This window comes from Xenopus laevis, chromosome 3S (assembly GCF_017654675.1).
Source record: "Xenopus laevis strain J_2021 chromosome 3S, Xenopus_laevis_v10.1, whole genome shotgun sequence".
NCBI lineage: Eukaryota > Metazoa > Chordata > Amphibia > Anura > Pipidae > Xenopus > Xenopus laevis.
Window position 1 is genome coordinate 70,896,637 of NC_054376.1, and position 125,349 is coordinate 71,021,985.

The following is a 125,349-nucleotide window of genomic DNA, read 5'->3' on the forward strand; positions in this document are numbered from 1 at the left end:
CACATATTTATAAGGCGCCGACATATACAATACTCTTTGCTTTAATTTTCTCACTTGCTAATTCCCAATAAAACTAATTGCTAACTGGTTACTATCTCTTGCTAACTGAGAGATATGGAGTGTCAGCAGATAAATAGTGATGGGCGAATTTGCGCCTTTTTGCTTCACCGAAAAATTTGCGAATTTCCGGGGGAAATTAGCGAAACAGCGAAAAATTCACAAAACGGCGCTGGCATCTCGTTTTTGACGCAGGCGTCCATTTTTGACGCTGGCATCCGTTTTTGACGCCAGTGTCCGGGTTTTTTTTGATTCCGGCGTCCTTTTTTTACGCTGACACACATTTGCTGGCGAATAAATTCGCCCATCACTAAAGACAAAATCTTCAAATCTGCCCAATTCCCAAACAAAGAGATATCCCCCTATTAGATGAACATACACCATTGGTTTTAACTCCATAATTAAAAGCGTAAAACACAACACACCATATTGCTAATTCCAGGGCCTTTATTAAACCACTGAGGTCTTTGCTTCACCCTGATCTCACAAGCATTGTAGAAGCATAATATGATCTTTGTAGTTAAAAGTTTGTGTGCATGTGTAATAAAAAAAAATAATTATATTCGTAAGTAACATTATGTTGTAGCACCTTTTTAGTTCCTCCATCTTTTTCCACGCCTACTTATTATGCACACCACATCCACCAGTCAGGAGAAAATACATTTCACCCCTTGCAGCTTCCTTTCTGTAACAGAAACAAAGTTGTTCCATACCCATGTTAAAAATTCTACCATTCATTTCACAATCCCCATTTAAAAATACACAAGTACTATGTAGGGGTACACCTTTGAGATGTTAAATGCAAAAACTATGCTTTTTAATTCAGTAAAGGTAGTTGTGCAATTCCCAAGCAAATTTTGTATAGTGTAACTACATGCTTGATGTGTCAGTGGCCCTTACCCATTACCCACTCCCTCAAAAACTTGTAGCACAAAAGGACATTAGTGCCAAGGAGCTACCTTATGTTAAACAGTTTTACAAAGTAAATTTAGCAAGCACTACAGAATGATTATTAATTGTGAATAATCGCTGGAGACTAGGGCAAGGAATTCTGGGGAAAATCCTGTATTTCCCATACAGCATTGCATAATATGGTGGTTTTATATGAATAAGTAATTATAATAACATGAAATGCATCCTTTAAGTAGTGGCCATTTATTTTTTTAAATGTGTTCTGTTATTTACTGTCATAGGACATAATCTATTTTATTATCCAGAAGAAAAGCTAGCATAAATCCATGTATATGTAAATCTGTAATAATATGCAATACTTGTTCTATCCCTTCAGCTTGTCGTCATCTACTAAGTCTCATTTTTTCACTCTTATAAAAGGATTCTTACACTCACCGAAAATGTATTGGCAGCTTGATGTGCACAACATCCAAAAGCAGTGGCCTATCATTGATGGACAATCAAATATGCAAACATGGTTCCATAACTGATCTAGTGAGAAAAAAGTATCAAGAATACATGCTCTTCCAGTAAAAAAATATAGGTTCTACTTAAAAACAAACATAAAAACAGCAAGATGAGATAAGAAAACAACAAGTATGAAGGACACTTCAGTTCAATAGAAAGTTAATCCACTGCTCAACTACTCCCAGTAATTGTATGCTTGTGTATGCTGGATTGCTACAGTTTAGATTCACTCATAAAGCCAGATAGTAGCATATAAAAATGAAAACTGAAAAGTAACAAAGAAGGGGTAGAAAAGAAATCAAGGAAAGGAGCAACATTAGAGAAAGACAGAAACAAGAAAGGGGAGAAGAATAAGTGAAAGATATTAAAAGTGAGGTAGAGGCTTTACAAATTGATTCATAATCTGAGAGGTTTCTCACAGTCAGACAATGGAGGAGCCATAAACATAAAATAAATAGTTGTGTAGTATTTAGTTATTATGAGACTGAATAAGAAATAAAAGGTCAGGTGGAAAGTAGAGATACTGTATATATAAGAGGAAAATAGTAAGAACCTTTTGAATAGATGAACCCAGAGGGAGGAAAGAATGGTGAGTCCTTGGGGACAGATAAAAGGTTGTAAAAAGGCATTTACTAAATGTGCTCCAGTCCTTCTTAATATTACTAATCTCAGTAATTTTGTTAGGCTGTTAGTAGTAAAATAAATCAACAATTCAAGACCATGAGCAATCACCTAATACCTACTTGTAGGTAGTTATTGAAAGCTCTTCGTCTTTTTCACCCCACAAATACAAAGGTCATAAAAGCAAAGCATTTGACCCGACAAATCAGGAAGAATTGTGAGTGACATACTTTTCCATGATTAGCTTAAAGGGCCAGTAGCACCCTTCCAAACCCCTGGCTATAAAGACAACACATCCCATTACCATATATATATATATATATATATATATATATATATATATATATATATATATATATATATATATATATATATATATATATATAGTAACAAGCTGGTTTCTAGAGATGGGGAAGAATATAAAGCAGTCTCTGTTTTTGCTTGGGCCCCTTAGTACATCTCTGTCATGTGCAATGTAAGCATTAAAGTACAAACATAAAGGATTGTGCCAATTTGTTGCACCTTGCACACAGCACATGACCCAACTTTTATCATACTTATCCCTGCTTCTATAGATTGTAAGTGCTTGCATGCAGGTCCCACATTATTTATTGTATCAGTTTGTGTGTATATATGGTTTTATGTTCTCTTATGTACAGCGGCATGGCAGATTTTTTTTCCTTGTGTTTCATTTTTAAAGGAGATTTAACTAATCACATGTCATTGCTGGTGTTTTCATGTGATTTCAGTTGTTTTAGTGATGGGAGATTGGTTGCAATTTTGGGTAATTTGACTCTGTTGGCAGGGGAAAATTTCTCAATACATAAACCAGAAAATCGCCACATACCTATCAACCTTAAGGGATAGATTTACTAAAAGGCGAAGTGACTAACGCTGGCGAAATTTTGCCAGCTTGACGTCATTCCGAAACTTTGCCGATTTACTAATGGTCGCCGGTGTAACTTCGCTAGCGAAGGAGAAAGACTCTAGCAGTACTTTGCTCCCTAACGCCAGGCGAATTTGTGCTCTGGCGAATGGACATAACTACACAAATTCACTAAGGTGGGGGTTTTACTAAACCTTGCCTCTTGTGCCAAACTTGCCTTCGCCACCTCAGACCACGCGAAGTGCAATAGTGTAATTTTTCTAAGTCCGGAAAAACGCTGGCGTCTTTTCCTTTTTTAGGCTGAAAACAGGCGTAACTTTTTTGGGGTAACCGCCTTCCCCCCTACATTTCCTAAAATATGGCACATAAACTATACACTGGGCTCATGTGTAGGGCAATTTAACAACTTTATTTTCTTTTATTAAGGTTTCCCAGGCTTGTGTAGTGGAGTGTATTTGGTGCAACATATGCGTCCATTGAACTTTAACTTCCAGCCATATGCAAATTAGGCTACGCTAGCACAACATTACTTTGCTTGGCGGAGTAACGCTAGTGCAAATTCGCCAGCGTTCGGCGCCTTGGAAGCAAATTCTGATTTTGGTGAATTAGCATTGTTCTGGTGAATCTATGCCTGGCGAAGTGTTGGGCTGTGAGCGAAGCCGTCGCTGGCGAAGTTAGTGAATTTGCCCCTAAATGTCTTAAAAATGTTGCTCAACAAGACAATTGCCAGCATTTCATAAATTGCTTAAGCAGGCTGATTATTATTAAGATATTAAACTATTAATGTATTAACTATTGCTTATTGAAGGGGATATAAAATAAATACAGTGAAAATATGAGATATTTTATTACCTTGCATTTTTTATATAAATTTTTAACCATTTTGCAGGTTTAATGACAATTGCAAAACATATGTTGTATGTGAAAGCTGTGGCAAAGTTGAAATTTAGTATAGGTGAATGTAACTGCAAACATTATGGCATTTCTATAAACATTTGGACATACCTTGCATATTTGATTGGCATGTAATTCCGTTTCTTGATTGTAAGTCAAACAATGTCTAGCAAATATGCTAGAGAATATACATTGTATGTTTTGATTCAAAAATTGCCCTTTTAAAATAAATCTTCCAGATAGTAGTGTCATTAGTGGATTGATGCATATCTTAGACAGGAATGAGTATACCTTTTTGCGGAATCCTCACTGCAACATTAGCCATGAGTTCCTGGATTCTATATGAGACCTATTTGTCAAACTGAAGTGAGCTTTCAGAGGAGATAAAAGGTCATCAGATTAGTATTTATTGGGAGAGAAAAGTCTAACTAATTGAAATTCTTTCTGTAAGGAATTTCTTGGGATGCTTACAAGTGCTATAAAGGAATATGAAAAAGTGCAGGTGACCTGTAAATGTAATGGCTGTTTTATCATATCAGCTATATCAGTAAAAGAAAGCAATAGTGTATAATTATATATTATATATGAATAGCAAAATAAGTCATTATTTTATACAAGAAACAATTACTCATTCAGACTATCATAGATTAAAATACAAATCCCACCCTATCTATACTCAACAAAAAAAATCATTCAGCATTTCAAGGTCAAAAGTTGTAGTTCAACTACAGTTGGGGAACCGTGGTTTGGAAATCCATAGTGCACAATCATTATGCATATGTCCATGTATCAATATACTGTATGCCCAAATCTATATTTTCAACTAATCGGTAGCATAACTATATGGGGGCAGACAACTGAGGGGGGGGGGGGGCATGAGGAAACAACCTCTGTTCCACTCACTTCCTGCAATCCCCATTCCAAACCTTCCTCCAATTTTTATATCTAAAACTGGTGAGGGGGGAGTGGGTTGAATGGCAGGAGGTCTCACAAGTGTGGATGGAGGTTATTATGGTTCCTCCTATATTATCTCACTTACAGTCCTGTTAGAATCTACTATAAAGTACTTAGCTGCAGTAGTGACTACCAGGGGAGTAGCAGGTAGGACTGCACTCACGCCTGTACCCCCAGTTGGGCCCTCCAGAGTCGCAGTGTGCTGCAGGAGTCAGCAGGGGGAAGACAGGGGGCTGGGTCCAGTTCTTGAACCAGGGTCTGTGGTCCCCTTGTTATGCCACTGATCAGCTGAACCTGCTTTCCCGTTTCTCACTGAATATAAATAATAAAGAGTATATTTATAAAGCGGTGCATTGCATTGAAGCACCATGGTAAACCATGCAAATGACTTCTGCTTATAAAGCTGCGCAATAATGTTATGCTAATGTATAGCAGTGTGTAAATTTCTAAAGAAAAAAGGTGTTTGTTTGAAACCCAAAATTGAGAGCTGCACCTTTATAAAGATGCTTTTCACAGCAGATTATTTATGGGATTATGATGCACGGCATTAATACATGCTTATGCACAACAAGGGAACTTCAGAAATATACCAACTGCTTTATTCCACATCAGAGCACATTTATTGCTGTGAATATCCAGTTTCATCCCTGAAATTACACACTATTATATTATTTTCACTCTTATTTTGTCTCTATTGTACCCCGGCAAGTGTTTCTTCTCTTTTCAGACCATTAAAACAACAAAGCTTGTCCAGATATTGAAGCAATTCCTGACATTACAATGTATACATTTAACGACAGATGTTATCTCTTACAAGGCTGACCTCACTAAGTACCCATTACAAACAGTACTTTAGACTGTGAACTGGTTTAAAAAACATTAGTCTTGGCTCAACAGTAACAAGTAAGAATTGTTTCAGAACAGTCCAGATAACTAATTGCAGTTTATTGCTGTTTAAAAGACTCTTTCCTAAAGTTCATAAAACATTATTTGGAAACTGACCAGAAGTACAAAATGGATTATTGTTGCAAACGGTATCACACAATGAACATATTATCCAAAATCACACTTTAAGAAGCTAATGGCCTATATAACTTTATACATATGTTTTGGTTATATTATAAAACAATGGTGCAGGGATATTAAACATATGCTGATATAGTAAACAGAAAGGATGTTAACTATTTGCCTATGTGTAAAGAAAGAAATTTGTCTCCAATATATTGCATACTTAAATCACACTAGGAGATTAGAAGTTAAAACTTAATTGCTTCCTGAGAACATAAAAGGTTACTTGTCCTATAGAAAATATACAGTAATTAACCTATTTGTTGTTAGCTACAAGTAGCTGCGATTAAAATTCTAGTTTCACACAGGCCTATGGGCAACGACACACAGGTTGATATGAGGCTTTTGGCCAGCTTAATTTTTACCTGCTAAAAAGTTGCTTTAAAATATTTCAAATTGCCCTCCATTGCACCTAGGTGGGTGACTTAAAAGTGCTATTAATAGCAGAAATACTGTTTTACTGTTTGTGACATTTAGTTTATCAGCAATTAAATCATAAAACTAGTACGCTACTCTCAGCATCTCACACATGGGCCTTCTGGACTGATTCAGCAGTTTATTGGGTTGTTTATGGTGCCAGCAGATGGGCCTGAATGATGGCTATCTGGCAAAAGTTACAGAGATATTGATTGGACAGGTTGGATTTTTGCGTTGGATCAAGAAATGCAATTGTGCATTAATGTGGTCCTTGATCTGATATTCTGCATAGCTGCAATTATGATCCAATCATTGACCTGAAGGCTTAATGATCAGCCTTAAGAAAAGATGGGAAAGACCCGTATCTTCACATGCATGGTTAGTCATAAACAATGGCAAGTTTATTGCAAATAAGACATTTGGACTGAAGACTGAATTCACCATACAAGTTAAAAAAATGGTTTTCATATTTAAAAGCTAAGTTAAATATAATTTCATTCAGAAAACCATTTCACCATCCTTTAGAGATTCCTTTTACAACACATTGAAATCATCTTTCTTCACTTGGCATATAAAGAACTGGTTCCCTTATAAAAGAAACTTATATCATTAAGACAGATGGGTTAGGAGAAGGACAAGTGATTAACACAGATGCCTTAGAGGCATAATAAAAAAAACAAGAGGTTGATAAGAAAAGAAACAACCAGACAGGAGGTCACAAAGGTCTCTTTGATGATAGAGGGTGGTAATCTCTAACAAAACAAACCCTTCTTTTAGCAAAAGATGTACCCAACAGCTTTCTAATAGATACAAATAAAATGGAGTATTTCAAGGATGCTCATGTTAAGTTCATGATAACCTTGAGAAGTTGTTACTTCCAGTGGGGATTACCAGTCACTCATCATTTTATCACTTTGCTTTTATCACCTTTTTTAAGATAGTTTTTTATGATATTATATATATATATATATATATATATATATATATATATATATATATATATATATATATATATATATATATATATATATATATATATATATATATATATATATATATATATATATATATATATAGGTATGGGACCCGTTTTCTGGAAACCTCTCCCATAGACTCCATTTTATCCAAATCATCAAAATTTTTAAAAATTATTTCCTTTTTCTGTATAATAATAAAACAGTAGTTTGTACTCGATCCCAACTTAGAAATAATTAATCCTTATTGGAAGCAAAACCAGCCTATTGGGTTTATTTAATGTTTACATGATTTTCTAGTATACTTATGGTATCAAGATCCAAATTACGGAAAGATCCATTATCCGGAAAACCCCAGGTCCCGAGCACTATGGATAACAGGTCCCATACCTGTATATATATTATTTACTATATATATTTTACTGAATAACAGTGATAATTTCTACTCTGTGATATTTTTATTTTAAAGCACCGAAATGTAAAATTTGATGTTTTACACTTTTGTAATGTAAACTATGTTATGAAACTTCAGGCAATTTCGTAAAACAAATCAACGCAAATGCCATCCCACCAGAGATTCACAATCTTGCTGGTGGGAAGGCATTTCAGGGAGATTAGTCACCCGCAGAAGCGAAGATTTATCAGTTGTTGACTAATCTCCGCTTGTGCCACCAGCCTAAAAGATCCATTATTCAGTCAAATGTGTGTCAGAGGTCCAAATACTTTTGCACAGCACTGCATATATGTGTGTAAATAGCTTTGGAAGAGATCTAATTACATACAGTACATTGTGTAACAAGACATAGATTGATAGAAACTATATATAGCAAAAAGGGACAAACATGAGGGGCAAAGTCCTGCACAGAATTCCTTGGTTAATTTACTCTTACAAACGCATTTTTCGACAAGACAAATGAATTAATTAGTAGAGGGGGTCCCAGTAGCTGTTATCTAATAACTTTTAAGTTTCATGGCAATGCAATAAATGAAGATGGATTGTCCAAATACCTTGATTAAATGGCTGTCTACAAATACAATGCCATGCAGGGTGGCATTTCTTTTCATGGAAATTAATTATTAACCAATCCAAATGCATTGCTATTACAGTTCAGTTATTAATATAAATGAAAGGAGGAGTGTCAGTTCAGTTGAGTAATCAAAAATCCTCCATACTTGGCAAATTACTACTTGCATTGTTCAATTGTGATATTAATTGAACAGATGAGAATGAGGAAAATACATAAAATACAAAAAATAAAATGACATCAAGCTCATTTCAGCATTAATACTCATTTCAGGCATTCAAATGCTTTGTTCTTTTTGCTTAATAGTTCTGTAGGACAAGACTATATACAGGCTCAAATCACCATAAATAAACCCCCCTGCTTATACTACTAGCTGGTATCTGCAGACAATTATACTTCTACAGAAGGGAGAAACTGCCCAGGGAACTCCAGCCATGAAACAAATTAAGAAACGTGTGTCGCTGTTAAACGTAGAGAGACATACATGCTCCTGCCCATAAACCTCTGGAGTAGCTTTCTTACTTAGATCATCTTGCTGGTAGTTACTGGGAAACACAGAGGACTACACCCAGTAACCCTTACTCCCATTAAAGGAAAACTATACCCCCAAAAATTAATACTCAAGCAACAGATAGTTTACATCAAATTAAGTGTCATATTAAAGGATCTTACCAAACTGGTATATACATGTAAGTAAATATTGCCCTTTTACTTCTCTTGAGTTAGTGGAGGGGGGTGTCTTGGCCCAGGGGGGTGTGTGCCCCTATTGCTGCAACCCCAATGGGCCCGGACCCCCCCCCCCAGTCTGGCACTGCATTCAAGCCAGTTCCTTCACATATGGGGCAGACACTACACAAACTTGCATGTTCTCTACAGCAGAAAAATGCCAGCTGATAAACACTGTGTATGAAATTGGACACTTGCCTTTTACACGACTTTAAAGGTAAATTTTCTTTCAGATTCACAGTGTGCATAAATGGACATATTTGCTTAAAGTTCCAAACCGAAGGTGGGATAAGGTAGCAGCATTAAGCACGACTGTATAAAAGTGCAAGGAGATGCTTTAGATGCAGGTTCCTTTAAGGAATAGTATTTTTCACTCACTGCGGTAAATCTTGTGAAACTGCAAATGCACTTAAATGATCCTTGTTTAGTATAATAGTTTAGTTGGAAAATAAATTGCAATAAAAGTGCATCAGGCAGTGCTATGGTAACAACGGAGCACAATTTATCAGAGTATATACATATGAATATTTCATTTGAAAAATCATATTATCGATATTATGTTGGCATCCCTTGGCTACCATTACAGCCTCCACTCTTCTGGAAATGCTTTCCACTAGTTTTTGGAACATGGCTGTGGGTTTATGCTGATATTTAAACACAAAAGCATCAGTAAGTTTAATGATAGAACCTGGTTCACAGCATTCCAATTTATCCCAGGTATTTGGGTGATGAGTTCAGGTATGGACTCTGTACAGGCCAGCTCCCAAACTGGAGCCACAAGTTGGAAGCACACATTATTTATTAAAATGTTACTTATTTTGTTGCATTAAGATTTACTTTCCCTGGAAATAAGGGACTTTGTCTGAGTGATGTGGGGATTATTTTCCCTGAAGAGCGACATTTAAACTTAAAGCAATTCAGTCAACTGTGGTCCCATTCAGTGTTCTTGTGTGGCCTCCTTCTTCACAATAGCTAAAAGTTGACTAGGGCAAGACTTGCAGGGTAGAAATAACAAGCTTTTTGTTTTGGAAAGGTGGCCTCAAGTTATGTGCACCTATAATTGATGTGTGACTGAAATAGCAAATCTATTAATTATAAGTTCTGTCCAGTTTTTTGTTTTTGTATTAAAAAATGAAACTACAAGAACATATACTTTCTGTAAACAGCAACAGCTCCTCTGTAAAAAAAAAAAAAAAAAAGCCACTACTGATGTCTGCTTTCTATTAGCTTTTAATCTAACATTTTAGATCCTCTATTATGACAATCAAAATCTTGTACAGCCAATCAGGAAGGAATTTTGCTAGCTCCTTTGAGGAAAAATGGAAAATTTTAAAACTTAAGACTAAATGAGAAATCTTAGCTTTATGAAAGTATATTTGGATCTGATAAAAATGTGCCTTTTCCAGCCTCAATACCTACATCTATATCTATATCTATCTATATATATCTATATATATATCTATATATATATTTATATATATATTTATATATATATATATAAATTTCACATAGAGCCGCACACCAATTTCTTCTTCATAAATCAAGTGATATTTATTTGCATAGATTTGTTTTCCAACGTTTCGGCCCTCTTTAGGGCCTTTATAAAGAGGGCCGAAACGTTGGAAAACAAATCTATGCAAATAAATATCACTTGATATTTAAATTAACAATGTATATTGTAGGAGAGGTTGAGTTTAAATGTTAGTGAGTTATTGTTATTATTAAAAGTGATATACCGAATGAGTGTATAGTTTTTAAATATGTGTATGCTAATTATGTTACGTATACTGACGATTGTGCTGACACGTCTTTCCCAATCTGACCTTTTCCCGCCATTCTGTGTATTTAAGACATTTCTGTAATATCTATCAGTACTTTGAGAAAGGCCTCTGTAGAGATCGAAACGTCAGTCTCCTTTGTGAATAAAATTTTTTAGTTCCTTAAGTCCTGAGAGTGCGGACCTTATTCTGTATGATATATATATATATATATATAGTCCATCAAATTACAGCACTCAACAGGTCGTGTGCAAACAAAAATATTTCTTTAAATGTAATTGTATCTATTTGCTATTTGTATTTAATTTGTAAATTAAATTAAAAAAAAACAACATTTTTATTGCAGAAAGTAAAATACTCCCTTGGGCATAGATCCCTAGAAAGATACTCCTTAAATTGCCCATCCCTTACTTGAGCAAATTAATTAACAATTAGCCCTCTCCATGTCACAAGGGATATTGTGAATGGTGAAAAAACTTGTGATCTGGCACCGAATAAAATATAATTTAGACTTGATTGCAGAATCCAGGCTCTGACAATGAAGTACCAGATTGGCAGACTATTAACATGTATTACAAACTTTATATATCCAGTCCTGATTTCAAATCTATGTACCCCTAGGCTGCCCAGCAATTGTACCCTCCCCAAATGCGCTGAAGATAAGCACCCACCTCTTACACCCATCAACCCACGTATGTGCCCTATTACCCTCTACCCTCTAAGGAAATAGGAGCCGCACCAGAGATACAGACAATTCTAAAGCTGCTGCAGTTCCCAGAGTAGCTCTATCAATGTGGCAAGTTGGTATCATGCTGCCCATAAAACTTTTTTGCCCTAAGCCAAGGCTTTCCCACAAATTGGGGCCTGTATAAAGCAATAAATGAAGAGCTTATTCAGAAGACTCATTTGGAGTAACAGACCACTAACAACAGGAAATAACATGCTCTTTCAAGTAAAATATTATGTTATTTTTGCTGACTACACACAGACTATATAGAAAATAAAGAAAAAAAATTATAGAAATGTGTTCAGACAGTTTTCCAGAAGTCAAGACACAGTCCTGTCACTTTAGGCCTATTACCCTTCCAAGTGTTAAGGGAACCACATGCCACAGACTGTACATTGAGATAATGTGCACTGAAATGTCCTGCAAACACAAGAATTAAACCAAAAATTAACATTTCAAAATGTAATACATTGCTCACTGCACTTTACAACCAAAGATATTTTCCCCATAATCCCAGCATTGTTGCATGCACCAGGAGACATATCTCAAATTTCAAAACATGAGTAACATATGCACCCTATCCTTTAGGTGTAAGTGCGGTGTACCTATTGATACAGGTCACTCAGGGAATCCTAGAGCTACTGCCTGGTCCAGAGGTGGTGGTAGCTCCAGGGTTCTTCTGCATTAATAGATACAACTGTGCTAGATTTGGAACAGCAGGCAGTAGTGATGAGCGAAAAATTGGAAAAACGCATTGAAGTCAATGGGTGTTTTTACGGGCAACAATTTTTTATGCGCGTGCCAATTTTTCTCCAATTGCGGCAGCCTCTATTTATAGCCACATGCCGGCCTGCCCCTTTTTGTAACGTTAGAGATGGGCAGGTCGGGGACGGGTCTGTAAATAGAGCTGCAACATCAGGTAGGGTTCTTTTTTTCTTGACCCGCACTTCACTAGAAGGCAGGAATGGTCTGACTGGTGCCAGGCACAACTTTATGAAAGTGCAAGGAGCACATTTTACATGTAAGAACCTTTAATGAACAGGGTTTTAAACACTGTGGGGACGTTTACAGGTCTACATCTGTGCTTGTGACCATAAACAACCCCTATTACCTTACAAATCTAGCATTGTGCACAGGATATTTTTCTTTCTCACCTGCTAAAGAGTGGCTTATTTTATTTATTTTAGCAAAAATAACAGTAAGCAAAACGTTTAATCATATGTACTTTGGACTGAAGCAAATGATAAAACATGCAATCTTGTTTTGCTCTGGCGGATGAGGAGGTGTGGCTTCTCAAAACCTATTTAAATACATTCAAAGGAAATAAAGTTCAGGCAATAGAAAATGTGCTCATGGAGTGCTTATTTTGTACATTTTATTACATAATCATTTTGCATTAAAGACTGACAACTCAATAGCAAATCTGTAACTAATGCAGCAAAGTCATATCCAGGTCCCAGTATGCTGAGGGTGGCACTTCTTTCTTTTTGCTGAGCTACAGCAGCCTAGGCCTGACTGCTCATGGAGCACTGAATGTCAGGTTGTTACTTGTTATTCTCTGTAAAAGCAAACAGCAACCCGGTTGCCTAAAGCACTCCATTGCTGGTTGGGTCTGAACCAATTTAAAGGCATTGTTCATCTTCCAAACACATTTTTCAGTTCAATTGTTTTCAGATTGTACACCTTAAACAAAGACATTTTTCAATTGCTTTTCATCTTTTATTTCTTACCGTTATCCCAAAATTAAAGTTTAATATTAAACTAATTTCTGGTGTTTCAGTCCAGGACCATCTAAATGGTTACAATTTGCTACATTAAGTTGATACAATTAGTTGATACATTTCTCAGCAGTATCTGTGGAATATTAGCAGCTATTGTACTCCCAGAGTAGCTTTAGAAGGTGAAAAATGAAACTTTACACTTCAATATTAAAAAAAATGGTCACAAAGAAAAAATAGAAAGTAATTGGAAAAAGTCTTTAATTCTAGTGACCAATCTGAACTGAAAAAAGAATTTGAAGGTGAACAACCCCTTTAAATAAATGTTTACTTAATATTGCATATAGTGCTTTATAGTTTTATTTATGAATAAATATATGTATGTATAGCTTTATTCATAACTGAGATACTCATCCACATATGTTATAATATTCAAGAAACCACTTAATTTGAGATTCATGTTTTTATATAAATAAGCATGATAAGCTTCACAACCAACAATTATAAATATTCAGAGGTTGTTCATGGCTATTGTTTAATCTAACAGAATGCATGTTAACAATTCTATATGTGGCATGCCACAAATCTGCTTTTTAAAGATGAAGACACACAGAACTACTAGTAGCAGCTACATGTTATGGCTACAATATAGACAATAGTGAATGTACTGTATCTCAATATTTTCTTAAAAAACTCAGACCAAATCTGTATGGGTTTTTTTCACCTTATTTATTAATACACTTTTCCAAAAATTTTGTTTGCAGGAAAAAACCTGAAAAAATCATGAAAAATACGAATCGTATGAATTTTTTTTTTACCTGAAAAACCACGAAATCATCAGATTATTGCAGGAAACCCAGCGCAGATCAAAATATCTATGGTACTTCTCCCGTTGACTTATATGCCACCTCGGCAGGTCTGAGATGCCTGATTTTTGGATTTGGACTTTTTCCATCCTCGGGATATTATAAATATCGAAAAATTTGGCTTTTCTTTTTTCACAAAAAAACTAAATTTTATACAGAAATAAAACCCTGAATTTTGTCGGGTTTTTGGCATTCAGACTTCAATAAATAACCCCCTACATGTTTTAGCAGAAGCAATTCTCAGCATTGTCTATGGTAGGGTATTTGTGGTGTTTTGTAGCCGTTACAAGTAGCTGCTACTAGTAGCTCTGTGTGTCTTCACCCTAACACAGAGAGTGCAGATTGGTGCAAATATTCGCTGAGCACTTGTTTATACACAATATCCCATATTACTTACAGTTTTGTTTGCTAAAAAGGGTCAGACAACTTAATGTAATTGACAAGAAGCTGTACCCTGAGCAGTCCCCTTTGTAGTGAACAGTGACAAGCGTATCCACTACAAGGCATATGTACAAAGAAGTGACTCTACTGCACTGTTATCAAAGTAGTTAAGAGACACTGTTGCTGTGTGGTTAATCTGTGCCACTAAAGTCGGCCATAGGCACGATCGGACAATCTTCCGACCTGCACCTAAACATTTAGATTAAATAAAGTCATGAAAGAACAAATCAGACGATGTTCTGCCCATGACCAGGGCTACTCCTGCCATGAGTCAAGGTGAGAACCATGCCTCAGACGGCATGGATTGGCCAGCTACTAGGGGTGGCAAAAAGCCACCTCTGGTAACTTTAAGAGCCGAAATTCGGGTCAACTAATGCAGCGAGTGTAATAGCGCCCCCCCCCCGGACCAGCTCCAATGCTTAACTTTGAAAGCATGTAGCGGGAGGGGGGCGGCATCGGGGCTGCTGCCTCAGACAGCTGGCCATGACCATAATCCTACGAAAGTCTGATTGACAAATTGCAGTGACATTCATAGATTGATATAGTCAAATAGGCAATAAATGCGGAGTTATCTTTAGCCAACAGAAATCTTCTAACCTGTCTGATCGACTAAATGACTGATGGCCATGGTACGAAAAATGTCAGGACGATCAAAACACAGTCCGAAAATCGTACAAAGCTTTGATTCGTACGCATTCAACTTTGCATCTATTGCGAGCTTAATTGCTTACTTGCTTTGGTCTCTGTTATTTATTCTATGGGCCTGTCAATTTCTCTTTTTATTATATTTAAGGGTGTAGAACGATAGTGCTTTTACCATTTGCCTAGATTTCAGTGGGTTAAAGGGAAACTGCTTTTTACTTTTACATAAACTAATGCTCTGTTTAAGTCCATGAGATGTCCAAAACCATGTCAACTAAAACTGCCTGCGTCAGCCCTGTCCCTGCTTTATTTACTAGGTTTAGTGTTATTCATTTTTCTGTTATTTGCAAATAGGGTGTTTTACAAAGTGAGATATTGCAAGTTAAGTGGAAAAAAGATCAACCATGCTAACACTCAAAACATCTAATGGTCAGGCAGGTTTTGATTTTATTATTTTGGGCAAACATGTTACATTTGCCCAACCCCAGTTCAAATATATGTTTTAGTCGTCTGTGCTACACAGCTGTAGTTATGCCTGCTCCCAACATGGTGGATCTCCTGTCCCTTACTTTTGACCTCACCCACCAATAGCATCACTGTTATGGCCCCTGTTGCGTTGTTTAGATTATTTTGTATTAGTGTTAAACTAATATTGTATGTGCTGACTGATCTGGTGCAATTCTTTTGTATTAAAATAATTGCCATCATAAAGTAATGAGTGTAAATACAAAGCATAGAATATCAAATGAAAAAGGTTGGCACAAACTGGATCACTCTCCACGATGTAGTTAAAAAATGTATTTATTTAGAACAGCAACATCCCAAATGCCTTACGCGTTTCGTGCCTTTTGGGCACTTAATCATAGGCTTTTTTTTTTTATTTATGTATAAATACAAAGCATAACAACACACCCCAAACAATACAATTATTGAACATCAACCCAGTTACAGCACATAAATTCAGATATAAAGCAGTCAGCAGGTAAAAGTAATTTTACTGCCAATATGATTCAGTGCACAATGACAGATATTGTGCAATTATTTTAATACAAAATAATTATTTTCCACTGGAATAAGGTGCCTGCTTGCAAGAGCTTATAATGAAAAAGGACACAAGATATAAATTGAGAGAATAGTTTTGAGTGCACATTAGAAAAATAAAAGTATTTAAACTTTTAAAATTACTAATTAGATATTTTGGACACTATTGCCAAAATTTTCCATTGCATAAAGCTTGGAGTGTCTGCTACCTGACATATGACATGTGCATGTAGCCAACTCTCCTTTGATGCATTGGCAGTTCCATTACACCACTCAATACATGGTAATTAATATTACCCCGGATTAATTCCTGGTCAAACTGTGCAGCCTTTTGTTTCTGTAATATGAGCTGGGCTGAGTTTTTTTTTCAGCTTCACTGATATGAGACCGTCTACAACCTCTTATAATTGACTCTTATAATTAATTGTCTGTTCTTTCCCATCCTGTGTAAAGTTATACTTAGTCCTTATCAGAGATGCCTTTTATTACTACCATTCATATTGTGGCAAACATGAATACACACGCCTTCTCTATTTAGCCTATATCCCCTTAACAAGCTCAAATAATCATAATTAAATGACTGGTCATCTGAATCAATTAGCCAGGTATCTGGAACATCAATATCATCACATTGCCAATTTAATGCAATGAGATCATCCAACTACATTTGCCTTTCAGACTTCTTGCATTTATTTACATGTAGTTATTTAAGGCTACACAAACATGTAATTTAAGCTGCTGACACCCAGTAATTTGTTGAAGCTATAAATCATTTAGTCATGGGTTTTGACTTACGGACCTGCTGCATCACAACAATTACACAATGCTTAGGGCGACGTAACTGCCTATGCTTATATGAAGACTAGATGCCAGAGACCCTTAAACTCAACAAAAAACTATTTTCTGTACTTCTAGAAAACCTGACAGCTTCTCATATGCATACACACAGCACCTAGGGTAACATATAGAACATCTCTACTGCATAAATCTTTAGAACTGTCTGCATTGGCTGTCATCCAAACCTGTTTAAAATTATTATTTGTATTCTTCTCTTAGCAGCAACACAAGCATTTCCTTGTAACTACTCACTAACTAACTTCCCTGTCACTTCTGCCCCTACATCAGATAGTCTATGCTGGCACTAACTGCACTTTATTCATTTATAAAGGATCTTTATCCCCAGAGTTAGAAGGGCTGCTCCAACAACACCTAGAATTGACCACAACACATCTGTGTGAATCCTTATATAAATCAGGTCATGTGACAAATGTTTAATATTCTGCAGCGTTAAAGGAAATATTTCAAAAGAAAAAAAAACCACAGTAATGAAAGGATTCCGTGGCCATGAATTAGATTAATTAACCAAAGACTGCTCTGTGTACCTCATTTCACTAACTATTTTGTAGGATGTAATATAACATGACCATACTGCATGGAGACGCATGATTGAATCCTGGCACAAGGTTAAGATGTACGGACAATAGTGGCATTTCATCAAAAGGGAACAAATTGCGGTAAAGCCTTCGACTTCGATATTCAAAGTTGAAGGATTTAACTCTGATGGTCGAATATCGAGGTTTAATTAACCCTCAATATTTGACCCATAGTAAATGTGCCCCTATAAGATCTGCTTGTTAGGCAACCTCGTCAAACCAGTGGATCTGTCCCTTGATATGCCCACCAAAAGCGTATTGAAGTTAGGGTTGCCAACTCTTCTGGGAAAAAAATACCGGCCTTCTTATATTTCTATGGGTTTTCCCTATATAAAAAAAAGCAAGCACATCGGCACACAAGGCTGTTGTTGCAGGTTAATTCTTGCAAATCTTTTAATGCGAAGTGCAACGTTGCACTTCAGCATTAAAAAATTTGCAAGGGTTAACCTGCAACAATAGCCTTGTGTGCAGATGTGCTTGCTTTCTACGGATTATTGAAGGTTGCCGTTTCCGCTATCACTGAGCACCAAGCAACTCTACATTTATTTGATTAGCACGGGTGTGCAAGAGCTCTTCCTTTCCTTTCCCCTATAAATAACATTGGCATCAAGCAACATTTTTCCTGGCAAGGCCGGTAAAACACTGGCCAGGTGGCAACCCTAGTTGAAGTAAAACTACAATAACCTGCATGCAGTTGATGCACAAGGCAGGGCACATACTGTACATCATCATAATATGCACTGGATATAGAATGTTTCAGGGGCAGGTAACACTGGAGAATAGGCCCTGGGCATGGACCGTTATGGCTAAGAAAAGGTGTATTTTCACATATAATGTTTTATTTATGTATGTATTTATATATTTATTTTCCACTGAATATATTGTGCTAGTTTGGGGCTACTTATTAATTAATTGGGGAATGTTTTGTGATAGACTTTGGCTGCTTTTGAAAATAAGACCTGGCAACCATGAGCTGTATTATAGTTGCCACCTCGTGGGAAAATTACAGCAGTAAAACTGTAGCAGCAGCAGCAGCAGCTGAGAGACTAATCCAAAAGCATTGAGATCTGATGGCTCTTAGCTGTTGTGTTTATGACTTAATAGTGCAGATATGAATGTTGTTTTGCAACTCCAGAGGAAGGAGTAATTAAAGTGGAAGGCGTTTAGTGAATTAATAAATCATTGTATCTTATTGACTTTTTCAGAAGGCTGAGTGGATTTGCACAGGGCACAAGCTTGTCTGGAGGGAGGGGCAGTGCTGGCACTGGGATAGTGTGTTTCCTCAGCTCTCATTTCTCCTGTGTGTACAGCAGCCGGGGGCTCAGCATCTCGCTGGGTGCGTCTCACAGCTCAGGGAAAGCAATCGTTGTCTTTGCCTCTAATCTTTAAAGGTGAATGAAAAGTAGTTGTCTTTGCCAGAACACTAGGGAGGGTTTGGAGTGTCTCGACAGCAGCGTTTGGTCGCTATTACTATTACAGCGACAGCAACAGTGAATGTGAGGAAGCACCACCGGTGACCTGTCACATTAGAAACAAACGTCCTGAAAAGAAGTGCTTCTCTGTTACTTATGAGGCATGACAAATAGGAAATGTGGGCTGGGGTGTAGAAATAAGCCATTCCTCTGGGATTTCTCTGGGAAGTGAAAACAGAGCAAGTTGATTAGACTCCAGCAGCAGCAGCAGCAGCAGCACAGGAGGCAGAGGCTTCTTCCAAGTGAAGACAGAACTGTCCTGTTCCAATATGGCTTGTACCTTATGGAATTCATTGCTTCTCTTTGGGCTTCTCTGGGTTTCGTCTAAGGCAAGGGATACCACACAGCCAAGGTTACGCTTGTCCCATAAAGGTAAGTGAGCAGCACGTCATGTCACTTTCTTTCAGGTTCAACACACTATGATTATCATTAGCATGTATTGCATTTGGTCCAGGATCATATTGGGGCTGATGTTTTACTATAATATTTATGCAATGGCTAAACTAATTATATGTATAAGCATTAGATGCATTGCTGTCTATAGCATCCACTAAAATTGTTGTTTTTTCCACACATCCCACCTATGGAACCTGCTGTAGAGGGTGGGTAAAAAGATTAAACCAGCAGTTATTTATCATTTCCATTCCCAAATACAATGTTTTCCCTGTTAAGCTTTTCTCTGTTTCTATGCTATAGAGCACAAACACACACTATACAGGAAGCAAAGTACATATATGAAAGCAAGACTTGTTCTTCTCAATTTAAAGGGGCAGAGCTCTTTGATGCCTTGCATATTTCTAAAATAAGGCAAATAGGAGGCTAACTGCATTACAAGTACAGCTATTTTAGGTAGAATGTAATAAAACAGATGATAAGCTTTAATTTATAAATGCGCTGACATTTTCACAGCGCTATACAGAGGTAAATACAGTAACATTCACATTGGTCCCTGCCCCAGCAGAGCTCACAAGTCCCTCTCACATCATACATACTCTTTAGTCAGTTTTATCAGGATCCATTTAACTTGCTTCTATGTTTTTGGAGTGTGGAAGGAAACCAGGAGTACCTGGAAAAAACCTATGCAATCACAGGGAGATAATGCAAACACCTTGCATAATAATGACATGTCTGAAATAAAACCTATAACCTTGCATTTACTAGTGATACCTTATAGATACCTTGAAGACAAAACTAGCAATGGGGGATGCACCATAAACAGTGAACTGTATTCATTTATAACATGTGCAAATGGAACAGTTTATTATTTAGATACCATTTAGTTCTACATGTTTCATTTGCTCTGCAACATAACCCAACTGGATGTTCAGTTAATTAGCCCAATGTTTGCTTGTGGAACAACACTTGCTACTGTTATATCCTATGCCACCTTTGACCTCGTCCTCCTGTTTATCGCTGTTAAATTTTAAGAGGAACAAGAGAATATCCCCATATGAGTATATATTTCCTTCATCCACCCTGTACATCAATTATATGGCTAAAAGCGAAATTCCAGATCAAATGTTATTCCTGTAACAGATCTATACAAGATGCCTCAGTGACTGCTGCTCTTAGTGTCAGCATGCAGTAGCATATATTGTGTTCTGAATAATGATACGCTCCTCTATACATTTTAGAGAAAATATCACTGATAAAAAATAAATCATAGAACAATTACTAGGCAGAACAAAAGTGATCTTGGTTTACATTACAATAATGTCAACAAATATAGGCTGGCAATTGTTTGACTGTGGATACATTGATCAGCCTTGCATATTGGCCAAAGGCCAAACTTACACCTAGGGGCAGATTTACTAAGGGTCGAATTTCTAAGTTAAAAAAACGTTGAAATTCGACCCTCGAATTGAAATCCTTCGACTTCGAACATCGAAGTCGAAGGATTTTTAGCGTATAACGATCGAATAGAAATCGTACGATCGAACAATTAAATCGTTTTTAGCGATCGATCGAAGGATTTCTATTCGACCAAAAAAACGTAGAAAAGTGCTGTGGAAGATCACCATAGGCTAACATTGCACTTCGGTAGCTTTAATTTGGCGAAGTATTAAGTCAAAGTTTTTTTTTAAAGAGACAGTACTTAGATTATCGAATGGTTGAATAGTTGAACAATTTTTAGTTCGAATCATTCAAATCGAAGTCGAAGGTCGTAGTAGCCTATCTGATGGTCGAAGTACCCAAAAAATTACTTTGAAATTCAAACTTTTTTAACTTCGAAAATTCACTCGAGTTTAGTAAATCTGCCCCATAATGTGTCAGATTTTGCACTCACGAGATCACCCTTCATATCTTTACAACCTGATGCATCTCCAAGGCAACTGGCAGCTTTAATCTGAATACTTCTCTGTCCATAAGCAAGTTAGGCTTTTAAGCAAAAAGTATAGGGTGCTGGTCTATCAGCATTTGCACAGGTTACAAACAAAAGTTATACATAGGATATACATAGGATTACCTTTCAGGGATTTTTCATTGAATGAATTCAAGTGCTGATTTTAAAGAAATAAGGGATCAGTGAATGGAGCATTGTCTTGCACACCAGGACAGACCACACATTGAAATATTGTCCTTATATTACTATTAGGTTGGTCATGTAACAGTCAGTGCTGCACAATGATGAAAGTTTCCTTTCCCCTATTTAATGAATATGAAGTGTTTTTTTGTTTTAATTTCGCAACCACGGGTTCCCTTAAGTAAACTAAAAGCCATTTAGTTGCACTCTGGAAAAATTTAGTGGGTTACAAAATCTATAAAACTGAAATGCAGGTTTGTTAAGATTGTGTGACTACAAGTCAAAAGGGTTATGCAGAATTATAGCTGACTGACTGAACTGCAAAACTGACTAAGAAGCTTTCCTATGTCATATTACAAGGTTTAGATACCACAAGTCCTTCCAAAGATTAAAGCTGATGCCAGCTGAACACTTGTTAAGTAAGCTTTTATTAAGACTGATGCAAAGTGTAACCTATCCCAAAACTTTTATCTTTCACTAAGAAAGTTTGGTTAACTACTTGTAAAGGATGCAAAATGCACCTATAATATAGATAATACATGTTTTTTTACTGAAAATTACAAATATGGCAATATGTAAAGATTTTCCAGAGCCTTATATTATGCAGATACATTTAAGCTTTTCATTCTAAACCACGGAAGCATATAACAGTATACTGTATGTCTTGCGCAAAAATAAAACACTGGATGCGCAAGGTACAGAGGGATTCCACCCCTAAAATAATGTTAAAAAATTGGTTTTGTATGCGCTTCCCTTTACAAATAAAAATACACCAACTTTTGCTCTCCTTACCGTTTCACATATGCTGTGCTCGCTTTCCTTGCGATCCTGCTCACGGGCGCATTAGTTGCCTCGTGTCCCACAGTCTCGGCGTCTTCTCATCTACTTCCTAGTTCAACCGCGGTCAGATCCTCACGGGGTCAGTCAGCGGATAAAAGATACTTTGTACTGGGGAATCATACGAGCAACAAAGGGAAACTCAAATATTTGAATGTTTTTAATTATAAAACATAGTTATCACTTACACTTCAGATTAGAATACTCTGCCTAACGCGTTTCGTGAATCAATCACTTCATCAGCGAATCAATCACTTCATCAGCGAATTATGGTTCCTGATTTATGAAATAAAGACATGATAATGACATTGCACTGTGAGGCTGTTTTACTAGCATATGTGCAGTTACCACACAGCAATTAGTTTTGATCAGTCTACAACAAGTTAAATAGAATTGTTAATTGCATAGCAGCAATGCTACATTTAGCAGCTATGTGAGTAAATCAGACCTTGTATGCTTCACTTTAATAACCAGATAGATTTTAACCTTAGATTTGGGTAGTCTCAAAGGGCCACGTTTTACTTAAAAAAAGTTTAAGTGGGTCCATTAAAAGGTGTCCCAAGATACATCCAACTTCCTTTTCAAAGCAGACACTACAAATGACAACATTGTATTGTACTATTTAAACCATGTGAGACTTCACAGAGAGCAATGATTACAAATACAAATAGGTCACTTTACTCTTAATAAAGAAAATGTGTTCAGGCCTTCTGTTAGTAACCTGGGAAATGTAAGTGGCAGATAACAGAAAGGAATTGCAGATGCCTGGTTTGGACTAAAGGGTCTCATTGTTAGTGAACCTATGCTCCATCTCTTCTCACTCATTTGGGAAAAGGACATGTTTCTCTTGTTAAGCATAGAGGCACTTTTCTCTCTGTTGTAATAACTGGGGTTATACACTAGCCAGGTTTTTATTAAAAAAAAAAGAAAGAAAAACACCCAGCAACAAGCCATACTAAAGTCTTAATAGATATTAACAACCATTTTCAGTACAAAAGTCTAAACTGGGATACTGAAAAGAAAAAAAACATGGAGGTATCCCTAAAAGTAAAATAAATTAAATAGAAATAGAGTTTTCGTAATGAAAAATATTTTCTATGTATGCAAGGAACACTCATAAAGTGTTAACAAACAAGCTTATGTAAATTAGACAAGTTTATTGAATAATTTTTGCCAAAAAGAAAGCCTTTTTTCGTTTTGTGCTCTCGTAGCCTATAACTAAGGTCCCATGAGAGTACAAAACGCGTAATTTATGTTACAAATTATGCATACATAAAGTATAATGTTTTTACATAAGCCTGTTTATTGAGTTTGCAGACCCTAAAAACACCATTACTTTAAATCATTTAGTCTACAATGTATTGTTTTGAAGTACTTTGTTCACTGTAGACATGGAAAATTCCAGACTGAAAAAAATTGGACATTTTTGTCCATGCCCATAATTTTACAAGTATATTTTATAATGTGGCACTGTCCCTAACAGAAGCTGAATGTATTCGAGATGTAATTTTTCTTAAGTATCACACCAGCTATTTTTAATGTTTATCTTTGGAGTCCATATGCATTACCAGGGCTTACACTGTCAGACGTAGATAATTGCCACTGTCTGCTATAGGTAGAGCATTCCCATTCATTTTTGAGTATAGACAAGGAAAGCATTTTGACCACTGCAGCTACCTTATGTGCCATAGACCAGTGCCAAGTCCAGTGTCACATATGGTACTTTTCAGCTGGCAAGTAAAAAAGGTTACCGAAGTTATCTTCTACTAAAACTTCACAAAACTAATTTAGGGGCAGATTTATCAAGGGTCGAAGTGAATTCAAGGGAATTTTCGAAGTAAAAAAATTCAAAGTAATTTTTTGGATACTTCCAGCATCGAATAGGATACCACGACTTCGACTTCGATTCGAAGTAAAATAGTTCAAATATTTGACCATTCGATAATCAAAGTACTGTCTCTTTAAAAAAAACTTTGAACTCAATACTTCGCCAAATTAAACCTGCCAAAGTGCTATGTTAGCCTATGGGGACCTTCTAGAGCAGTTTTCTACGTTTTTTTAAGTCGAAGTAAAATCGTTCGATCGATGGATGAAATACTTTGAATCGTTTGATTCGAAGGATTTCATTGTTCGATCGAAGGATTTTACTTCCACCGCAAATGGCCAAATTAGATGAAAAAAACCTTCGCCTTCGATATTCGAAGTAATTCAATTCGATGGTCGAATTTCGAAATAGTTTCAACTTCGAAATTCGACCCTTGATAAATATGCCCCTAAATGTACATAATAACCAAAAGCAAGTGTTAGAATAGAATGTTATGAGATGACATTGCTGCTCTATTAAGTGTGGCAGTTGTCAAAATCATGGCCTTCCTCAAAATGCCTGTATAACTGGCAAACACATGTGAATCAGAACTGTTTACTTACAGATATCAATATACAGCCAATTACCATAAACTATGATAATATACAATATACACAAAGGAATTGGGTTAGTGTGACATTGCGAACATTACAGCAATGGTGAGCACCTAGGCTCCCATAACGCTCAACAACTATGTTCTAATAGCATCCCCTAGGTCATCCTCTTTTGCCCCAAGCATTTTAGAAGTATTTTATATTTTACAAGAGCATGCTGAAAACATAAACTGAAATTATTTCTCAGTTGCTTAAAAACAAGCATGCAACATTTGTGGGCCCTTAATTTAACATTCCAACCCATCGGGACAGATGGATAAATCAGAATGTAAATTTGATCATTTGAATCACAAAGAAACATTCCTAGAGGTCTGTCTTTTTCACCACACATTCAAACACTTGCAAAATCTTGCCGTATTCAACTGCGCAACATTGCTCGAATACGACCCTATCTCAGTTCAGAATCAACTAAAACACTGATTCAGTCTCTCATCATCTCCCGCCTTGATTACTGCAACTTACTCCTCACAGGTATTCCAACAAGTCACCTTTCACAACTCCAATCTGTTCTAAACGCGGCCGCTAGACTCATTCATCTAGCTCGCCGCTCAACATCAGCTGCTCCCATTTGTATGTCCCTTCACTGGCTCCCAATCTCTTCTAGAATCAAATTCAAATTACTTACACTCACATTCAAGGCCCTTAATAATGAAACCCCTCCCTATATTTCATCTCTAATCTCCAAATACACTCCTTCACGAAACCTACGCTCTGCTTCTGATCTTCGCCTCACTTCTCCTCTGGTCACTTCTGCCCATTCTCGTCTACAAGACTTCTCTCGGGCTTCTGCTTTTCTCTGGAACTCTCTGCCACAAGCTGTCAGACTTTCTCCTTCCTTCCAAACTTTCAAGCGCTCCTTAAAGACCCATCTGTTTAAAGAGGCCTATTCGTTGTACCTTAATTAATCATTGCTGTATCAAAAATGACAAAGTGTTTATATAATCCTAATGTCTCAATTGTACCCTAACCTTTTAGTTTGTAAACCCCATTGTACTCTGTAATCCTTGTCTGTTATCCACCATTTATTCCCTGTTTGCTATAACTGCAGTAAAGCACTGCATATCTTGACAGCGCTATATAAATAAATGATGATGATGATGATGATGATGATGATGAAGATTCTGGTGAGTAAATATACACACAGAGGAGTCATTTATGCACATTCCTTGGGCCCATGTTTAATCAGTATTTTGTGCAAGTGAATTTATTTTTTAAAACAGATCTTTAGAGACAAATACAGGGTAAAAGTTTTGACATGAAACAGAGCAAAAGTATTGTAAAGGTGATACCTTTATTGCCTAACCAAGATGAAAATCACAGCAAGCTTTCATAACATTTCCATTTCTTTTTCAAAGCTGATTGCCCATTACCAAAGATATCATCCTAAATGTCCTGCTGCCACCATTTACAACATTGCGGTAATCAAGAACAAACAACATTTGGGCTAAAATATAAAAAGGCACTTTCAGCATTGCTAGTCACTTGGAGAGAGTGTATTCATTTTAATTATTTCCTGAAGAGATGGGGTCTAAGCTAACATTTACATCTGGACAGTTTTCCAATTACCTATGTCTAGTTCCTCTGGTGGATTTCAGAGCTGTATAATTCTATGGTTAGAGGCTGGTCCTACATTCTGTTTGTAAAAATCATGACTGTTCCCTGCTTCATGAAAATGCTAGGCTTGTGTTTTTTTTGTAATGAGAGTTTTTGTAATGGGGGTATTTTGATAAGTCAGTGTCACTATATTGATGCTTTGTGTAATTTATGTATGGTTATTCTGTGATTTTTTGGATTCTTTGTGGTTTTCCATTGGATACCGGTTTCTAAACTTCTGTTTATGGTTTTGGTCCAATCTGATCTATCTTAACGATTTTTATGTTCTCTTCTAATTTTTCTCCTGGTCCCCTATTCACAAAGACAATCACTAAATGCCCACATGTAAAGTCACTGTTTTTAACACGGGCCTGCAAATTTAAAATAAATTGTAGAGGTGAAATATGCTCTTAGATGGAACACCAAAGAGGGTGGTACAACAAGGTTCATGGATTCCCAAGAAGAATGCTTTGAACAAGTCTTTAACAATACATAGGAAAGTCAGCACACTATTGTAACCCATATTCTGTGGTTGCTAGCATGCTTTGTCCAAGCTTCACCCAAGTCATGACCTTTTCAACTTTAATATGATCTAATGCATTTGGAGGACTATTTGGCTTGCCTTTTTAACTGAAAAAAATAGAATGTAGCTACAGTATCCTGATATATTTGTTTTTCTTGGTGAAAAGCATCTTTCTTTTTTGTGTAGGCAGCAGTGGAGTGTTTTCTTCTCCCAAAGAAGAATCAATATTATAACAACTGTATCACTGTATAAAGTCTTGCATGTAACATTTTACTGAACTATGGTAGCTTCGGTAGAAGGGTTTTTAAGAGGCCTGATTAACCACCTAATGGTTTATTTGCTATGTTTCTTGGGGAACATTGACACTGTGTCAAAATTGACACTTGGATTACAGGCCAGCAACTGAACCTGCTTCTTCATCTTTCTCTTGTAATCCCAGTTCTCATTCTATTGAATGGGACCTGTCCCCCTTTGCAAATTAAAGATATAAAACAAATTATTTTGTTTTACTACACCATCCATATAAATGTATTTCCAAATCTGAGCTGTCAATCATATATTGCCTGCCCACCTCTATGCCTGGGTATTTAGCATTTCCTTGATGTCACTGCCCTCCTGACATTCCCCCTCCCTCCTCACCTTGGACATAGGCATTAGCCCCACCTCCTTGTGGGTGATACAAAACTTGCCTTAATAACCGTGTGCACAAAATGGCACCTGCCCGCATGCTGTAATTGCTCCAAACTGAAGTTAACAACATTTAAATAATTTATATGGTGTAAATAATGTTTATTTGGCTTAACTAACACCATAGAAAATAATTAGGAATTGTTTGGTAGGGTGACATGTCCCCTTTAAGGCATTTATGGATAAAGGAAAGGGAAGCTATGATGGCTAACTAAAAGATGATAGAGAGAATTACCTCATGTAATTGCAATTGTAACTGGTTGTAAAGTTAAAACACTGCAACATTATCCTCCTGTAGCAGTCTCATAGACTTCTGTGTAAATAATTTATATTTAGTGGTATAAGCATAATTGTAATGTCCAGGGATGTCATCTTGAAATGTCAGGAACAGAGATTTTGTTTTTTTGCTAAATAGTTTCTTGATACAATTTCTTCATTGTTATTGAACATTTTATTGGGTAAAACACAAAAGTTTTATAGAAAAAGAAATAAACCAAAGATACAAGAAAATGCACCAGCCTTCATGGGAAATTACTTTTTCTCTTTTGCCTACAGTTGTAGTCATTTTCCCCCAGTTTATTATTAAAATAAAGTCAATACATGTGGTTTATATGCTGGTTTGGCACCGTAACCAGTAACCCATCTATTAATGTACATGAACATAGATAAACCTGTAATGATGTGGCTGTCACTTGGTTTAATCTAATCTATTTACATTGTCTTCTACATCTAAACTTGATTAATGTATTTCCAGTGAGGAGGGCACTATCTGAACAGAACTGACAAAAGAGCAATCAGAACAAGTCCCCGTTGTTTATAATTAAAGCAGCTGCAGTATTTTGATTGCTTATTGACTGATTCATTTATTGCATTCTTTTGCAATCTCAGCTATTGCAACAGATGTTACTTTAATATATATAGATACGTTTCTTTATTCTAATCTATGCATTGTATAACGTTTCTTCCTAAATCCATTACTGATCTGTGTGCACATAAGTTTAGGTTGTCCTTGCACCTTCTCTTTCTACAGATTTGTATGAGCGAAACCTGAATATTGTTAAACCTTGTGTACAGTGCATTTACTATACACACATAGGCACTCAATAGCTAAACATGGTGATGATAGAGTTACTCTCACAATGACAGTGGTAGTGTCAATAACATCAGACTGTTACTGTGAAAATTAGTTAAACATCGTAGTGTTCAACACCACGGTATATGCTTCAGCTTTTGGAGTAGAAATTCTCAGGATTAATTTGAAGCTATTAGGTGAACAGTCTGACAGTGAAAAGAGCAAAGAACATAGAGATCGAATGATGGATCCAAACTCAATTTTTACTTGAAAACTCAGTACAGGAAAAAAAAGGAACTCTAGCTTGGGACCCATAGGAAGCACACTCTGGAAGCAGTAAGATTAAGGGAGTGGATAATACCTCTATAAAATACTGACAAAGATAAAATTAACATTTAAGAGTCAGATAAATGGAACATTTAACATTTAAGTTGACTTTAAAACAAAAGGGTGAGATTATAAAAACCTTTGTGCAGATTTCGTTTACTTTGCAAGAAAAACATTATGAACACAATAAAACAACTGGCTTATCATTAAGAAATATTTTAAAGTGATCAGTGTAATTTCTTCTTTAGTTCTGATTTCCATTCAGGCATATCAGCAATTTGTTTTACCCATTTCTATCTACAACCAATGCATTTATCGTTAAGTGCTTTAAGGTTAGTACATCTAGGAAAAGACCTATGTGAGCTCATTGTTCATCTTTGCTTATCACTATGGTGTTGGGATTTAGAGCCTGTTGTCACTTTCTGTTGCTGAGCTGCAGATCCCAGGGTCGCTTGTCAGGGAATTCTGGAAGAAATAGTTTATCAGCAACTAGAGAGATAGGTCTCAGAGTTCTGCTAAAGTGCTTCTGTCTTTAATTTGTTCTGATGTATGGGCCATAGACAGACAACCTGCATATAATTATACCTTATATTAGTTTTACTGTGTGTGTTTCTAACTTTTGTGAGCCTCTCTCTGTTAAGCAATGTATCAGAAACAATTTATGAGGAGGGAACATCTGTGCCCATTTCTAGGAAATCAATAACATTCTAGGAAATGCAGTGGTTTTCAGATACACAAGCAAGGCTGCCAGAGCCTACAGCCTTGATTATCTATTAAACCTTTGTTTTGCACCCTAAATTTGAGGTTTACAGTGAAATTACATTAGACCCATTCACGATAGTTTGAAGAGTGTAATTTGTGACATTAAATAGGAAACGTTTACAGCTTATTAAAGTACCAACCACTCAAAAGGTAGCCATGGTTTTTGTGTAACAATTGAAAACAATGCACTACTGTACAAACAGGCCACAGCATTCTTTAGCCTGCCATGAGACTACATTCCAGATGTTTTTTGCAGGGCTATCAACATTGCAGCCTTGCTCTTGAAAAGAACCACAACTGTCAACATTACCCAGCAGAATGTTTGACATTGCCATGTAGTATATGATCATTTACAGTATGGTGACATTTTTTCGTTCATTTCAGATATATGCTGTTTGCTTTAACGTTAATGCACCATCTGTCTAGATAATTCCAAACCATCTGTTCCTTGTTATCATTTTTGAAAAAAATCCAATCTTTGCATTCATAGAAGTTCTTTGTCTTTTTTTTTTTGCACAGACTTATTCTTTAGCCCTGTCCAAACATAATACAATTTCACCTAATTAATGACAGAAGAACCACCCCACCCCTTCCTCGGGGTAACAAATACCCTTCTACATTCTGATAAACTTTAAAAATTATGACTGATGTGCATTTAATCTAATTCTGAAATGATACTATTGGGAATTGTGTAAGTCTCTATACAGTGAGCAGAGGTTTGCAAACAAAATTGGCCTCAGCATAATTAAGCTGTATGATATCAGCAAACGTGAGTTGTAATGGAAAGTACCTCAAGAAATGCTGGAGAGGTTTATTCAGGAGGCAATAAATATCCTAGAAACCAATAATTGCATGATTCCATAGCATGGTCTGGTTATTACTTTGGAACTGTCTTTTCCTCTGCATCTTCGGTTTTGCACCCTGGAGGTAATTTGGGGTTAGATGAAGTTCATGATAAATATAATTTTGACTTTCAGGTTACGTTTCATTCTGTTCTATAGGGCTACCCACATTACACCATTGCATCTGCAGTCATTTAACATTATTACGTGGGGATCTATAACAAGAAAAAGCATTCCGTTTTTGTACTATAGAGCAAGTTACATATTAATATAAAATGTATTAGTTATACAGCACTCTAACTATTCTGCACCATCTTGTATAATAAAACTGGTGAAGTGAATTTTTTTCAGGGGGAAAAAAAGTGAATTCTTTTCACAGGAAAAAAGTAAATCAATAAAAAAAAAACAAGAATTGTTGGTTTTATATGGGGTATATTTGTATTGCTTATGTAGGCACTTCAGTATTTTGGAGATTTCTGGATAATGGGTTTCTGTATAATAGATCCTATACCTGAAACAATAACCCACACCTGAACCACAAGTAGTTATTTGGAAAGATTTAAATAATTCACCTTACAAAAGGTAATTGCACTTTTTGTGGGCATCAGACTGGCAGATAAGGTTTAGTGTTGATAGCAACAAGGTTATGCACTTGGTAGAAATTATATAAATTTAAGTTTTATACAAAATGGTAGCGTGTTGGGGGTATCCTTAGTTGAGAAGCGTCTTGGGATTTTTGTGGATAACTAATTGTTAACTCTAGACAGTGCCATTTAGTGACTGCTATAGTATATAATGTACTGTCTTGCATAAAAAAGGCATTAAACCGAGGAATAAAGACATCATTTTGTCCCTGGCAAGGTCTCACCTTGAATATGCAATACAGTTTTGTGCTCTAGTCGATAAGATGTACAGTATATAAATGAGCTGGAGACACATGCAACTAAACATATAAGGATGGAAATTTGGAGACACTTGCAAGGGGACATGATTGCTAGGGCATTATAGACAGATACCAATGCATATTATTTCCCACTGAAAAGATCAAAGCAGAACATCCCCAGATTTACAATTAGCTCTCTTAAGCCGGCCACCTTACGCCACTTGCTCGCACAAGTGCTTCTCTTCCTAGGTACAACTCCCCTCCATCTGTCACTTGTGCATACGCTACCACTCCTTTCCGTATCCTGGAGCACCGAGGAAGACTCAAACAACTGTCAAATCTCTTGCTCAGTCATTTTCCAGTGCTCCAGCAAAAAAATCTAATTAAACTTGGCAGAAGCGATCACATGACTAGAGGAAAAGAAATTTCATTTAAAGCAACAGAGGCAGCTATTCACAGTGAGGTCAGTGAGGTTATGATGGCAGATTCCATTAATGCCTTTAAGAGTGCCTTGGATGATTTCTTGGACATGCATAAAAGCAAAGACGATTGTGATATTAAAATCTACAGTTAGGGTTCCATTTCTAAGGGTAGAAGTGAATTCAATGTGAATTTTCACATTCAAAAACTTTGAATTTTGAAGTAATTTTTGGGTACTTCGATTCGAATTAAAAAAACTTTGAATATTCGACCATTCGAAAATAAAAGTTCTGTCTTTTTTTAAAAACTTTGACTTCGATACTTCACCACCTTAAACCTGCCGAATTGCTATATTAGCCTATGAGGATCTCCTAGAACCTATAGCCAGTATTTGGCTAAGTTTTTAGGAGTCAAAGTTTTTTTTTGAAAATCGTTCGATCAAAAGGTTTCTACGTTCGATCGAACGATTTGAATTCGATCGAAAACTGCTAAATTTAATTTAAAAAAAAAATTTGACTATCGAATTTTTACAATTCGATGGTCGAATTTCGAAGTTTTACCACTTCGAAATTAGATAGATATCAGCATATATATATATGTATTAAATATGTGAGCGTATGGATAGGCCTGTATAAATGTGTGAACATATATGCACTGGGGAGCATTTGGGGGGGTTGAACTTGATGGACTTTTTCCAACAAACTTAACTATGCAACTAATAATGGTGTAGTATAAATTCTGCTCACTGCAGACATCTGTTTCATCAAAAGAACTTGACTCCTCCACAGGCTCATTTTTCCTCTTAACTGTAACAGAAGTGCACAAGCTTCCACTTAGAATTTCAAAGGACTGGAACAGTTTAAGTATCTAGTGATGACCCCTGCTTATGCACATGCATTCCTAACCTATGGCATTTCTGATTGCAAATGCATTGCTTCTGCTGATTAAACCTATTTACAGTGCAGAATAATATGACCAACATGCCCTTTCCTACTTATACATAGTTTAGGTGTGTATAATATTGTATATATATATATATATATATATATATATATATATATATATATATATATATATATATATATATATATATGTATAGAGTGCCACAGTGCCTGCACTCAAACCAAAGGATGAAGCCAGAGGTGCACGATCCAAATGTAATTCATATATGGAAAGAAGATCAGCACTCACTGTAGTTTTGGTGAAATTGTGTTGATTTATTAATCAAAAATCACATCTTATCCGACGTTTCGGTCCCACATGGGGTCCTTTCTCAAGGATCCTTGAGAAAGGTCCCCATGTGGGACCGAAACGTCGGAGATTAGGTATGACATTATCTGCCCATGACACGCATGCGGTAGGGAGGCCCAGGGCCGGAACTAGGGGTAGGCAGAAGAGGCACCTGCCTAGGTCGCAACCATAAGGGGGCGCTTGGCAGGTACCTATTAAGAGTATTCAGCCAACCCCAATTCTGTGTTCACTACACCTCTGTAGCTCTCCCCTCCCTTCTCCTCGTCACTCTCTTCCCCTCTCTGCCACTCCTCTCGCTCCTCCCCTCTCCTGCATTACCCTCCCTGCCTCCTGCTACTGCGCATGCGCACATTCGATCGGAGGTGTGCGTGCACACGTTTGGACACACACACACAGGGGGTAGCGGACTGGTCGGCCGAGTTGCCTAGGGTGCCCAGTCGGCTTGGCCCAGCCCTTGGGGGGGAGCCCAGTTGTAAATTTCCACACCAGGGCACCTAGGTGTCTAGTTACACCACTGCTGATTAAAATGTATGTGTTTAAAATAGATATATCATTCTATAATACTCCGAAGAAAACTTAGTATGTAATATCTTTTGTAATACATATCGTTTGATGTTAGATCATTTCCTCAAGATTACAGAGGGCTGAAGAAATGTTTAAAGATTAGCCAGTAGTTACAGATTGGCAACACAATAACACTATTAATGACTATATACTATATTTGCCCTTTGATGAGCAAGCCTATTAAAATTATGAAATGCATATGATGCTTGCCTCAGAGATGCCAAAAGTTAAGTGCTTCGAACTTGCGGATGGGCTACTACCGGAAGATAGTGCTGGTTTGTGTCAGGAGCAGATTAGCAAGGTCTCTCCACATTGCTTCAAGCTATCACAGCATATATGCATTTCATGGCTAATTATTAGATTTACTGCTCTGTAATCTTGCTCACTTTATAAACACGAATTAAAACAGTACCACCAAAAAATAAAAGTGGCTTCAAGTAATGAACATATAGGGGCAGATTTATTAAAGTGCGAATTGGTAAATTATTTTTGGTCAAAACTCACAAATTCAAATTTTAATTCAACAACTCAAATTTGGATTTCAACTTGAATGTGAGATTTATCACACCTGGACCCTGGAAAGAATTCTAATTCGAATATTTGCCACTTAAAACCTGCTGAGTTCATGTACAAGTCAATGTCAATTGAACCATTTGAATATGTTAATTGCGTTCCTGACAGTGTTTTCGATTAAAATGTTTGGGTCGTTTGTATTCGATTGAATATTAGTTTGAGTGTTTTTGTAAATAACCTCCCATTCGAGTTGTGAGTAAATTTGAATTTATTAGCGTGTGCATGTGGCTATGCCAGATTTCCACATTTCATTAAATGGACATGGTGAACAGCATTCCAAAAAACAATGATGTCAACTATACAGTATTTAATTTCTTCTAGAAAATGTATACACCTTTATAAATATGACCCATGAGGTTATGGATCAATTATAAAAGAGAATTTATTTATAATGCAGCCCTTATAACTGTATGGGGATAATGAGAAATGTATCAGATCTATTGTGTGAAACAGGTTTGGAAATTATATTCAGTGTATTGGCAATATGTATTGCTTTGGCTAAAGGGGTATATTTGATTTTAGTTTGATCTTATTTTTTCCAATTAGCAGTCAATTATGTATAACATCCATAAACTTAGTAATATTTCAAATGTTTAAAAAAAGAATATTGCTAGAAATGCTGTATTTCATAGATTGAACTTACTTACGAGCCCAAGGGCTCAGTAGACCCATAACAACAATGACCCATGCCTTAAAAGTTGTCCACAGCAGTTCCTTTTTTTGGACCATCGTTTGAGTTCCAGTGGCACTGCACATGATCACTGTGCTATAGGATACTATTGAGATGCTTAGATTAGGGGTCATCAGAAATCATGAAAACATTATCAGAAAGTGAGGTTATATCTGTTGTAGAAGGTAATGATCAAGGGCTATTTATCAATTTTGGTACAGAAAACGTTTCCCTGTCACTATGTAATGTGAATCTGAATTACTCATAAGCCTTGTATAATTATTTTATATTGAATGTACTGTATATGCTGAGTTGTTGCTTAAACTCAAGTAACCAAGAGCATATGCTGTGAATGGACAGAGAAGACGATACTACTGGTGTTGTACTAAAATGTAGCATTTCAGCAATAATTCTGTGTTGAGCTTTAGTTTATACACACAATCGCTCATCATGTTGGAGTTAAAAAGTTCAGTAGAAGTGTGAGATTAATTTAATGTGTCAGCACAGAATATATCATATGAGGATGCCAACACACTTGTTATTATATAATATACAAATAAATAACTGCAAATGATGGGCTGGTGTAACATATTGTAGATTCTCTTTTGATGGTTATTCATGACGGTTCTGCTAAAAATTACCCAATGCAAGTCAGATTTACTGTTATCTACTGTTATTACTATTACTGTGTTTCATAAATGCTCAGTGAGGTCAGGGTAAGGTATTCATCATGAAAATACTTTGATGGGCGAATCTGACCCATTTTGCTTCACTGAAAATTTGTGCATTGAAGACTATGTGACAGATTTTTGACACACACAAAATGTATTATCCCATTTGAGTCTATGGGCATAATTTTTGCAGCAAAACTTGGGGAAAAATGCCGCTCATCACTAGCTATTAACATTTGGTAATGTAGGGTAATGCACGCCAATGTTCAGCATAAGGCAAGTCATGGAATTTGTGTTGGATATTTTTAATGCCTTTTAAATACATAATTTACAAGATAAACCACAAAGTAGGTATTGTTTAGTTGTTTTCTGTTGCAGTTCTCCCAACATTAATAAAAATTAAGACATTTTATTTCAAACCTGATACAAACTGAGCTCGTCACCAATTGATCCATGCAGTATCCAGACAAAGCTTACCGTATTCCCAATAAGTCCCTTTCTGACATAATTGCTACAGATACATACCGTAGAAACAGCTACATGCTACATTTTTTTTTATGTTGGAGAGAAGGTGCAGAGTCAGTAAGACATTTCATTATTTTTATTTTCAGGACTAAACTAAACAGATTTATCTTACCCACAAAATCTCAAGCAACAGCATGAGATTTTGAAGGATCCCACACTATATGATCCCAATAGCAGTCAGATGGTGTGCAGTGATGGGCGAATTTGGGTCATTTCGCTTCGCAAAAAAATTTGCGAATTTCCAGGGAAATTCGCAAAACGCCGAAAAATTCACAAAACGGTGCCGGCATTTCGTTTTTGATGCCGGCATCCATTTTTGCAGCTGGCGTCCATTCTTGAATTTTCACTAATTTATTCGCTGCCAGTGAATCGCAGGAATTCGTCACGAATTAGCGTCTGGCGAATAAATTCGCCCATCACTAATGGTGTGTTTAATTCACGTGTCTTCATTCATCATTCAAGTTCAGACACCATCAGATTTTTTCTGGCAGATGAAGATGCAGCATTCCCTCCAACGGATGTGTCACATCGGATGGCAAATCTTCCGTGTAGTTTACACTTCAGATTTTTGTATCAGTCCCATTATATTTGGACCATGCATCAGACTTGTAGGACGCGATCTGTCGATTCAACACCATCCTACAAAATCACCGAAATTCACCGCGATTCTATGCCTGGCAAATAAATTCGCCCATCGCTAATTATTTCATTTATAAAACATTTAGTACACATTAGTATTCAGTACACAACAAAGTTCTCTTTTTTATTACCATTATTGGCAGCCAAACAAAGAAAGATTCCAAAGAAAACAAGTGTAATTTTGATGAGCATAATAAATATTATCGGTCAAGGCCTGCATATAAAAAAAAATGAACACCTGCATGATCTTGATGACTCTCAACATAATACGTTAGCTTATAAAGAGCTTTCATGTTGGTTCACACTTACAGTTCTGCACTTCCTCAGGACAAATAAAACAACGATGAACTTCATATTACATAGTGAACACATAATAAAAAAAACAAAGCTCTTTTCATAATGAATGGTAATTGTAACATTCTCAGACTTTTTAAAACAGACCTCTATTCATGGAATTTATGTGCTACAAAACAAAGTTCTATTCATAAAATACTTGTAAAGCTTCTAGAACTAAAAAGGTATCAAAAATATATTGGTAGCGTGTTACAGTGCCTCTTACAGATCTTTTAAAACAATACGACACTTGGCAAATATAATGGTAGTGTAAAATACCAATGGACATTGGGACCATTGTATTATTACAGACAGTACGTAGGTATACATTGGCTCAAAAAGCACACAAAGTTCATACAATATCTACTGTTATAGATATTGTAATTACACCTGTATGGCTTTTATCTGCTCAGTTTGTTAGAGCTAGGGCCCTTGTGTAAATGAAAGGTATATATGTATATCATTTCACAAAAAGTATCTCATGCTTTTTAGTGGAAAAATGTTAATGCATTGTAGAAAATTAGTTTGTTCTCTGTTGAAAGTTTGATACTGGGAGGTTGCTAAGAAGCTATTATAGTTTTTATAAAAAAGTATTATATTATTATAAATTTCTCAAATATATTTGTAATGTGTCTGTAGGCATGTATTGCTTTTAGTTGTTGCTTTTTTTACTATGTGCTCCTTTTATTGTGTTCAATTTGTTGTACATATAATTGCTTATGTCTGTGCATCATGTATTATCATGGTTATGGAAGCACCTGTTTGTTACAAGAATCTGTATGAAAAGAAGGCTTGTTTGCAGTATATCAGTGTTCTATTCTGTGCATTTTGTATTTCTTTGCCTGGAGAATGTTTCATCTTCAGTAGTGATGGTTTTACCACCTCCAATGGGTGAAAAAAATGTGTTGCCCTTTGCCTTTAATGCATATGGTGAATTTTTGGAGAAGCGAAACAAGTCAGATTCACCCATCTCTAAATTCTTCAGCATAATAGAGGACTGTTCTGCTGATATATGAATTATATTGCCTAGATTAATTGAATAGATTAAATGATTGTATTTTTTTTTTTACTTTTCAAATTAACGAGAGGATTACAATATGGTGCCAGGAAAGTCTTACAGTAGAGTTAGTCCCATGCCTTGAGCAATGGAAACTGTATTTCCAAATAGTGGAAATCACAGGGCTATCATTTGATCCAATTGTCTAGTATAACCACTATATTACACCTGCTGGCCTTTTATCAGTTTTCATAATTCACTGTTTAGACCCCTACTTTGACCTTGTTTAGGTCATTTTTGATGTCTGAGGAAGCGCTATATAAATAAATGATGATGATATTAGGCTCTTTCATTCAAAGTCTGGGTTCTTTAAGCAGCACCTTTCACAAAGCAGACAGTTTTCCTTTAACATTTTCCCATGGGATGAAAGAGCATCTCAGGTTTTCTTTTCAATCAGGTATTACCTAAATATGAGATGACCCAGAAGATAAAAGTCAGCACTTTAAAAGGTTATCTCAGAACATAGATCTGTTTCATCATGTTAAGTCTGCTCAAAGCTTAGAAAAACAGATGGAGTATAAAAACATACATGAGTTGAGGGCATGACAGCAATAAGTTGTAATGACAAGCATTTCTATAGACTGCACTTAAATACCTCTATATATATATAGATATATATCTAGCTCTTAGTATAAAAGGATCTATTTATTTAAATTTGACTTCATTCAGCCAATAGTTGGTTATGAAAAAAAAAAAACAAGCATTAACATGTAATTTTAGCATTGACATGTAAGTTTATTTTGTCTTTTCCACTCAGTTTTTATACCCAATATCTTAGTCATTCAATCTGGAATTTTATTTTTTCAAGCAGTATTTAGCCAACTGATGACACCTGTGATGTAATTTCCACTGGGATTCAACTATACAGCTGTCTTGCCTGTCAGTGCTACAGCAGAAAATCAGAATATGACCAATTATTCAAACAAAAGAGCAAAGTGAAATATACTCTTATATAAAACTCCTGGATAAACTCACAACATAAATAACAGTAGTGCTCAGAGTCTTTTCTTATTTACCAAGGCCTTATATATCTCAGCAAGTATGTCGATGAACAGCAAATGTAATAGAAAAAGATTTTTTTTTTACATTTAATAAAATTATGTTTTTTGAATTATCATGGTATTCAAGATTTCAGCTTTTTGGATGATCTATTGATGTCCCAGGGAGAAAACCTACTTTTATTGGTGGCAGTATGTGATTATTCTGAATGTAAAGCATTTTAGAGATAATATGGAAAAAAATATTATTCAAGTGCTTGATTGCTTCTGTTGTGTTCCAGTGATTAATGATTGTATTTGCTTGAAGTGGCCTTGTGTAGGATGCATTTTACTTCCAGTTACCAAGGAACTAAACAACCATCATTTATTTTGCATGGCAATGTTATTGAAGCCAAGAATGAGTCACTAGTTATAAGTGTTAGATAAGTGTTTGCATAAAGCTGTAAATTGTTTCTCTTCTGTTTAATGCACATTTAAAGGCTACTGTTGGTCAACTAACACAAGTGAATCTTGTTTTTTCTGGAGCAAAGTTTAATAAGTAGTGTTGCTTCTTTGTTTTTACCTTGTCTATAGTATTATTGAATTGTAAAAATATACAGAGCTGCAGATACACATACTACTATATAACAAATGCAGATATACAAAAGTGGTGCCTTTTTTACAACTGATTTATACAATAATGGCAATTTGACATATAGTTTATAGTCAGCATGATAAAATATTACAGTATTATGTGGCCTTGTTTTTGGTTTCATGATGGCTAACTAGAGTGGTCTGCATTAACTATGGACTACATGGACTGGATTCTTGTTTACAGCAATTTATTAATCTACTTTTGGACTCTGAGCTAAAGATCCATTATTGCTTTTTAAAGACTGAGATTCCAACAATACTTTACACACAGCCCCAGATTTACAAACGCCCCTAGACTGTCTCTCCTCATAATATAATACCAGGGAGAAAACACGACTCAGTGTGATGAATCCATCACACTTAACTAGACTTAAAGGTGATTTGTTTTAAGTACATATTAACACTATTTTCAGAGTGGTGTTCTGGCAGTCATTGAACACAGAAAATATTCATGTGTGTATAATGACAATGACATTGTACACTTTGGCCATACAAAATCAATTATATCAATTATACCAGACGATACCAGATAAGTCAATTTTGGTGTAACACAGCTGTATTAATGAGTAGAATATATAAAGCATGGTCCAGATGACCATGGTAATGAGAAAGTATAGAGTAATACTATTTTTCAGGCTGAATTACTATGTAACTTAGTGCTGTGCCACGCATTTTGTGTTATTCCATAAAATCCTATACATTAAGCATTTTTGAAATGAGAATCAATGAGAATAGAAGACTGTGTATGAGTCACATGACATATGCAGTCATGAACAATATCTTGTAGACTGTTTGTCACAGGATGCTTTTGGCTCTTGAAGTTACCAGAAGTGGCTTTTTGACTCTCCTGGTAACTTGCAGGCAGCACTGGTTTCTTATTCATAACATTCTTATTTTGCTACAATGCACTGTTGGAGGTGGTTTATCCATTTAGGAATGCCACTACAAGTAATAAATCAGGGCTCATTTATTAAGTGCAACCATGGTTGAAGTCATTCAACTTTTGCAACCATTGGTGTGATAAAGGGGCCATAGACATATAAAGGCACGAATCCAATCAACTGGATGACTGCTTTTATTTGTATATTCTGCAGTGTTTTGCATATTTGTTTTGGTGACTATATCCCCACTTTTAGGTTTGCTCCTGCTGAATGATTCCCTTATGAAAGCCTTTCACGGTCAAGTATGCATGAGAAGAAAAATTAGGGAGTTACACCATTCTTATAAAACATGGGTGGTCTGAACCCATAATAACAGTTATTGTGTGTTCATGTGATGGCCCTTAATTAGGCTACTGCTTTATCTTCACAGTTCTTTCTCACCTTCAGATCTTTAATAGGGAGCACCCTGCCGTAGAGTTTATTAGCCTAGTCCTAGGAAAATAGGGAGTGAATACAAGAATTCCCCTGGTGTATGGATAGTTTTACTGGCAGTTTTAACCAATTATCATAGAGAACAATGCATTCTGTCACTCCCTTTAACAGGATTAATTAACAGAATGGCAGACATAATAACCTTAGCAATTCAAACAAAACAATTTGGTTTGAAACTTCATCTTTAGTGATGGGCGAATTTGCGCCGTTTTGCTTCGCCGGAAAATTTGCGAATTTCACGAGAAATTCGCGAAACAGCGTTTTGACAATTTTTTATGACGCCGGCGAACTTTTGTCAGCGAATTTTCGCAGCCGTTTCAAAAATTTATTCGCCGGCGGCGAATCGCGCAAACTCACTGTGAATTCGCACCTGGTGAATAAATTCGCCCATCACTATTCATGTTATAAATGTAGTAAAAAAAGTAGAAACATACTATCGATTATATAGAAACATACTCTTTGGTGCTAAATCCTCTTCTACATTATTCAGATTATCCGGGGTTTCCAATCCTTCTAATTGTCCAGCTCCCTCTTATTTACAGGCCAAAAAAAATTTTATTTGGCATTTTTCTCTCCCATTTACTTAGGAGTAATCTTACCATTGTGTTTTTTCTAGATGAAAACATATATATATAGTTTTAGTGCAGTTCATCTTTACTCCCATCTCTGCTGCACTTCTCAATAAGCACATGCACAAAAATGATGGTCCATTTTATATCATAGATGCGTTTATGAAAAGTGAAAAGTTTAAGGCAGTTAAATGTTTGCACGTCTTTAAGAAACAAATTTCCATTTTTTTAAGATGAAAATTCGGCTCTGCTAGAGCTGTTAGGGCTGATTTTTGACCAAGGAAAAGGGTTATAAAAGGCACAAAGTTTGTCCAGGCCTAATAACCCACAGCAACCACTGAGATGTTTGTTTGACTCATAACTTACCCCTGCTGATTAGTTGTTGTAGGTTCCTAGACCAGTGTAAAATGCTAGTTAGACAGGTACCAAGGAAAAAGGCTGATGGTACAAATCAGACTCTTTCGTAAAGTGGGAGAGCCCAACAAGTCCTCGGTTTTCACAACACCCCTTTGGGGCCCAGAACTTTCTGCTGTGGCTCTAGTTAGGATCCCACTAACTTCAGAGACCAATATGCGGTACAGACTAGGATAACTCAAGGGACGTGGTCAAAACAGGCAAACAGTCAAGGGCAGGCGGCGAGAATTGTAGTCAAGACAAGCGGAGATCAGAAACCAGAAACACACAATGCAAATAAGGCTTGAGCAAGATCTGGACACAACCAGAAGCAAGCTTGGACAAAGCATAATGAGAGAATGGTTTTAAATAGGCAGCCTTGGTGCCACAGGAAGAAAGTGAGGGAGCGGAAGGAGACAAAAACCCAAAACAAAGATGGCACATGCAGCCTCAGAATATGATGATTGCCACAATTGCAAAGCAATTGCGCAGCGATGTCTACCGGACCGTCTACTGGAGAGCATGCTGAGGACCCGGAACGCACCAGCCGGCCAGGGCACCTAAAAGTAAGGGAGCACACGTTACAACCAGTAGCAAATTTTGAACCTGTTATTCCACTACCTCTATGTTTCTGTGTGACTATGGTAAGTTTCTCAGATGCAGTTTCTTTTATGATACAGTACAAAAACTATTTTTTATTTGACTTTTAACATTAGCCTTAAAGGGATGGTTCATTTTTAAGACATCTCTTTCTAGGTTTATACTGGTATCTATTGTATTTATACCTTTAATATGATACACAATTCATTTTGTGGCTATCATTTTTTGTCATCATCTTGTATTTATAATTTAAAAAATGTAACAATGAAAAAGATGGCTTCAAAATAGAAAATTTCATGTATATACTGTATTTAATAGGTAATTCACAGCCAACTCTCAGAGTTAATGTAAAGCATGTGTATGACCTCCTGGACAGTTATTTCAGAAAACACACTCCTGTTTAACATGAAAATGTTGGGGTTGCCTGATCCTTACAGGGTTATAGCTGGTGCCCATTTCTGCCTCTTCCTAATTGAATCAATCATAACCACTGTCAAAAAGACAGTAGCCAGAACACATCCCAAAGGCTCCATCCATCAGTAGTTTCCATACATACTCCTCACAGATCAGCTGTCTGAGCTAAAATTGTAGTATTTACTGGGCATGCTTTAAAGTCAGTGGTATGACAATGAACTTTTAAGCAAGATTTCTCCAGTCAAATCAGTAAAATAACCTAATTTCTAAGTTAGAAATAGCTTACTATGAATGGACATAGCATTGGCAGTTGCAAAGGAAGAGAGACTCTTCCCTTGTTACGCTCTGACACATTAGCCAACCCAGACTGTTACAGTTGCAGCCCTAAACATGCTACAATTAGCCTAGAAGAAATAAACACAGTTGGTACCAATTTATTAATAGATATCTATTGGATGATATAGGTAGAAATACTAACTACGTTTTTTTACTCAAACAAACACATAGATACAACTACAGTGGATAATTATACACAAAGTAAGTTGTATAATTAATTACCCTCTGGGGCTGTAATATAGCCCTGCAAATATTGTTGAACTCCCAGAACCTCTTACCCTTTATTAGAGGTATATTTTGGAAACACTTATGCCTAAAGGAAGCTAAGCAAATAGGTTCTTATAAAATGCTTTACTTGATTATTATATTTACTATTTTTCTTTCTTCTTGCTAAAAAATACTGTATATTTTGTAGGAGACTAAAAAGTGACTTGTAAAGATGAATTAGTGATAACAGAAGTTGTGAATTTTGAGCAAAATAATGTGTCAAGTAGATCCAGATGTTTCTTACATGGCCATTGTATGGTTGGGTTGGCAAAATGCTTGGAGACCTTTCAGGATATAACATGTATAGTGCTGATAGGTATGACAAAATTCCTTATTCCTATGTGTCAGTCAAATATGTAGCTTACATTGATGAGGTCTTCAGAGGCTCACCCTTTTTATCACTTGGTCTCACTTTAATAATAGTAGACTAATGACAACTTTCAGTGAGTTCAGTTCAAGACTTCAATTTTTGTCTTATGCTGTAAGAGTTTAGTTGGCCTCAGTAACCCCTTGTCTGAAACTTTAAATGGCACTTATTAATATATTTATTTTAGTACTTGTACACCGGGAAATTCTTAAAATTTGTCTTAATTATTTGACAAGATCAGTGCAGTTTGTCACGTTCTTCAAGTTCTAATTCTTTTTCCATTTCATGATCCATCACTACAAGAATTTTAAATGTGTGCTATTAAATTTTAAAAACTATTTGTATTTGTTCAGAAAGCCAATGTGTATTACTTAAATTTAGCTAAAATTCTGTGAGAATAGTGTTATTCAGCATCCTTTAAAAGTAAAATTAAATGGAAATCTTAAGGAACATTGTGAAAGATCAGCTGCAAAAAGTCAATATTTTTTATAATCAGTCATTCTTAAAGAGGAACTATCATGAAGACAAACAAATGTAATATACAGCTCATAAAAGTAGAAAACTTTTTATATACAACCAATTAAAGAATGTTGTACCATTACTGAAGTAATCAATGGATTTTTTTACTGCCCCCCCCTTCAGTGATATGTCTCTATACATGCAGTGCAAGTATTATTTAAATACATTATCTAGAGAAACACCAATGTGGTTAATCTAACTGCACATGCATGGTTTTCTTTCCAATCAGTTAAAACAGATACTGGGGCTTGTTTACTACTCTGGTCCAGATTATATGTCCAGAGCAAACCACAGCATCAAGGCATTTATTATGGATAGTTTTTTATCACTGCATCCTGGTAGAGTACACTTTACAAGCCCATCCTTGTCAGAATTGTCAGTGCATTGCAGAGACGTATTCTCTTAATTCACTCATGGGCATACAGTCTAACTACAATGTGTTTTCTGGCACATAATTGACTTATTAAAAACATTGCAGTTTTATTCTTTTTGCAAACCATTATATACTTTCCCTTAACCTAAATGGTTGGTTGATTATTTTTCCACTCCAAATGTGGCTGATCTAAATAAAGAATTATTGAGTTGTGGCTGTGGTTATAATGCTTTAATTTTTAACACGTCTACAGAAATATTTCCAACAATTACAGAGGAATCCTTTTATACATTATTTATTATATCTAAAATCTCAGTGGCTTAGCCTCCTTTCAATGTAATTATGGTGAAAATTCTTGGGATGGGTGGGGTATACATCACACCTAATTCTGTGGGTCTTAAGTGATTTAAAATCATACAATGTTTTGCTGTATGGTTTACAAATTACACTCAAGTGTAAGATTATGTCAGAATATTTCAACATAATCAGTTGCACAGATGTTTTTCTGTTTTTGAGTGATGGAGGAGATTTATTTTTAGTGATGTTATAGCATTACCATGCAAAATGTAACCTTACTGCAAAATCTTATGAAAAAATGTTATACTTAAATTACATACATATACCATGAGTATGTATAACCTAAAGCTAATGCTTGGAAGTACCCAGAATAGTGAAGTAATGGAACTGTTTGTGGACAATTCTGGTCTGTTTCTACTTGACTCCCTCATCTGAGCTAATCAAAAATCACTTCATAGGGACAAAATGAGAGTAGTCAAGCATTATAGATAGTGCGTGCCTGCAACCATGGGGAAGCCAAGTCAGTATATTAGCAGGAAGTTCTTATGTCATGCGGTAATTGAAATTTCACAACAATAAAATAATAATAAATAAATTATAAATGAATATACAAACAGTGTCAACCTACAGATCCATTACAATAGTGTTGTTGTCCATAAGTTATGCTATGAAAATAATTTATATTGGGTTATTTAATAACTTTATGATAAATAAATAATTGACTAAATGTAGACAGTTCACAAAAAGCTGCCACTGCTATATAATTTCAGGTTAAAGGAAATGTTCTGTATAAAAATAAAAAAAATTGGGTAAATAGATAGTCTGTGCAAAATAAAAAATGTTTTCAATATATTTAGTTAGCCAAAATTGTAATCTGTAAAGGCTGGAGTGACTGGATGTAACATAATAGCCAGAACACTACCTGCTTTGCAGCGGTCTTGGTTTCCACTGATTGGTTACTATCTGTTAACCAATAAGTGACTTGAGAGGGGCACATGGGTCATAACTGTTTGCTTTTGAATTTGAGTTGCATGCTAAAGATCAATTGATTGAACAGTTATGTGCCATGTGGCCTCCTTTAAAGTTGCTGAGTTTTCGCAGGGTATTTGTGAATTTTGTGGCGAAGCGAAACGGGACAAATTCGCCCATCACTAGTCAGGACAGCAAAAGTCTCTTGAAGAAAAATGGCTTTTATTTCCAGCCGGTAGCAAACAAGTAAAAATAAAGGCAGTTTTCTTTCCAAAAAAAACAGAAATGTCTTTCAGCAGCAGTATAAGTAATAATAACAAAAAGGGAGTCAAATCACAGTCCTTCCATGCTGGTTTCTGTGTGTGCACAGGTACATAGGATCCTTAATGTTAGGATCCCAGACTCTTTTTCCCTGTCTCGCAGTCAGAGATCTGTTGAGAAACTTACCAGCCTGTGTTATAAGGAGTGCTGATTAGCCACCTAATGCTAATCAGACCCAGCTGGTCAGTCAGCAGGATTGGACTGGGGGGGCCCAGAACCGCTATCTCAGTGCTGAGCCAAATTGGCCAGGTGCCCTAGGCAACCCGGCCGACTACGTAGACCCCACTGTTTGGGCATGTGCAAAATAGCGCAAGCAGCTAGTGCGCATGTGCGGAAGTGTCAAGGAAGCACAAGAGCACATGCGTGAAAGTGTGCAAACGCTTAGGAAGTTCGAGTGCATTTGGGAAAACGGCAGCACTTTGGAAGAACGGCAGCAACATCTTCTGGGCACAATGGTCTAAACTAGGGGGAGGCATCAGAAGGGGTACGTGCCTGGTGCCCCTTTACCTTTGCGCCCTAGGCACGTGCCTCTTCTGCCTACCCCTGGTTCCGGCCCTGTGCTATCTAGACTTGCTCCATAAATTAAGCTTCCTGCCGCGACCTTCCTTTTTCGGGCAGGTCACAGCATGTGCAGTGCTGCGGGGAATGGATCATCTGGGCAAACCTGGCAATGGACCCAGAGGGGGGTCCTGCGGCAGTAGCCTCGGTGGGCCCGGGGCCCCCCAGTCCTACCCTGTCAGTCAGTAGCACATCACTCTGCTACAAATGCTTGAAAGTTGTTTTGTAAAATGGGATTATGGGATACAAGATGCAATTCTTGCTATAGTTCTATTCAGTAGTAGAAGCATTTACTGGTCACCTTTGAAACGCAAACATTTTATTGGCTGCTATGGGTTATAGCACCAGGGCAAACTTGGTGCATTGATGAATCTTATTACAGAAGGGTCAAAGAATGACTATTAACAATTGAACACATCCTGTCATAGTACCTACTTTGAACATTTGAACAGCACTACCTCATAACACTCTTCTTTTACCTCCACCGACATGAATTCAATCCCACTGAAAAAGGATGCACCTTTTTTAAGGTATATCAGATGTCAATCCAGTAGTAATCAGTATGATAATACATTCTGAATATATATTTTTTAACAGTGGGAGCTGGGAGAACAACAGTTTGGACTTAAAGGAGAACTAAAGCCTAAAAATTAATATGGCTAAAAATATCTGGCCAGTCATCCAACTGGCAAGCTCCATTTAGAATAACTTGTAAATAAGGCATTCTGAATTGAGAAAGCCAGTTGGATGACTGGTGAAATGTATTCAATGAAAAAATACATAAAGTCTAGTTGATTTGACTTATTTCTACAGATATACCATGACCTGGATGAATGAGAATCTTCACAAACAGGGCTAAAATTCCATCATTTATAAGATGAACTTATTGCACCAGCCTAAAGTTTCAGCTTCTCAATAGAAGCAATGATCCAGGACTTCAAACTTGTCACAGGGGGTCACCATTTTAGAAAGTTTCTGTGACATTCACATGCTCAGTGGGCTCTGTGTATTCTTTCAAGGTTATACATACTCATTAGTTTGAGTCACTGTCCGAATTATAATACTACATACCATAACTTCATATATAAAATTACCACAGAAGCCCTAGAGGACGTACAGGTTTCAAAGCCAATAACCCTTGACACTTTTAGTCCCTTAAATAAACTGTTATTCATACCCCAGCTTTATAGTAATCCTTTTCTATATTAAAGCTAGTACAGTATACTGTTACATTATGTGCAAAGGGCAGAATATCATCTCAAATAAATAAATATATATATATCTATATATATATATATATATATATATATATATATATATATATATATATATATATACTGTATATTCTGTACATATCTCTGTCACACTTGACTTTGGGGGCATTGTCTGGGGCCGGGAAGGCAGGATTCTTTAGAAATTCTTGTCTTGGTAGGAAAGTGCAACCCTACAGCTATTGTTGAATGCAAAATGCCTACATCCTTAGAAAATGCTGAAATGAGCAGAACATTTAATTTTATTTATTCTGTAGCATTCTGTATCTTAATCTACTAAGAAGCACTCAACTCATGTGTGATGAAAATTGACTCTGTTGATGAATATATCTTGTTACTTCCTGGTGAAATGTGAGTTTTTTTTAAATACTTTGATCAAAGTCCCAGAATAAAGATCCTAACACTGATACACAATATGGCACTACACTGCTGTTTATTGCTGACTGTAATTAAGTATTTATTACTTAAGAGCCTGTTCTGCCACTGTGCACTAGTGACCTGACGAGAATAAAGGCATTTCATTCTGCTTGTTTTTAATTGGTTTTATTTATGAGTTTTTACTGAGTTGCAGAGAGTTGTTGAAAATCGGAAATGTCTATGAATGTGTAATCACAAGGGAGTTGAACTCTAAGGATCACGTTTACTAAAGATACAACCTTGCCATTAATTGTGAATGACCTATATAAGTATAACCAGTTGTTAGCACAAACCATAAAATTGTACAGCTACTTTAGCTGTACAGTAGATTGCAAAATTTCATTCTATAATTTTGAATTTACAAAAAAATGTAAATGCAAATCAATCATTTTACATAACAAACACATAACAATATGCTGGTTCACATCACTGGTATTGGTTGACCAGTTAATCTGTATATGTTATTGCTTTTGTCTAATTTCTTTATGTGACAACATGTTGCAGTTAGATCAGGGCTAAAACAAATGTAATAAAAGGGGCTGGGGAAAGAAAAGCATAGGATCTGACCAAATTGAAACTGTAAAGGGAATCAGTGCATCCTTAGTGAAGTTTCATTTAAATAATTGCAAATAATCTCTGCAATTAAATGAGGATATTAATGGATTTATGCAAGACAATAGAAAAAAAAATCTCTGAAATTCAACTGGTAGAGGCCTTTTTTCATTTACCCTAGAAATCCCCTTAGTAAGGTTAAATAATAACTGTGAAATGTTTCTCTTGTTGCACTGTTAGCAAGTAACTGAAAATCATTTGGCTTTCAAAATACTTTCTGGCAAAAGACAACTGATTATCAGAATGTACATTTATCATTCCACCTAACCCCTAAGCATAACAAAATGTTTTGTTAACAATAACAACAAGGAAAGGTAGTTCCTTACAAAGAAGAGATTATTTAGGCTAAATTATGTTCATTCTTAGGTGTATTTTAAATAGACATTGTCTAAGGACCTTTGTAATGTCTCCATTTTTTGGTATGTATTTATCTCTTTTACTTAAATGATAAGCCCTTTTTTCTGCAATTTTCCAATATAAATGTAAAATGATTTATGCTTGATGTAGATATACAGGATGATCAATGATTGCAGCAACCATTTTGTAGGGTGTTTTAAGGTCAAATATGTTGTTTTTCATTGTTCTTCTTTTCTTGTGAGATCATTTTCTATCCATACTTAATTCCAGCATTCAAACATTCAAATGCCTAATAACTAGAATGAAATACCTTTTCACATTATAAGATGCAGTTTGGATATAAACAAAAATCTAACCATTAAATGGGTGGTTCATCTTTACGTTAACTTATGTTACAGCATGGCAAATTCGAAGCAACTTTTCAACTGGTTGTCAGAATTTATTTTTAATAATATTTAAGTGATTTACCTTCTTCTGACACTTTCCAGATGTCAAAGGAGGGTCACCCATCTTAAAACATATGCTCTGTAAGGCTACACATTTATTATTGCTATGTTTTATTACTCATCTTTCTATTCAGGCCTCTCCTACTCATATTCCAAGTTTTTAGTCAAATCAATGCATGGTTGCTAGGGTAATTTGGACCCTAGCAACCAAATTGCTGAAGAGGTGTTGAATAAAAAGCTAAATAACTCAACAATTACAAATAATAAAAAAATGAAATCCAATTGCAATCTGTCATAGAATATCACTCTGTAGTCTGTATCATACTAAAAGTTAATTCAAAGGGGAACAACCCATTTACAAGAAATATGCAAACCATATTCAAAGTTGTCTAGACTATTTCCATATCTATTAAAGTAAAAAGTGCTCTTGACTCTTGACTTAATGTATTATAATTAATTATAAAACTGAAAACAATAGAACATTTTTTCTGCAACATTACATTTAAAGGGGCTGTTTACCTTTAAATCAACTTTAAGTATGTTGTACGAAGTGATATTCTATGACAATTTTAAATTGTTTTTTTTTATTATTCGGTATAGTCCAAATTACCCTAGCAACCATGCAGTGATTTGAATAAGAAACTGTAATATGAATAGAAAGGGGACGGAATAAAAAGATGAGTAATAAAAAGTACCAATAACAATAAGGACAGATTTATCAAAGGTCAAAGTGAATTTTCGAAGTAATTTTTGGGTACTTCGACCATCGAATAGTCCAACTTCGATTTGAAGTTGAACAAAACTTTGAAATTCTAATATCTAAATTTATCATGTAGGGGCAGATTTATCAAAGGTCGACGTGAATTTTCAAAGTAAAAAACATTGAATTTCGAAGTAATTTTTGGATACTTCGTCCATCAAATAGTCCAACTTCGATTCGAATTTGAAAAAACTTCGAAATTCGAAGATCACATTTTTTTAAGTACTGTCTTAAAAAACTTCGACTTCAACCATTCGCCACCTAAAAGCTGCCGAAGTGCTGTTTTAGCCTATGGGGGACCTCCTAGAACCTATTTGGAGTCAATTGGTGGAGTTTGAGAGATCAAAGTTTTTTGGGGGAAAAACTTTGAATCAAAGTAGATCGAAGGCGCTATTCCTTCGATCGCATGATTCGAAGTAGGCTGAATACGGACCACTTCGACCCCCAAAAACCTTCGACCTCTATTCGATTGGTCTTTTTGAATTCGAAGTTTGAAGTTTTTTTTAACTTCGAACTTCTACCCTTGATAAATATGCCCCTAAATGTGTAGCCTTACTGAACATTTGTTTTTTAGATTGGGTGAGTGACCCCCTAGGTGGCAAATAATTTAAAAACTATAAAAAAATATATAAAATGAAGACCAATTGAAAAGTTGCTTAGAAATTGTCCATTCTATAATATACTAAAAGCTAACTTAAAGGTGAACCACGCCTTTAATATGAGATGCACATAAGATGAATTTTGTTTTGAATGAAATGCACAAAAATGAATTTGTCCATTCCATCCAGTCAGATTTTGGACTTTGCACTGTTGGTTTCTCACTATATAAATACATAATAACTAGCTAGATGGATGGATAATATATCAAATTGTGTGCATGCATGATTACATGGAGTAATATATAGTTAATATATATTCATACTGTTCTTTTTACAGAGCTCAGGGATTTAAATAGAACATCAGTCTTCCACAGCCCATTCCTTGACTTGCATATTATGCATTTGGATGAATATCAAGAAAGACTGTTTGTTGGAGGCAAAAATCTTCTGTATTCTCTCAGCCTGGAACAAGTCAGTGAAAACTGCAAAGAGGTACTGTAATGATGCTATTAACAAAAACACACTTGCAAAGAATCACACATTCTAGAAATTGTCTTTTTGTCCAGTGTTCCATCATGTTCACAAGACACTCATTAAAAGATCCCTGGTAGGGGTCTATAACACCCAATACCTTTTCATGTACATGCTATATAGATATTTTCTAGCAAGTTATTATGCCTTGTTTACGATTTCGTTTTGTCTTTCTTGCTAAAAGACTCTATGTCCATGACAAATGTTGTTTTAGTCACACATGTTTATATTTAACTACCGAACAGGATATTTTTCTACGTAATGATTGACCGTTTATTAGAGAAAAAAATGAAGCTAATGAGATGGACTCAATTAGTATTTTTTAACTCATAATATTATTAAGCCTTTCAAAGGCCAAATGTGCAGATTTCTGGTGTCTCTGAAAATTGGTTCCATTGATAAGACTGAAACATGAAGCAGCTATTTTCTCTAATTCTTTAACCATGTCCAGATTCAAAAAAAATTAGTCTGCCTGCTCTTGCCATAAAGCATATATGCTATGTTCAATAGATATTTTCCTAAATATGTCATATTTTTGACAGCCTTGTTTCTTTTTGGAATAAATTACAGATTTGTTTTCTTGATGAAAGCCTGACCTTGACAATCACCCTATTCACTGCAAACATAGTGTTTTCTACCTTTGTGGGTTATGTTGATTAACTGGAACACTTCTGCAATTTAATCTTAGCTAATTCCTTAAATGTAAAACAACTGCAGAGGCACAGAAGCTCTTTCAGGAAATAATTTTAGTGCAGAAGTTCATTAAATCTGACACCTGAGTAATGATTTATAGGATTTTTCTCTTCTCAATATGGCTATGCAGTTACTTCAAAATTGAACTTTGCATAAGAAAATTACATTTTTCTCTCCACCATTGCATTGTCTTGATTTATAATCCACATAATACAAAATCCTTTTCCCAAGATTGCACCTTTTCTGGTAAAATTCACAACTAACCATCATATTCTTTATATATTACTTCCCATGCCTTTCTCTGTATCATAGTTATTAATACTGCAGTTGCACTACCTAATGAGAGGCTGGCAAGAACGGAGCTGGTGACTACAAAATAAATCTCATAGATCTATGTAAATATTGTAGAATCCAAGTTTAGTTGTAATATTTTTAAAGGAACAGTTCAGTGTAAAAATAAAAACTGGATAAATAGATAGGCTGTTCAAAATAAAAAAAAATCTAATATAGTTAGTTAGGCAAAAATGTAATCTTTAAAGGCTGGAGTGACTGGATGTCTAATATAATAGCCAGAATCCAACCCTGCTTTTCAGCTCTCTCATTCTGAGTTAGACAGCGACTTGAAGGAGGGCCATTTAGGACTTAACTGTTCAGTGAGTTTGCAATTGATCCTTTGCATGCAGCTCAGATTAAAAAAAACAGTTATGGCCCATGTGGCCCCCTCTAGTCACTAATTGGTTACTGCTTGGTCACCAGTCAGTGGAAACCAAGAGAGCTGAAAAGCAGGAAGTAGTGTTCTGGCTATTATGTTAGACATCCAGTCACTCCAGTCTTTATACATTACATTTTTGCCTAACTAACTATATTAGAAACATTTTTTATTTTGCACAGCCTATCCATTTACCCAGTTTTTATTTTTTTTACTGAACAACTCCTTTAATGGACAGCTGCTGTGAACTTACTAGCCTGTTTCATTAACACATTAGCACTCAGTTTATTTTTCTAAAGAAAAAATATACATGGCTTTAGATATAATTCTTCATGTTTTTAGGTGTTTTAAGCTCCATGAATAATTTTGGTTTTGTTACAGCTGTTGCTGCTTCCTCTTTTATTCCCAAAGGAAATTTTAAATTCCCAACTCTCTTCACACTAAAATTCCCATCTCACATTGCACTAGCTGCTTTTGATGCAAATGAAATAGATTGGATTAGGAAAGGGATGCATCAGTCACTGTATTTCAGTATTAATGTGACTGACAAATTTGTCTGCGGTATAAAGTGTAATGTTGCCCAGTAACATTTATTAATTATTTTTAGCCTACAGCTGTACTAATCACATTGCAAATGATACATGGACATTTATGTTTCTTAAATGAAATATAAGGGATAACATATGAAGTTTGGTCATAAAAACATGTGCCTGTGTGTCTGCAATGAGTAGTGACAAGGGTGACAAGTTCCGTCCTCTAAGCCTGTGCTGCATTATGTGCTCCAAATGAAAGCACCTCAAACAGATGATCTTACTGTATCATATGCAGATAAATTTGTTCACCCTACAAAATCTGACTTGCATTCATTTTTCTAAACCAATCAAAGCTTACTTTAAAAGAACAAAGTTGTACATACTGTATCTTCATAAGTTAGAACCTTTGTAGTGAATGCTCCAATGTGGCAAAAGTTTTAAAAACTGTAGATCTATACTGTCCCATAAAAAACAAGACAGTTCTTTGGTATTAAAGGGGATCTGTCACCCTAAGAAATAATTTCAGATGCTTTTCAATCATGTTAGTTGACCACTATAAACTTCACATACTCTATATCTGTTAATTAAATGTTTCCTTGGAATTCAATCACAACAAGCAGGATGGTGCCATTATGTGGACACTGTTATTGAGGAAAGTTGTGAATCACCCCAAAATCTTGTGCATGTGCCTGAACAGAACATCTAATGCCCATGCCCAGTACTGTAATCAATTATAGAGTGTGAGGAGGGAGAAGGAATGTGAGGAGTGCAGTGACATCTAGGAAGTGCAGAGTGGAAAGTGAAAGTAATTGACTGTCCTGACTCTATGGCTCAGACATAGAGGCAGGGCAGGCAATATATGACATAACATGTATGGATGTTTTAATGAAAAAATTTGGGGCTTCATGTTGATTTTGCAAAGGACTTTCATTATACAGCTTTTTATGTGTGGGTGACAGGTCCGCTTTAAGCAATTTGACGATGATCTTCACATGACTTAAAAATAAAACTTGTTTGGGACACTGAAACACTAAATTACCTAATTTACTCTCTTTCCATGTGATGGTGCCTGAACTAAATCACATTTGAATTATTTAAACCAAGTATTTATTTGGCTCCATCACGTTCATTTATTCATTGTAACAAAACTTGAGGTGAAAGATATTCAAGAAAACATTTGGGGCATATATACTTCTTCTGGATGTTACATTTTTCACCAAGACAGAGGCGGTCTTGGGTTCCATCTTTTCCACCTCACCTTCAAATGACTGCCTGTAATAAAAAATACAATTGAGTGTTTTTTTTAGTTGAGTATCATTGTTAGGTACTCTTGAGATTGAGCAAAAGTTTAGATGTTCAGTATGAATATCAGCAGGTCTGATTATGTTAGTGGCGCCAAAGGTTCAGAATAGTGCATGTTTGATATGGCTGGACATATCTCATTATAAATGCTTCAAGCTGAATAGATGACAAATTATCCTAAATTTGTAATCAATAAAAAAAAATGTAGTCAGCATGGACTTCAATTGTACAGTAAAACTAAGATTGATTAACTTATGTATGTGATGTGAAAAATATGTACATTATGAACAGGCTCATTCACTGTTGCTGCAAATTATTTTGTCATTTTCTTTAGACTTGCTACCCACAGGAATCTGAACTGAAGATTGCTTGACTTTATTTTAAGAATATCTGTGGATAAACTGTTTATACTTCTTAAAATTCTTGGAACAGAACACCAATGGAGTTAAGATGTTGGCTGTTTTGGTGTTTAATTTTATTTGCTAAAAAAAACAAACTTGCAGCTAGACTCAGATCAATATTAAAAAGGGGTTCTCCACCCTAAAAAAAAACCCATAGGCCCAGGTCACTAAAGAGAGCCAGAAGTAATGTATCTGCCCACTCCTAGGCCCAGGACAATAAAGAGAACAAAAGGTCATGTTGCTGCCCTCTATGTAGCAATTCTGTCTATAGTATCCAGCAACCATACTACTTAAAGAGCTCCTTAGAGTACAGCCAAACATTTCAAGCAGTGCCATCCTATAACATAGACGTACAGAATTATAATATAATATTAGTGTTAGAAATGTGTCAGTATCTTTTAAATGTGTACTGCTATTGTTTATTCTGCCTATTATTTGCTAGTTGAAGTGATACTAACATTGAATATTTATCACTGGTATGTATCAGTTTCAAAATACTTTTCTAAAGAACTTCTTGGAAGCAGTCTGACTGTAACCAAGTAGGAGAGTGATTAAAAGTGAGACCCTGCTTTACAGAAGCCACAAACGAAAACACCAAGGATATAAATGAAACTTTCAAAGAGCTACTGTATGATAGTGATAAATATTAACAGATGTCAGGGTCACTTTAAACACAAAAGACCTGTCTGATACTTTAGCTCTGGAATATTGAATTTTGAAGAGTTCATAAAAAGTAGGCTGTGTGTTTGGCATTTAAAAAATAAGTTCTCAATAAGCATGGAGTTATCATGGCTTATGTTGGAACTTATCCAAAAGGCTCTTTGCTTTGCGCTTAGTAATTTACAGATGGGAAGAGGGGGCATAATCCAAAAGCACTTCTTAATCTTAATAAATTGTGTTAAAGTACTTCTTATAGCTAAGGATGGCTGAAAAATACTGATTTATGTGCATGAGTCATCAGTTGCAGTAGATGGAAGCTTCAGAAAGAGGAATTATGAAACAGCCACATGCTACTAAACTAAAAAATGTTGGCATATCAGAAGTTGTGAATTATGATATTCAGTGATACAAAGTATAAGTGCTACCTGTCTACCTAAGTGTTAACCATATAAGCACTACCCCCCTTCCTGTAACCTTACATCTCGTACAGGGCAAATCTGAGTCTGCTACCACCAGAAGACTCAATGCCAACCCCCTGTTTGAACAATTTAAAGTGCTACTAAGGCTTGTTTCATGGCAGAAACAGCACTTCCTTCCTTTTTGGCCTGGGAGCCATAACAGTTCTTTACTTTTACAGTTTTATAGACTTTCACCATGTTTTCTTAGCAGTGGCAACTTTTTGTTTTCTTTCTTGACCAATGCTATATAATGTAGGGCTGTCCAGGTGGAGACCTCATGGAATGCTCCTTCCCATAGTCATCATAGCCTTGTTTTAGGACATCCTGATTTAAATATAAATTGTCTTACACACTTAGGACATGTAAAATAAACTGTATCAATGTTTTCTATAGTCTTAGTTTTTTTTTTGTTTTTGCTGTAAACTGCACATTATTGCTATTACCCACTTTAAAAAGTGAAGGTGCATTATCAAATTTCATGAGAAAGTGAACAAAGAATACATCTACTTGTTTAATTTGTAAAGCAATGACATTGTGCCATATTCTGAACATTTGAAGGCCAGTCCAGAATCACAGTGTATAAGTTCCCTGTTATTTTATAGCTGCTTGAGTGACCTGGGAGGTATAGTTTTTAAAGGATTGCAAATGAGCAGTGGCTCGGGAACAGTCCAAGAGGTGTATTATTAATTAGGCGCTTGTTTGCATGCATAAAGACAAAATTAAAGGGCAAAGGTTACAAAACAAAATATGTTGTTAACACATTGGCTAATTTTAATGAATGTAGAATTCTTTGCAAAATGAAATTAAATAATTTTGTCTTGTGGAGTGTTTTTTGGAGTTTGTGAATATTTCTTCGAAAATATGCCCTGTAATGTCAGTTGAATATGATAAAGACTTCTCACATAAGAAATTCATTAATTTCTATCTGAATTCCACGACACAACTAAGGATAAATACACAAAATAAGATTTTTTGCCAGATTTCATCAGATCCAACTAATAAGGACAACCATGTTCATGGGGTTTTTGCAACTTTGGCAAAAACCATTCCTGGAAAATAATGCTTTCTTGTTTGGGTACGGTTACTATTTTTCTAGTATAGCTTAATCAAAACTTCCATGGACAAAATGTCACATTTTCAATAGCTTCACTTTTCCTTTTGTACAAGCATAATTTAACAGGTAATTTTAGAAATTTTAAGCAATTTTTCAAAGGCAAAGTTCATGTTCATTTTTATGATTGATGACTCTGGCATGTTGCCATAACAACTGTGGGTGTGGTTCAGCATATTCCAACTTGGCTTCAAGCTACAATATATGATTATATATGGAGTATAAACAGCAGTAATCTTTTTGTGTGCATTTTAACAAGGTTATAACTTGATATCTAACCTCATGGTTAACCCCTTTGACTGTTCTGTATTTGTAGTTGGACTAAATATAAATATGATGTTTGCCAGAAGGCAAAGATAAGACCTGTGAGTAGATTACAATAGAACCCTGAGTTTACATCCCTGGATTTTAAGACCCCCTGGAATTTGTGCTGGAATTTACATTTCTTTTTATTCCCAGTTTTTATGCTTTCGCAGAATGTATGCAATTTTGACTTGGACCCCTGGAAAACGTAACACCACGGTTCTACTATATTTGATATTAATCATTAAACATAAATCGTGGATAAATACTATTTTCCTTCTGTAGATAATCATGATATTTATGCATTAGATTTATCTAGAGATACAGTAGTTGAGTGTAGCTACAGTTGTGCTACTCAAACTAACTAAATGATTAAATAAAATGTGTTTCTTATGTAATCAATTGTTTTTTTTAGATACACTGGCCAAGTACAGACCAGCAAGTTGAGGACTGCAGTAGAAAAGGAAGAGACCAGGTAACATTATTGCCCAGAAATTCTGCATATTGCATGGTTTTCACAGAAAAACTGTCTATATTAATGCTAAAAGATTTAAGTATATCCACTGTTGATAGTGATAGTATTAGGATTTCTGTGACACAAAAAGACTTAAAACGCCTTTCCAACTTTCATTGTTGTAAATCTGAGTCGTTTTTGAAAAAATGAACAGAATATAACAGTAATAAGAGCCTGTGTTGGAAGGTTTGCATCCTGCCATTGTCTAATTTGTTCACATGGTTTACTGAGGAGACTTTAGCTGTAGTTCAACTAAAACGCTCAGAACAATTTTGCAGCCTTTCTGGGGGGAATGTTCCTGTATTGTTTAATGAATAAGCATTTGTTTGTGCCCCTAGCAAAATAGCCTTGTAGCTTACTAGCAAATTTGAAATGCAGTTGTATGAGCTGAAAGCATATATCATGGAAATAATGTACATGTTTGTCATTTTAATCAGTTGGGGTGCAGTGTTGCACAGCAGCCATAGTTACTTGTGTACTGTATTACTGCTCACCCATCAGACTACATTTTGACTAGGCACCAAATTTCTAGGGTTTATTATATTATTATGACTGACATTTATGGGCAATTAGTCTTACCTTAATGTTATATGGTATAGCCCTACTGTAAGCTGGGGAAAAGATCATGTACACCATCCGGGGTTCCCCTAGAAAACAGAATAGCCATGTTAGACTTATTTTGACCTACAGTATGAAGGTGGAGGGTTGCTGCCAGAGGAAAGGGGGTCTTGGTGAATAATATAGGTGTCTGAATTAAGTGTTTAAGTTGAGGAGGATGAACATCATGAATGGGAACTAACACAAGTAAGGGCTAGCTTCCATGTAATTAAAGTAATCATTAGCTTGTTTAGCCAATATCGGTCTCAAAGCTTTTATAATCATGTTTGTATAACTATGCTTGCTTCACAGAGTGAATGCGCCAATTTTGTACGTGTTCTTCATCACTATAATAGAACCCATCTTTTGGCATGTGGAACTGGTGCATTTGACCCAGTATGTGCATTTATAAGAGCTGGACTCCGTTCGCAGGTGTGTACCTTTTTTTTATAAGCAGGCAATATTTACTTTTTGCATGATGCTGTTTTTATAAAATTTAAAAATTGATACAAATATTCTTTTTAAATTATAAAGCTTGTAATAGAATATCAGACAAAGTAATATGCAACAGTTATCAGAAGTAATGGCTTATTATAATATAAACTATACATTTCTTACATTTTTCCTTTAACAACTCCTGATCCTGTCCATTAACATATTCTATATCTCACACCACTTCTCCTTTTAGATTGTAATCTTGTTTGGATTGGGCCCTTTTCTCTTTACCATTTGTATTGGTGTATTTTGTATGTTCATTGTATACATCAATTTATTGTACAGCACTGTAGAATATGCTGGTACTTCAGGGGTAATAGTTGTAGGAGAGCCCTGTACTTAAGGCTGGCTTCTGGCATGTTAGGTACAGAATTTGCAACCTGCACAGTCTGCATAATTCAGACCTTGCTCATCATGTGCCTTACATTCAGGCAGGTCTGCTATGTTGTCGATTTTATCTTTTTTTAATGAGGACTTGCCTCAGTGGCTCATATATATACATAAGTATGTTTAGATCCACAAATATGTAAACATTCTCAAAGAAGAAGTATCTTTGTGTTCGATATTTAACCTTAGCTATTTACCAAATTCCAAAATGCCCTCAGTAAATCAAAATAAAACAGGATTGCATTGTGGTAAAAGCAAACCACATAGTTTATAAACATACCACAGATCTATGCTCCTTCTTTTACCCAGTGTGTGCTTGGATAGGAATATGATAGTTCAACTGGAACCTGCCATCATTTCCATATACTTGAAAACATTTTGATTTGTGAGCAGATCATGTTTAAAACCTGCTGTTTTGAAGTGGTCTTCCTTTTGCTTAGTTTATTCCTCTTTTACGCCAATGGTGTTTTAAGTACCAGCTTGTACAAACACAAGCCTCACTGAATAGCTTCTAAAACCTTTTTGATCACTTATTTTCTCATTTATTCCTCACTTTTTGTTAAAGGTAAACAGAACATTTGTGTCACTCTATGTTTACAAAGCTCAATAAACCAGATTTTGAGTGCAAGCACCCCTAGGCCACACAGTCCTAGCGGCCGACCATGCGTTCCTAGCACCCACCGCCCGCACACCGCCCCCCTCCACGAGCTTATGACTGGGACATGTAGACTAATGTTCTGCTGTAGATCAACCATATAAACGATTTAAACATTTCAGATAATATACTATTTTAAGCACCAATGTGTCTTCATTCTTAACCAGGTCTCCAATATCAGAGTTGTAACCAAGGCTAGAGAATGGCAGGAGCCAATTAAATATTTGCCAACTACTGGTATAGAGTAATAAAAAAAATTGTGAATTCCACCCTTCACCAGCTGCAAATTTTTCATGAAACTGCTGCAAAAATCAGCCGAAAAAAAAAACCCGTTGACTTTAATGAATTTGGGCAAAAAGTCACTGAGACAAAAAAGTCACCAATACACAAAAGTCATCACAAGAAAAACACCCATTAAGTTTAATGCATTTGGAGTGACAGATCAAAACAAGGTTTTTATTTTTGGGTCTAGGGGCCGCAGACAGTTAGTCAGAGGACCCTGAAATACTGAATTCAAGCAACAGTGTACTGAAATGTACACAATGAAGCATGGTGGCGCAAGCATCATGATATTGGGATGTTTTCCATACTATGGTGTTGGGCCTATTTATTGCATACCAAGGATCAGTTTCAATACATCAAAATACTTGGAGATCATGTTGCTTTATACTGAAGAAGAAATGCCCTGGGTGAAGTGGGTGTTTCAACAAGACAGCAACCCCAAACACACCAGTAAACAATAAACATCTTGGTTCCAGACCAACAAGATTGACGTTATGGAGTGGCCAGCCCAATCCCCACACCTTAATCCAATAGAAAACTTGTGGGGTGACATCAAAAATGCAGTTTCTGAGGCAAAACCAAGAAGAATTGTGGAATGTAACAGATGCCAGAAGTTGGTCGACTCCATGCAACACAGATGTGCAGTAGTTCTTAGAAACACTGCTTATATAACTAAATATTAGTTCAGTGATTAAAAAAAGAAAGTGGCTGAATGATTGTTACTCTACAAATTCACTAAAGTGCAAATCTTACAGAATGTTTTCTTCACCAGCTTAGACATGGAGAACTGATAAAATGAAGCTACATTCTCCTCAATCTTATGTCAGTGACATCATATCCTGTATCCCGAAAAGTTATTTTGATAAACGCTGGCATTTTTTCATATTTTAAAGCGGAATTGTCTTTAAATGTTAACTATTACACATTTTTGTTTTAACCTTTTTTTAAGAAACCATTTAGACTCAGGTCTAAGGCATTAGAGCAGTGATCCCCAACCAGTATCTCATGAGCAACATGTTGCTCTCCAACCCCTTGAATGTTGCTCTCAGTGGCCTCAAAGCAGGTGCTTATCTTTGAATTCCTGGCTTGGAGGCAAGTTTTGGCTGCATAAAAACCAGATGCACTGCCAAACAGAGCCTAAATGCAGGTTGACACCCCACATAGGGGCTACTAAACAGCCAATCACAGCTCTTTTTTGGCACCCCAGGAACATTTTTCATGCTAGTGTTGCTCCCCAACTCCTTTTACTTCTTTCTGAATGTTGCTCACGGGTTCAAAAGGTTGGGGATCCCTGCATTAGAGGAGTCTTTGTAAATTTGCCCCATAACATGAAGGTGACCATACAGAACAATAGTTCAACCATATTGCCTAGTGTAATGCCAGCTTTAGATGTTCATGATTAGCAGAACCTCTAAAAAGGGGCCGGTTTTTGTACCCCTATTACTATAGACAGAGTTAATATATTGTGATTTCAGAAATTTGAAATGAAATATAAATAGAACCCAATATAAGATAAAAGCACAAATGCCAATATACAAGTTGCAAAAACATTAAACTATGTTCAGCTTTGAATGCACGTAAAGAAATTCATTAGGTATTTTTTTTTCCATTTATAAATACAGTATGAGGAATAGTAACATTCAAGGCCATTACCCTTAAAAGTCCTCAACAACATTGCTTGACTGTCAGAATACATCAATTCATGCTTCATAAACTGTTTCTAACCTTTACCTCCTTCCAATCTGTTGCTTTTGTCTCTGCAACTCCCTGACACATCCTATAGTTTGGTGGCCCTTCTTCCAAATTTCCCTGTGTACTGTAACACCTACAGTATCTGTTTCAGGGTGCCTGGCTGACATGCTGTGCATTCTCAACAGTCATCATACCACAGTGAACATTTTTTTAGCAACCTTACACTACAACACTACAACTGTTTTTAACTTTTTAAAATGTGATCTCTTTCAAGCAAGCAGAGAGGGAAAAATGGAAAAAAAATGGAAAAATCAGGCGATGGCGCCCTCATACGCTAATTTATTCATGTACCAATTTGAGAAACAACATATATTATCTAAATATGGTGAGAATATTATGATGTACAAACGGTTCATCGATGACATTATACTAATTTGGAAGGGTGACAAGTGCAGCTTTGATCAAATGGTGAATGAAATAAACATAACCTCGCAACATATCAAATTTACAGCTAATTGTGGGAGCCAACTACAATTTTTGGATTTGCATTTAAATCTTTTGGGTGACACAATTGAATATTCTCTTTTCCGTAAACCCACAGACCGCAACACTCTTCTTCATGCCACAAGTTGTCATGTACCATCTCTGAAGCGCTCCTTACCAGTGTCTCAATTTTGTAGAGTATTAAGGAATAATTCGAATCCAGTTACATGTGAATTACAATTGACACAAATGAGGGAGCGTTTCAGAGAACGTGGTTATGACAACAAGGTACTGGATAATGCACTTCGAAGAGCTAGGTTTAAGTTGTCGGAATCACATAAAGACATTAATGATAAAAAAAGCTCATTGATTTTATCCACATGTTTTAATAATTTTTCATTTCCCATTAAGCATGCAGTGAAAAGTAACTGGAAAATCATTACAGCTGATGAATCAATGGGACGTCTCTGTCCTAAACCGCCGATGTTGGGTTTTCGACGGGGTCGAAACCTCCGGGATCTGTTAGTTTTAAATGACCCAGTACATTGCTATAGTGTTAAACAGACCACTGCTATGTGGTTATCTACCCAAAAACCAGGATGTTTTAAGTGTCCCACATGTCTATCTTGTAGATCCATGTTACCAGCGACTAGCTTTGTGCACCCTCATACTGGACATAGATACCAGATACGTCACCACATTACATGCACTACCACCAGGGCCGCCATCAGGGGGGTACAGGGGGTACACCTGTACCGGGCCCGGGGCTAAAGGGGGGCCCGGCTGTGCTGAAGACCCGAAGTCGCGCCGAAAATTGGATGTGGAGGAGAAGTGCAAAGTTAGGGATTATCTGCAAGTTCCACTATCAGTAAACTCAATTTCAAGCTGTGACACAATGCACAACTGAAGTTTTCATCAGCAGTATGAAATTTGCAGACGATCCCTAACTCTGCAATCTCGCCCTGCCCCAGTGCTTTTCAGCCAATGACAGCGTCTCCCTTCCTTATGTCCCGCCCCTGTAAGCACACGGTTCCTCTTTGGGCTCTTTTCTTTATGACACAGAGAGAGTTGAGTGGCAGCATCCTGGAGCTTGCAGAGAAACAGAACATGAGGGAGACAAAGCAGTTATGTGTATGGTGTGCTTAATATTTGCCTAACTATGACTCTTTGTAGTGTGATATATTTAACTACCACAGACCCTGTGTACAGAGTTTGCCTAGTGCTGGTATCAGTAGAAACCTGGATCCTGTTATATACAGTGTGTGCAATGCCCACTTATACAATGATTTTTTTGTAGGGGGGCCCTGGCACTGATAGTTTTTTTTTAACTTATGGGGGGGCCCTGACCACCAATGTTTTTTTAGAAAAACATTTACGGGGCCCCTGGTGCCAATAGTTTTTTTTTTTTAACTTATGGGGGGGTCCTGACCACCAATGCTTTTTTATAAAACATTTATGGGGGCCCCTGGTGCAAATAGTTTTTTTTTTAACTTATAGGGGGGCCTGACCACCAATGCTTTTTTAAAAAACATTTATGGGGCCCCTGGTGCCAATAGTTTTTTTTTATACTTATCGGGGGGGGGGCTGACCACCAATGCTTTTTTAAAAAACATTTATGGGGCCCCTGGTGCCAGTAGTTTTTTTTTTAACTTATGGGGGGGCCCTGACCACTAATGTTTTTTTAAAAAACTTTTATGTGGGACCCCTGTCGCCAATTTTTTTTGTTTTTTAAATTATAAGGGGGCCCTGACCACCAATGGCTTTTTTTTTGTGAGTGGGGGGTTTACCATTTTAAGCAGTTGTGTCTTTGTGGACATTTTACTGTGGTGTGGGCGGGATCTGCGGTGGGCCTTGGGGGTGGGCGGGGACCGGGGGCCCAGCAAATTTTGCTGTACGGGGCCCCGTGATTTCTGATGGCAGCCCTGACTACCACACATGTGATATATCTGATCACATGTCCATGTGGACTGTCATATGTTGGCAAAACAGACCAAATGCTACGGCTCCGAATGGATGCCCATAGGTCGGCGATCAAAGTGGCGTTTCGCGACCAAACTACCACCAAACCGGTGGCAAAGCACTTCTTGGAGGTTGGGCATCGACTGCCGACTTTCAAATTTACAGCCATTGATCATGTTCCTTTACCTAAACGTGGAGGGGATCGCTCTCGACTTTTACTCCAGCGTGAAACATATTGGATAAAAACATTGGATACAATATCTCCAAAGGGTCTAAATGAATACTGCTCCTATAGCTGTTTCCTTCCAAAACGATAAAATATTTTTTTAAGTAACATATTTATGTGTTCTAGTGGTTTTTTAAACCATTTACCCCCTATCCATTTACCTTATACATCCAAAGGGTTAAATTTGTTTAACAGGAAGTGTGATGTCACCATGAGGGCGGGAATTTTAAATCTTTATAAATGTTGTATTTGTTTTGTGTTTGTTATACGAGTATATGCATCTTGACAATGGTCCTAGACCGTGGACCGAAACGTTGATGCTCTTTTCCTATGATGTATAATAAAAATCATTGATAATAATCGGAGTGCGTGTCGCAACATTTGGATTTACATGACAGAGGCAAGGTCGGTACCTGTGTCAGCCCTTACCAGCTAACCAACAACCCCCCTTCCTCCAGGCCCCCTTTTATAAAATACAACAAATCATTTTGGATGAAAAGGCCGCAGAACAATTTTATTATAACAAGTAGTATTGTAGTGCAAAACACACTACTATAAATGATACCATATCATTAACATAGCATACAATAACAATCGTATTTGTATAACAAACAGTAAACCTGAATACCTACGTACTGTAGTAGAACTATATAACTGCACAACGCAACAGCGCTGCCAGCTGCCATAGTAGCCTGTAACCCATCTGCTACCCAACCAAATGCTATTCGTGTGGTGTTTTGTTACCCCTGAGGTGACAGGCCTTCCAGCTACCCATTAACCCTGCAACTCCCGTATTCACACACCTATTGGTTCCTGGACTCCATGATCCCGCCGTATCCTTATCCCATCAAATATCTATAGGGGAGGGTGGGTGGGAGTCTTTCTTTGCTGCTACAAAATGGAGTGGGGGGGCGGCAACCTCAGTCCCCCCCTTTTATCCTGCCCTACGTCACTTTTGCCCGCTCCTTTTGCTACCCAATCCCCTACAAACAACTAGGAGGGGCTTCTCCACCTCCAGCTCTGTCATGCCCCTGCTTCCCTAGGCTGTGCCCTGTGTCATTGGGTTACTTGACAGAGGCAAGGTCGGTACCTGTGTCAGCCCTTACCAGCTAACCAACAACCCCCCTTCCTCCAGGCCCCCTTTTATAAAATACAACAAATCATTTTGGATGAAAAGGCCGCAGAACAATTTTATTATAACAAGTAGTATTGTAGTGCAAAACACACTACTATAAATGATACCATATCATTAACATAGCATACAATAACAATCGTATTTGTATAACAAACAGTAAACCTGAATACCTACGTACTGTAGTAGAACTATATAACTGCACAACGCAACAGCGCTGCCAGCTGCCATAGTAGCCTGTAACCCATCTGCTACCCAACCAAATGCTATTCGTGTGGTGTTTTGTTACCCCTGAGGTGACAGGCCTTCCAGCTACCCATTAACCCTGCAACTCCCGTATTCACACACCTATTGGTTCCTGGACTCCATGATCCCGCCACCCGCGCGTGCACTTGACACCTTAAGAGCACCGCGCACCGCCAAACAAAACTCCAGGGCCCTTTCAATCCCTTCTGCGATGGCGAAAGTAAAGAGAGCCATACCAATATCGGAGAGGTGTACCCCATCTGTGGAAAAACAACCCTTCGTTTTGTCCTCTAACCCCCTATGCCTGACAACTATGCCACCTGACTTACGTATAAAGATGGAGAGTAATTTATTCACCTTCCCCCTGCTCCTTTCTATGGCTTGTATGTCCCGTGCAAACCTCCATACCAACCGGGGGGTTATCTCTGACCACACCAATATGATGCCGGGGAACAGTGACCGAATTCTATCAACATCCTGCTTCATCATGATGACTAGATCCCTTTGTGCTACCAAGCCCAGGTCATTCCCCCCAACGTGTATAACCAGTATATCCGGACGATGTTCCACCTTGGCCAACCTGACTAGGGCAGGCCATACTCCTGACCATTGAAGACCAGGAAAACCAAACCATTTGACTGCTATACGGTCCTCCGGAAAGCCCAGCTGTAATGCGTTTCCCTTTAGAACTGCAGCTCTCCTTCTGGCCCGACTTATGAATGAATGTCCCAACAACCATACCATGGTTTTGCCACCTGAAAACACAACAAAATAACCATGAGTGACATGAACAGAAAAACAACAAAAAAATTTTTTTTTTTTTTTTATAGTGTCCTGAGTCTTCGTGTTCTGTGTAAAACCATGTAGAGCCTCCTAGACCAGTAAGCCTGGCCGTATATAGCTGAGGAAGCGTTTGGACTCCCATCTCCCAATTTTCATGACCATCCGCTCTCCTAAACCGAGACCGGCTGCTTCAGTTGCTGCCCCTATGCGAAATGAATGTGTCCCAAACTCTTTTGGGTTAACTCCAACACTTTCTAAAGATTTTTTTAAGATGTTATTAAACTGAAAACGAGTCAATGGCATCCCATTCTCATGCTGCAGAAAAACTTTGCCACACACACCTCGTAAATGTAAAAAACGACTTACACAGCCAACTGGGCAGGTTGCCCCACCATCAACTTTGAACAACACAATATCCTTCCCTTTTCCCAATGAATCCGTTTTGGACTGTCGCAAACGGATTGTGATTTTATCTTGAAACACTTGTACATCTTGGAGCAACAAGCCACCCTGGGAGGATTTGCTTTTACTGACTAACTCGCCTACCCGGAAGGCTCCGAAGAATGCCAGTGCAAAAGCTGCCCTAAACAATTGCACCTCATAACCTGAATAACAGCATTGATCCAAGACTCCTTGGAGCCGTGTCAGCAGTTGAAATGATATGGGCCGTCGCGTATCTTTGGAGCGTTTACTTTTTCTAACCCCTTTTAGCGCTTGCCTGATGATGAACTCTTTTGTCAGGTCCTCTTCGCCTCGCAGTTTGAACTGGAACGCCAGTCCTGCCATGCGCTTATCGATAAAAGCTGCTGACTTACCCTGCTCTGTGAGCCAGACCACATACCAAATGAGACCAGCGCGCCTATCCTCCCTGTTAGTAAAACCGCCAGCCCAGCCAGTCAGTTGATTCCATTCCTCCCACGCCTTACCATAAGCAGTCCATGTTGCCTTGGCTAAGGAAGCCTTTACAAGCTCCAGCAGTCTACGCTCGCCAGCTGCCAAAGCTGCTGTGGAAATTGGCATGGCTGTGGTGCTGCTTCCGGCGCTGCCTCCCGAAAACGCTCCCACTGAAAGCGAGACAGTGCATCAGCGATGACATTCTTTGTGCCTGGTATGTGCACTGCTCTACAATGTACATTTAACTGAAGGCACCGGAGGACCAGTGTCCGTAATAATCGCAGAACTGGGGGTGATGATGCGGACCAACTATTGATGGCCTGAACTACTGTCATATTATCCGAATGAAAAACGATCCTACAGTCTCTTAGTATGTTAGCCCACACGTACATAGCCACTACAATTGGGAACAGTTCCAAAAACGCTATATTGGAGCCTAGTTCAGACTCCCTCCACTCACATGGCCATGGCGCGGCGCACCATTGTCCCGCCAGGTAAGCTCCAAAACCAAAACCCCCTGCTGCGTCCGTAAAAAGTTGCATGTCCTGTGCTGACTTCTCCTTGGCCTGAAAAAGTACTGTCCCATTAAAATCTCTAAGGAAGTGTCCCCATACTGCTAGGTCTGCCTTAACCTCCTTATTAACATGTATATGATGGTGTGGGGCCCGAGCCCCAGCTGTAGCTAAGGACAACCTCCTACAGAAAACTCTGCCCACTGGAATAATCCTGCAGGCGAAGTTTAATTTACCAAGCAGTGATTGAATCTGCCTCAAAGTAGCCCTATTTGCCCGTTTCATCAACTCCACTGCCTGTTGTAGTTCAATAACTTTGTTAGTTGGGAGCCGGCATTCCCCTGCTACCGAATCAATTTGAATTCCCAGGAACTGAATGGATGTAGTGGGTCCCTCTGTCTTATCCCTAGCTAGGGGTACCCCAAATGCCGCTGTTATGTCCTGCAATGTCTGCAATAGGTGAGAGCACATATCACTGCTGGTTGGGCCGATGCATAGAAAGTCATCTAAATAATGCACAACGGAGTTACAGCTTGCCGTGGACTTGACAACCCACTCCAGAAAAGAACTAAACATTTCAAAATAGGCACAGGAGATAGAGCATCCCATTGGCAGGCATAGATCTACGAAAAAGGCCCCATCAAGCCAACAACCCAGTAAGTGGTGACAATCCGGGTGTATAGGTAGCAATCGGAAAGCCGACTCAATGTCGGCTTTTGCCATAAGGGCTCCCCATCCTGCTCTCTGTACCAATTTGACTGCTTGATCGAATGATGTGTATGACACAGAGCTTAGGTCTTTGTCAATGTCATCATTAACCGAGCTACCCTTGGGATGTGACAAATGATGAATCAGCCGGAATTTACCCGGCTCCTTTTTTGGTACCACACCCAAGGGTGAAATTCTCAAGTTGTGCAGGGGCAGGCTAGTAAAGGGGCCCGCCATCCTGCCCAACTCAATTTCTTTAAACAATTTTTGGTGGATTATCTCTGGAAATTGTTCTGCGGACTTGAGATTCCGCGGGGCCCCCGAGACCTCTCTGTCCTTGAATGGTATCCTGAATCCCTCCCGAAAACCCTGTTCTATGGCCTCTGCGTCCCCTCTCTTACCGTATCGGTTTAGCCAAGGCAGCATCGCGTCTAACTTCACTGGTGTCTTGCCCTTTGGTAGCCTCAACCTGCTTTCCTGATGCCTTTCCCCGCTTGAAACACCTGCTATACGAGTGTGAGCCCCCACAACCGGAGCACTCATGCTTGAACCTGCATGAATTCCCCCACTTGCATTGGCTATCATTAAACTGCCAGCAGTATCCAAATTTGATCGGGGCCGAGGTGCCAGCTTGCTGTGCCCCGGCCCCCCTCTGAAAGGGAGATGATTTTTGTGCCATCATAAGTTTGAGCCAGAGGGTAATGTCCATCTGGTCCCATCTCATGGTTGGGTTGGCCGCTAGCCTTTGGCGAAATTGTTCGTCGTAGCGCCACCATGCCAACCCACCATAAACCCGGAAAGCCTCCCAGATACCATCTACGTAACAAAAGAGAGCCGAGCATTTTTCAGGAGCTTTTTCCCCGATAATGCTGGCTAGGATACAAAAGGCTCGGAGCCAGTTACCAAATGTTTTGGGGAGCTTTCTATATCTTTTTTGTTTCTCTTCTTCTTCTTTTTTACTATCTTTTTTGTCATCCTCTTTTAGCTCGATAATCTCCTCCAGTGGAAGGAGGGAGAAAATCTCTACAAACTCTCCTTTCCATATCTTTTCCTTGACCTCTGCCTTAATATGCACCCCCAGTGGGCCTGCGAACGATAAGTATGCATTCTGCCGGGCTGTGTCGGGGATCCCGTTTGCTATGGCATCTCTTTCCGAATCTCTCTCTTTTGTACCTTCCTCTGTCTCATTCAATGCCACAACTGACCCCTTTTCTGGTATCCCTGTGGCTACCTTATCTATTGTCTTTGTACCGACCTCCACCCCTGCCTGACCCATGGTTGGACCGGCTGACTCTTCCCTTGTGTGCAGTGGTGCCCATGCCCTAGCTGGCCCGCCTGAGCTTCCCTTTTCCCAGCTTGACAAAATCTGCTTAATGCTGTTCAATAGTGACTCAGTACCCTGACTGTGTGACTTGTGCGGTACACTTTGCTCACCTCCAGGCCCACTGGCCGTGGCTGCGCCCTGGGCCGTCAAGCTGCTCGACATCCTGTTGCTCTTGGGGGGAGGTTGCTTTGGAATTGTGCCCGGTGGAACTCTGTCATGGCTGGTGGACCGCCTCCTCCTTGTCCCATCCTTGGACGTAACGCTCCTTGCTTGCGATGCTTCCCTTTCCGACATTCTTGGGCTGTTCCTGCGAGAAAAATGACAGCAAGAGTGCCCCTCCCTGTGCGAATAACTCCTAGATGGAGACCTACTACTGCGTTCCCACCTACTGACTCGAGCTTCCTGCGAATAAGCATGAGCCGTGACGTCCCTCCTGCTGCTCCTGACAGAGCTATGGCTATGCTCCCGCCGTACTCTCCTGCTATTATCCCTGCTTCTTGAACGGCTTCTATTACGGGGAGCCGGTGACCTTTCCATTGTGGGGGTGATGGGATCCCTGCCTTGTCTGGTCCCCCTTACAGTGCTTCTACTTGCGGAAGTTGGTTCCTGACGCCAACCTCGCCTCCCTGTTGGTGTGTCTACCCTACGTTCTCCTGACTCCCGGTGGTGTATCTGAGCTGTGCTTACTCTGCCACCCTGTGCCTGGCCAGCCGTTGACATGTATGCCGGCCTCCCTGGCCTGGTAAAATCAGTGTTCCTGACTGGTGGGGAAGTCCTTGGCCGAACACGGCTTAGCCGACGCCTCGCTGAAGTGCTAGGGCTGGGAGTGGAACAGGTCAGTGAGGGGGTAGAATGTGTGGGGGAACATGGAATGGACTGTACCCCTCGTTCTGCCTCCATGAGAACTGGTTCTCTGGGGCTGCTGTGTATATCAGCTGTGGTTGCTCCTGGAAGAGGGGAGGGGGAAAGCTCTCCATGCTGGTCATCCCGCACTGCTGCTGCTGCAGCCGTTTTTTGAGCGTGCTTTTCCCCCCTCCTCCCACCTGCCCTGTGTTGGGGGCTGTCCCATCCTTCTACAATTCCTGGGCCCGTGATTACTTGTGAATGAGGGGAGGAGGAGAGCCCTACTCTTTGCTCTGCCCTTGCAGCTGCTGTTTGCGGAGCGGGCTCCTTCCCCCTCCCCCCTCCCTCCACCGCAGAAGGGGCATGCTGCGAGAGGGCGCATACTCGCTTGATTGATGGGCCCGTACTTGTGCCTGGAGGAGAGGAGGGGGAGACAGCCCTTTGCCTGTCCTCCGTAACTGATGCAGACGCTGCTGCCGGAGGAGCAGGCTTTCTACCCCTCCTTCCTCTCACTGCTGCCTGCGTCACGTGGTCTGCCGGCTTATTTACTTGCCTGCTTCCTGGGCCCCTGCGACGCGTGTTAGCTGCCGTTGGCGTACTCCTGGCAGCAGTCACAGTGGATCGGATCGTCTGTCCCCCCTTGTGTGGGCTTGCACTGATCCTCCTGGCTCGACTCCTCAATCCTCCAGTGGCCGGTGAGCTTAGCCGTGCTGGGGGTCTTGTGCGACGGGTTGGGCGGGTGGCTGGGGGTGCGGTTTCACCTCTCCCCAGAAGATCGTTCAGCTGTTGCTGTAGCCATCCTGGATCCTGCTGAGAAGCTGCGTCTCGGAATCTCCTGACCAGATCAGCCAGCTCCTGGTTCCCCTCCATGGTAAGCAGAATCTTTCTTTGCAGTCTTTCTTTGCTGCTACAAAATGGAGTGGGGGGGCGGCAACCTCAGTCCCCCCCTTTTATCCTGCCCTACGTCACTTTTGCCCGCTCCTTTTGCTACCCAATCCCCTACAAACAACTAGGAGGGGCTTCTCCACCTCCAGCTCTGTCATGCCCCTGCTTCCCTAGGCTGTGCCCTGTGTCATTGGGTTACTCTACTTCAACATTGACACGGCACCCGGCAATTGCTATAACCAGATGAGCGAGTGCGGACGCCAGGGACAGAGTATATATATATATATATATATATATATATATATATATATATATATATATATATATATATATATATATATATACCTAATAATTAAGAGTAGTTTAATTCAATTAATTAAAATAGTGTTGTTGTTTTTTAACCAGTATAAAGGTGGCATATTTTTGAAACAACAGTTTTATTAAATACACTATGCACTGGTACACTGGTACATGATAAAATGCACAGTCCTTTGTAGGTTCATAAAAGCTGTATTAAATTCAAACAAAGCAAAAGTAGCTTGAACATTATCCTGAAGAATTTGATGATATTGGATTGAATTCATCCGACCCTCAACTTTAACAAGGGCCCCAGTCCCTGAACTAGCCACACAGCCCCACAGCATGATGGAACCTCTACCAAATTTGACAGTAGGTAGCAGGTGTTTATCTTGGAATGTGGTGTTCTTCTTGCAAAGCGCTTTTTGTTAAGACCAAATAACAACTTTTGTCTCATTAGTCCAAAGCACTTTGTTCCAAAATGCCTGTGGCTTGTCTAAATAAGCTTTTGCATGCAACAAGCCACTTTATTTGTGGCATGAGTGCAGAAAGGGCTTCTTTCTCATCACCCTGTTATACAGATGTTCTTTGTGCAAATTGCACTGAATTGTAGAGCAATGTACAGAACCACCATCTGCAGCAAGATGTTCTATCAGGTCTTTGGAGGTGATCTGTAACCATTCTCACAATCCTCCGCTTATGTTGCTCCTGTATTTTACTTGGCCTGCCAGACCTGGGTTTTACAGCAACTGAGCCTGTGGCCTTCCATTTCCTGATTTCATTACTTACAGTTGAAACTGACAGTTTAAACCTCTGAGATAGCTTTTTGCAGCCTTCCCCTAAACCATAATACTGAACAATCTTTGTTTTCAGATCTTTTGAAGTTGCATTTGGCCACCTTAAATACCTGTTCAATGCTTAACGAGATAATCCAACCAATTTGGTGTTTCCAGTAATCATTACTGAGCAATTACATGCATTCAAGCAGGGTACCCACATTTTTGCACAACCAGTTTTAATTTCATTCAACTGAATACTGCGTCACTAAAAATCTTCATTCAGAATACACCCCAGATGTTCCTGGGAAATGAAAGACATACCACTGTTATCTTTATGTTGAAAGTGGAGTAAATTATTATGCCGGCTGAGAGAGGTTCCCAAACTTTTTCATATGGTGCTGGTAAAATGTAAATGTAAACCAAAAAAAGTACCTTACAAATTTGGGAACTAGTGCAAATAAGTAATTTATTGAAAAAAAAATTCAACGTTTCATGCACTGCTCTGCTCTTTCTTGGTCCCTGAGTTCCTGAATGAGCGCGGTACCTTTTTCAGTTTGATATATAAAACCGTATCTTGTTAGGGAACTTTTGAATATATATATGAGGATGCTTCATGTTTGGCTAGATCTTACATTGTTCTTATCTCATGCCACAAAGTAGAGTGATTGTCAGATATGTCACATAGAGCTAAATGCTGAATACAGCTCACAAAGTTTGGTTTCTGAGGCACAGTGAAATTAGGGGACTTGCCAAAGGCCAGAAGGAGGTGACATTTTAAGCTACCACCTTACTGAACCAAGTCAGAATTAACCTGCCCCTTCTAGTTAGTAGGTTGGAGTTGTTAGAGGGATCTGGTGTTGACCTGCCTTTTTCATTATTTTAGAAATTTTACATGAGAAATAGAAAAACACATGTTGGTTTTACACCTCTGCAATAATGTAACACCAAAAATGTAAGCTTATATATAATTTACAGTGAATTATTAAAATAATAACATTACTCATGCTGAATGCAATTAGTCTGTTTTTTGCAGTCAGGCAGAATATTGCCAACAAAATAACCTAACATTTGCTGTTTGCACTGTTTAAACTAAGCAGAAAGATTATGGCTGTTTGTTATTCTGTGGCTTTTATAGCTGAAATATTATTTTCCATACTGAAGATAAATACAGTTTACAACAGGGCGTTACTAGAACATTTTAAGGGTGACATCATTGCTACTTTTGAGCATTACAACAGCTTCTTAGCTAGCAAATGCACAATGTTGATATTAATTTCACCAAGTAATTTACTTTACTCCCAAATCAGCAATGGGATTTTGCATTCATATTATTATCATACTTTATTATCATACTTTATGAACTTTGAAAGTGTCAGTATACATTGGATAAAGTACATTGTATGATCTTTAATTAAAGAACTATACAACTTTCTTAAGTCATCAGAGTGCAATGTTCTCTTTCTTCAGTTTTAATGTCAGCATTCTAGTGCTAATCACAGCACATTAAATCTATTTCTTCACTGTTTGGTTCTAGTTTAGATGGGATTCGGTTCCTGTAAAAGCACACTAGATTCACAGTTAGTTAAGATAACACAAGAGGCTGGAATTCTAAGAATCCTTAGTTTGTGAGCTCTTCAGGGCAGTTATTTCTCACTGAAACATTTGGCATCTGTCTACTACATTCACTTGGTACGGAATGCGCATCTTGTTAACTTAACTTACCCATGTAATTTCAAATCAGTTGCAGACAAGGATATTGTAAATTGTGATTTATTACTGTCAGGTTTAAACCTTATAGTATATCTTCAGGTCTCTAAATGATCATGTACAACAGCATTTAGGAGCCATTTTCACGTTGCTTCTAATTACAGGTTTCATGGAATGGAAAGCTTTTTTTCCCCTGTACTTCAATGACCTAATGTGATCTCCTTTCCTTCAGTACTATGCTAACATATAATATATCTTGCAAGTTTGTACTTGATAACCTGTTGGAAAATGAAATAAGTATGACAACATCTAAAGAATTTCTGAAATATATTATACAATAACAATAACAGATTACTTCACCCAGGTAACTATTTGTTGAGGGAAACCTCTATTCAACTATTTGGGCTCTTCCATCTCGCTACTATATAGTATTACACATTTGGGCAGATTTATCAAAATGTGAGATTAAGAGCTCACTACAGAAAAACTCACCCACTTTATATTCAATCCTATGGGATTTTTAGAATCATACTAATCAATGGATGAAAGATAAAGTTCACTATTTGATAAATATAATTCTATAAATCCTATAGGAATGAATAAAAAAGCAGTGCGCTTTTCTGTGGGAAACTCTAATTGCACACATAGGGGCATATTTATTCAAAATCAAATTTAAAATTTTCGAATGTTTGCATGGTTATGGAAAAATCAGAATGTCATGAAATGGCAGGGAAAAACTCTAATGATTGAGTTCATGTCCCAAAATAATCATCAAAAAAAATTAATTTCCCCGAAAACTTGAATTGATCGATTTTTTTAAACAAATTTTTACATTCAAATATTCCATTTTTTTTTTATTAACTCACAGACATTCTCGTTTTTGAAAATAGAACTCAAATGTGTACGTTTGGGTGCAAAAAAAATTGAATTGTGAAAAAAGAAATCACATTTGATTTTTTATAAATCCGCCCCTTAGTACCCATTAGTTGTATAATCATATATTAGTGGTATTTAAATAGTTCACTCAAACTTGATCAGTAGCTGGATTTGCAACATATTATAAATTAACCTAAGCACATTTTTATGGTTTTAAGTTACTCTTTTCCTGTAAGCAATATGTAAACATCTCAACCTTAAACTTATCATATAATAACAGAAGGTAATAAAAATGCTAATAACATTATTAATGGGGGGAGTTCAGCCATTTTGTGATTAAATTGTTTAAATTGAAATTTTGATTGAACACACTCAGTTATAAAATGTAGAATGCAGATACACAACACCCTCTCATCTTAGGGACCAATCTGCAATATTCAGTATATGTGTATGTACGTATCAATTAGCACCAGAGTTTAATAATAGTATTTTCTGCCTTATGATTTGCAACATCTCCTATGCTTAGCTTCTCAACAGCTGCTCAAAGTCCGCTAAACATGTCACTGGCAATCCTAACAAAATCCAAGACAGAGACACCCTGTGCACAACTTTGAAAGCCTAGATAATTACTGTTATAGAAATGCTAAACCAGGGGTGCCCAGTACCAGTAGACCTTAGCTGGAAATCAGTAGATCTCAAGACACCGTCAACAAACAGCTTGTCTAAATCTCTCTCCAATTTCATGCTTCTCATTCAGATAATATTACATTAAGGTTACATAAGGAATAATTGTCTGTTAAATATAGTAATATAAATTCTCTCATAAATCAATATAATATTTAAGTAATAGTTTCAAAGGAACAGAATGCTAAGAATGCTTTTATGGATGTAGATCATAAGGGACAACATCAGTAAAAGTAGACCTCGCATTAGTAAAGTATGGGCATTCCTGTGCTAAACCTTTAGGCTGTAAATACATTTTAGCCACATTTTTTAGGGTTTAGAGCTCTGTATATGTATGGGACTTGTTATCCAGAATTCTCAGGACCTGAGGGTTTCCAGAGAATGGATCTTCCCATAATTTGGATATTTATACTTTAAATTTACTAAAAATCATGCAAACATTAAATTAACCCAATAGGCTGGTTTTGCTTCCAATAAGGATTAATTATATGCTAGTTTGGATCAAGTACAAGGTACCTTTTTATAATTACAGAGAAAAGGAAATCATTTTCAAAACTTTGGATTATTTGGATAAAATTGAGTCTATGGAAGACAGTCTTTCCATAACTTGGAACTTTCTAGATAACGGGTTTCCAGATAACGGATCCCATGCCTGTACTTAATTTCCTTCCTATCATCTAAAACCAATCACCTAAATTGACTTGTGTGACAAGAAAGTCATTGCACTGTCCACTCAGTGGAAGTAAAAGGTTTGTGCAAAGTCAAAGATCTTTTACCCTGCTACAGTGCATGAAGTTAGAACCTACCTGGCTTGCTATATTCCCACAACCTGCAAGCCTGACCTCCTAGTCGCTCATTCTTGCTGCTCATTTTTCAGTGCATGTTTCACTGCTCTTAATGAGCAAGTCAACCTTTCATTTTCTTCTGAAACAATTTTGTCATGGAAGACTTATTTCACTATAAGCCAAAATTAACTTGAACAGAAAGAGTATGGCAGCTTTGACTAATAAATAATAAAAAAAAGTCTGCTCCCATACATATAACAATATATATATATATATATATATATATATATATATATATATATATATATATATATATATATATATATATATATATATATGTCATTTTCATTTCTAGGTTTACAAAAAATTGCAGTGTCGAATTAGTTAAAATGTATTGGATTATATAACCAAAGCAATATAGTATAAATTACAGCGATACCTCTTTAGCTGTAATTACAAACATATGGAAACTAACTATTGCATCACATGAAATGTTATGACCAAAGCCAAAAGCCAAAGAGCTTCCATCAGCGGCACACGGCTGGCTACTAACATCTACTTATATAATACAACAATAGCTGTGACCTACTCTAACATCTGCAATCATTTATAGCAAGCAATCATGTTTTTCTATCAAACATGATGACTTTTTTAAAGCTATTAATCAGTTGGTAATGTTTTTAAGCTGTAAACAATTCTACAGCATACAGTTCTAGCTAGAGTGCAAAAGCACATGCAAATGCAGGGGGACCTATTTATGCTAACATTGTTTAGCAACTGCAGATGATCTTACACACATAGATTTGTTCATTTGTTGTATTTAATACTAAAGTAAGACCTAATAACCAAATTTTTGCTCAAGTTTTTTTTTTTTCACATGTGCTTCGCAGCCCCCCAGCTGCTTTTTTAATAGGAAATGCCTGATACACCAAAGCTGAGGAAAAGCATCCAAAAATGCGTAAGGCATTACAAGTATGGGAAACCTGTTATTCAGAAAGCCCCAAATTATGGAAAGGCTGATTGCCATAGACTCCATTTTACCCAAATAATCCACATTTTTAAAATGATTTCCTTTTTCTCTGTAATAATAATACAGTACCCTGAACTTGATCCAAACTAAGACATAACTAATCCTCATTGAAACCAAAGCAAGCTTATTGTGTTTATTTAATGATTACATGATTTTCTAGGAGACTTAAGTTAGGAAGATCCAAATTACTGAAAGATTCATTATCCAGAAAAACCCCAGGTACCACAGCATTCTGGATAACAAGTCCCATACCTGTTTATGGTACTGTATATAAGCTAAGCAGTCCTTGAATCGAATATTGGCATTAACGAATCATGGGGGGTTATTCATCAAAATCACTATTTTCTGCAAACCACTTCGACCAAATCTGCACTGGCTTTTTCCCCCTATTTATCAATACATTTTCATTAAAAATTATTGTGCTGGAAAAGACTCTATAAAATCTGGAAAAAATTCGAAATTCGGCAGGTCTGAGCTGGAGTACTTTTTTATTAGTAATTTTAACACCATCAGGGTTTAATAAATCTTGAAAATTAATTTTCCCCTTTAAAAGTCAGTCCAGAAAAAAGTGGACTGTCAGTGATACTGACAGAAAGGAAGTTCTACAGTAGATATTTCTGCCTTTTTCTTTTGATTTTTTTGTGCCCCTGAGGAAGATCACCATGGCCGAAACGCATTGGGCTCACTACTTTGGTATGTTTTGTAGCCTTTTTTTCTTTTGATGTAATAAATATTTCTTTAATTTTCAAATTGAGTGTGCAATCCTTCACTTGATTTTTGTGCTAGATATTTCACATAGCTTGGTTGTGTTTTCTTGCTAACAATATTTTGAGAAATATTTTACAGTAAAACTGTTTAATTTATGCTTATGATGTGAATGTTGGTTGTGAAAGTATATGTATATAATCTTGTTTACTGCATTCTATGTTGGCTAGCAAGTCATCTGTTGGAGACATCAATATCACACTAAAAGTACATGACATATACAGCATGTATGCAAAACTGCCAGTGAGTTATAATAATTTGCATTAAGTCGTAGGCCTTATATTTAGGGGCAGATTTATCAAAATGTGAGTTCAGATTTTAATAAATAAAAACTCACCCATATTCTATTCATTCTTATAGGATTTTTGGAAGCATATTTATTTTCAAATGGTGAGTTCTATTTTCACCTATTGATAAATATCCTTCTAAAAATCCCATAGGAATGAATAGAACGTTGGTGAGTTTTTATTTATTAAAATATGAACTCACATTCTGATAATTCTGCCCCTTAGGGTTGCCATCTGGCTGGTAATTTACCGACCTAACCAGTAAAACACCTGCCAAGGCCGAAGCCAATATTACAAATATCGGTAATGTAGCTGCCGATTAATGGCAACCCTACTTACATTTCCTCTTTTGGTCATCTCTTTAGAAATACAGTTCATAGCATCTTCAAGTGTGTGACCAGGGAGTAGCAATACAGGTAACACAGGCATCAGCATGGACACATACAGTAGGTATATCAATCCCTATCATCTTTGGGATCAATGTAGATGGAGCTGTGTATCTAGTCTGCCTAGTGCACCTGTATTATAGGACTTACTTAGTATTTACTTATACTACATGGTTTAGACTAACCTTAAATATGAATTGAATATCATCCCAATGTTTATGGTATTTGTTAATAGAACTCATGATTTTAATACCTCTTATATTCACAGGAACATCTCTTCCAGCTGGAACCCCAAAAATTTGAAAGAGGACGTGGAAGATGCCCATTTGACCCCAACTCTTCAGTAATTTCAACATTAACTGGTAATTTTAGTACTTCAGGGTTAAGGTTTAAAGGACAGTGCTAAGATTTAGTCTATCATTTACATACAAAGTACCATCTTATTCATTTACATATGGATAGTGCAAAGAGCAATTTTCAGGAGCTCATCAACATGTTTTTCGCCAACAAATGCAGCAATTTCCTGTTTCCAAAATCCCTGAACACCTCTTATGGCACACTGTTGCACATTGTGTTAGTAACTGCTATAAACACAACTTGCAAGTGGAACCCTAGAACCACCACTACACACCCATTTTGGCAGTAATTCCAGGGTCCTCATGTGCCAATTTAAGCACTTGTTTACCATAAGAAGTTGGGTGGGTGTATTGCTGAGGACTGCAGGTTGGTAAGCGCAAGTAAAGTCAACATTATGTTTGTGAGTGGCATAAATTAAGGCTCAATTTTGCATCTATTGAATTGTATTGCTTTGCATTTGCCCTTGGCATTGTAAAATGTTGCCCTGTTTGAGGGTCCAAACTTAGGTCTAGTTGCACACATTATCAGCTGGTAGATGCAATTATTTTAGCAATAAAAAAAACTATGCAACTATTTTTACATTTTGCATGCAATAATATAGGAGGCCCCTGATTTATATTCACTAAAGATACTGCTTCCTGTGAAAACAGCATTATTATTATTATTATTATTATTATTATTATTATTAACTTGTATTATGTAACATATTAGCTTTATGCTCTTACCAGTTCTCACAACTCAGAGATAGGAAATAAAGCAATTAATTGTTTTTGCCAGCATCAAAACAGGCTACCTGATGACTAATATACTTAATATACTGTAAGATCAGCTTGTATTTGGTAATATGATCAGTTCTCTGTGATACAGGTTTAAAAAAATATGTTAAGTGGACAAATACAAAATACTGCATAATTAATTTTTCATATAAATAGTGTGAACACTTACCAACTGCATCTGATGAAATATCCAAGCTAATTATTCAAGTTATAACCGAAGGAAGAGGTACAAGAACTTTTTCAGGTTTTGGGTGTGAAAGAAAAGGTTGCCTTTGCAGAAAATAAAGATTTAGAGATATTGCATGACAAAGTATAATTATACTATGGATAAAAGACTGAGCATACAGTATACAACATTTTAGAAGACACTAATAAATAAATAAAAATCACATTATTTAGTCCAAAATATTCAGTTAATTTCAGTTGCTTATGGGTTTGCATGCCTGAAGATGTGTGGTTGCCATCTTGTGGTACATCATAGTTACTGATCTAGTATATTTTACAGTGCGATTTTAACACAAATTAAACCAAAATGAAGTTGAATGGGAAGTGGTTTCATATACATTACAACAATACAGGTATAGCATCTGTTATACTATAACTGGATATCTAGAAATTTCTGAATTATAAAAAGGTAATCTCTCATTGGGGGGGAGGGGGAGATTTAAGTACAAAAAAAAAGAATTAAATTAGACTTTTCTAGTATTTTTAAAATATGCGCATTACCTGTCTGACGAGTATGGGCCAGAAACACTTTAAACATCATGATGTAGGTAGGTTAAGAAAATGGGCTTAGGGTTCTTACACATGCGTGTTTTTCTAAAGCATTTGCAAATGCATGCTAACCACGAAAAAATGCAGATATTGCATTTATATATGTTTTTTGCAGCAATGGGTTTTATTGTCTTTTAAACACGTGTTAAAAACAAGAACATGCAGCAAGTTGTGTCTAAGAAAACGATAATACGAATACACTGAAGCACAACTATGAACTCTCAACTCATGAACAAAGCTAGGCAGAAAAATGATATCAGTTGATGCATTTAAGCGCACTTAGAGCTGCTACTTAAATGTGCATCAAACACATAAAAATACACCCGCATGTAAGAGTGCATGCTGTAGTTTTTCTTTGTCTCTGTACAAATGCTGCTAACATGCTTATTTATTTAAAACACCCTGGGCTGATCAACATACTGATAACACTGCAAATTTCCATTAGAATGCACAATTTTTATAGAAACATTGCTTGGCATATTTAGGAAAAGATTGGAGTGCTGCCTCCATTGTCATGTTAAATGTGAAATACATGTACATACATACACAGCACTTGTTTTTTTAAACCTCATTTAGATATGTAAAACTTTTAGCTCCTTTGTTCCAGTGCAAACTCATCAGTGTTTTAACAACAACTGCTTGGTATGCAACATAAAGAAGCTTTTATTGATTTTATCATTATAGTGCTTGCTATACTACAAATTTTCTTTGAAATTTTGCAAATTGAGGTTTTAGTATAATTTTAAATTGTCATTATTTTGGCACATACAACTTCAGAATTGACTGATATCTCATGTGAAGCACTTAAGATGTACAGTATTTAGCTCAATAACAAACATTTATAATTTTAATGTAATGCTACCTTGTTATTTTTAAACCAATATTAGGTGGGGAGTTATTTGTAGGTCTCTACAATGATTTCTGGGGAAGAGATGCAACAATATTTCGGACTATGGGACATTTGCCGCCCATTCGAACAGAACACGATGATGACCGAATCCTGACAGGTAAATGACTAGAATTTGTTTGGCATTTCCCTGTAACCATGGTCCGGTGTGCATCTGAAATTAACTGGGCAGCAATACTTCCTTCAGACCAACACAGTGCCATATTTTCACCTGGATCAGGTGTCCCTTGCCCATGTTTATTACAGTAAGCATTGTAGAAGTAATATACCAAACTGGGACAAAAGGTTACAGATTTTTGTCAATGGGGAGTACCTAATAATCAGCAGCCCACCAGTGTTTTTAACTTTCTTCTTCTTTAGGAGTAGAGTAAATTAGATTGATAAGATTGAGATTGATAAATTAGATGGGACTAAGCAAGTTTCACTATCCTTTTCATATCACTGCAAAAATATTTTAATAGGCCAAATATATAGCTTTAAATAAACTTTTCAGAAGGAACATGTCAATGTCACAAACCATGTTAAAACTATTTCTTTTCTTTCTTTTTTTAAAGAACCCAAGTTTGTAGGTTCCTATATGATTCCAGATAATGAAGACAAGGATGACAATAAAATTTACTTTTTCTATACTGAAAAAGCAATAGAAGGAGACAAAGGAGTGCAAGCTATTTATTCCAGAGTTGGGCGTGTGTGTGCGGTAAGTAATGCATCTGGGACACATCTAAGCTAATACTATTGACCCATGTCAGCAACCATCTCTTCAAAATTAGGAGTGAATTGATTTAATGAAGGTTTGTAAAATGTAAAACAAATGTTTTGTTACTTGTTAACTTAATTGAGCAAACTTTTTGCATTGTGAACATTTACATAGGAACCAACTTTTGGATATCCAGGGTCTTTTTGTATCTTCCCCTACATACACTGATGGTCAGATTAACCTAAACTGACTGTCCTTCTTTCACATGGCAGCTTTCTGCTCACTGGTGTTTGCATCTCCCATAGTTTACCCCACATACAGATTGTGCTGCCAGCTTATAAATGTATTGTCCAATTTACTGTACAAAAACCATTGGTATGGCTTCTTACTTCTTAACTACTAAATTCTACTTAAGTTTCTATTTCATCTCCTCTTCATCAGCTTCTTTATATGTTTAACTCCAACTCATCTTCTGTGCTCCTTCTATTGCATAAAAGAGATTGTCTGACACCTCTAAAATTTGCCCTTTTTTAATATACACCAAGTTTCTACTATTCAAATATTTAAGAAAACTCAAACCTATTTGTTGAAGCACAATTTATTATGTTTACTTCAGACCTTGAAGCACAATATTCTGACATTTTTGAAGTTTGTATACCATATAGCTATTATTACAAGCAACTATAAATAACAGATCTTTACTCAGCTGCTTAAAATGTTCTGTGTCTGTTATCTCATATGGATTATTAATTATATGTGATATGACTATATAAGGCTATTTACAGTAATATGGCAACACACTGCATACATTTAATATTGTATGTTGAATGCCAGTCCGCATGGACTTCAGTGTGCACTGTAAATATATACATATATTAGATAATATATATATTAATAACATTAATATGAGTGCAAAATACAATGCTACAGTATTTCACAGAATTCTAGCATAATTTCACTCAGAACATATTGTTTGCATTACACAGGTATGGGATCTGTTATCTGGAAACCCAATATCAAAAAAGCTCCAAATTATGGGAAGGCCGTCTCCCATAGACTTCATTTTAATCAAATAATCCAAATTTTTCATAATGATTTACTCTGTAATAATAAAACAGTACCTTCTACTTGATTTGAACTAAGATCTGATTGATCTTTATTGGAACAAAACCAGCCTATTTGGGTTTATTCTGGATAACAGGTTCCATACCTGTACTACATTATCACCATACTTTGCTATAGAATATGAGCTCACTTTTGCTCTGCTGTAAAGCTGCTGTAAATGTACAGAGAAATATCCACAAAATCAGAAGTGGTGGAGCTTTTCCCACAAATAGCAATGTGCATTGGAGCTACAGTTGCATTGCAATCTAATCATCCATTTATAGAACACCAACACCATTTACATCAGTTACTGCATCATCATTCACATCAGTTACTGTAAGTCGGCAATGCTAACCAATCTTTCACTCTAGGCTGTACTGTAGCTGTGTAAAATATCATAAATCACCCTACAAGGCAGTTTGGACTGGCTAATTAACTAAAGATAGTGTGGACATTACATACATGACAAATAACAAGTATGATTTATGGATGGATATCTATATTTATTGTGTCAGATCAGTTCTTGAAGGGTATAATATGTACTACTTCAGATATGCAACATCCAGTCAAAAAACTAGTAATGTTTGTCACACTCAATAATGCGGAATAAAAAAATTGCACAATAAACTGCTTTGTTTACACTAGTTTCTTCCAAGAGCATTGCTGAAGATCTATTTTATCTCTCTTCAAAGTAAACTGTTAGTAAGATGGCATATTCTAGCTAAGAATTATTTCTAAATGAAGTTAATACTAATGTAATAGTAAATTATGCTGAGCATAGATTTCCAACAACAAAATGCCTTTCATCATATGTAGTAACAGACACTTCCTTTTATTCATTTTCAGTTTATTTGGGTCAGTGGGTAAGGTTTACTGTATATCATAAATGCAGATAATCCTATTGATAGTCTTTCTTTTTTCTTAGAATGACATAGGAGGTCAGAGAATGATGGTAAATAAGTGGACCAGTTTTCTAAAAACTAGGCTAATCTGCTCAGTTCCAGGACCAAATGGGATAGATACATTTTTTGATGAACTTGGTAAGTAAATCAATGGTAAACTAAACCTATCAAATAGTTTTGATAGGTTCAGACTGGCTTAATCAGATAACTGCTAACTCGTTCTTTTGCCTTTTTTTTTAACTACAGAAGATGTATTCTTGCTGCATACCAGGGATAACAAAAACCCAGAGATATTTGCATTATTCAGTACTACCAGGTAAACTATTTACTATAAAAGCATTTCAACTTTTTAGATAGAATAAACTGTCAATCACTGGTGTGGCTTAAAGGACAATGAAAGTCTTATAAAGAGTTAATCTTCATTCACAGGTGTCCCTCCAGTGGTGTCATCCATTCATTTAAAGGAGAACTATACCCCCCATGGTGATAAATCCCCACTGGTCCCCCTCCGAAGGCCCCCCTCCATTCCTCCCCCCTGCTTAGTGTTACCCCAGAATTGACAGCAAAGAAAATAGATTTCCTGAAACATAATATATAATATCTTTCTTTAATGATTTAAATATATATTAAAAAATATTACTCCTCTTCATTTTAATTAAACACAGACTACTCGCTGTTTACTGACAATATATTAACTCTGGAAAACTTCTGTTAACCAAGTATGACATTTATTATAGCTGTTGTGTCCCTTGGCTATGGACTGCAGGGATTTATTATTCCAGGGAAAGGTTAAATAAAAAGGTTTCACTCATGCTGATGCTGAAGGGGCCCTTTATATAAAACATTTGTACTACTATTAGAGGCAGTTATATTAATTTTCAAAACAAACATTACTCTCAAAATTGCTTATGAAGTTTAAAAGCAAGTTTGATTGTTTATATAAGTTACGTTTAATAAATGAGCTTGGTTTTTTTAATCATAAAAATATACACTTGTTAAGGACCAATTATCAGGGTAATGGGTATTGTAATAGGAGGTACAAAGTAAACCCATGGTAACCAGTCATAAGGTAGCATTTACTGGTCTGTTGTTTAAAAGCAAAGGTCTTATTGGTAGAAAACTAAACCATAGAAGGCTATTTCACATTATATTTCAGAACTTGAACGCCAGCTGTAGCAGCACTTAATATCTGTTCCCCACCAGCAGTAAATATCTCCAAAACACATTTAGGGTTTCTGGCTTAGTGCTTGATCACTGAATTTAGCACCATTTGATATTTGGCTCTATTGTAAACATGTTGAAGAAAATCCACACTCACTTATCTTCTTCAAAAAGATTAATTTAATACAAAGCCAACATTTACACTAGCCTTTCTCAAAAGCTGTATTATTTCAAATAGAAGTAGACATCAAGTAAACAGCAGTGCACATACATTTTGGCTGTTATATCAGCTTTTCTCAAGGCTAAATATAAATGTGTGGATCTTAAACTTCTGTTTAGTCTTACTTGAGTGGTAAGACTGTCTCTCCTCCTGCAGTTGTTCTCAACTACAGGTTTGCGTAAGTGCTTTATTTTAATTTAGGTATATGAATGAGACAATGTTTTGCACTATTTCAATAAGAGAACTTAGCAGAAAGGTTGACAACCCCCTTTAGTGCCACAGATATCATTCTCTCCTTTCTAGTAGTGATGGGCGAATTTATTCGCCAGGCACGAATTCGCGGCGAATTTGCGCGATTCGCGTCCAGCGAATAAATTCGCGAAACGCCCGTGAAAATTCGCCGAAAAAATTCGCCGGCGTCAAATTTTTTTTTTTCGAAAAACGGCTGCCGGCGTCAAAAACGGGCGCCGGCGTCGAAAAAACGGGCGCCGGCGTCAAAAACGAGACGCAGGCGCCGTTTCGTGAATTTTTCGCCGTTTCGCGAAATTCGCGAATATTTCGGCGAAGCGAAACGGCGCAAATTCGCCCATCACTACTTTCTAGTAGTTGGTCAGTCACTCCATCTTCTTCCGCCCACTATGGTGATTTTTTCAGATAAAATTTTGTACTGTGCAGGCAAACAAAGGTCTGTGACCAGAAGACAATAGTTCTAAGTAATTTCCGAGTGTCTGAAATTCTGGGCATGGTAGCAGGTTTATTGCTTTTTGTTTTCATTCGTTTTTTTTTTATTATTATACAGAGATTGCTTTGCTGAGAAATGTTTTCTTGTTATTTTCTAGTAACATTTTCAAAGGATACGCCATTTGTGTTTATCATATGGCTAGTATCAGGGAGGCATTCAATGGCCCATTTGCACACAAAGAAGGACCTGAATACCATTGGTCAATATATGAAGGAAAAATACCTTACCCAAGGCCTGGATTGGTAACATTTATTCTTCTGTTGTTTGACAGATAGCTTATGTTAACAAGGACACAATGCATCTGATGTGAATCATGTATAATCTCTGTAAAGTGCTGGATAAATGCATCAGTACTATATATAACATAATAAACTGGTACAGTATATTTACAATACAGAACACACATTTACTAAGCTCGAGTGAAGGATTCGAAGTAAAAAAACTTCCAATTTCGAAGTTTTTTTTTGGGTACTTCAACCATCGAATAAGCTACTACGATCTTCAACTACAACTTCGACTTTGATTCGAACGATTCAAACTAAAAATTGTTCGACTATTTGACCATTCGATAGTCGAAGTACTGTCTCTTTAAAAAAAACTTTGACTACCTACTTCGCCACTTTAAACCTACCGAGCTTCAATGTTAGCCTATGGGGACTGTCCCCATAAGTTTTCTAAGCTTTTTTTGATCGAAGGAAAATCCTTTGATTGATGGATTAAAATAAAGGAATTAATCGTTCGATCGACCGATTTTTCCTTCTATCGTTCGATCGAAGTATTTGCGGTAAATCCTTCGACTTCGATATTCGAAGTCAAGGGATTTAACTTCAAGGATGGAATATCGAGTGTTAATTAACCCTCGATATTTGACCCTTAGTAAATGTGCCCCCTAAACTTCTAACTTTTTGCAGTTTTCAGACTTGTTTCTATTTCTGTTTATCTTATGTAGAGCAAAATGATTCCCTGTTGAAGTAATATATGCCATGTTATACTGAGCTATACATATATTAGCTTGAGTGGAGCATTGATAGAATGTCATCCATTTAATTGTAGAAAAGAATACATCTGCAACCTTCTTTACCATTTAAATAGCACTTAAGAGTTACTAAGTTTCTTACATTACAATTAATTGTAATATAAATTGTAACATTAAGATATTTGGGTACTCCTTTGTAATGACAGAATTCTTTATTAGTTTATCAGTATCTGACAATGTCAGTTTTCCAACAGAGAGATTTCTATGTACTGACTTATAAACAAAATTATTTACAGTACCCAACACAATGGGCTCTAAAGAAGATTTGGTGTGATTCTAAACAACTCAGGGTGACCTTAGTCAATTTATCATTTTATTCCTTGATAAAGATGACTGCAGATTATAGCACAGAGACTCACTGTGACTGAAATATACCATGCAGAAAATAGAGGTGCTGTAAGAAGTCAAGGGAAAAATAAATGTTTTTTATGAGGAACAAAAGGTTCCTAATAGTGTTCATCTATTAATGACAGTTCATCATTTCACCCTTTCCATTTTGAAAAAACTAAAGAAAATCAAACTGTATATTTATATCACTAAACAGATTGTTATCATTTGAACATATTTTAATATATTTAATGCATATTTTACATTTTAAATAAGTTATTGCTTTCTAGATAAAAATATATGTTGACTCGAATGTTTCATTCTAATTTCACTCTCCCACATTACACCAGTGTGCCAGCAAAGTGAATGGAGGACACTATGGTACAACTAAGGATTATCCGGATGAAGCTCTGCGCTTTGCTAGAAGCCACCCATTGATGTATGAGTCAATTAAACCAACTCACAAAAAGCCAATTTTTATAAAAGCTGATGGAAAATACAATTTGAAACAAATAGCTGTAGATCGGGTGGAGGCTGAAGATGGTCAATACCATGTTGTGTTTATAGGAACAGGTAAACCTTAATTTTAACTATTTTGTACAGAAATGTGTCTGCTCATTCTCAATAATAATAATAATATTAAGACAGCACTTTGCATGTATTTGACAGCACTTTGCATGTATTTTTAACTGTTACCTTATATGCACATGAAAATTACCAATAATCTAATATAAAATATCAATTGTTTTTTGTTTTTTTTCAGATAATGGGATAGTTCTGAAAGTCATCACAATTTATAATCAAGAAACTGAAACAATGGAAGAAGTAATACTTGAGGAACTTCAAGTATTTAAGGTATGCATGTTTACAACTATGTAACTGTAAAAGAGTGTATATGTATATGCATAAAGGCATTCATTATTAACATTGCTACATAATTGCTTCAAATGAAATAATAAAACAGACAAACTTTGCTGGGGTAAATAGAAAAAAAAGAATTACCTCTATATACTTCACTTTCAAGTGTCTGTAATTGTCATTCCTCTATTGAAGACTCGTGTTACACTTTTAGGAACTGAAATGTAAATACCACTTAATAAAAAAATACATACTGTAATAAATGTTTCACAACTGTGGAATCAAATTTTTATTTATATACAATTTTTGTTGCAGCATAAGACAATATATTTTATTACAGTACATTTAAGAAAAACTCCACTGGGTTCATCAGTTACAGAGTGGAAAATGATGTTTATTTAATAAGTGATATTATAAAGTAGTAAAAGCTAATTGAAATGGGAACACTCCAAATTACAGCCTAAGGTAATTAGTTGACACTGTGACTGATTACACACTCTTTTGTGGTTCAGTGAGTTACAATTATATTATGTAAAATGTACTCTGCCTGTATCAGAACTAATAACTACTGAAAACATATTAGTAATGTATGTCACACACTAATGACCTTTCGTCCTACATTGTTTCCATTATATAATAGTAACTTTCTTTATTTGATTTTCCTTTTCAGGTTCCTGATCCTATCATTTCAATGGAGATTTCAGCAAAAAGAGTAGGTTGCATTTGTTTTTATCTTACATGGGCTCATAACTATGTTTAGAATTGTTGTATACATTTGTGTTAAGAAAGAGAGATATAAGGCTTTTTGTCCACACAGTTAAACAGTGTGTAATCTCTTTTGTCTTGATGTTTAAAACAACAGCCAATTATCACACTATCAGCTAAAAAAAAGTATATTCCTATCTTATGCCAAAAATCAAGCTTATTGTCATCAAAAGGAGCTTGAGAGAGGTGCAAGTATCGTAACTGCAGAGTTGAAAGCTCCTCAGTAGAAGATATGAGGGGTCATTTGCAGTGAGCAGGATGGATGATTTGGCAACCATACAGTATGCAGGCATGTCTTCGGACACAATTACCATAAAGAACTAAAGCTTAACAAAGAGATGTTGTACATTATTATTATTAGTTTTGTGGAAAGCCATGCAATTTGCATCATAACTTTATAATCAGCCCTGAAGCATCAGCTTATATGACTGCAAACCTAAGTTTCTGCTTGATGATTTGAAAAACCCCTAAGATTAGCTTCTCAACAGCAGCCCAGCCCACTTACAAAAGCTAAGCTGGTGGCTCTCTGTGCACAATTTTGAAGGCCTGCACTAGGGGCGTAACTACAGAGAAAGCAGCCCCTGCGGCTGCAGAGGGGCCCAGGAGGTATAGGGGGCCCACGAGGCCATAATTATTGTGCCAATTATAATTATTGGTAAAACAGAAAACCTCTGGTTATTTAGGGGGTTCCTAAAAGTAATTTGCTGTGGGCCCAATAGCAAATAGTTACGCCACTGGTCTGCACCATTACTGTTATAAAACTTCTGAGTTTAGTATATAAAATACGGCATTTCCATCCATATTTGTCTTTATATTTTAGTTCTCTTATACCTTTTTATTGGATTTGCTCCAATTGTAAATTGAAATAGTTTGCTACATTACTAAATATAATTCCACATAAGAAAGAAGGCAGAATAATTTTTATAAAAGATACTATAGCATGAAAGAAATGCCTAGTTTTGTCTAAAATACAGTATTGTATACCTTTATATTATAAAAGACATAAGCGTAAGATATCTTTTAGCTGCTCTTATGTGAGAAAGTTGGATGGACAGGGATGGCTCATTGCTAAAAGGGGTTTCAAGTTTACTTTACCAAGAAAGCTTACCATATATTTACTCTGTATGTGGAACAAAACTTAATTCAAACCTCCATTGTTGGCATCATAGCCAATACCTTTGGGACATGCTGTTACTGTAGCTCAAGAACAGCTGGCCAGGTCACATATCCCTCTGACAGATGCAGCAGCTACTCTTACCTCTAAATACATAATCCCTTTTCCTTTCACAATTGCATCTGTTGTTGATTTGCAACAGGCAAAGGCTGTCAGAGAATGCCAAGAGGTTTCATTTTAAAGATTTAATGTGGCAAGATAGATGTCAACATCACAGTGTTTTATATTCTCAGAAGAGGTATAAAGCAATTTAATTGTTTGTTTGCTGGTAGACAAAGAACCTTTACAAATATGACTGAATAGTCTTGAAAGATAATTTTCTTGTCAAGAAACATACGGAGACCACTTATCTCTTCCATGCTTCTATTTCTATAAATGAGAAACTTAGTATATAGCTCATGACAGTGATAGTCAAGCGCAAACACAGTTTTCCTGTAGCTCCATTTGTCAATAATTGTTAGAAAAAAATGTCATCTTTGCTAAACCTACTTAGCTTTTAGTTTTTGCTAATGAAAGCAGGATTATTTGCTATCTTATAATGGTGCTTTTTATGGTGGCATGTTTCTGGTTTGAGTCTCTCGTCTTTGGCATTAAATTTGCCATTATAATCTATAAATAGACTTTTTCAGGCCATGCATTAACTTTAAGGCTATTCTAATATCACAGATGTTGGTCTTTAGACAACACACAGCAGCCTGCTGAAAAGCACCAGCAACCATCTCCCATGGCTCTTATATAATATGAAATGTGCTTCAATTTCAAGCAATTTCAGGAAAGAAAGGCACAAATATTGCTCTTGTAAACCTCTTCCATTGCAGTCAACAGGAGCTCTGGCAGGAAGTCACTGATGTTTAATAGTTGGCAGAAATAATCTGACTGGAGAGTTGTGTGTGTGACATTAGCCTAAGAAGTCTATGGAACCAATATATTGCAGCTATTGTTTGTTAGCTAGAGGAGAGTGACAAGGATTACTGGTTTCTTTATTGTCTGCAGCCTTTTCAGCAATGCCATAGCCCTCTGCAGAATGCAAAAAAATTAGAATGGACTTATTTGGCTTGTGTCTCAAAATCTATACATTGATTAAATTAAAAATAGCATAAAAACTATCATCAGAAAATAAAAGCTACAAGTGACAATGACTGCTGTAACAAGACAATGGTTTGGCAACAGAAAGTGAGACTGTTCTATGTTATCAAATAAAAGAAGGGAATTTAAATAGCTGCTTTAAATATCAAATGGTTTCTTCTACATGTTTTAGTCAGTTACTAAGTAGGGCAATAGCTAATCGAATCAGGAGTGGGTTATTAAAATAGATTTTTTTTTAACATCATTACTGAAATAAATGTCTAATTCTTAATAAAGTTGATAATAAAGATGGGAAACTTTATGTTCCATAAGCAAAGCTTAGTACCTCACCAAACACAACAGCAACACATATGGAACAGATAGTAATATTTTGCTGTAGCCCTCACTATATCACCAGCCAATGCATATACTGTATGCTCCTCTGTTGCACAATGCCATATATAACATAACCCATACGTACAGGCAGACTTCCCTATCTCTGAGTGCGTTTATAAAGCTTAGAGGACAAAAACTTTGCATTTGTGAGCTTATATCAGCTTTGCTTGGAACTTTTTTTCTCTTAATATATTGGTTATCCGTTTTAATAGCTTGCTGTTTCATATGTTATTTTTTATAATTTTATAGCAACAACTTTACATCGGTTCTGCATCAAGCATTGTGCAAGTAAAGACTCATCAGTGTGAGATGTATGGTACAGCATGTGCCGACTGCTGTCTGGCTAGAGATCCATATTGTGCTTGGGATGGGATATCTTGTTCTCGATACTACCCACTCGGATTACACTCCAAAAGGTAAGCACATAAAAACAGGTAGCGACTGATTTTTATGTAAGAGAAAGTCAGTGCAAAATGCATACACCATAATGGATAAAAGCTTTTGGCAGTTCCAGGTGATTTAGTGGTGTCCTAGAAAGGACATTAGAAATTAAATATCCCGAGGGCCATTCTCTGATTTGTATGTGCTGCAGTAATTCTGCATGGAAGTAGAAAGCCATATAACATGGGAAGTGTTTGTTAGCACAGACATATTCAACACATGTGCTCCATATTTTTCATTCTTTTCAGACCAGTTAAAAATTGACTGCACTAATGTACAAATGTCAGTAACAATTGACTCTAGGGAACATGTAACATAGCAAAAAAAAAAAACAAAAAAAAAAAAAACATCCCAGGGAAAGTAGGTACAAGAGTTAAATAGGATGAACTGGTTTTGCAAAGCATCAGTTAATATTTCCTCAAGGTGGTGAAAAGTTTCAGTTAATCTTTGGCGGTTGTCACATACAGATTTAACACCCCGAAGTACAACCAAAGGTCTTTCACTGTCCTGCTAGAGTCACATATCAAGATTGGGAGATTTACAAGCAACATCTGAATAACATTTAAATCTGAGCTCCAGGCTGTAATCCAAACTACACCCTAATGTGTGGACATTTTAATGTGTTTATGACTACTGTGTCATCTCTAGGTTTTCTTATAAGCTCTGAATTTATACAGAACTTATACTTGGGAAATGATTTCCATCAATCCTTTTAGGCCTGATTCACTTTTTTTGTTTATGCATCTGAATTCTGAAAACAGATTTATGAAACTGAGTACATGTGCATGATCTTCATCTTGGGGAAATGCTGTTGGGACTTCAGAGCATATTTATCAGAGTGACCTTGCCACAGTCTGGTCTGTGAAATTCCACTGCTGTCTATTCACTTGTATGGGATTCACAAGATAAACCAGTAGTACTGGTATTATAGTAGTTAGCGGATGTCTTTTAACCACATGAATCCTGGAGGGCCACAAAATTAATGGTCAACAGTAAAAGTAGAAAAGCAGTGTTAAAGAAGAACTAAAGCTAAACTAAAGAATTAGGCTAGAAATGTACATAATGTTTTGGGCTTCTGTACCCTCCCAAGGCAATCATGGCCCTTTAGCAGGGAAGATCTGTGTCTTCAAAGATGCCCCTGTATCTCCCCATCTGTTGATTTACTGCACATGCTCTGTGTTGCTGTCACTTACTGAGCTTAGGAACCGACTCAAAATATAAGGTACACATAGAATATAAATGTCACAATATAGGGCTGCTTAGTAATTAATACAGATTAATAATTGATAATTAGTGACAACCCCTAAGCGTAGCTTCTCAACAGCTGCTCAGAGCCCAATAAGCATGTGAGTGTTGCAGACACTTTCCACCTGGTGCAACAAGTTCAGTATATAAAATATGGCATTTTTAGCCATATTCATTTTTAAAGTTTAGTTCTCCTTTAAAGACAAGGTATAGTATATAGCCAGGGCCATTTTAATAAATGGGTAATAGAGCTAACTATCAGACATATCATCTGCTATAATTTTAGAAAAAAAAAACTACAGACCCTCATTTTAATCAGCTGATGAGCTTAACTGTCTATTAGAGCAAATGTTCCTAAAAAATAGTTTTGCTCCCATCCCTTTTGGTCTAGAGAGGTTTGCCTGTAAATCAAGTCTGCAGTAAACACACATATTTCTTTATATCCTGCCTTAATATATTTAAGTTCTCCTGCTTGAGGGTAGCCTATTACAGGTTTCTTGGAGCAGTTGTGGGGGCCCATCAGTGAAATATTTGCCATGGACCCTTTGATACCTTAAAGTGGCCTTGTACATATAGTACCTTGACAAATCAATATTTTTACTGTTGTTAATCCTACTACATCATTGACATGGTTTATTGCAGGTACTTAAAAGCAGAATTCATAAGGATTTGGAACTTAAACTATTACTTTTATTGTAATAAAAACTTTTATTGTAATATTATACCATGACAACTCAGATAATACTGTGGATTGTGTCTGAGAGCAGCACATTTTAACTTAACTGATAATACTATGTTTTCTGTGTATTTTTTAATCATTGTGATTTTGACCTAAAGAATAGCATATCATCCACTGGAAAGGCCAATGAAAAAAGTTGTTTGCTGTAATATATAAGTAGCTGTATATCAGAACTGGAAGTCTGTAAAATATATTAAAACTAACCTTCCTAATAGAATATTACAAGAACTGATATGGCTGTAACTGACCTCTAAATGTCAAAATGCATTTGTTTTTTTAATATATTCAACTAACAACCGATAAGCCTTAACTATCCTTTTATTCTTCAAAATTGCCTGCCTATTTCTGATAAATGTAATTTGGGAGATCAGTAAATGATGGAAAAGAAACCCAGGTTTTTTTTCCCAGAGTAAACATATTTTTCAACTGGCTTGATTTTGACAGACGGTTTAGAAGGCAAGATGTTCGCCATGGAAACGCAGTGCAGCAGTGCTTTGGACAACAGTTTCATGGTAAAGTAGATGTAATGCTTGAAGAAAATTTAATTATTTGCTGTGCCGGGTTATGAATCCCAGTACTATACAGCCAATGGTTTAACAAGAAGGGAGCCGAGACCACATTATGTTCACCATTTCATTATTTTTTTTCTTCTTCACATTTTGGGTTCAAGCCCCTATTTATTGTAATGGCTTTTGGCTGATGAGAACCAATATAAACATGCAGGTGTACATGAAACATATGCAGTTCCTTCTGGATTTAAGATGAAGGATTTGATTGTTTGGGGAAAATTCCTCCAAATTGCGTGTAACATGGCAAATGAAAATGTGTTTGCAAAGGTTTTAAACTTGCCTTAGATTTTGTTGTCCCCTGCCAAAATCATAATTTTTAACAAACAGTCTAACTTATTAACTGGATTAAGACAGACCTTGCAAGTATATTGCAATATTACAAAATGGTGTCTCAAAGTAAAAGGTGTAAAAGGGTGACAATAACGGATAACTGATATTCTTTAATAGATCACTTATTGTGATATAATACTGTTCATTCATTTTCAAGGTATACTATTCATTTAACAGAGGATGGTATGGTATTTACTACGTATAGCATTGTAAACAGTGTGCATTACTGTGTCTATAAAGAATAGTTTACATTCCATAAATATTGTCTTCAAGCACTTATGCAAATGTTTTGAATTATTCATTGAGTAATATATGGCACTCATTAAAGTTAATTCAAGTGTATTTATTTTGTCTCTTTATGATCTGGATTCTTATGGTATGAAATACATATAATACATAGTGATGGGTCAATTTATTCACCAGGTGCAAATTTGTGGCAAATTTCTGAGTTTCCCCATCGACAAATAAATTCGCAAAATTACCGCAAAAATTTGCTGGCGTCAAAATATATTTGACGCCGGTGACAATTTCCGACGCTGCGACAATTCTAGGCGCCAATTGACTTTAATGGGCGTCAGAATTGTCGCCCGCGTCGGAATTGTCACCGGCGTCAAAAATATTTGGACACCGGGTGCAAAATTTGCATTTCAAGAATCTTTTGCCGTTTCGCAAATTTCGCTAATTTTTGGGCGAATTGAAATTGGCGGGAAAAATTCGCCCATCACCAATAATACATTTTGCAAAAATTACATAATATATATAAAATATATATAGTAAAATATTAATGACAGGACTTTATAGTTACATTCATGTTCATTTACGTTCATGTTAAATGATAAACAATTATTTATGTTAAATGATAAACAGATATGAGACCCGTTACCTGGGGGGGGGGTTTCCAGATCCAGTCTTTCTATAATCTGGATAACCATACTTTACGGTGTGACTTAACGTTCAATTTAGAATTTTTGCAATGTATCAAACTTTTTTTGTGCTTAAACTCCTGAATTTGAATTATGCTTTCAAAGTGGAGTTCATGTAGAAAACAATGGGAGCCATATGTGGCAAATTCAAAACATTTTTAAACTCTCTGCTTGCAAATGTATGAAAGACTGCATTCATTATGTGCTTTTTTTTTAAAGTGAAACAGAAAATGTAGAAAATACAAGCTTATTTTAATGAAATGATGTTAGAGAAACAGTAATTATTTTCTTGCCTAACTATTATGTGTGCATTTTTTATAAATTTGCAGGAGAAAAACTAGAAAAGACTGAAGAACACCTGGCATATGGAATAGAAAACAACAGTACTCTTTTGGAATGTACCCCACGCTCTTTGCAGTCAAAAATTGTCTGGTTTGTGCAGAGAGGACATGAAACAAGGAAGGAGGAGGTAAAGTCACCCTGGCTGCTTAAATACCTTAGAATATATATTTATATGTATTCCTCTTTTGCAAACTTGATTTTTGCAAACTTACATTTTTTTAACTATGGTCTGTGAACGAAACAAACATTTTTAGGTGCTCTGAAATTCTGTCTGCCACATGGGATTCAGTGGAAAGCAGTAGGACTTTGCAATACTTGATCTAGGGTGTTGACAGCTGAGGGTGATAGGTACAGAAAGGGAACAATATATTAACAAGTTCATTTAAGTAGTTGTGCTACCCTTTACCTTCAGACTTGGAATGTATAATTCAGGTTCTGTTGTATTGGCATACTAGATTAGTTTTATCAAGAATATAAAAACACCAAAAAGTACTGTCCCAATGAGGGGCATTGACATTTAGACTGGGCTATTGGAGAGGCTGTAGAAGGTATATAACTTCACTCCATTGTTTATGAAATCGCCCTTGAATATGATAATTAACAGTATGTATATATGCATGTATCTATTTGTATTCATTTAGCATACAGTGTTTGTACCAAACGGTGCTTATGTAAAATGCTCTTTTGCCCCTTGGTTTTTATACATATCATAGTTTAATAGCTCCCAGAGCATAAGATACCTGCAATTTAGAATTATCAGTTAATAAAACATATTATATAGCCCAACATATTCCATAATGCTGTACAATAGTGTGTGTATGTGCATTAAACATACAATTTAGATACAGATACTGATTCAGGTATAAGGCCCTGCTCACTAGTACTTACAATCTTATATAAACACATCACAATTTAGGAAATAGGGGAAAGGTTAATCATTATTTAATTAATTCAATGTGCTTAGCCATATCGTGTTTATGTATGTAAGCTTATTTCACTTCTTTTGTTTCAGGTAAAAACTGATGAAAGGGTTATTAAAACAGATTTCGGACTTCTGTTCTTAAAGCTGCATAAAATGGATGCTGGAATATATTTTTGTCAAACAGTTGAGCACACTTTTGTTCACATAATAAGAAAAATGACTCTTGAGATTGTGGATGAAGAGAGGGTAGATGATATGTTTCACAAAGAAGAAGAAGAAGAACCAGTTCAAAAATTGCCTTGTCCTGTGCAGCCACATGTTCCACAGGCAACAAGGCTTTGGTATAAGGAGTTTCTACAACTCATTGGTTATAGCAATTTCCAGAAAGTAGAGGAGTATTGTGAAAAAGTGTGGTGCACAGACAGGAGAAGGAAAAAGCTGAAAGTGCCACAAAATAAATGGAAATATGGAAATCCACAGGAACGAAAACCAAAAGTAAAATCAGAACATTATCGGATACCAAGGCACCTTACTGGACAATAAGTGGATTCCCTCATGGTTGTTATGCAGTGTGTGATAGTAACCTTGCAAAAGGGAACTTATATACACTTTGCTGAATCAAAGGCTTATGTTAAAGATCTTGACATAATGACTGTCTGAATTCTGTAAATATTTATATATACAGTATATATATATATATATATATATATATATATATATATATATATATATATATATATATATATATATATATTTAATATTCCATGAATTTTACACTGTCCATTCTGTAAAAAAACAAAACTATTTTACATATGTGCTATAGAGGAATTTGGAATATTTTCTTAATTTCTATATATAAATCTAAAATTATTAATCCTTTTAAATATATTAATGATTATGCACCCCCCTCACCCCAAATAACATTGCTTGCCTCAAAACTCATGCATAGGGTTGCATTGGATTTCTTTATAATAGTAGGGAACAATCTCCTATGAAGTAGCTCTTTAATACAAGTGCTTTTTACTTGCTGTACTGACCTGGCTAAAATCAGCAGCAGAATTATATCCTAATCAGAATCTATCTTTTGGCCAGACAAGAGCACAGGGCAATTGTGTCCAATACAGTGGTCTCTATTTAAAAAATAAACTGGATATAACCCAAGCAACAGGTACAAAAAAATGACTGTGCCTCTATGGGGAATGGGTGTCATAAAGCATTAAAGGATATTAAAAAAATAATTTCATGATAATTGCCCTTTAATGGCTCTTTAACCAGGTACTTTTTTGTGTTTACAAATTTTAGAGAAAACATTCCATATGTAGCCTTATTTCATAAAATAATATTTCTATGACCCAAGTTTATGATTAGACTTGTGGTTAAGCATTTTGTTTGTAGATGATAAAACTTAGAAAATGTAGCAATAATTCTTCATCCAGAATCCAGTACATACTCTGGCTACAAACTGTTGGATTTTTCTATATGTACATAATTACAGACGTATTAACTAAAATACATGTACTAAAAAAATATGTTCAAACTCAATGCGGCTAGACTAAAACAATGCAATGGATATATTTAAAACAATTTAAAGGATAGCAATAACAGCACATTACATGTTCTAATGGTTACATTTTGCAGTACAGGTATAGGATCCAAAATCCAGAATGCTCGAGACCCCGGGACCTTTTATGCAGCGTATCTGAAAAATTAAATAATTTATACAAAATTTGAATTATATGGAGCTTTTGTGTTTCTGGATAAGTGATCCCATACCTGTACTATGCTAATCAGTTATGAATATTGAAATACAACTGATATGTAAAAAGATTTTTTGTACGTAATAATGAGCTATAATAACTCATTTAACCATCTTTACTGTGTACATGTGTGTGTGTGTGTGGATTTGTGTGGGTTTGTATGTTACAGATACACTGGGCAACCTTGCAATTTGTTGGCAAAACAAAGCTTTTTTTGTACTTGACTTCTGAACGTTGTACAGTAGAACCAATAAAAATAATAAATATTCTTTACTACCAAACTTTAACCTAATAAAACAACATGTTAGGTGCCATATGTCACTTTTAACAGTAACAAGAACAAAAAAAAATTTGTTTAAGTGCTTTGCACAGAAAAAAATAAGAATTTAAATAAAAATGTTACTCAAATACTCAAATGTGTGCATTTAATTTTGTCTCTGGCAACTTTTGTTGTCATGCATTACTACTACATAAGAACCTTAGCTTTATGTTTACCTGGGGACCACAGAAAACCTATGTAAAATCAGAGATGCCTCAAGAAAAATGTGTCATATCCAGTAATATGTACATTGTGGGTATGTAAAAAGAGAATTTACAGTAGATATGAACCAAATAGGTTCATATCATAAAAACAAAGCATAATGGGAAGTAGGGATGTAGCGAACTGTTCGCCCGCGAACTAGTTCGCGCGAACTTCAACCGTTCGCGTCCACCGAATGTTCGCGAACATTTGGGAACGTTCGCATTTTGAGTTTGCGTTCGATCGTTCGACCATTCGACCATTCGAATTCCTTCGACCGCTAAAAATCGAACGATTTCCATTCGTTCGAACGATTGTAAGCATTCGATCGAGTGGAAAGCATTCGATCGAATGGCTTCGATCGTTCGATTCGAATGAAAATCCTTTGATCGAACGATTAAAATCCTTCGATCGTTCGAATCGAACGATTTTAGCGGGTGTTCGAAGTTCGCAAACTGTTCGCGAACGTTCGCATTTTTTGCCGGTGTTCGCGAACGGCGTTCGTAAACACCAAATCGGCAGTTCGCTACATCCCTAATGGGAAGCAAAGTAACTGAAATCAGGCCTAAACTGAAGTCAGACCTATAATTGGGTTTCAGTGAATAATAATAAATGCTAAATTGTTACTCAGTTATTTTCTGTTCTGGATCAATCGCCACTGAAGGAAAATCTTGACATAATATACATAAACAATGCAAAACAGATGTTATTCAGCCTACTCTGCAAGCTAAGCCAATATGTTCTTTCTGTGAGTCAAAGCAAAAGCACAGTAAACCGAGACACGACTCCTATTGCAAGTCTGTATACCTGTATGTATATAAGCTTTCACCCACCATACTTGTAAAAATAAAAATGTGATTTTTATAAATCTATGTAGCTGTAAACATCAATTGTGGGAGTTGTTGCTCACAGTCCTATGCTCATTCCAATTGCAGAGTTTGAATGAAATTGGCACCTCTATCCAGTGTAAGAGCTAGGTTAAGCATAAAACATATATAAGTGACTAACAATTTGGCCCCAATTTATCAACTCCTAGTGGCTGCAATAACAGAAATTTAAAATGGCTTTAATAATGGAATATTTATCTACCTGAATGTACTGTCTTCCTTTTTGGGCAAATTCAGGCACAGGTAATGGAATCTGCAAAATAAAGGCGGAGGTAGAGATGATCAAAAAGCTAGTATTGTGTACTCTGATTTCTCTGAAGTTTCACAGCCGTTATGGGCTTTCTGCTGTTTGAGGGCTTTGTTTGCATTTCTCCAGTAATCAGAAAGTTGTGTCAGTAACAGATGTACAGATATTATAAATACAATGACATATTAAAAAAGATAGATATTAGCTACGATGTTCCTTTTTTTTGGCTATAAAGATGTTCTTTAAATATATCCCATTGTTGCATGAGCTTATTCAATTGAGCTTATGTCAAAAAAATAGTTCATAAACACAATCTAAACTGCAAAAAATAAATATATATTCTTTTTTAAACAGACATACTGTACCTGATTCCACAGAATGAAAGAAAACCACAATAGTCTATTTCAAACCAGTTTCCAATACCACTAAGGCTCACAACTCACCTAAACCTTGTTTCATTGCAAAGTGATAAATTCTGGGACTTAGGGGCAAATTCATCAAGGGTCGAATATCGACGGTTAATTAACCGTCGATATTCGACTGGGAATGAAAATCCTTCGACTTTGAATATCGAAGTCGAAGGATTTTGCGCAAATACTGCGATCGAACGATCGAAGGAATAATCGTTCGATCGAACGATTAAATCCTTCGAATCGAATGATTCGAAGGATTTTAATCCAACGATCGAAGGATTATCCTTCGACCAAAAAAATTTAGCCAAGCCTATGGGGACCTTCCCCATAGGCTAACATTGGGTTCGGTAGCTTTTAGGTGGCGAACTAGGGGGTAGAAGTTTTTTCTTAAAGAGACAGTACTTCAACTATCGAATGGTCGAATAGTCAAACGATTTTTAGTTTGAATCCTTCAATTCGAAGTCAAAGTCGTAGTCGAAGGTCAAAGTAGCCCATTCGATGGTCGAAGTAGTTTTTTTTCTTCTATTCCTTCACTCGAAGTTAATGAATTGGCCCCATAAAGTCCGTCTCCTTTCCATAGTGGGTTGAGCTCAGATTCCCAGTATCGTTCACTTCACAATGGATCGAGGGGTTGCATTAAAGCTGAATTTTTAAATGAGTAAGACAGAGACAAGTATTTTTTTCTTTATATCTGTGGAATCAGGTACACCCATGTAAATAAAATACATTTATATCTATTTTTGAAAGTTCAGCAGCAAGGTTTCAGAGGTGCAACAGCTGAGAAAATCCTTCTATGTCAATGGCTTAGAGTGCAAAGACATATTACAGGTACAGCATCCTGACGCTTTTATTACTATAGTTTGAGTAAGATACAAGTTGGATACGCTGACAGCTACAGAACTGTATATTGGCACCTGCAACAATGCCTTCTATTAAACCTAGTAACCCTGCCCTAGAGCAACTCACTTGGCCAAACGCACCAAAATCACTAAATGGGATTGACCACTATGTATGAAGGCTCCAAATAATGTAAGTTACTGTGAATGTATGTAAGAGCCACTGTATGAAGCCAAGAAGTAGCATAATACTTACATTACAAACCATCTGAATATCTGTTTGATATTAAATGAACTAACGACCAAACAAAAATGATCATATAGCTGGGCTCAGCTCCATTGGCTTGAGATAAAGTAATATGTGAGTTCTGACAATGAGATCTGTCAGGCCAAACATAAAGCATACCACAGTTCTGGCCCACAGCCCAAGCTGGATTGAATTGTCAGAGCTCATATCAAACTGCAGTGCATGTGAATGGACATGAGCCCAGCTATGCAGTTCTGCTAGTCTGATGCAATTCCAGTTGGCCCAAATTAATTTGGACCAAGCTCACAGAGTATAAGGACACAGACTTTGGCTAAATTGCAGTCTGCAGTGTAAACAACCCTAAGTCAAATACTCTTTTTTTATTTTCATTTATTTTAATAACCCTAAAATTAACTACTTATTTAGTAACACAACTTTAATTTTATATTAAAGTCCTTTAATTAGCCACAATTACTAACTACAATGTTAAATTAAATGCTAGTGATCCATATATGTATTGGTTGTTCTAATGTCCACTTTACCATATGGCCAGTAATGTAAGCCACAAATACCAGCTGGAACAGTTTGGAGAAGGGGCGGCATGACCCATCCCTGAGAGGGAGCCCAATAGGTTTAGGGTTAATAGAGAGAGGCTATAGTAATGGGGGAGGGACAGGTTAAGGGAAAAGAGACACCATTTTGTAAAGGCAGCTGAAAAAAAACTTAGGGGCAGATTTACTTAGCGGCAAATTTTCGCCACCGTCCGTTTTGCACCCATTGCAAATGCACTCAGACTACAGCAATTCACTAATATGCGGCAACTTTTCCCTAGCTGTACTTCAGCAGTGCGATCATTTCATAGCTTAGATGCACAAGCGTTCATTTGTGCCTAGCAAAAATTGTCTAGTGATCTTGCGCTTAGGTCAGTTTGTATAAGGTGGGAAATTTAAAGTTGTATGGACGTCTTTATGTTAAATGTTGGTGCAAATACTTACAAATTCCACTTTTAAAAACACATGTCCAGGGAGCCTTAAAGGGATACTGTCATGGGAAAAAATTTTTTTTCAAAATGAATCAGTTAATACTGCTGCTCTAGCAGAATTCTGCTCTGCCAGAAAGCATTTCTCTCCAAAAGAGCAAACAGGTTTTTTTATATTCAATTTTGAAATCTGACATGGGGCTAGACATTTTGTCAATTTCCCAGCTGCCCCTGGTCATTTGCGACATTAATCAAAAGTCAATGGGAACAGTCCCATTGATTTTTGGTTGTGTCGGGGGTTTCGGGCAATTTCACGATGTTTTCGGAGCTTCCGGGTGAAAACTCTGAAAAATTCAGAGTTTTCAGGGAAAATTCAAGAAAAAATCGTGAAAAGCTGAGCTTTTCCACAAAGGTAATTTTCGGGAAAATTTAATAATAAATAAGCATTAAAAACCCAAGCAGGCTTAGATCGGAGTTTGTAGCAGCCGATATTGAGATAAATTCGGACCTTGATAAATAACCCCCCTAGAGTGTCTATGGCCGAGCTATTCATACTTCTGTCTTAGCACTTTGTTTCAACTGGGTGCTCCCAGGCTGCCTGAACACTATATAACAAAGGAACCATCCTCGGGAATCTCTATTATAACTTCTCACAAAAAAATAATAGATTCACCAAGACTTGCAGATTTATGCAAATTTTGCAAATGAGACTTTATTTCAAAATTATAAAACAAAGATATTCATAATGTAAATGATGCACGTAGTAAATGGTATATTTGTTCCCAGATATACAAATGAAGAACTGAGCCTGTATTCCACTGGATAAGATTTTATTTTTTGCTGACACAGGATGAGGATTATAAAATGTTCAATTGTTGTTAACAGCTCTTCCTAAATCTTACATGACTATTTACTGTATCACATTATTATCATTTCATATGTACTGCACATTTGAACATTTGAACTATTGTAACAAATAAAGTGGAGTATATTAAATCACAACTGTGTAGTCAGTCAGGCCACAAAACCATATTTTTTTTGCGGAAAACCTTAATGCATCTGGATTATTTCAGCATCTCACATTGTATTTAATGTTCTCAATCTGATAAAACAGTAGTGTCATACAAAATGTACCCTTCAACAATAAGCAATTACAGAGGTTATTGAATCATACCAGAGTTGCTGATTTATGCTAGGGGCCAGCAAGCTTTGGAACATCCTAAATCTACTATTTAGAGGTTGGTCATAAAACTCTGCAGCTCTGACAGATAAAAATGATAATAGAAAGTGAGCTGAAAAACTTAATGGTGTGTGCCACATAGCAGGATTTTCTGTCAGCTACAAGAGAAATGCACTGTTTAAGGTTTAACATTTAACCATGTCAGTAGTGAAAGTGGGTTAACAGTTTAACAAATAGTTAAAGGGTTTGCTATATTTTAGCGTCATACACTGGCAGAAAAGGGAATCTCTTTCTCAGCAGATGTCAGAAATCATTAGCAGAGAAAAGGGTTATACCCGTGTATAAGCCGAGTTTTTCAGCATCCAAAATGTGCTGAAAAAGTCTACCTCGGCTTATACTCGGGTCAGCGGTACCCGACCCGAGTAGCTGAGATTGCAGTCACTTTTAATCATTCCTATACCAACAGTTCACTTGGGGAGAGACTGCAATATCCCACAATGCCCTCTGTTGGTTATATGAAAGAATAACAGTGTGCCCTCTGTTGGTTGTATGAAAGAATAACAGTGACTGCAATATCACACAGCGCCATCTGTTGGTTGTATGAAAGAATAACAGTGACTGCAATATCACAGCGCCCTCTGTTGGTTATATGAAAGATTAACAGTGACTGCAATATCACACAGCGCCATCTGTTGGTTGTATGAAAGAATAACAGTGACTGCAATATCACACAGCGCCATCTGTTGGTTGTATGAAAGAATAACAGTGACTGCAATATCACACAGCGCCATCTGTTGGTTGTATGAAAGAATAACAGTGACTGCAATATCACACAGCGCCCTCTGTTGGTTATACGAAAGATTAACAGTGATGGCAATATCAAACAGCACCCTCTGCACATGGTAGTGGAACAGTGGGACAATGCACACAGTAATCCGTTTGGCAATTCTCTGTCACCATCAACTTTGCAAAGAAGTCCGGTTGATCGCTGGGGGGGTCGCTTTGGCAGAATGTGCGCTACTGGGAGACAGGGCTGTAGTTGTGTCTAGGCTTATACTAGAGTCAATAAGTTTTCCCAGTTTTCGTAGGTAAAATTAGGTACCTCGGCTTATACTCGGGTCGGCTTATACTCGAGTATATACGGTAAGAGCTAATAGGTTTCTAAAACACTATTGATCAGTTCTTTTATTTTCAGAGCTTTACAGTAGCTTGAATTAAAACAGCATACTGCTCAACAGCCTGCTCCTGATTAGCTATCTAGCCAAATCAGTTTGGTCTCCAACATCCCTGTGGCTTTGTAACCACGGGGGAAGGTAATATGTGCTAGGTGCATGCATCATATGGCAACTATACTCCAAAGTAGGAACTCATAGCTCAGCAGTGCAGGGGTTAATTCTGACTTTGGTAAGGAAACATTCACATGGACAGCTGCGTATCATAAAATACTCCCCTCAATATCCTTTAGCATGCTGCTGATATAAACCTTTAAAACTGAGCAACTATAAAGAGTACATTGTATATACTTGCACTGAAATAGTGTAGACTTTGAAATTTATGCCTATTTAAAGGTGAAAGTCAGCATATATGTTATTAATACACAGCAACACTCATAGACATTATCATTTGGAGTGCTATATGAGAATGGGCAATGACTTCTCTCTCCTGGGCAGGGAAAGTGTTTTTACAACCATCAATAACACATCTGATTGCTGTTTCAGGTACAGAATTTTGCAGAACATTTTAAAAAGCACAGCTACCACCCCTTGTGGTAATCTTGCACTTGCCAATGTATATGCCATGGTAACTGGTCACATTTGTTTCATTAAAGTTAAAAATTATACTCACTGTTTTAAAGTAATAAAATAGGGTCCTCATCAATGAACACATACAGTATACTGATTTCATCTAGTCCCAAGTGGAAGTAGAGTATCAGTCTGGTGCTTTTCTATGGAGAAGCCATAAACTTGCCTATAAACTTGCCTACCACTGGCCTCTTACTTCCTCACAAACAAGGACTTTGCAGAGATGGTTGGTTCCCTGTTTTCAGCTAACAACACAGCAAACCTATGCAGTTCTTAAAGTGACCCTTGGACCTGAAATAAATATATTTAAACATTAAAAACTATATACATGTCATGTTAACCAATTTCCTATTTCTCCTAAAAGCAGAGGAAAATAGAAAATGAACTGACAGAATAGAAGCAGCTACCATAGAAAAGACTTTTGAATTAAGCTTTTTCACTTGTCTGACCAAAGGGGTCATCTACTCCCTACAATATATCTGAAATAAATATTATGTGGGAATGACCACCAGAGAGGCCACAAGATGTGCCTTAGAACACATTAACAATATTTATAAAACATCGGAGTGGGCAGCTGATTCAGAATGAATACCTAATGCAGCATGACATTACCTGATAGCACATGGAATCTCAAGGTTTGAATGAGGAGCTACCGTTTTCAGCCTTTTATGATAATTTATTATAATGTGATGTAGGTATGGATATACATACCTTGTTATTTTTTGTATGTTCAGTCATTTACTTGCTATTTATGCCTATTGTGTTGCCATATACCTACATAAAACATTCTGCTTTCTCCCCATCTAGCTAATGCTATGACAACAGGTCAATTTTTACCTGAAACCTGGCAAAGACTTTTATGTGTAATAATTATAATTCTATTTCTTTAAAGACTTTGGCAAATGCTTTTATGTGTAATAATTAAAATTCTATTTATTTAAAGACTTTGGCAAATACTTTTATGTGTAATAATTATAATTCTATTTCTTTACTCAATTGCAATTTTACAATATTTTTGCAAAGATAATTGGCGATAAAATCCAGGGCCTTCTTCCAACTTTAATAAATCCCGACAGTCCTCTGATGCCACCCGTCATTTTATCAATCTGGTCCAAATAGTGAGGCTCTGCCGAATGCCTTCGCTGCTCCTATCCTTGGATGTAAGAAGGCATCCAGTAGAGTACATTGGCAACACATTAAATCAGTGACAGACAAGTTTGGTTTTCCTCTCCTTTTTCAATCGGACATTATGCTTTGGCTCAAGTGAAATTTCTAGGCTTTGTTTCCTTCCCATTTCGTAATGACTCAATGATTAACTTGTCCAGGATGCATTTTCCACCCTCATTTTTATCTTTTCTATCTGTCCCAAGAGCCAAAGACACAGTGATGCTGTTACAATGTTTTGTTCATTGCCTAAGCACAATCCACATTACTTTCTCACTATTTTCCCAATTATCAACTTAAGAAGCCAGTCAGACTGTGAAATCACCTCTCTTTTAGCTCTCTATGATAGAGGAATTGTGCTCTCTTTTCAAGATCATTATGTCAAGCAAAACCTTCCTTATACTCAGTTGTATAAACTTACAAAGTTCTCACAAACATAGGAGCTGGAAAAACAGCCAATTTTGAGTCGATGTACTGTAAATAACCTGAAAAAACAAGAATTTCAGCAAAATATGTACAGTATATTAATACCTGTTAGAATAAATCATAGACACTTGAGTCATTGAATTGATTTTTATTGCAGGACCTGGGTATTTATTGTATATTGTGTGGATTAGTAAGCAATTGAATGGGCTTCTTGGGACTTATTGAACTGTTTTATTCAGATAGCAATCTTTTAACCTTATGGAGATATTTGTTATCATAGGGGTATTTGAACAGATCATTGAAGGAAGTGCCTGATAGTAATCAACCCTTAATTTTGCTGTATTTCTTTATTATTGACACTAGGGGGCCCATTTACTTAGCTCGAGTGAAGGAATAGAATAAAAAAAACTTCGAATTTCAAAAAATTTTTTTGGGCTACTTCGACTATCGAATGGGCTACTTCGACCTTCGACTACGACTTCAACCTCGAATCGAACGTTTTGAACTAAAAATTGTTCGACCATTCGATAGTCGAAGTAGTGTCTCTTTAAAAAAAAACTTCGACCCCCTAGTTTGCCACTTAAAACCTAACAAAGTCAATATTAGCCTATGGGGAAGGTCCCCATAGGCTTTGCAATCTTTTTTGGGTTGAAGAAAAATCGTTCGATCGATGGATTAAAATCCTTCGAATCGAACTTGGTAAGAGAATATTTCGATATAATATATATTTTTAAGCATTAAAGGAAATGTAGAACAGAAGCAGGGGCTATTGGAAAGCAACTTGAAGTCTGAAAGGACTTAATTGTTTTCCTTTTTTCTACTCTTACTGCAAATATTTTCCTGGCATTCCAGAAAAAAAAAGTTTCAGAAAGAACATACTTTATTAAGTGTTAGTTGAGCAGAAAAGCTATGCATACATTTCCTATCTGTCCCACGAGCCAAAGACACAGTGATGCTGTTAAAATGTAGACCAATATATGCATGTCCCTTTACTTGCAAACTGGCCTAGTAGAAGCCTAAAAAAACCTAGAAAACAAAATACTTCATGATCAAAACGTTACCTGGGTGGCTGGATGGATAAAATAGAGACTTGTTGACATATGAACGCTTTATTAGATTTCACCTTCTTCACTCTCATCTTCTTGCTTTGGGGAAATTAGGTCATTTTTAAAAGAATAGCACCTCTGTGTATCTCCTAAGATATCGAGAGTTTAGGGCAGATGAATACCAAGAATATGATTCTAGAAGCAACAGAGTGCAAAGATCTGATAAAAAAAGTTCCTTTATATGAGTATAGAATCTATTATTTGGAACCCCCTAATCTAGAAAGCTGTAAAATATGGAACATAAAAGAAGGGGTGTTCTGCTATCCTGTATAACCATACAAGCAGTTCAATAAATTAACAATTCTAGCACTACATTTATTGAAATAAAATGATCACTCATCAAATACCTAATTCAGTAGCAGCCACCATGTTTCATTAGTATCCCTGACTTTTTTTATGGGTGGGTGTGCCTACAATTTTGTACTTTACTGTAATTTAATAAAGTGATTGCATTTTACAATGGTAGCAAGTCATGTGTAGTTTTAGATTTCTTCCTAACTGAGACAAGTAGACAAGGTGGCAGAGCACCTTGTGTGAAAACTTGGAAGAAGTTCTACAACTGTTACAGTATGAAACATCGCTCCTTGGTGCTTTCTGGAAGAATCCCGGCCGTTGCAGTTTTCGTCTGATAGGAGCAATGGCCCAGGGTTTCAGGTAAGTATACACAATCACTTGGGGCGCCTAACTTTTGGCACCCCAAGTTAAAATGCCTTTCCTTCTCCTTTAAGAGAGGGTATGGATATAAGTAAATCTACATTTTTGACACTTTATTAAAATGTTTTTAAATTTGAACTGTACTTAAACACATTTTCTAAACTGTACGCTAGAAAAGAAAGTAAATATATTTTCTGTCAATAATAAAAATGAAGACAAACTAAAAAAAGACTTTTTCGAAAACAATTTATTCTGCTTAGATTTTCATCTTGCTTTATGACCTGCCAGCTTGCTCTCCAACTCAGAGCACTTATCTGTGACCTCTATTGTATTCGTATAAGAGGAATGATAATGGAAAAACGGTAAAATATGGCATTTACCCCAAAAGATACCTGTTTTTGAAATGGGTAATTTAGAAAGCTACAGTACATTAAACACACAGCACATACCTCTTGACTTGTTGATCAATACACATCTTGAAAAGAAACATATCATGCTATAAAAAGAAAGCAGAGATAGAAAAATCTCCCAGGCATTACCATGATGTCCTTTGGAGCACAGAAACAGCCAACTAAAATGGTAAGTCCTAGAATTTATAATTTAAAGTAATGGTAATTAAATGTGTATGCATTCTTCACTCATTCCATTGGAAGCTCACTTCAACAATAACAGTAAAAAGATTCAATAATAATAGTGCAATATTAAATAATAAAATCAAAGCTACTATGGAACATACAAAATAAATGAATACCCATAAAGAAAACATCTAAATCAAAATATAAAATTAACCAAAAGGAAAAAAAATATACTTACTTGGAATATAATTATTCATTTTTCATATTTAATATTGCACTATTATTCACAGATCCCCCCAGTATATATGAGATGGATACTAATCAGATGGTGTAATTTAGTTGCTAACTGTGGTGTGTAATGTACAATTTGGCAATTGCCGTGCTTTTTACATACAATGCAACAATTTCCACATAATTCCAGCATCATTGTTTCACCAAGGCAAGTTGTGCATAATGCTGGCTACATCAAAATTGACCCAATTGCTCTTGCTTTTTGATTTGAATGGGACACAAGTTTGCTGAAAAACTTTTAAGTCTAATTTGCATCACTACCAGCGCTTGCCGCTAACATGATATGTGCGGCTGATACTTTTGGTGCATGTCTGCTGCATCTGTTGCTGCAGTCCAAATTGGGAACCCTGGAGCTATCCTCACTTTCAGAGCTCCTTAATTCCATTAATTAAATTCATTAAATTTTAATTAAATTTGCTTTCAGTTTTCATTTTTCATCTTTTGTTGCTTTTGAAATCCCACTTACCATAACAACCAAGCAATGGAATTTATGAAATAGTGATACTGTATACATTGAGCATGAGCTTTTTATTTGCAGTGGTCCTATTATGTGTCTTTTGGAACAATACAGAATAAGACTAGTAAGAAGGCAAAAAAGAAGTCAACCTATAACTTACTAAAATTGAATATAAAGTCCACTGTAAATGCAAGTGGGGGCAGTTGAGGCGTGTGGAAGCCCTATGGAAAAATATTTCAGATCAACTTAAGGATACAAATAAAATTATCTTTGGTGTATGCTACAAACCAACATGTCTAAGTGACGAGAATGAGGACCAGCTACTCTTACAGATGGAAGAAACTTCACAAATAGGACGTTATTATTATGGTTGATTTCAATTATCCAGACATTGACTGGGGAAATGAGGTTGCTAAGTCAGTAAAAGCTAGCAGGTTTGTGAATATGCTGTATGACAACTTTTATTTCATGTAGTTCAAAAACCTACTAAAAAAGACTTGTTTTTTGGATCTGGTAATTACTAATAATGAATTCATCATTAGCATTTGTGTTGGTGACCATTTAGGGAAACATGATTCAAAATCTACATAGAATTTGCTAAAGCATTTGATACAGTACTACATAGAAGGATTCTGGTTAAATTAAGGACTACTGGCCTGGAACATATTATTTGTACTTTGATAGAGAACTGGCTGAAGAATAAATGACAGAGAGTGGTGGTAAATGGAGTGTTTTCTAATTGTACTAGTGTTGTCAGTGTAGTACCGCAGGAGTCTGTACTGGATTCTTTGCTTTTTAACTTGTTCATTAATGACCTGGAGGTGGGCATTGAAAATACTGTTTCTATTTTGTACAAAGTCCCATACAGTTTTACTCTACTGAGCATGCATGGATAAGAATCTGTGCTAGGGATGCCTGGGACACTGGGAAAAAGGTAGGTACAAAGATACAATTCCATGGAAGTGATTAGACATATTTTCCACATTTTGGCATCCCCCAGTGAAATGAACTTTTCGTGTCCTTTAAGTGGCTTGAATGATTTAATTTCTTACGCAGTTATAATATCCAAGGCTACTGGAGTGATCTACTGATGTATATATACTGTATATATATATATATATATAAATAGCATTATGGTATATAGATGCACAAGATTGCCCGTTGTTAGGTTCAATTAGCTTGTTCCTGGGTGTTATATTCTTTGTGAATCCTGTTGCTCTTTAGTGTATTTACCTTTACCTGCCTGATTGACTACTCTGACCTCTCTAATCCTGATCCTGCCTGTCTGCGACTATTCTACATTCTCCAATCCTGATTCCGGCCTGTCTGATGATTCTCTGCTTGTGCTGGCCCGGCCTACCTGTTCCTGGTGGTGTTCTTCCTTCCAGTATCCTTGTGAGACGATCGTGCTCGTCCAGAACTGTTAGCTTTGCTCCTCTCTCAAATAAGACCTGGCGGCATCCGATTAGCCGAGGGCTCCTGAGGTGAAAGGCGCAGATTATAGGCAGAAGTGAGAGCTGAGACCAAGGAGCTTAGCTTGGGTTCTGGATATAGGGTGCTGAACACATATATAAACATTTTCTTTACAGACAACTACTGACATAATTCTCTTACAGAATAAACTGAAATATTTAGAGAAAGAGACTTTATAAAGCTGTGATATATACTGTAGGGAGCTTACTGATAAACTTTGCATAATCTACTGTACATGAATGCCATTTTCACATTTGACCACTAGATAGAGCTGGTTTCATGGGTCATATGATATTGTGTTGGGGATTGATGGCTTCTAGACCATGGAATCATTGTTCTGGAAATTTTACTGAGCATTGATATTGGAACACTGGGGAGGGACATGGGTGGGTTATTAAAAGCGGTGTCTGACTTGCCCTAACTCCCTTTTCCTTTCTGTCAATGTGGAGCAATGTGGAGCTGTGATATTCTCAGGTCATGATTCTCCTAGAATGCGAGGGATTAAGGTAGGGATGTCTTGATAGGGCTAGAAAGGAACAGAGCCCTCTCCTCCTGCTTTGCGTCATTTAGGCACAGCTGTATGAAAGGAGGAATGCTTGTAAAAGCAGGAGAGTTCAGTTTCATATCTCACTAGTCCCAGTTAGTAGGGATATCAACTGAGACTTACCTCTCTCTAACTCTCTGCAAGCATTCAAGTGTTGCTAGTTTATCTTATTGTGTTCATGGGATATTCTGTGCCTCGTGCTACCATAAGACGGCTTTTATGATGCTGTCCCACCCCTCAGCACTTGCATTTCAGTATGGGAAGGCCTTTGAGGGGAGGTGCATTGCTAGCGCAGAGTCTGGAAATGTGGCTCTTAAATGTACCAGGAGTGGCTTTTTGCCACCCCTGGTAACTTGTAGGGTGCTGCCGCCTGAGGCAAGGTTGCAGCATGTTATGTCGGTAACTTTGCAGCTCATTTTGGTCTGTGTTAATAAAGCTGTGGTCTTGCTTTCATTAATCCTGTGCTTGTAATGTGCTTATATGGGGCTTCTATTGCTGGCGGAGGGCTAGGTAAGGTTAAAGCTGACTTTGGCTGAGGGGTGACAACTAGCCACATTTATACTGACCTTATCTGCCACCAATATACATATCCAAATGATAAAAATAATACCAGATGTATTTCACTGGGGACTAAGAAACAGGATAAGATCAAAGGTTTTAGGACAATAGTGTATCCTTCCTCAACTGTTAGCCACAGTGTACATATTTCTACTAATGTTATTATGCTTATATAAATGAATGATATACTAATGTTAATAGTTAAGCTAAAGTCTTTATTTTATAAATTCAGATTAAAGAATACTCAGTATTTCAATTTGTTCATATAACTGTTATTGTTATACACATCATAATCAAATATATTTTCAGAAAAATAAGTTGTCAGTGAGTGGTTTAACAGAAGCTACAAATAAGACCTATAAACGGAATATCTTTTTACTTGTAAACCAATCAAGCATTCCTAGTCATATTTATGAGAACAACATATTATAAAACAAAGCAAAAGCTTAGTTATACCATTTAAATCAGTAGTGCACTTGTTATTTTGGTCTATGTGATATGCACAGATCTGATGAGTTCACATCCTTAAAACCTGATGTGAAAAGTGAAGTTCAAGAAAACTAATTAACACCTGCACAGCAAGTGATAAAACTGTAAATTGTAAGCTGTATTTTTCTAATTTTATGTTTAATTTGCAAGGGAAGTCAGCTCAAATATGCAGCACAAGATGAAAGTTGGGAGCTGAACAGTTGGAAAGGTAATTGAGGGATCTGTATGATTTTTGTAAAAAAATAATTGTAAAAGCACCTGTGGCTTTATTTAGTGTTATTACTGCAAGTGAAATAAGGTGACTGTATGGTGGGCTACTGGAATAGTAGCTATACTGAAGTTATAACACTGGGTCTGAACTCAGGGATAGTGGGGAATCAAGACAAAAGCAGTAGGTATACACAGGTACCAAATATGTCAACTAAGTCCATGTCATAAGGGATGGAAATCCACTGTAGGCATTTTTAAGCCATTTTTATTTATGTTACCATGTTGTTTGTAGAACCAACACCGTGATAACCGCTCCTCTAAGTTGAAAGCTCAGGGCAGAGCACCTGGGCCTCCTCATATATGTGGTGAGTCCTTAAAAAAGGAAAGACTTAATTATAACCCTAATGAAACAGAGTTAGTTGCATCTATTAAATATATTTGAAGTCTGTAAAGAGCAATTTATGCTCATAGTCCCCCCTCCCTCCCATGGCTTTAATTACATTTTAGCATTCTACTAATGTGTGGCTGGGCCATAAAAGTATATATACACTACTGTAGTCAATTAACATTTTTGTACATACAGAAAAAGCTTTTAATCTAATGCATCATAAATTGCATTTCTCTGTAATTTTGCTCTGTTACACCACAGATAACAAGGGGTAACATACCCCTTGCACTATGAGTGAAACATACACCAAACATACCTCCCCACTTACCAGTTTATCCTATATATTTTAGAATTGGCTGAATTACATCTTAAGAGTATAGATTTTTTTCTGTATTACTAATAAATTGTATATTTTGTGAAATCCAGATCTGAATTCTAAAATGATTCCTACCATAATTTGCCATGCATTTGTTTTGAAAGGTGGTTCTAGGTCTATGAATCTGGCCACCCCAGTTCCCAGTCACTGTGATCAAGGAAGTTGACCCTTCTGAAAACAAGTGCTGTTTACAATTACTATATAATAATTTCATTGCAAGTGTAAATGGTTATGGGTAGTTATAAGTTGTATTTGAGCATTGTTTGAGTCCATAGGTTTTGACCTCCTTCAATGTTCAAGTTGAGTGCGTTATATGATCTGTCATCATTCAGTTGGTTGCTAGGTTGTTTACAGGGTAGTAGGGGTAGTAGAGGGTTTACTGGTTGATCCATTGGTCCCAATAATCTCAGTTGTTGTTCGTTCAGGTGATGTTTTTGATCATTCTTTCATATTGTAAGTTTGAGTCTGTTAGGTAATTTAGTTCCTGCTTTGAAGTGGGGAGATACTGTAGCTTTGTTGTGTTTTCCTATCAAATTTGCTGCAGTCATAACATGAAAAACTAATTCTCTGTAGGATTTTGGTATTATATCTATATCTAGGTAGATGTTTAGTACTGCTTGCTCTAAAATATGTTGTACTGGAGTCTTCCCAGCTGCTTGTTGAATCAGTTGCTGTACTGAGTTCCAAAACTTTCTTATTCAATGGAATCTCCATAAAACATTCTGCATTTCTCCTTTGGTATTGCCAACACTCTAGCAGTTAGCTAAGTAACATAGTTAAGTTGAAAAAAGATACACGTCCATCAAATTCAATCCTTGTTTTAACCTGTCTAACTGCTGGTTGATCCAGATCTAATGTATCAGCCTCTACAACTGATTCAGGGAGCTCTCAGCTCTCACTGTAAAAAAACCCTTCCGAATATTTCAACAGAACCTCCTTTCTTCTATTTCCGATTTATTAAGGTTTGAATGGTAAATCAGAATTTGTAAGATTTATCAAACCTCGACCCTGGAAACAGTTCTAATTTGAAGATTCACCACCTAAAACCTGCCAAGTTCATGAAAAAGTCAATGGCAGAGTTCCCTTGAACTATTTGAAGATGTTAAGTTTTTATTGCGAAAATGACGCCCCATAGACTCCAATGAGAGAAAAAAATTGTCACTCGTCAAAAACATGTCTGATGACTTGTACAAATAGTATCGTTTTTCTTTGACTTTGTAGGTGGTTATGCATTTTTAATGTTTATTTAAGATGGTGACTATGAAGAATTTCATTCGTCCAGGTCATGGTACATCTAGTATAAGTAATTCTAGAGCAATTGGACTGGCTGAGTAATCAATGATCATATAGTATAGGATGGTGCTATTTTGTGCCAGTATGGTATCAAGAACTGGGAACTTATAACTTCCCTCATTATTATTTAGGCAGAAAACTTTCAGTTGTGAATTGTCTGGGTTAAGTATATTATACTGTATATCCTTGAGATTCTCTTTGGATTGCCTGGTTTAGTAGTTCAAAGTTTATCAAAGGCTATATTTTGTTCTCCTTTTGGTTTCATGCTTTTCTGTAAGAGGTACCTGATTTGTAGACATTTGTAAATGACTTGTTTTAGAAGGTTATAGTCTTTCTGCCATATATCTCCAGAGATCCATTTGTTATGAGCTGTCCACTAGGTTTAGATCTTTTTAGCTATGGGATATAGAGGGGAATGTAATATCGGTTGCTTGTTCGCAATGCAAATAAATGTGAATAGAGTGAAGAATTTTTCCCCTCACACGACAGTAACATAGTGTTTGCGAATGTTATAGTTTGCGACTGCTCACAGTGTATGCAATAAAATCTCGCAATCGCAAACCATTTTTTGCAACAAAATATTTAATGAAACTGCAGAGCAGGTGTTAAAGGTTCGCAATGTGCAATTAAGATTTGTAATGCAATAAAAACCTAATGAAGAAGATTAAATTGCAACAGGAAATTTTTTATCTGCAAAGTTTAGCTTTTTGCAAATGTTGTGACATTTCCCCCTTAGTCTTCTAATTCTGCTTTTTGGTCTGTGGTTCGCTGGGAGGTGGGTTAAAAGCTTGTTGGTGTTGTTTTGTTGCCATATACTTATGCTTGGGCTGTTCTTAATGGATTTGTTAGCATTTGATAGTTCACCCCATATAAACTGTTTCAGGATGAATGGGTGGATTTCTTCCTTTTTTGATTTGATTTGGTATTTCAGGCCACTGGACTTGGATTTTGCTGTGCTGTGCTTTCACGCTTGGTTTCTGTCCTGCCCAGATGCATATCACTACTTGGTTTTACTGAGGAAGTATTGAGGGGTGTAATATGGGAGGGTGACGGGTAGAGCATAAGAGTAGTGTCTGTAGCCTCTATTATTGTTGTGGAGTAGTCTCCAAATATCATATAGTCCATGAGCTTTAAATTGGGATCATAATGAATTAGAGTGTTGCTTAGTTTCTCTGTGGTGTGCTTTTGTTTTTCCTTATTCAAAATCTATTTCCATTTGGAATGAAATCACTTTTATACACATGCTAAGGTAAAATGCTAATTTTCATTCTTATTTGAATTTTTTTCGTTTACAACTTTTATTACATTTCCCCAAAATATTATTCATGCAGGAAATGCTGGCATCTACCATCAACCTTATATACTGTAGATCTTAGGTATCTTCATAGTGTTTCAGAATTGGATGTGAAACTTTTTTCATACATTATGCATAGTGTTTATTTGCATAATTCTGTATATTAAAACCAGTGTGGTTTTCTTTTTTCTGTATGGTTGCCTGTATAAATAACATTTGTGGGAAATGTAATAAACTTTATAAATAAAAACACATTTGCAAATAGTGTGGTGGGCCTGCATAAAAATATATTGCATAAAACAGCTCATATGTAAAACCCTGTTTATGTAAATAAACATTTTTCATAATAATATATTTTTTGTAGTATGTGCCATTGGGTAATCATAAAAAGAAAATTGACATTTTAAGAAATAAGGGTCTCCCCCTGGGATCCTACGATTCATTGTGCACACAATATAATCAAACATGGTAGGTCACATGAGCCAATGAAGCCTTTTGCTTCCACATTTCTTCCTGTTAATTTACATTTAGAGCTGCAGTATTTCTGGTCAGGTGATCTCTGAGACTGCACAGAGAATTTCAAAATCTGTTGCTCAAGTATTCATTTGGGGGGGTATAGTTTTCCTTTGGGTAGTCTGTGATCTCTATTTATGACCAAGTGATAGGATTGTGTATTAGGTAGTACTTGTTTCATAGTGATATAGAAGGTTAGCAGCCCTTTTTGAGGTATTTGTTACACCTATTGCAATACTCAATGTCCACTATTTTCTTTGTAATTTACTTGCTCCTGTAAGTTTATGTGTACACCAGTTAGTTGGTTAATGTTTCTTCCATTTTCTGCTCCAGTAATGCATGCACTGCTGGATATCAGAAGGTACACCCACTAACCAAACTTTTCCACAAATATATTAAAGGAAAACTATACCCCCAAAATTAATACTTAAGCAACAGATAGTTTATATCAAATTAAGTGACATATTAAAGAATCTTATCAAACTGTTACATATATTTAAGTAAATATTGCCCTTTTACATCTCTTGCCTTGAACCACCATTTCATGATGGTCACTGTGCCCCTCGGGGATCACCTGACCAGAAATACTACAACTCTAACTGTAACAGGAAGAAGTGTGGAAGCAAAAGACAGAACTCTGTCTGTTAATTGGCTCATGTGACCTAACATGTATGATTTGTTTGTGTGCACCGTAAACCCTAGGCCCTTATTTTTTTAAAATTCCATTTTCAATGTATGATTACCCAATGGCACACACTACTAAAAAAAAGTATATTATTATGAAAATGGTTTATTTACATGAATCAGGGTTTTACATATGAACTGTTTTATGCTAAATATTTTTTAGAGACCTGCATTGTTTGGGGGGCATCTATTTCCTTTATAAAGACCAGTAACATAATTTAAAAAAAAAAAAAAAAAAAATTCTACTTACCAAAGAAAAAAAAACAAGACTGTTTTAACTTTTAATTCGCAAAGTTTTTATCAAGAAATTACTTACCGATTCTCTACTTGCGATCCTCCTCAGAAACGACGTGAGGGCGATGATCCATTGTGTGGCGCTCGATTTCTCCTCCCTGTCTTCTATAGGCGATAGACAGGGAGGAGAAATCCAGCGCTGCATCATTATCCAGAAAGCTCCAAATAATGGGAAGGCCATACCCCATAGATTAAATTTGAATAAAATAATTCACATTAAAAAAAAATATATTTTCCTTTTACTCTGTAATAATTAAACATTACCTTGATCCCAAGATATAATGCATTATTTTTGGAGGCAAAAAAATCCAGGTTTAATTAATGTTTACATGAACTTTTAGTAGACAAGGTATTCAGATCCAAATAACAAAAATACCCCTTATCCAGAAAACCGCAGGTCCCAGGCATTCTGTATAACAGTATTGTAGTGTTTCCACCGCACACCCGGAACTTTACTCACTTTTGCTGCTCTAGTGGTGCTGGTTATCCGCCGACCCGACAAGGCCCCTCAGCAACAGCAATTCAACAATTATGGATCCGCACACACCAGTTTTTCTGCAGTGGGGAAACCCCCTTTCTTTTATTTTTATTCACCACCAATATCAACGTTTCGGGGGGTACAACCTCCCTTCGTCAGGATATCCTGACGAAGGGAGGTTGTACCCCCCGAAACGTTGATATTGGTGGTGAATAAAAATAAAAGAAAGGGGGTTTCCCCACTGCAGAAAAACTGGTGTGTGCGGATCCATAATTGTTGAATTCTGTATAACAGGCCACATACCTCTATTGACAATTTAATGGTGGTTTAAATTTTTACAGTACTGTGGTGATTCTGAAAAAGGAGTCTCCTTTGTGGTAGACATGGTTCCTTTATGGGCATTACAATTATTGTTTTGCATGACAGGTAACAACAGATTTGAATTGCATTAAGATACAATTATAGATCAGCGCCACAAGCTATGGAAAAAACAAAAAACAAATAACAGAACCTAGTGTCCTAGTATTGTTAATATTCAGTTCAGTCACCAAAGTTTTGAGTGAGAATTGAACTATAGAACGTCTATACAGATTTTCCGTATGTGTTTTAAAGTACTAAATTGATTTCTACAAGATGCTCCAAAATAATAATTATAATTAAGTAAAAGTGTTTGTTATTGCTTGCTTCAAAAGGTAAAATGAATTAAAATAAGGTGCAGTGATGTTTTCTTCAATCAGTAAAACTCAGCATGCCACTCTCTGGTGGGATAGGCAACTTACAAGTTTCCTGATTTCAATACAGCATATCAATAGCAACTCCAGGGTATTCCTTTTTCTGTAAAGACATTAAAAAGCAGGGACAACGCCCATAGTGTTATTTGTCTTTATTTTATAAAAGGTTTTAAAACTTATTGCACTTACATAAGTCACACTTCTGGGCTCATATCAAACAATCCAGTCTTATAGTGCAGATCATGGAGGTGAACCTTTGCAAATCAAAGAGATGGGTTCTGCCAGCATATCCCACTCCCGTGTGTTCCACCTGTACATCCACTCAATGCCGATATCGGCAGTGATGCCACACCTGGCGCATTTCGCTGAGGTCAGCTTCTTCAGAGGACCTTGTGAAAATCACTTTAGCACTTTAAAACACATACGGAAATTCTGTGCATAGACTTGGTTCGAGACACACACAGATTAGTGTTGTAAAACTTTGGTGACTGCACTGAATATTAACAATATTGCACTCGGTTCAGTTATTTGTTTTTTTCCATAGCCTGTGACGCTGATCTATAATTGTATCTTGATTTGATGATCCAGTGGAGGATCTGTGAAAAAGATTCACAGATCTGAAGGTTTACTTTTCCTTTAAATCTTGCAAATCTTGTTTGTTTTTTGCAATTTTATCTCTGTTAAGATTTGAATTGCAAACTGATTACCCATAATACTCTCATCCATGTTCAAAGTGGACATCCTAAATATGTTGTTATAGCATGTTGCTCTCAGTGGTCTCAAAGCAGATGCTTATTTTTGAATTCCAGGCTTGGAGGCAAGTTTTGGTTGCAAAAAAACTAGGTGTACTACCAACCAGAGCCTCCTGTAGGCTGCCAGCCCACATAGTGGCTACCAATAGCCAATCACAACCCTTATTTGGCACCACCCAGGAACATTTTTCATTCTTGTGTTGCTCCCAAACTCTTTACATCTGAATGTTGCTTTTGGATGAAAAGGGTTTAGGACCCCTGTTATAGGTGTAACTGTGGGATAGTTCCTGCTTTTATGCAGCATATTTTTTCAGTACACAAGCCCTGCTTCTATGGGATTGTTTGGGGACCGTGGTTATAGTTTTGCTGGACTGGTTATGTCAGGGCAGTCAAGGAACAACGTGGTGATTTACTTGTTTCTATACTAGTGGTACCTTTTGGTAAACAAGTGAGTTGGATTTACTTCAGGGCAGCCATAAAATAATATGGTCAAATTAACCTATGTCCTTGTTTCATTACTACATATTTCAGTGATAGGAATGATAATATTAACGAGAAACAATAATAATAATGAATAATAATTATTTGGGTATCTTACAAGATACAATTTTAAGAGCATGTGTACAGTGGCATAACTACAGTCAATCAGGCCCTCCACAAAAATCTTTTCAAGGGGGGGTTTAAGCATGTACTTACTTGCTATACACCCCAGGGTATGAAATGTCAGCTCACCACCCATCCCCATCTGCTTGCACATGTGCACCTGCATGCCAATTTGGAGAACCAATTCACGGAGACGCACTGCTGCGCTCTTCAGACAATACATTTTTAGAAGTTGACAATGCTGTAGAAGCATTGGCACAATTGTTTCCTTGCCTCTCTAAAAAATCATCCACAACTAAAGGGTTGCAGAATTTTGCCCCTGAATGCTCATATAAGGAGCACTTGCACCTCAGGGTAAGCTGCACTGTTCTTCTTAGAAGTTAAGGGAAGTGCTCTTGACCACTAAAAAAGTAGACTAGAAATGTATACAGTGGCGTAACTAGATATTGCTGTGCCCCACAGCAGATTATTTTTCATGCCCCCAGGTTGACCAGTTTTACTGCAGCCGTAGGGTCTACTTCTTATATAGTTACACCTTTGGTTGTACATTATGTTTTGGGCTTCTGTACCAGCCCAAGGCAAACAAAACCCTTTATCAGTAAAGATCTGTGTCTCCAAAGATGCCACATCTTTTTTTCTGCTGATTCACTGCACATGCTCTGTGCTGCTGTCACTTAATGAGCTTAGGGACCAACGAACAATATACAGTACACATAGAATATTAATGTCACAATATAAGGCTGATTAGTAATTAATACAGATATTTACTACATGGCAGCACAGAAACCAGTGTAACTAGCATCAGAATGTAATAATCAGCCTTGCAGCATCAGCTTATATTACAGACCAACCTCATTTTCTACCAGATAATTTGTGACGACCCCTAAGTTTAACTTCTCAACAGCTGCTCAGAGCCCACTGAGCATGTGAGAGTCACAGACACTTTCCAAGATGGTGACCCCCAGTGGCAAGTTTGAAGTCCTGGATCATTGCTGCTACTGAGAAGCTGAAACTTTTGGTTTTATACAATAGTATGTAAAATAAGGCATTTTTAGTTACATTCATTTTAGGGTTTAATTCTCCTTTAAAGGATCAGTAAAATAAAAAAAAATTTTGCGTTTTGGTAACTTAGCGATTTAAACTTTAATTTGTCCTTGTGTTTTTTTTTTCGTTCTATACTAACAATTTCTTTTAAAAAAAATTGATGTTCCTGGTCCTTTAAAGCTGTAGCACTTCTAGTAAAGAAACTGTCCCCTGCTATCATATGCTTATTGAACATCTGTTTTTCGTGGTAAACAATCTTAAAGGGATACTGTCATGGGAAAACATGTTTTTTTTCAAAACACATCAGTTAATAGTGCTGCTCCAGCAGAATTCTGCACTCAAATTCATTTTTCAAAAGAGCAAACAGATTTTTTTTATATTCAATTTTGATATCTGACACGGGGCTAGACATTTTGTCAATTTCCCAGCTGCCCCCAGTCATGTGACTTGTGCTCTGATAAACTTTAGTCACTCTTTACTGCTGTACTGCAAGTTGGAGTGATATCACCGCCCAGCAACCCAACAAAAGAACAATAGGAAGATAACCAGATAGCAGCTC

At 36.6% G+C, this 125,349-nt stretch overlaps 2 protein-coding genes across 6 annotated transcripts; one reads left to right on the top strand and one right to left on the bottom strand.

Annotated features, from left to right (window-relative positions):
- Positions 1-18,986: 18,986 nt before the first annotated feature.
- On the top strand, positions 18,987-100,217 carry sema3e.S (semaphorin 3E S homeolog). Of its 2 annotated transcripts, XM_018255747.2 has the most exons (17): positions 18,987-19,531; positions 52,177-52,331; positions 58,956-59,015; positions 59,964-60,083; positions 81,022-81,115; positions 83,548-83,667; positions 84,122-84,264; positions 86,294-86,408; positions 86,517-86,586; positions 88,491-88,635; positions 90,107-90,329; positions 90,520-90,611; positions 91,285-91,326; positions 94,264-94,430; positions 96,884-96,951; positions 98,591-98,730; positions 99,616-100,217. In XM_018255747.2, exons 1-17 carry the CDS (start codon positions 19,429-19,431, stop codon positions 100,066-100,068), a joined length of 2,310 nt encoding a protein of 769 aa, XP_018111236.1. In that variant the 5' UTR covers positions 18,987-19,428; the 3' UTR covers positions 100,069-100,217. The 2 variants fall into 2 exon arrangements, with proteins under 2 accessions (XP_018111236.1, XP_041444408.1); XM_041588474.1 differs by lacking the exons at positions 18,987-19,531; positions 52,177-52,331; positions 58,956-59,015; positions 59,964-60,083 and adding an exon at positions 73,056-73,143.
- LOC121402182 (serine/arginine repetitive matrix protein 2-like) lies at positions 66,317-73,357 on the bottom strand. 4 transcript variants are annotated; one of them, XM_041588472.1, is made up of 4 exons: positions 71,540-73,357; positions 68,918-69,055; positions 67,287-67,963; positions 66,317-66,609 (listed from the first exon to the last, which is right to left on the bottom strand). In XM_041588472.1, exons 1-3 carry the CDS (start codon positions 73,140-73,142, stop codon positions 67,311-67,313), a joined length of 2,394 nt encoding a protein of 797 aa, XP_041444406.1. In that variant the 5' UTR covers positions 73,143-73,357; the 3' UTR covers positions 66,317-66,609; positions 67,287-67,310. The 4 variants fall into 4 exon arrangements, with proteins under 4 accessions (XP_041444406.1, XP_041444405.1, XP_041444407.1 ...); XM_041588471.1 differs by having other exon boundaries at positions 66,317-67,963; XM_041588473.1 differs by lacking the exon at positions 68,918-69,055 and having other exon boundaries at positions 66,317-67,963.
- Positions 100,218-125,349: the final 25,132 nt, after the last annotated feature.

Coding starts and splice junctions, on each gene's coding strand:
- sema3e.S (XM_018255747.2), top strand. CDS start 19,429: ATGGCTTGTACCTTATGGAATTCATTGCTTCTCTTTGGGCTTCTCTGG. Junction 60,084..81,021: donor GAGCTGGACTCCGTTCGCAG/GTGTGTACCTTT, acceptor TTATATTCACAG/GAACATCTCTTCCAGCTGGA. Junction 88,636..90,106: donor CTTACCCAAGGCCTGGATTG/GTAACATTTATT, acceptor ACATTACACCAG/TGTGCCAGCAAAGTGAATGG.
- LOC121402182 (XM_041588470.1), bottom strand. CDS start 73,142: ATGGAGGGGAACCAGGAGCTGGCTGATCTGGTCAGGAGATTCCGAGAC. Junction 69,056..71,539: donor CACGGCCAGTGGGCCTGGAG/GTGAGCAAAGTG, acceptor TCTCGCTTTCAG/TGGGAGCGTTTTCGGGAGGC.